The 128,951-nt window shown below is 43.4% G+C and overlaps 4 protein-coding genes across 5 annotated transcripts; 2 read left to right on the forward strand and 2 right to left on the reverse strand.

The window, feature by feature from the left end:
- Window positions 1-2,771: 2,771 nt before the first annotated feature.
- On the reverse strand, window positions 2,772-22,132 carry LOC138953025 (5'-3' exonuclease PLD3-like). 2 transcript variants are annotated; one of them, XM_070324798.1, is made up of 10 exons: window positions 22,014-22,132; window positions 18,864-19,352; window positions 17,680-17,863; window positions 12,816-12,933; window positions 12,322-12,458; window positions 10,992-11,192; window positions 9,940-10,079; window positions 8,477-8,645; window positions 5,510-5,612; window positions 2,772-5,118 (listed from the first exon to the last, which is right to left on the reverse strand). In XM_070324798.1, exons 2-10 carry the CDS (start codon window positions 19,274-19,276, stop codon window positions 4,940-4,942), a joined length of 1,644 nt encoding a protein of 547 aa, XP_070180899.1. In that variant the 5' UTR covers window positions 19,277-19,352; window positions 22,014-22,132; the 3' UTR covers window positions 2,772-4,939. The 2 variants fall into 2 exon arrangements, with proteins under 2 accessions (XP_070180899.1, XP_070180898.1); XM_070324797.1 differs by having other exon boundaries at window positions 21,935-22,090.
- Window positions 22,133-22,217: 85 nt separating this feature from the next.
- Window positions 22,218-51,471, forward strand: LOC138952611 (uncharacterized). Its single transcript, XM_070324303.1, has 11 exons — window positions 22,218-22,428; window positions 26,832-27,277; window positions 28,998-29,176; window positions 29,437-29,467; window positions 29,831-29,917; window positions 30,914-31,040; window positions 31,447-31,477; window positions 35,650-35,758; window positions 43,499-43,633; window positions 48,356-48,421; window positions 49,315-51,471. Exons 2-11 carry the CDS (start codon window positions 26,962-26,964, stop codon window positions 49,515-49,517), a joined length of 1,284 nt encoding a protein of 427 aa, XP_070180404.1. The 5' UTR covers window positions 22,218-22,428; window positions 26,832-26,961; the 3' UTR covers window positions 49,518-51,471.
- A 9,018-nt stretch (window positions 51,472-60,489) lies between these two features.
- LOC138952612 (uncharacterized) lies at window positions 60,490-76,275 on the reverse strand (the record flags this gene model as incomplete). The annotated part of the gene is made up of 6 exons (XM_070324304.1): window positions 60,490-64,339; window positions 64,947-65,064; window positions 65,994-66,109; window positions 67,303-67,473; window positions 71,112-71,268; window positions 76,013-76,275. Coding segments are annotated over 6 exons (912 nt in total), but the record flags the coding sequence as incomplete, so codon positions are not given.
- Window positions 76,276-77,746: 1,471 nt separating this feature from the next.
- Window positions 77,747-121,387, forward strand: LOC138953168 (transcriptional adapter 2-beta-like). Its single transcript, XM_070324967.1, has 17 exons — window positions 77,747-77,991; window positions 78,113-78,172; window positions 79,122-79,222; window positions 84,325-84,365; window positions 84,796-84,846; window positions 86,393-86,449; window positions 86,882-86,985; window positions 87,408-87,480; window positions 87,972-88,131; window positions 89,815-89,894; window positions 96,500-96,571; window positions 97,546-97,610; window positions 109,972-110,021; window positions 111,927-111,967; window positions 113,170-113,258; window positions 115,896-115,958; window positions 119,745-121,387. Exons 1-17 carry the CDS (start codon window positions 77,899-77,901, stop codon window positions 119,865-119,867), a joined length of 1,323 nt encoding a protein of 440 aa, XP_070181068.1. The 5' UTR covers window positions 77,747-77,898; the 3' UTR covers window positions 119,868-121,387.
- The last annotated feature ends 7,564 nt before the right edge of the window (window positions 121,388-128,951 follow it).

The raw sequence follows: 128,951 nt of genomic DNA on the forward strand, positions 1-128,951 counted from the left end.
ACAACCACTCAGTCATTTTTCGTGAATGATCTCTCCCGCGAAATCAGCGTATGCTGCCACAATGGTGGGGTAAAAACGGTCATACACGTAAAAACCCACTCGTGCAAAAACATGAGTGAACGTCGGAGTTTCAGCCCGTGAACGAAGAAGAAGAAGTGAATGATCTTGCTTTTAGTGAGGCAAGCTTTCTACACGCACTCCTTATCAACCTGTTTCAGACACACACCTCGCTAATGACTGAGAGGTAATGTGTGTGTGTGTGTGTGTGTTTGGTGTGTGTGTGTGTGTTTGGTGTGTGTGTGGTGTGTGTGTGTGTGTGTTTTTGTTTTTGGTGTGTGTGTGTGGTGTGTGTGTGTATGTGTGTGTGGTGTGTGTGTGTGTGTGTGTGTGTGTGCGTCACAATGTAACCAGGTATTCTCGGATTTTGTGTAACAACCATCATGCATGCAGTTATATTCAACATATATTTCTGTCAACTCGTCGACAATTAGCACCGGTTCCATTCTTCTTTGCACAGTTGCCTCCCTTTGCAAGACTCCACGTACTCAATGTTAACAAAAGAGCAGTGACGAAATAGAAAAAGAGACAGGGGGAAGGGGGAGGGGCTAATGATCTGACAAACAACTATACCTTCTTTTTAGTGTCTGACAGGAACATTACCTGTGTTAATAACCTTCAAAGCCTTATATGGGGCGGGGATATAGCTCAGTTGGTAGCGCGCTGGATTTGTATTCAGTTGGCCGCTGTCAGCGTGAGTTCGATCCCAGGTTCGGCGGAAATTTATTTCACAGAGTCAACTTTGTGTGCAGACTCTCTTCGGTGTCCGAACCTCCCCCCGTGTATACTACATTGGGTGTGCACGTTAAAGATCCCACGATTGACAAAAGGGTCTTTCCTGGCAAAATTGCTTAGGCACAGTTAATAATTGTCTACCTATACCCGTGTGACTTGGAATAAGGCCGTGAAAGGTAAATATGCGCCGAAATGGCTGCAATCTACTGGCCGTATAAAAATTTCATCTCACACGGCATCACTGCAGAGCGCCTAGAACTGTACCCACGGAATATGCGCGATATAAGACTCATTGATTGATTGATTATTTTCCCAACAGTAAATTTGTCTCATTTAAAGGGTCCATCCTGACCTCAGGTCAAAATGAGTTCGGCTCATTCTCTCCCTGACAGGATGCCTTGGTTTTCCTTGTCTGGCGAGGAAATTGATTTTTCTTTACATATTTAGATCTTTTCGTAATGTGTTATGGATATAAGCAGATTCGCGATCGTCGATAATGATTTTTCATGGTGTTGTGTAATTTTTAAATTACAAAGGAATTGATATGTAAGACAGTTTCAAGCGAGCTATTTTTCGCGGCTGTATTTACTGTGCAAACAACTCTAAATATGGAAAAAGTGTCACGTTGGTTTCGGCGCTCGCTGGAGCAGACGATTTTTTCTGACAGTGATGCAACCATATATTACGGTCTCCTTCCGGCAGCAGTCCCAAAATTTTGACTTGTTTTGACCTTAGAACGATGTCTTTATCATAACTGTGAAGAACAGAACGGAGATCACTGTGGAAGTCGGCCAATCTGCAATCATTTTCGTCTCGCGAACACTGCTCGCGAACAACATATGGGAGATAACTCTATATTCTTGTTTTGATAGATTCGCGTAGGACTTTAGCGTCCGGCCAGAGAGATAACTGGCGATAGCCGTGGAGCGATGATGATCAGAATGGTAAAGGGTCTGGATGACTAACATTGAAACACCGATGAAAACTCTATTTGTTTGTGGTACAATTACTGTGTGTGTGCCAGCTGTTACTGCAGTACCTTTTGATAAGGTTGATAAGGTTGATAAGGTTGATAAGGTTGATAAGGTTGATAAGGTGGCTTAGGTCACATCCTCATACATGCTGTTGCTTTGTGTTTAATGTTTGTGAAACAACCTTTCTTCCCTTCGTACATTTAATAAACTTGTGTCTCCTTTGATTGTACATGTATCGTTGAACAAGCTGTTAATGAGGATGAGTACACAGAGAATACATTAATTGCATCTGGTGTGAATGTAGCGGTGTAATACATTCCACTGCTGTGGCATCCCGACTATAAAGGACATTGTGGTGTGAATGTAGCGGTGTAATACATTCCACTGCTGTGGCATCCCGACTATAAAGGACATTGTGGTGTGAATGTAGCGGTGTAATACATTCCACTGCTGTGGCATCCCGACTATAAAGGACATTGTGCACGTGAATAATACATTCCACTGCTGTGGCATCCCGACTATAAAGGACATTGTGCACGTGAATTTGCTGTTTGTTTTGCATTCCTGGTAATACCGCTTATAACATCGTCACTTGGGATGTCATGGCAATTGTTTGAAAATGTACTCAATTTCATTTCTTTAAGTCCGTAATGTTGAACAGATTTTTCCATTTTTCATGGAAATATTTGCATTTGAATGGAGAAGACTATATGCATTGGTTCTTAGAGCAACAATATAATTATATCCATCTTGCTATCAGGAATCACACAAATTTACATTGCAATGGTCAGTTTGCCATTTCGAAGCTTGGTGTTGATGTTGTTGTTTTTCTGGTAATAATTGAAATGAACTTGGTTTCTGGAAGCTTTCTGTTTAATCATGTGCCAATAATGAACCATAAAAGATAAATTTAGGGGAGAGTTTAGGAGAGAGGGTGAGGTTGAGATTGAAATGCAAAATCTGACTAGCAAGTGCTTCCAGCCAAAAAATCTGACTTCAAACATACCATTTTCAAGAAAACTTTTATTCATTGCAAAAAAATCAACAGTGATTATCAAACATTAATACAAACTCATAGAATATGAAGGCAACCTCATAGAATATGAGGCAAATAATAATCACCACTTTCTGATCAAGCAAAGAAACTCTCCCTACCTGAGACACACAGTCAGCAGTTCTGACCTACACACATGTAAAGACACATCTTCAAATACAGTTAGACATCATATGCATTATAATATGGCAGCAACTGCCAGTGGCCCTTCACTAGTAATTTGTAATCATGGATTTAAACAATGGAGAATTATGTACATCAAGCAATAGACTGTTCTGTTAAAACACATAGATGTACATGCACATAGTCACACACACACACAGTTACCAAAGCAGAAAAAGATCCTCTCTTGATATTGACAAATACATGATATTATTGACAGTAGCACAACAGTGCAGGCAAAACCACAGCTGTGGATATGTCCTCTTGATGAGAAGGAATCAGAGCAAAATGGAAAGGCAACATGTTATCCACACCAGCCAACGTTTTATAAGACACATTAAATATGAAAATTAAACCAAGCCACACGTAGAACAGAACAGAGAATACAAAAACTCAATTAATTTAAACCATATAAACACCTATTTACAAATCACACTAAATTTGCATAGATGCTGGCACTACGGTGTACCCTTGTACTGGCACGATGACATTCTGTGTCCAACATTGTCGCATTAAACCCTGTTTATATCGAACTCCTAAAGTTCACATGTCTTGCATCTTATTTTTCTACATTTTTCCTTGTGAGCTAACTTGAAAACTATGTCAGTAATGAGGTCAATATACTGTTCATTTCCAAGTGCTTTGAAACAAGCTTCATCCACCACAACATGTACCAAACTAATCTCTAAAAGAGTTTAACGAATTCAAGGCACTTTTAATACATCACTGAAAACCGTATAATCAGGGGTGGAAATGTCTCTCTCTACAGCAGCCATTTTTGCTTGAAAAAAAAGAAAAAAGAAAATCAGGTCAAGTTTGTACAAAGAGATGATACCAGCACAGTCTTTACATTTCACACACTCTCCTGTTGGTTGTTCACCCTGGCAAACTGGCAAAACTGAGACCAATGGCACAGTAGAGAATGAGACACCATTGATAAAGGGTGGGGAACACATCGTCTGTAGTCATCATGACACAAACCCTGACCAAAACCATGACGACGAAATAGGCCGGAGTCAGCTGAATCAGCACAGTGTAACATACAGACATTTCCAGTCAGCTTGTAAAGTGATAATATTCTAGCACTGAATACTATGATCAATGAAATTGAAAGTCTCCATCTATATATATATATATACGACTTGTGTCTGTCTGTCTGTGTGTCTGTCTGTCTGTGTGTCTGTGTGTGTGTGTGTGTTCGCGATGCACGGCCAAAGTTCTCGATGGATCTGCTTCAAATTTGGTGGGCATATTCAGGTAGACCCCGGACACAACCTGGTCGATGAGAATTTTCAACACGTGCTCTCAGCGCGCAGCGCTGAACCGATTTTGGTTTTTCTGTTCATCTTCCCAGATCCATTCCCAGTAACTCTTCCTTATCTTCTCCAGTGTTTTGCGTTTATCTCCCTTCCTTCGTGTGGCGTCAATCCATATTCCCGTTACTATTTTTAGAAGGTCACTGTCCACAACGCTTTCATCCATATTCCCATTACTATTTTTAGAAGGTCACTGTCCACAACGCTTTCATCCCGGCGAAGCCGGGTATTCCTCTACTCCGGCCGGGTATTCCGGCGTACGGTGCGCCACTCACCCGGCGAAGCCGGGTATTCGGCTCTACTTCTTCCCGGCGAAGCCGGTTACCCGGCGAAGCCGGTTACCCGGCGAAGCGGGTATTCATCTAGTTATACAATATGTTAACAAAATTTTAATTTTGAGATTGACTATTTTAACTTCAGATGTTTCTTTGGTCAGGTCAGTAGAAAAGTTAACACAGAATAAACCTTGATCAGGTGAATCTCTTGAAAAAATTGAGTAGTAAACCTATTACTGGCAGTAAACTTGTTTTTAAGCCAGGCATTAACTGTCAAACAATCTCAGTGCCTTCACTTTTATTAGCTAAGATAAACTGGGGAATGTTTTGATTTTTCGTGAAGTCCCAAGCAGAAATTTTTGATGGTTAACGGGGGTGGTGGAAGTCACAGATGAGGTCTTTGATATAGGTTGAGTTCCAGTCACGCTCGAAGACGTCATGCAGCTGCTGGCGAAAGTTGCCCTGAGTACTGGTTGAGTTCTGGTTGACGATAAATCCCACTCCTCCCGTCCAGCCAAAATAGTCTTCGGACCAGTTGGAGGTACCTGTTAAAACATTAACTCAATATTGAATGTTCTTCTAACATCTGGAAGATTTCAAACAATGGCTGACAAGGTAGGAACAGCTTACATATATCACAACATTTAATGTTTTTTGATGGAACTATACAAGAGACTTTAGAACTCGGCGATGATGTAACTTTCGAATTTGTTGTTACAGTAAACAGGCAAAGATCTGAAGCTATTCTGTATTTTTCTGTACAACATGAAACGACTATTGTTCTGTGAGAAAGCTTGGATAATAGTTGTGCATTTAAGTTTCACACGCCTGTTGATATCTTGTTGTTGTGTGTGTGTGTGTGTGTGTGTGTGTGTGTGTGTGTGTGTGTGTATGTGTGTGTGTGTGTGTACAAGTAAGATAATGATAAACACATACCAATATAAGCGTGCTGGTCGGTGACCATGTACTTGTTGTGGTTGACACGGGCATAGGGAATCTTCGTCTGGTTCGTGGTGAAGGCTGGCACTTCAAACAGTTTCTGGAAAAAACAAATGAGACAACGCATGTACTAACAGAACATGTAAATAATATAATTATTACCCCTTACCTCCAACAGCTGCAGACGTTCCCATTTCTACTGTAAGCTTTGCTTTGACATCTCTTCCCCCGCATGTCATGGTTATCATGAGACATCTCTTCCCCCGCATGTCATGGTTATCATGAGACATCTCTTCCCCCGCATGTCATGGTTATTATGAGACATCTCTTCCCCGCATGTCATGGTCATTATGAGACATCTCTTCCCCCGCATGTCATGGTTATTATGAGACATCTCTTCCCCCGCATGTCATGGTTATTATGAGACATCTCTTCCCCCGCATGTCATGGTTATTATGAGACATCTCTTCCCCCGCATGTCATGGTTATGATGAGACATCTCTTCCCCCGCATGTCATGGTTATGATGAGACATCTCTTCCCCCGTATGTCATGGTTATTATGAGACATCTCTTCCCCCGTATGTCATGGTTATTATGAGACATCTCTTCCCCCGCATGTCGTGGTTATTATGAGACATCTCTTCCCCCGCATGTCATGGTTATTATGAGACATCTCTTCCCCCGCATGTCATGGTTATTATGAGACATCTCTTCCCCCGCATGTCATGGTTATCATGAGACATCTCTTCCCCCGCATGTCATGGTTATCATGAGACATCTCTTCCCCCGCATGTCATGGTTATCATGAGACATCTCTTCCCAAGCATGTCATGGTTATCATGAGACATCTCTTCCCCCGCATGTCATGGTTATCATGAGACATCTCTTCCCCAGCATGTCATGTTTATTATGAGACATCTCTTCCCCCGCATGTCATGTTTATTATGAGACATCTCTTCCCCCGCATGTCATGGTTATTATGAGACATCTCTTCCCCCGCATGTCATGGTTATTATGAGACATCTCTTCCCCCGCATGTCATGGTTATTATGAGACATCTCTTCCCCAGCATGTCATGGTTATTATGAGACATCTCTTCCCCCGCATGTCATGGTTATCATGAGACATCTCTTCCCCCGCATGTCATGTTTATCATGAGACATCTCTTCCCCCGCATGTCATGGTTATTATGAGACATCTCTTCCCCCGCATGTCATGGTTATTATGAGACATCTCTTCCCCCGCATGTCATGGTTATTATGAGACATCTCTTCCCCCGCATGTCATGGTTATTATGAGACATCTCTTCCCCCGCATGTCATGGTTATTATGAGACATCTCTTCCCCTGCATGTCATGGTTATTATGAGATCTCTTCCCCCGCATGTCATGGTTATTATGAGACATCTCTTCCCCCGCATGTCATGGTTATTATGAGACATCTCTTCCCCCGCATGTCATGGTTATTATGAGACATCTCTTCCCCAGCATGTCATGGTTATTATGAGACATCTCTTCCCCCGCATGTCATGGTTATTATGAGACATCTCTTCCCCCGCATGTCATGGTTATCATGAGACATCTCTTCCCCCGCATGTCATGGTTATCATGAGACATCTCTTCCCCCGCATGTCATGGTTATTATGAGACATCTCCCCCCCCCCCCCCCCCCCCCCCGCATGTCATGGTTATTATGAGACATCTCTTCCCCCGCATGTCATGGTTATTATGAGACATCTCTTCCCCCGCATGTCATGGTTATTATGAGACATCTCTTCCCCCGCATGTCGAGGTTATTATGAGACATCTCTTCCCCCGCATGTCATGGTTATTATGAGACATCTCTTCTCCCGCATGTCATGGTTATTATGAGACATCTCTTCCCCCGCATGTCATGGTCATTATGAGACATCTCTTCCCCCACATGTCATGGTTATTATGAGACATCTCTTCCCCCGCATGTCATGGTTATTATGAGACATCTCTTCCCCCGCATGTCATGGTTATTATGAGACATCTCTTCCCCCGCATGTCATGGTTATTATGAGGAGCACAATCTCCTCAGGTTTACTAACCCACATAGGAATGGCTGTCTTACCGCCGACTCCAAATCTTTGAGTCAGAACAGCCTTCTACCTTGCCCCTATAGTCAGAACAGCCTTCTACCTTGCCCCTATAGTCAGAACAGCCTTCTACCTTGCCCCTATAGTCAGAACAGCCTTCTACCTTGCCCCTATAGTCAGAACAGCCTTCTACCTTGCCCCTATAGTCAGAACAGCCTTCTACCTTGCCCCTATAGTCAGAACAGCCTTCTACCTTGCCCCTATAGTCAGAACAGCCTTCTACCTTGCCCCTATAGTCAGAACAGCCTTCTACCTTGCCCCTATTTGACAAAATACAGTGGAACCTGCCCTGGCGACACCCTCTCCTCAACCACCATCTGTCCACAACCACCACCCCAGAGGATCCCCTACATGCTTTTTTCTTCCACATAAATAATCTTTCGATAAGTACAATTTGTCATTAGCGACCCCTTTTGGTCGGTCCCTCGGGTGGTTGTTATCGACAGGTTTGACTGTTAGGGTGGTTGTTATCGACAGGTTTGACTGTGTTAGGGTGGTTGTTATCGACAGGTTTGACTGTGTTAGGGTGGTTGTTATCGACAGGTTTGACTGTGTTAGGGTGGTTGTTATCGACAGGTATGACTGTGTTAGGGTGGTTGTTATCGACAGGTTTGACTGTGTTAGGGTGGTTGGTATCGACAGGTATGACTGTGTTAGGGTGCTGCATGTCTTTTTCATACCTAGTGCCACTCTTGTGTTGGATCAATGTCCAGGCTTGACCTAGTGGAGAATGAGTAGTGCTGTTTATGCATTGTACAGAGGGCAAACGAAGGGGACAGACAGACAGACAGACAGACAGACAGAGAGAGCTGACCGGTACAACAATGACAAGAGAACTGACCACTTGAAGGTCGGTGTGGGGGTAGTGTAGGTGTCCCATCATGGTCAGGGAGCAGAGCAAGGGGTACATGTCTTTCTTGGTGTGATTCCACTTGCTGGCCAGTATGCGTACCCTCACCCGCCGGTCAAACGCCGCTTCCCTCAGTGCATCGTCGATCACTGGCCAGTACCTGCGCAAGTCACAAACATAACACTAAATCAAATAGCTAAAAAAATAAAACAATTTGCTTGAGTATTTCAAGAGTAATTCTCCATGGCTGAGTACGTGAGGATTAAATGTTATGCGAATGATATCTTGAATTCTTAACTAAGACATCTGAACATTCAAGTTGATTTCCATCAATAAATACTGTAATTTGATTGAACCATGTGGACTACAGCCTGTGTATTTTTAGTGAAGTACAAGGAATATTCCTCACATCTTTGCTAAAGTTGAACAAAACTGACAACACTAACAAAACAAGTCGCGTAAGGCGAAAATACAACATTTAGTCAAGTAGCTGTCGAACTCACAGAATGAAACTGAACGCAACGCAACGCAGCAAGACCGTATACTCGTAGCATCGTCACTCCACCGCCCGTGGCAAAGGCAGTGCCAGTGGAATTGACAAGAAGAGCGGGGTATTCGTTGCGCTGAGAAGGATAGCACGCTTTTCTGTACCTCTCTTCGTTTTAACTTTCTGAGCGTGTTTTTAATCCAAACATATCATATCTATATGTTTTTGGAATCAGGAACCCACAAGGAATAAGATGAAAGTGTTTTTAAATTGATTTCGAAAAAAAAATTTTGATAATAATTTTTATATATTTAATTTTCAGAGCTTGTTGTTAATCCAAATATAACATATTTATATGTTTTTGGAATCAGCAAATGATGGAGAATAAGATGAACGTAAATTTGGATCGTTTTATAAAATAAATATTTTTTTTACAATTTTCAGATTTTTAATGACCAAAGTCATTAATTAATTTTTAAGCCACCAAGCTGAAATGCAATACCGAAGTCCAGGCTTCGTCGAATATTACTTGACCAAAATTTCAACCAATTTGGTTGAAAAATGAGGGCGTGACAGTGCCGCCTCAACTTTCACGAAAAGACGGATATGACGTCATCAGACATTTATCGAAAAAATGAAAAAAACGTCTGGGGATTTCATACCCAGGAACTCTAATGTCAAATTTCATAAAGATCGGTCCAGTAGTTTAGTCTGAATCGCTCTACACACACACACAGACATACATACACCACGACCCTCGTCTCGATTCCCCCCTCTACGTTAAAACATTTAGTCAAAACTTGACTAAATGTAAAGAGACACTGAATGGTCTTACTTAGTAGTGTTAATGAGATGAAAATATCCTTTTCATGAAAAGAATACCCATGATTCCCAGGGAGTTCATTTCCGCCAAGTTCCATGCTATGCGGTAATCATGCTTCCAGAGACAGGTGGAGGTTGTACTCACCTATTATGGGCCAGGTAGAGAGAGGAGGGACTGTAGTCCATGACAGCAATGTTGATAAACTCCTTAGCGTTTTTGATAACATCAAGGATGGCATCAAGGTCCTTTGTACGCCCCTCTGGGCAAAAGTCAGGAGGTGAGCTCTGCAATTTAGGAGGGTAAAGTACAGCATGGCGTTCTCTGAATCAAGAGGGACTGAACAAAGTTGTTGGGCTGGATATGATGTGTGTGAGTGTGGTTAAATAAGGTGCTTCAAAACAAACTTGTACTTCAAAGAATACAATGGTGCTGAAAAATTGTGATACATTTAGTCCACAAATGAATAAAAGCACACATTTGAAGCACACATTTGAAGCACACATTTGAAGCACACAGCCACAACAAACGTCATTTTCATACCTCTTGTTTTAAGACGTTCTGTCTCAATATTAGGTTTCCTTACATTTGTTTTCTCTTCATAATGTATTATAATCTTTCTCTTGATAATGTTTTATAATCTACCTCCATTTAAAGACTTCACAGTAAGTAGTGCACAATGTTTTCTCTTGATAATGTTTTATAATCTACCTCCATATAAAGACTTCACAGTAAGTAGGGCACAATTTGTTTGTAAAGCGCAGTTCATGCAAGTCATAAAGGATAAAAATGCAACAGTGACATAACTCTGTAGCCAAACGTTGAACCTACAGATACATAATCAGAGACGTGTGTCATTGTTCTTTGTTACAACATGCTAACAGGTGTGTAGAACATGCTAACAGGTGTGTAGAACATGCTAACAGGTGTGTAGAACATGCTAACAGGTGTGTAGAACATGCTAACAGGTGTGTAGAACATGCTAACAGGTGTGTAGAACATGCTAACAGGTGTGTACAACATGCTAACAGGTGTGTAGAACATGCTAACAGGTGTGTACAACATGCTAACAGGTGTGTACAACATGCTAACAGGTGTGTACAACATGCTAACAGGTGTGTACAACATGCTAACAGGTGTGTACAACATGCTAACAGGTGTGTAGAACATGCTAACAGGTGTGTAGAACAGGTACGTACAGACAGGTAGACAGGCGCCGTTGTGTCGTTGAAGCGGACGTCCATGGGGTTGGTGACGTTGATGTCGGTGTTGAAGTCAGAGGGCCAGGTGTCGGGGATGGTGTTTTTGGGGTCACCCAGGTACCAGTAGACGTCAAAGATGTTCTGCAGGTTGGCCGCCAGACTGGAACAGTTCTGGACCAGCACGCCTAGTTCCTTCACCTGTCACCGCACAGCCAAACCAGCGATCAGTCACAGACAAGGGGTGAACAGGGGAATAGACGGAAATTTCTGATTGGAGTTAAAGTGTGTAAACAATTCGCTTAGGCAATCACTTCTTTCTTTCTTTATTTGGTGTTTAACGTCGTTTTCAACCACGAAGGTTATATCGCGACGAGGGAAAGGGGGGAGATGGGATAGGGGAAAGGGGGGAGATGGGATAGAGCCACTTGTTAAGTGTTTCTTGTTCACAAAAGCACTAATAAAAAAATTGCTCCAGGGGCTTGCAACGTAGTACAATATATGACCTTACTGGGAGAATGCAAGTTTCCAGTACAAAGGACTAAACATTTCTTACATACTGCTTGACTAAAATCTTTACAAACATTGACTATATTCTATACAAGAACCACTCAACAAGGGTAAAAGGAGAAACAGAATCCGTTAGTCGCCTCTTACGACATGGGGGGGGGGGGGGGGGGGGGGGGGGGGGGCAGAGAAATAAGGATGTGGAAAAGAAGACTTTTGGTAAGTGAAATAAAGGTGATGGATCCAGTCAGGTAGAAATAAGACAACAAGAAAAGAATTGGAAAACTGCAGGGAATAGTAGGGAGAGTTTTCTTGGAAGGAAATATAGGTGAAAGGACTGGTAAGGCAGAAATAAGACAAAAGAAGAGAAGTAAAGGGGTGGGGTAGCTCTGTGGAAACACTCCCGCCGCGTGAAGGCGACCCCATGGGAGCAATCACTTCTGACATGCCATCGCTCAAAAGTCTGGTACATCTCTAAATTCACATACATTCTCTTTGTTTTGCCCCTCCATCTATAACTTTACTTTTTGCCAGGGAAAAAGCTTACCAGCCTTTGCTCAACAGTTCTATTTATCTCTAAAAGCTCAGGTGACATTGCACAGCCAACAGTTATTTCCCATATAAGTGGAAACAATAAAAAAAAAAAAGTCTTGCTATATTCCTCATTTTACAAAGGTACCCTGCGCAATTACTTTTAACCACAGGGAAAAGACATGAGAATTGTAGAGCAAGAACTTTGAAGGAGTATGTCTTAACTCAAATCACACCATGGAAGACTTTGAACGCCAGTGAGTCTAACACGATGCTGCTGAAAGTGACAGACCTGTGTGAGTGATCTCCAGTCCAGGTTAGCACTGCCGATGTAAAAGTGTTTGCCATCCACCAGCCAGAACTTGGTGTGCAGGATGCCCTTGTCCATCAGACGGGTAAAGTTCACTGTGCGCACTTCCACCGTGTGACCTGCACACACATTGCACATCATTAGGACTGAAAATGTTGCCACTCTGCGCCTTCTTCGCTTGCCCTAACACTAACAATAATTGTACTTTCACTTGTACAACTCGTGGAATAGCAATGGATACATGGATTACAATCCTTTGCTCCATTCTCACCTTTACTTAAAGTCACTTCCTTTATCCTGACATCACAAATAATACCAAAATATGATCCAAACTGAACGGTATGGCAGGAGCAGGGATGCCTTACAGTGCTTTTCCCAATGGTCAGCACATCTCTCTCTCTTTTGCTCCTTCATTTGACTTTTCTTCCCCCAGTACACAGGTGTCCTGTTTAGTTTTCTCCACCTAAACACCTTACCTGACCCTTGGCCTTTCTGCGAGAGGATAGCCGTGTCGTTGTTCTCAGCGTTCTGCACGATCCTCAGAGACAAGTTACGATTCCCCACATTCAGCAGTGAATGAAAGATGTCCTCTCCCTGAAAAACACAATACAAAATGTCAATGTTTGTGCACTGCAAGGCTATAATGTCTCCACTCCAGCAGTGACTGAAAGATGTCCTCTCCCTGAAAAACACAATACAAAGTGTCAATGTTTGTGCACTGCAAGGCTATAATGTCTCCACTCCAGCAGTGACTGAAAGATGTCCTCTCCCTGAAAAACACAATACAAAATGTCAATGTTTGTGCACTGCAAGTGCAAGGCTATAATGTCTCCACTCCAGCAGTGAATGAAAGATGTCCTCTCCCTGAAAAACACAATACAAAATGTCAATGTTTGTGCACTGCAAGTGCAAGGCTATAATGTCTCCACTCCAGCAGTGACTGAAAGATGTCCTCTCCGTGAAAAACACAATACAAAGTGTCAATGTTTGTGCACTGCAAGGCTATAATGTCTCCACTCCAGCAGTGACTGAAAGATGTCCTCTTCTTCTTCTTCTTCCATATTGTGACCACGGTCATTTTGGCTGACCATTATGTCACATTGTGGAGGGTTGCAGATTCCAAAGAGTGAGAAGAAAAAAAAAAAAAAAAAAAAAAAAAAAAAAAACCTAGCTAGAATCTACTGGGGGCTGGGGAGTTCCTGCACAATGCAGGAACTCGACTCCTGCGCAGTGCAGGAGTCTGGGGCCTGGGGGTGTGAGAGGAGGAGGGATGAAGGGGTCTCGTTCCAGTCCCTGATTGTTCTTGGGAGGAAGCTGTTCTTTCTGTAGTTTGTTCTCGCTGGGATCCGCTTGAATTGCTGTCTCTCTGTGGGGACTCCTCTTCTAGCCCTTGGGGCGAGTAGGTGTAGCTCCTCGCACCTCACATGTGCGGATCCCGATGTGATCTTCTTCAGCATGGAGAGCCTGGCCTCTTTCCTGCGTTCTTCTAGCGAGGGCCACTCTAGTTCGTTGAGCATGTCGTCCACGCTGGCCGTCTGTTTGTGTCTGTTGAGAACAAAACGAGCTGCCCTACGCTGCACTTTTTCAATCTGACTGACCTCTTTGATCTTGTGCGGGTCCCAGACTGTGCAAGCGTACTCGACTATTGGTCGGACAAGTGATTTGTAGGCTAGTTCTTTTGTCTTTGGAGATCCGATTTTCAGGTTTCTCCTCAGCATGCCTAGTGCACTGTTGGCTTTGGCACACACGTTGTTGATGTGTTTGTCCCAACCTGCATCTTTCTGAATGGTGACGCCCAGGTATTTGATGGCGTCCACCGACTCCAGCTGGTGGTCATGGAGCACGTAGTCGTGGGGCTTGGTTGTTCTGCTTCGAGTCATTGGGAGGGTGTTGCATTTGTCAGGATGGAATGACATTTCCCACTCTTCTTCCCATGCTTCTAAGCTTCGCAGATCGTCCTGGAGACTCTCGTGGTCTTGTTGAGAAGTCACTGGCCTGTTCAGCATGGTGTCGTCTGCAAACAGGCGCGAGCTTGAAGTGACTCTGTCCGGTAGGTCATTGATGTAGGCTAGGAAGAGGCATGGGCCCAGCACAGATCCTTGGGGTACTCCTGACTTGACGTCAGTATAGTCAGACTCTGCCCCTTCCACGACGACTGACTGGCGGCGCCCACTGAGGAAGCTCCCGATCCAGTCGTTGACCTTTCCTCGGACACCATAGTGGTGGAGTTTATGGCACAGTAAACTGTGGTTGACTTTGTCAAATGCCTTGGCAAAATCCATGACAACTATATTAGTCTGGAGGCTTTTTTCTAAGTTGGTTGTGAGTTCCTCAAAGAGTTCAAGCAGTTGGGTTTCACATGAACGACCTTTTCTGAACCCATGTTGTTCTTCGCACAGTATCTTGTTGGACTCGAGATGACTCATGATGCTGCTGACCAGAATGTGCTCCATCACCTTGCACGAAACGCTTGTGAGAGAAATTGGGCGGTAGTTCATTGGGTCATAATGCTCGCCCTTTTTGAATACTGGGGCGACATGGGCAGTCTTCCAGTCATCCGGGACGGACCCTGAGCGGAGTGATTCCTGGAAGATGGTCGTCAGTGCTGGTGAAACTTCGGGTGCGAGCTCTCTGAGGACACGGGGGGATAGGTCGTCTGGGCCAGTTGCTTTGGTGGGATCCAGGTTCAGAAGGAGTTTTTCAACTCCCTTCTTTGAGATGGAGATTTCATCCATGGCGGGAAAAGATTCCTGGTCGCTGGACATGGTGCATTTCGTCTGGAACTCCTCGCTGGTGTAGGTGCGTCCGTCACTGAATGCTTTGTAGAACTGGTCATTCAGGACATTCGCCTTCTGCTTAGAGTCAGTGACTAGGCGCCCCTTGTTTTTCAAAGGAGGTATCCCGGATGAAGTGGAGCGTTGATGTTTCATGTAGGTCCAGAAGCGTTTTGTTGATGGTAGAGAGTCAGCTTCTTCTTTGGAAGGAGTGAAAAGGTTGCTTATGTACTCCCAGTATGCTTTGCGGATGCCCTTCTGTACATCTCTTCTGAGATACTTAACCTCAGTCCTCAGTGCGTCTGTGTTCTGTTTCTTCATCTTTTTGTATTTTCTGTTTTTCTTTCTGATCAGCCTTCTTAGGGATGGTGTGATCCATGGTTGTTTGTCTTTTTTCCTTGGTCTTTTGTGTGGGATGTTCTTCTTCACGCTCTGTAGCAGGTCTGTTTTGAAAACAGTCCACAGCTCATTCACCGTACTATCTGTACTCTTTTCGGCTATCTTCTTCTGTAGCTCCCGCATGTCTTCCTTCATCTGTTCCCAGTTAGCTTTGCTATACAAGGGGATAGGTCTCGCACACCCGTTCTTGAGGCTGATCTTGGTTGCTAGTTCAAAGTAGACGATGTCGTGGTCAGAGAGTCCTGGCACCATCTCCACACGGGAGATGAGGCCTGGTGCGTTTGTGAGGACAAGGTCCAGGGTGTTTTCCAGTCTAGTGGGCTTGTTCACCATCTGTTCCAGGTTTTGTTCACTGATCATGTCCATGAAGTCCTGGTGGAGCTGGGGGTGGGGCACTGGTGTCTTCATGGTCATGGGGCTTGTTGTCCAGTCAAAACCAGGGAAGTTAAAGTCTCCTGCTATGATGATGTTTGTGCGCTTGATCTTGCATGCTTTCTTGAGTGACGTCTCAAACTGTTTGAGGCTATCTTCGTCTGCTACGTTAGGGCGGTAGTATGCGCATATGTGAGTGGATTTCATGCTTTTGCTGAGGAGTTTAACCCAGAGGATTTCACAGTCTGTTTGGAGCTCACTGACCACAGTGGCCTGAAACTCCTCTCTCGCTGCTATCAAAACACCTCCTCCTCCTCTGCGTCTGTCTCTTCTCATCACACTGTAGCAGTCTGGCATGAACTCATTGTTCGTGACAGAGTTGTCAAGCCAGGTTTCTGTGCCAATGATAACATCTGGCTTGGTGGAGTCTATGAGATTAAGGATCTCAGCTCTCTTGCCCACCACAGAGCGGAAGTTAACATTCAAAATTCTGAGTGGCCTATCTTTGTATAAGTTGTTTTGTCTAGAGTCTTTACATGGGGTTGAAGAGTGGAGTGGGTTGAAGTCACCATCCTCTGACGGGAGGGACATGGTTGTGCTAGAGAGATTGTGCTGTTGTTCTTCTAAGTTATGCAAGTCAAAGGCGATACTGCTGTAGTTTGCATTTCCGCATACTGCGCAGTTCCAGATGACTTGGGAATCATTTAGGTCAGTATAGGTCTGTTGGCTAATGTTCTGGCAGCTGGCATGAAACCACTGCCCACATGTTTCACACACAACTCCTCGCATGTTCCAGGTCACATCGCAATCGCATGTTCCGCATGGAGCATGGGAACTGTTATTTGAGTTGTCTGCCATCGATCTTCTATCACAGTCACAGCGAGTATCAAAAGATTTGACTTGAGCAGGTAAAAGATCACAGGTATCACAAGAATGTGTATCACAAGGTGGTAGGAGTAGAACGGAAGACTGAGCTATGATTACCAGAAGAGTAAAAAAGCTTGCTCGGGTTTTGAGAAAGTTTGTCAGAATTTCGCAAGGTCGTGGAGGTTTCATTTCACTCATATATAATTGAGATTCAGTACTTACGATTTCGTCGTACAGCCGAAGGAAGACAAAAACAAAGGGCAGCACAGACGAGTGTTCACACGACAGATCTTACGTCGAGGGCGGCCATCTTGTCCGGTGTTGAGTTGACAAGTTTCACTTACGATGTTGTTTTCGTATCAGGTGGTCTCCAGGTGACAATGAGGAGGGTTTGGGTATTTCAGGGACAGTTTAGGATGAGAAATAATGCAGTTACAGGGTGGGACAGTGGGATGGGACATATAGAAAATGAATAAAATGAGGACGAAACAGGAGAGAAAAGGAAGACTAAACTAGCCGGAACCGGAAGCAACCCAACACAATACAAAATGTCAATGTTTGTGCACTGCAAGGCTATAATGTCTCCACTCCAGCAGTGACTGAAAGATGTCCTCTCCCTGAAAAACACAATACAAAATGTCAATGCAAGGCTATAATGTCTCCACTCCAGCAGTGACTGAAAGATGTCCTCTCCATGAAAAACACAATACAAAATGTCAATGCAAGGCTATAATGTCTCCACTCCAGCAGTGACTGAAAGATGTCCTCTCCCTGAAAAACACAATACAAAATGTCAAGTTTTGTGCACTGCAAGGATATAATGTCTCCACTCCCTGCTGTGTCTGCAATATTCTGTATCAAATTCATAAAGCGACAAGAAGGTGCATGAAATCAGTCGGCAAAGGACAACATTTCTAACCAAACTCACATCAGCGGAGCTGTTGTCATGGAAAGCAATGTCAGAGCCTCTGAGCGTCCAGTAGTAGGATGCGATGTGGATGGACTCCTTGGCCGATTCAATCAGAGATTTCAGGCCGCTGTACGTTGAGGGGTGTACCTGCTGACCCTCCGCAAACGTCAGGTTTTGTGGGATGGACTCCACCAGGGTAAACCTGCAAGGAAGCAGGGGAACAAAACATTCAGATTCACCATTACAGAAAAAAGCACCCTATTTATTTATTTATTTTGATCTAGTGTTTTATAAGGGAAAGGGGGGGGGGGGGGGGATGGACACAGAACAAAATCCCAGAAATCAACTGAGAAAGACATTGATAGACGATAAAAGACGATTAAAAAAAATTACAGTAAACTGCTGGGCAGAAAACCTTTAACCTAATCCAGTTCACTTATTCAGGTAAACCTTGACCAAGCATGCTGAAGTGTCTTTCTTTCTTTCTTTCTTTCTTTATTTGGTGTTTAACGTCGTTTTCAACCGTTAAAGGTTATATCGCGACGGGGAAAGGGGGGGGGGGGGGGGGGGGGGGATGGGATAGAGCCACTTGTTAATTGTTTCTTGCTCACAAAAGCACTAATAAACAAATTGCTCCAGGGGCTTGCAACGTAGTACAATATATGACCTTACTGGGAGAATGCAAGTTTCCAGTACAAAGGACTTAACATTTCTTACAGACTGCTTGACTAAAATCTTTACAAACATTGACTATATTCTATACAAGAAACACTTAACAAAGGTAAAAGGAGAAACAGAATCCGTTAGTCGCCTCTTACGACATGCTGGGGAGCATCGGGTAAATTCTTCCCCCTAACCCGCGGGGGGTCCAGGGAGGGGTAAATTCTTCCCCCTAACCCGCGGGGGGTATGTTGAAGTGTACCACTTTGACAGCATGCATACACCGAGTACTGAGCGTCAGAAGATAATAGTTAATACAAACTATCATAGTGAAAGAAAGCAAAATCCTCTTCTTCTAAGCCACATGTTATAGTGATGAAGACTGATTATTGTGTTTCGTATTAGCAGTGTGGTGCACATATTCCTCTGAGTAATACACTATTTTTTAAGAAAGTCTATCAGACTGAAGTAAGATGATAGAATCTATAGAATGATAATACATAATGGAATAGAAATCCTGTGTGGTATTTTTTTAAACTTACACACAGTTATCAGCATACTGTGACGGGGCCAATGGTGGAGCCACTGCTATAAAGTCCATGGGCATCTCGTTCACACCCAGCCCCTCATCATCATCACCCGCTGTGTGTGTGTTCCCCCTGTCACTGTCAGTGCCGGGGGCTGGTTCAGCACAGGTGAAGTAACACTCCGTGGACATGCCGTAGTAGGCCACCACTGACAAGGCAGTGAACACTCCCGCAGCAAAAATGCCAAAGTAGAAGCAGAAGGATGCAAAACACAATGGTCTTTTTGCCCTCCTGGCTCCTCTGTGGGTTCCAATCCAGTTGTCAGCGGAGACTGAGTCGTCCAGTGTGTTGGATACCAGCATGGCCTTGTCGCCGCTCAGTCGGTCAGGTTGCTGTTTGGATGACCCCATTGACGACTTTGGTTTCATGGTGCTTGTCTTATACACCAGTGACTGTAGAAAGCACCGTCACCTCAGGCTCAGTAGATCTTTGGTTTGTGAATTTCTGAAATCAGAATGAAGAAATAATACAAATGACTGGTTTTTCTTACATTGCATTCCCAGCAAGATAACAAAAAGTGCTGCAAAGTTAAGTTTAAAAGAATATCAAACCTGACTGGTTGGTTATTGCTTTGTACCAACCAACTAGGTATGATAAGTTTTGAGACAAACCTGAACTTTGTGGCACTGTTTGTAATAATTTTCAAGTGTTTTTTTGTATACATGTAGTGAAGTACTGGCTTGAACTTGAAGTTGCAATGCAATTTTAACGTTAAAATCGGGCCACAACTTTTACTGCAGAGCACTGCATCCACAATCAAGACATGAAACAAATTATCATCGTGTAGGATTTAACATAAAATATGAGCAGTGACATTGACATCTTCAGGTTTTAGACGTGTTTACATGGCACCGGAGCTATATATAGCCTGATCTTGCTCTTGTTAAAAATACAGCAAAGCTAGGTTGGTACGAGATCCATCTCTACAGTGTGCAACAATGTCTGTGTGGCCCTCAACAAGTAAATGAAAAAACAAAGGCTTATCATTGACATTGCTTGTTCTAAAAGACACACGCTTTCATCTGTGAGATCAAGCAACACTCTAGATAAGCCTTCATTTCCTCAAAACTGCATTCTCTTATCTTGAGCGTGAGTGGCCTAGTCCCTATAACCTTGTGGAAGCAATGTTACATACTGAAAGAAGAGCATGTGTGTGTGTCTGTGCTCTCTCTCTCTTTCTTTCTCCCTTTTTCTTAAAGGGTAGTTGTGTGTGTGTGTGAATTATCTCTCTCTGAAGATAAAGAGGCGCACACGTGTGTAGTGAGAGAGAGAGCAAGAGAGAGAGATAGAGATTGAGAGTGTGTTTGTTTGTGTGAGCGCCAGAGATGGCCAATTACTGAATTAGTCCCTTGTGGAGGGTATGCACTATGAGGTGCCTTGGGTGGTGGACGTCAGGTTTTGCCAAATAAGTCACTGCACTTCTATCTAATTATCTTATCTTGAGTGTGACTTTTTATCTTTGTGCACAAACAACGCTCTAGATAACTGATAAGGCTTCATTGTTTGATGATAAAAAAATGTTCCGTCCGCTTTCAACGCTTTAAAGACCAATCTGTCACTTGTAGCATTGTGGAACTGAAATGATCTCAGATTCTGTATAAAAACAATTAACCTGACACGAAGCTAGATATCTATATATATTATATATATATAAAACATCAGAAATTGTGAAAGAAACAATTGAAAGTCAGCAGAGACTTTCTTCCGAGATTTGTTAAAATCTCTTAGCAAAGATAGAGAGAGAAATAAGTATCCCTTCACAGACAGCCTATTGGGAGCATCAGACCCTCCTCAAGGGGGACCGAGATTTACAGAGCAAAGTCCCTTTGTGGGGGACGTATTGCAAGGTAATCTAGTCCTGAGGATTATTATATATATATATATATATGGAGATGTATCCACACCACTACTACCATTTAAACAAATGTGTTAACCTCTATCTCGATCTCCAGCTAACTAAAGGAGCGGTCACACTGAACAATTTTCCCCGTAACACGGAACGATTTTCGAACATAATCAAGCCACTCGCAAGTGATTCTCTTGTTGCTTCAGACAATAGAACTGGCTCTATTCTCAGGGAGTCAATCAAAGGTCGGAACCAATCAGAACACTCCGTTGTGGCCTTCACGTCTTAACTTAATAAATGCATGGCACTGGCTGACAGCAGCAAACAGCGTCTCTTGATTTAAAACTTTTCGGAAGAAGTTCTTTACTCAGATACAAAGGAGACATTTAACTTTTAGGGTGTGTTCGACCTTAGGGAACCATCAGATGCAACTGCCTGCTTAACATCTTTCTCCTGAAGGCCTTATGCTTAGTTATAGGTATTTCAAAAAAAGGTGAGAGCTAAACCTGCTTGCCCAAAATGCACCTGCTCGATCGCGCTCTATGAATATAGAGAATACATAGCCGTGTGACGACATGCGAGTCAATGGGCGATCATCTGATATGGAACGAATCCCAGGGTTGAAATATATCGCTGCAGTGTGTTCCTGCCTTAAGACTTCCAGATCCACACCAGGAAACTAAATATTATTGTAAATCGTATAACTGTAGACCTGCCCAAGCACATACTTACAGTAACTGTCTACGCGGCTAATCCTAAAAACTAGGCAACAATATGCTTTTATCAGAAACACCACTGGAAGGCCAAATCTTCCTTCCAACTGATGGAAAACAAAGGAAACGGGTGAAAAGTGAGATGTATGTATTTGTTGCAATGAACTGGGGGACATACAAGGACTGCATGAGCCACCCCCGCTGATAACTTGTCTCTTGCTTCATAGTTTTTTCACATTAGCGGATGTCATTTGTCATTTGTCCACACAGAGGGGATGGGAAACAGCTGCAAAAAGCCAAGGAAACTCAAACGTATTGAGAAGCAAAACGTTTGTCCACCCGCCTTGCTAACTTGCTTTGTTTGTGTTGTCAAATGGATACCACTACATGTACCAGCACCATGACAGTTGTACTTAATTATTCATACTGAGAAAAAAAGGTAAGAGTTAAAAACTGTCTGAGTTTACCTTGAAAAAAGACTGTTTGGCACAATGCGATCACTATCTCCTCGGAACAAACCCACAATAACGATAGCCATCGACTTACCAGAGACCAAAACAAAGCTGACTGAATCATGTGAGGTCTAAAAGCGTTTGCTAAATGCACGGCCTCATGCGCAATTTGTTCAGAGGAGCAAGTTGGCTGGAAATAGTACAGAACTGCTCAATGTTGGGTAGCGAGAGTTACCTTTCTTATTCTTAATTAGGCGCATTTCTAAACGGAAGTATTTCCAGACAGTACAAACTGGAACTTGTTTGGAAGGAAACTATGCAGGAACCAGAGATACTTACAGATCTGTGGCAGGAACTGAGGAATGAAGCATTGTTTCTTGTGATGTTTACGTCTAGTTTCCATGTTTTCTAGGATGCAATTGAAACGAAAATCAGTATACGTTTTGTGAAAAAGGTAATAGAAGACTCTGCGCATTGTTTTGAGAGGGACAGCATTGTCTCAGAGCGAGGTTTGTACAGATAATGGACACTTGTCTTGTCTTGTCTTTCCGTTATTGCCCACAATCAGCAGTAGTGATTACTTCGGCACTTGATGGGATGTTGCGCAAGTCCAAGAAAGCAGCGTCTCCAGCATCCAAAAGTCCATTAAAATTTACAGGTTGGGGGAGTATGGGGGGGGAGGGGACATGAGTCACAGTGGCTACTGGTTTAGTGCGAGGCGCGCGACACAAAGGTGTCGACAGTGCGGGCCTCGACGACAGCTGCTGGTAGAGAGTTCCAGTCCTTCACTGTGCTAGGTAGAAAAGCGGCACTCCGATACTGAGTGCGGCAGGTGATGAGGCCGAACTGCTGGCAGTGGCCTCTTCGCTGGCGTGGTGGTAGGGGGGGCCAGCTTCGACTTGATGCCCGGACAGTGTACGATGCTGTTCGTGATCTTGTAGAGCATCGATAGGCGGGCAAGCTTCCTGCGCTCCTCCAGAGACTGCCACTCAAGGTAGTCCAGCATCCGGCTGACACTTGACGTGTTGTGATAGCGGTTGCAGACGAATCGGGCAGCTCGTCTCTGGACGGCCTCAAGCTTGTCGATGTTCTTTTGGGTGTGCGGGTCCCATACCGACGAGGCGTACTCCAGGATAGGCCTGACAAAGGCCTTGTACGCCTGTTCTTTCACGGATCTTGATGAGATCTTCAGATTGCGCCGCAGGAACCCCAGGGTCTTGTTTGCCTTGCTGACGATGTTGTTGATATGGTCGTCCCAGCACAGGTCACCCTGAATGGTCACACCCAGGTACTTGACCGCCTTCACTGTCTCCGGCGTATGCCCATGGAGCTGGTAAGAGGGCTGTAGTGGGCGTCTGCTCCTCGTAACAAGCAGGGTGTTGCACTTTGCAGGGTGGAACTGCATGTCCCAGCTCTTTTCCCACTCGGCTAGGCGATGGAGGTCTTGTTGTTGCTGGGCCTGGTCATTTACACTAGTCACCACCCTGTATACTGCAGTGTCGTCCGCAAACAGGCGCGCTAGTGCCGTCAGTCTCTCCGGGAGGTCGTTAATGTACGCTAAGAATAGCGTCGGCCCCAGCACCGAGCCCTGCGGCACCCCTGAGCGGACGCTGCCAAACGAGGAGCGGCTGCCATTCACCACCACGGCTTGACGTCTTTGATGGAGAAAGTTCTTGATCCAAGCAAGTGCAGCTCCCCGGACACCGAAGTTTCGGAGTTTGTGGGTAAGCAGACACGCACTGCACCTCACCTGTAGAGCCAGTAAAGATCATGGCTCAAGACTGGACAGATCACACACTACACCTCACCTGTAGAGCCAGTAAAGATCATGGCTCAAGACTGGACAGATCACACGCTGCACCTCACCTGCAGAGCCAGTAAAGATCATGGCTCAAGACTGGACAGATCACACGCTGCACCTCACCTGCAGAGCCAGTAAAGATCATGGCTCAAGACTGGACAGATCACACACTGCACCTCACCTGTAGAGCCAGTAAAGACCATGGCTCAAGACTGGACAGATCACACACTGCACCTCACCTGTAGAGCCAGTAAAGACCATGGCTCAAGACTGGACAGATCACACTGCACCTCACCTGTAGAGCCAGTAAAGACCATGGCTCAAGACTGGACAGATCACACGAAGACTTGAAGTAGAGATGATTGGCACTTTGATTTACATGTTTACTGCTCTTGATCTTGATCTTGATAAATAACGCCAACAGGTCCCAAACTTGGGAATGTTCGTTGGCGGAAAAATTGGGGAGAGCACTTGGTGTTTTAATCAGCGGTTGGCAGTTTTCCTCTGAATTCGTTGACCGTTGACGACTGGATCGTGTTGTCATCAAGGTTGTTCCCGTCAATAACTGTTCTTGTGAAAAAAGAGTATCTGTACACTGGTGTTTTAGTACACTCCACAGTAAAGCACTGGTTGTTATTTCTTGTAATGTTTGTGACTGTGGCTGATGATGTAAAGTCTTTGTTCACTCGTTGTTTCTTGTGATATTTGTGACTGTGGCTGATGATGTAAAGTCTTTGTTCACTCGTTGTTTCTTGTGATATTTGTGACTGTGGCTGATGATGTAAAGTCTTTGTTCACTCGTTGTTTCACTTGTCTTTTTGATTTTTGTTGCTGGGTGAATTTCTCAGGGGGTACTGCGGGGACCAGCCCTCTGACCACTTTGAAAAGAAATGTGAGTCTCTGTTGTTTCCGGCGTTCCTGGAGTGGGGGAAGCTGTAGTCTGCTGAGCATCTCTGAGACACTGCTGACTTTACTAATGATCTAGACAATGGGTGCATAAATACCAAGCTGTGAAGTCCAAAGTGAAAAACTGAAATAGTGCGTTTATTTTCAAATTTAACACATTGGTAAAAAACGTGTCAGTAACATTAACATCATACAATTTCGGGCAACCGAATTCATTTTCACAATCTCTCAGAGTGCTGAAGTCAAGCTTGTATGATCATACCTAAACAAATACTGGAAGAGTGACCAATACACACACACAAAGTGATATATCATAATACTAGAATGAATACCCGCTTCGCCGGGTAGCCGGCTTCGCCGGGAAGAAGTACTTAAAGCCGTACGCCGGCTTTGCCGGGTCCGAACAATGGACCCGCCAAGCTTAGGTCCCTCCCAGATTCGTGGAATGGGAACAGCACGAAAATGATTCAGTGGCCATAATGCCATTCCTGACCATATCGAGTCCCATCCTTGTCGACGAATGTAACCGTGTTAATCACCTTTGGAGGCGAACTCCACTCAAACAGGACTGAGCAAGTTAGAGCTTATCTCTAAGCCCTTTTGAACTGTTATGGCTTCTCAAAGGAAGGCCAGTACATAAAATTACACAAAAGCCGCCAGACCACATCACAAACAGAACTGAACAATGCACAGGTGTAGCTCACATAGAGACACACACACACACAAACACAGAGAAGCCGTATCTATAGAGAGATAGATGACAGTGTATTTTTCGCGTGGCTCTAAATTGATTCGACCTTTGCACTTTTACAGTGAGGATAATTTACGGGTCCAATTTACGTTCTGGACACTGCGGTGACCTTCTAAAAATAGTAACAGAACGCCGGGAATATCCGAAGATGCCCCCTGCACCATACGAAGGAAGGGAGGTAAACGCTGAAAACATGGAGAAGATGAGAAGATAAGGAAGAGTTACTTATAATGGTGAAATGAACACAAAAACCAAATTCGGTTCAGCGCTGCGCGCTGAGAGCACGTGTTGAAATATCTCATCGATGATATTGTGTCCGGGGTGTAGCTGAATACGGTGTCCAAATTTGAAAAAGATCCACCGAGAACTTTGGCTTTGGTGTGTCGGTATGGGGGCCCGGGTAGCTGAGGTGGAACCAAAATAGCTGAGGTGGAACCAAAATCGGTTCAGCGCTGCGCGCTGAGAGCACGTGTTGAAATATCGACCAGGTTGTGCCCTGTACCGGGTCTACCTGAATATGCCCACCAAATTTGAAGCAGATCCATCGAGAACTTTGGCCGTGCATCGCGAACTCACACACAGACACACAGACACACAGACACACAGACACAAGTCGTATATATATATATAGATATGTAGACACAGGTTTGCATGATGAGGTATAACTTGTGTCACTGTTAGGGGTGCTGGGCTTTTAGTTACTCAGGTTCTTCATTGTAAGGGTCTGTGTTCATTAACTCCTAACTGATAGATTTTATGAATAGTTGAGCAAAATGGCAAAAATGCTATCTTCTTCTGTCTTCTTCTGCGTTCGTGGGCTGAAACTCCCTCGTACACTCGTGTTTTTTGCACAAGTGGAATTTTACGTGTATGACCGTTTTTTACCCCGCCATTTAGGCAGCCATACGCCGTTTTCGGAGGAAGCATGCTGGGTATTTTCTTGTTTCTATTTAAACCCACCGAACTCTGACATGGATTACAGGATCTTTTTCGTGCGCACTTAGTCTTGTGCTTGCGTGTACACACGGGGGTGTTCGGACACCGAGGAGAGTCTGCACACAAAGTTGACTCTGAGAAATAAATCTCTCGCCGAACGTGGGGACGAACTCACGCTGACAGCGGCCAACTGGATACAAATCCAGCGCGCTACCGACTGAGCTACATCCCCGCCCCGCAAAAATGCTATGATAATTTTTTCATTCATGATTATGAATTATTATTGTACATGTATACTACCGTACACATCCGGTGGGTTTTTATTGTGATAGTTCATCCTCTCTGCATCACCAGAAAAGTACAAACATGGATACATTTATGTAAGCTAACCTTGAATAACTATTCATCTAAATTAGGAGTGAAGAAGAAGACGAGTGAAGAAGAAGAGGAGTGAAATATTTGAGCTGCTTCATGATTTGTTTCTGTCAGTAAAAATAACAGGATCTATTCTGTTTCAGATGATTCCAGGAAAATAGCTTGACAACTTCTTTATCAGCCAGAGATTCAATTTGAAAGTTGATGGAAATCAACCCTTGGTTACCTGATCTGGTAGTGTGAAGAAAGCAGGAGAGAACAAGATCAGTAAGCATGGAGATGGCAGGTGAGCCGCCAAACAGTCCAGACAGAAATGTGAAAGTGAACGTCAGTGACTCAGGGGAAGAAACTCTCAGTCGCCATGTTGAAGGTGGAGGAGACAGTGAGGAAGAGAGAGTGGTAGATGGTGGGGGTGACAGGGTGCTGGATGGTGGTGATGCTGGGGGTGAAGACGATGATGCAGTGGAAGAGGATCGTGTTGGTGACAGCGGTGACAGTGACCGGCACGATGCGGTGGAGGCCGACTACACACCTGTTGGTTCTGCTGACCCCATGGTGGAGTCAGGCATCGAGATGGATCCCTCTGATGGTCAGACTTGAGTCTTGTCTTTTTTATCATGCACTTTAACTTGAAGACATCTTGTTGTTTTCAACAAACCTAATCCAATGCGGTAGTCTGATAAAACAAAGCAAATTTTGTAGAATGAAAAGCCCTTATTATTTGCAATTGTGATGCAGTTGTTTATTGTTTTTTCTAATTTTGGGGCTAGATCTGCATTTGAGTGTGCTTTCACATTTCTTACAGTTACAACTCGCAATCTTATACTCATTCTGTGCAATTGATCAGTTTTGAAGAACTGACTATAAAAACATTCAAACCTGGGTAATCCACACATGTCAATCAAAGATGTGGAACTGGTAGAAGTCAAATGCATGACACACACTAATTGCTGTGTAAGTTTAATGCAGGACACACACTAATTGCTGTGTAAGTTTAATGCAGGACACACACTAATTGCTGTGTAAGTTTAATGCAGGACACACACTAATTGCTGTGTAAGTTTAATGCAGGACACACACTAATTGCTGTGTAAGTTTAATGCAAGACACACACTAATTGCTGTGTAAGTTTAATGCAGGACACACACTAATTGCTGTGTAAGTTTAATGCAGGACACACACTAATTGCTGTGTAAGTTTAATGCAGGACACACACTAATTGCTGTGTAAGTTTAATGCAGGACACACACTAATTGCTGTGTAAGTTTAATGCAGGACACACACTAATTGCTGTGTAAGTTTAATGCAGGACACACACTAATTGCTGTGTAAGTTTAATGCAGGACACACACTAATTGCTGTGTAAGTTTAATGCAAGACACACACTAATTGCTGTGTAAGTTTAATGCAGGACACACACTAATTGCTGTGTAAGTTTAATGCAGGACACACACTAATTGCTGTGTAAGTTTAATGCAGGACACACACTAATTGCTGTGTAAGTTTAATGCAGGACACACACTAATTGCTGTGTAAGTTTAATGCAGGACACACACTAATTGCTGTGTAAGTTTAATGCAGGACACACACTAATTCTCTAGTAATTGCTGTGTAAGTTTAATGCAGGACACACATTATTCGCTGTGTAAGTTTAATGCAGGACACACACTAATCGCTGTGTAAGTTTAATGCAGGACACACACTAATTGCTGTGTAAGTTTAATGCAGGACACACACTAATTGCTGTGTAAGTTTAATGCAGGACACACACTAATTGCTGTGTAAGTTTAATGCAGGACACACACTAATTGCTGTGTAAGTTTAATGCAGGACACACACTAATTGCTGTGTAAGTTTAATGCAAGACACACACTAATTGCTGTGTAAGTTTAATGCAGGACACACACTAATTGCTGTGTAAGTTTAATGCAGGACACACACTAATTGCTGTGTAAGTTTAATGCAGGACACAAACTAATTGCTGTGTAAGTTTAATGCAGGACACACACAAATCGCTGTGTAAGTTTAATGCAGGACACACACTAATCGCTGTGTAAGTTTAATGCAGGACACACACTAATCGCTGTGTAAGTTTAATGCAGGACACACACTAATCGCTGTGTAAGTTTAATGCAGGACACACACTAATCGCTGTGTAAGTTTAATGCAGGACACACACTAATCGCTGTGTAAGTTTAATGCAGGACACACACTAATCGCTGTGTAAGTTTAATGCAGGACACACACTAATCGCTGTGTAAGTTTAATGCAGGACACACACTAATCGCTGTGTAATTTTGATTTTTCAGAAGAGGACATTGGCGACACGACAGGCCTGAGTGGAGATCAGAGGAACGAGCTGTTTGCGCGAGGACTGTCGCACGAGAAGGAAGGCAAGATTGACGTGGCCTTGAGGTGTTACCTAGGCTGTCTGGCAGGCCTGACACAACACACACGCTTTGTACTCCTCCCTCAGTGTCTGAGAAATGTGAGTTGACATGGGGGTTTTCATGGTGACAACATTTGACGGATAAAGTTTAACATAATTCTGAGTTAATGATCTGTGTTTGTGTGTGTCAGTGTGAGTGTGTGGTATGTGATGGAAAATGTAGTCAACTGTATGAAATGTTTATTATTATCTTTTGTGCATGTGCGTGGTGTGTGTTTATGTGCTTTGGTACAATATTTATTATCAAATGAGGACTTTAAGGACCTGTATGAAATGTTGATCATTATTTTTTGTTACAGATTGCTGAAATCTACTACCAGAACCAGGAATGTATCTTTTAGTTTTGCAAGGCAGGCTTCACCGTTTTTCTGCATATTATGGGTGGAACAGTCTCAACTCCTCACCTGCAGTTTTACAACCTTTTCATTTGAAAGTTTGACAATCCAAACATGTTCACCGTTGTCAAAATTAGAAACCATGTGGTCATTTTCATACAGATGTCTGTGATCAAATAGATCAGCAGTGACACAGTCACTGAAATTGACTTTGTCAACTTCAGCAATAGAATGGCTGCAAATGTAAAATTGCATCTTTATCAAAAAGCATTGCTTTAAAAAATGCAATACAGTAAAATCATACGTATGGGTAATGAGGCTTCTACTGGTGTTTTTATTTTCTTTAACCAAAATCCAGACGACAAAGCCATTCACTTCATCCAGGCAGAGAAGTTGTACTATGAGAACGCTCTGATCAGCACTGAGGAAATTCAAAAGAAACTGGGTAAGTATGTTGTGACCCACTTTTTTGTTGTTGGTGCAAAGCTTGTTTTGGGGTACAAGACCATTGCTCAACATGTGAGAACTTTGCCACATGTTCAGGTACCAACAAGACAGCACATGTTAACAGCAGTCCCTTTAGAACTACTTGACATCCCCCCCCCCCCACCTGCACCTCCACTTACCTATCATTTTACAATCAACTTGTGATTTATACTGAGTTTGTTGTTTTTTGGCAAGAGAGTGGGGGTTATGAGTGTTTTTAATTTTTAGTACTAGTACATGATCTGCAAAGACTGTTTCTGTGAACAAATATTTCTGTGAAGAAGCCAGAAAATGAAGACAAAACCAATTATGTTCCAACAAATTAAAAAATAAAACAAGAAATGGGATTCAGTGAATGAAGAAGCATTTCTATGTGCAAATGTGTGTGTAGTGAATGAAGTTTGACCTCTTGTCTTGGGTCCCAACATGTAGAGTGCAGGCACAACATTGGCTAGCAAAAACTAGCATAAGCAGACCGGTGGCTCTCTTGTGCTATAGGCTACCATCATCTGATACTACCTGTAATGTAAGCGCACTAGCAGAGATTAATGCGACATACATGCATAATATCACAGTAATGGCTTTGTTTAGTTCTTGTCTATTTAGAAGACAAAAAGTTGGTGAAGTTTTGAATGTGGCATTTGGAATACAGTGGTACCTGGAATGTAAAGGCCCTTGAAGGAGAGGACACCTCCCTTTGAAAGGACACCTCTTGTCCCTTTGCCTTTTATTTCTAGTAAAATAAGACTGTCATGACAGGCCACCTGCAATGTAGGGCCACTTATGGCTGGTCCCAAGGCTGTCCCTACATCACAGGTACCACTCTACTGTTTGGCCTCTTTTTAGTCTTAGTCAAGTTTACACTCTAAACTTGTAGCACATATTTTGACACAGAACATGCTGATTACCTGCCCAGTTAGTTTGAAACGTAGTGTCAATTTTGGTCGTGTTGCAGAGGAGCTCAATGTGAGTCAGGCTGACCGGTCACCCACTCACAACAGCGAGTTTGAGGCTCGCACTTTGGAGACGATGCGAGCGGAAGAGTATGAACACCTGGCTAAACTGTGCATGGACAAAGACCAGTGAGTTTCACCTACGTCAACATTTAGCTGTTGTAACTGCATGCATGACACTGTTCATCCAACTCAGGGTATCTGCCCTCACCCCGTCTTTTAAAAAGAAACAATAGGAATTGGTGCAAAGATTAATTTCAGCATAGGTTGGACAAGTTTGTAAGCACAGACAAGTTTTTGTGGGAGAACATTTCCTCTGTTGTTTTTAATATGATTGTAATAGTTCTAAAAATGGTGTTTGTGTGTGTGTGTATTTAACCATCCTTAGAGTCTTAAGTTCAGCAGATTATTTGTCCGGTTTCTAAAGGTTAGGTGTATTGTTTACACCTGTTTTTTCTAGATTTTTGTCACTTCGGCTCTGTTACTAGATAGCATGTATGTATTAATTGAATTGTTGGCTTTTTCTTTGTTTCAGGCCTCAGTTGGCTCTGGAATATGCAGGGAAGGTGAGAATCTGAAATAAACTGCTGTATTGAAACCTCATCTACACAAGTCACTCCTTTAGTTCTCAACTATAGCTCTCAGACCTGGGAACCCATACGATTTCGCCGTATTTTGTACGCATGGTTGTCGAGAATACGCTCAGTACGGTCAGTGGGAAAAAAATACGACGAGAAGAATTCCTAGACTACTTTTCTTCACAAGCCCATCCTGAAGCCGATCCAGTATTTTGGCACATGATTACGTCACTATATTAGCCGCCGTCGAAAAAAATATAATCGGTTCGTGTCAATCAATCAAAACAACCAGGCAAACGAAAGTACGGTATTTGGCGAAATCGGCTCCGAGAATAAACAAGTGAAACAAAGAAGAAAAGTGAAAAAGTTTGAAGAAAAATATCACACACACACAATTTGTAACCAACACACACATGTAGTCCCGCCCGGAATAAGCTTTTTGGGGATGATTTACAACTTTTGCGCACATTTCGAGCAGACGAAAACACAACATGGCGGCTCTCGCTCCTCCAACTATCGCGAGACACAAAAAAACTAAATCTCGCGCGCGCAAGATCCTGATACATCCGGTGTTTCTCTGTACGCTTGTCACGACGACTTGTTGACAAATGAAGATTCGCGAAAGAAAGAGAAAAGCGCCGAGTCTTGAGTATAGAGCTAATAAAGTACCGCTAATCGAGCGAAATGAAAATCCCCGGCGACTTCCATTAGGTGAATGCTATTCAAGTTTAGGTAACGTTTTAGCCGCATCTTTTTATAAGCCGCAATGAGATTTTTTTTTTAAAAGTCGCGGCTTGTAGTCCGTCAAATACGGTACAGTTTGTGTCAGTAAAAATTGAAAAAAGCATTTGTTTTAAATGTATAGGTAAACTTAATTGACGGTGTGACGGACGCGCATGAGGCATGTTTTAATCATGGATGTGCAAACGCTGTGTGGAGTACGCTCATTTTTTGAAAATACACCAAGTTTGTTTGAGAATACTCAAAGTGCAAAACAGGGGTTCCCAGGTCTGAGCTCTTGTCCACAGAAATGATGTTTCCAAGGCCATTTACAATCTTTGACAGTAGTTTGAATCATAGACATGTACAAGATAAGTACCTCTCCTTAGCAATAACTTTAGGTTTTGTGTTTAGAACAAATGACTGTTGCTGCATGAGTTTGTTGATGGTGCAGAACAATGAGACTGGGCAAAAAAATAACGAGAACACCCGTTTGTGAAAGCGTTAGAAGAGATAGCTTTTTTGTCTCAAAGAAATGAAGCAAAGTAATAGATAACCCTGATGATGTATACTAAAATAAAAAAAATAAAAAAATACTGAAGCTGCCCAAAACTACCAGACATTTTGAAATGTTGAAAGTGACAAAAGAGACATGTATGTGTGTAGCACAAGTACAGTGGAGCCCCCCTTTTCAAGACCTCCATTATTTTAGACTTCCCCCTTCCCCTTTTCAAGACCTCCATTATTTTAGACTTCCCCCTTCCCCTTTTCAAGACCTCCATTATTTTAGACTTCCCCCTTCCCCTTTTCAAGACCTCCATTATTGTAGACTTCCCCCTTCCCCTTTTCAAGACCTCCATTATTTTAGACTTCCCCCTTCCCCTTTTCAAGGCGTCCATTATTGCAGACTTCCCCCTTCCCCTTTTCAAGACGTCCATTATTTTAGACTTCCCCCTTCCCCTTTTCAAGACCTCCATTATTGTAGGCTTCCCCCTTCCCCCTTTCAAGACCTCCATTATTTTAGACATCCCCCTTCCCCTTTTCAAGACCTCCATTATTTTAGACTTCCCCTTCCCCTTTTCAAGACCTCCATTATTTTAGACTTCCCCCTTCCCCTTTTCAAGACCTCCATTATTTTAGACCTCCCCCTTCCCCTTTTCAAGACCTCCATTATTTTAGACTTTCCCCCTCCCCTTTTCAAGACCTCCATTATTTTAGACTTCCCCCTTCCCCTTTTCAAGACCTCCATTATTTTAGACTTCCCCCTTCCCCTTTTCAATACCTCCATTATTGTAGACTTCCCCATGGCAGGTTTCATGGTATTAGGCCATTTTGATAGTCTCAGATTTGCTTAGTCTTTTAAATCCATATCTGTGAGAATCTGCTGTATTTGTTGTATTAACATGCAAACTAGTTGTTGTTTAAATACTTTTTTGAAAATAAAAGTTGAAATTTTTGATAATGTGTTTATTTATGCGCGTGTGAATGGTGGCGATCGTCAAAATACGGACGGATGAATTTACTTTTGCCACAGCATCACTAAACAAAGAACTAAATTCCAACACATACATGCACAAGTATCAATGCTGTGGTGGTTGAGAGTGCCAGAACACATTGAAATGATTGTTTTTCAACAACAATCGATATCCATAACACAAATTCTAACTTATACTAGCTCCGCAAAAAAATGTATGGGGATTCGGATCTGTCCGTCCGCATAGCGATATCAAGAGCATCGAAACTAATTGTGATTTCACAGGACAAAAACACAAGTTTACCTAATTTTGTATACTGTAAATATAAGTTTGTGCACCCTTGAAGTGAGTTATAATGTTGCCGAGGTCAATTTGCCCTTGATCGACGCACGGTGACCCGAGTTTCAAAGTTGCGATCCAGTCCGTCTAAACAATGTAACGATCGCCACTTTTTTCTTTTCATTCAAAAACTAACCGTTTGGGGAGGAAGTGACCTCACGTTGTTTTACGTTGACGCTCGCGCTCGACAGAAAAAGACCGCAACAGTTTTTCAGTTAAAAAAATCGCAAAGTAATTACATTTTCTGAGGTTTTCTAGTGTCCGTCTAGTAACAATCGCCACTCTAGCGATCGCCACTGAGTGTTGAAGTCACATTTAACTCCATTTTCGACTGTTTTAAGAAACTATTTTGACGCTCAATCGTCACGTTTCAGTGTCGAAACACGTACTGTGCATTTGCAATCAGCCGGTGTGTCCAAACTGAAATGCGAGTGATGCCTCGATTTGTGGCGATCGCTCACGTGGTTGACGGACAGAAATACCTTCTTAGGGGGTAGGGGAACAGTTACTCCTCCATATAATAATGGTGTTTACAAATGATTGCAAACTTGTCTCTTTATAAACTGTTCAGACATGTCTTCTCTTCAATAATTTTCAGTTTTGCTCGGTTTGTTAATCAGGAGCACCCTGCAGATAATTTTTCATCTGTGACAATGCTCGAAATGTTGACGTAATTCCAATGCCCATATCCTTCTCTTGTTACCTCATCTAGCCAAAACCATTGAAGATAGAAAGACATTTATTGAACAAACTAGATGTACAACACCAGTCTTAACACGTTTTGTTCTTACATGTATATGAAAATATTGATGGCCATGGAATGGTTTGAAAAAAAACACGGTTTTTTCCTTCAAAACGGTCTAGGTCTGCCGGAAGTCGTATTTTTTCAAACCATTCATTTGAAGATCAATATTTTGATATACATACAAGAACAAAACTTGTTAAGAATGATGTGTTGCATATTTTTTGTTCAATAAATGTCTTTCTATCTTCAACGGTTTTGGCTATATGAGCTATATGCATGCATAGGATGACGGTATTGCTTTTTAGCGTTTTCAGGGTATGCCGCTTTGCGCCTGGTTTTTAGATATAAATAAGGACCAGGACTATAAAAAAAATTACTGTTTTTAGTTGTAACAAACTCACTTTGTTGGAAAAACATGTCCTTTGAATTGTGTGCCAACATTTATTTTGTAGAATTTGAGTGTGTAAATAGTAAATTGCTGAACACAATACTGTGAAACCTGCCCCCTTCTCCTTTTCAAGACCTCCATTATTTTAGACTTCCCCCTTCCCCTTTTCAAGACCTCCATTATTTTAGACATCCCCCTTCCCCTTTTCAAGACCTCCATTATTTTAGACTTCCCCCTTCCCCTTTTCAAGACCTCCATTATTTTAGACTTCCCCCTTCCCCTTTTCAATACCTTACTTTTTCACATTTTCTGTTCACATTCTCTATTAATTTACCTCTATTTTCACACTCCCTCCTTTCTCAGACCTGATTTTCTCAGATTTGTGATCTTAAAAAGGAGTTCCACTGTACCAGCAAAGGTTAGACATTTTGAAATGTTGAAACTGACATCAGTGTGTGTGTAGAAGTAAGAGTGTTGTTTGTGCCACTTTCAGTGCACCAAGCTGAGGCAGCGACTGTTCGGCGAGCATCACCCCAAGACTCAGGACAGCCTGGACTTCTTTGCCACAGTGTACGCTGAGGTCGGCAAGCAGCAGTACAATGGTAGGTACTTTCTGTCAGCATTCTCCGATGTTCACCTATGTCTGATGCCACAGTGTACGCTGAGGTCAGCAAGCAGCAGTACATTGGTAGGTACTTTCTGTCAGCATTCTCTGATGTTCACCCATGTCTGATGCCACAGTGTACGCTGAGGTCGGCAAGCAGCAGTACAATGGTAGGTACTTTCTGTCAGCCGCAATTCTCATAAATGCATTGACCTCAATCTCACATGCTAGATGTCGAAACACTACTCAAATTACCTGCCCTTGTAAGGGTGGTAACCAAGCTAAAAACAGACGCGATAGCCGTTGCTATGCCCTGAACCCACTTGGTTACCCATAACCCACCGCGCACCACGTGAGCGCCAGCATCCGGAATAATCTTTCTCGACTTTCGACGACACACGTAAGACGTGCGGAATTTGACTGCTCACTTGGCTTTCCCTAGCCCTCGTCTTTGTGATGATTCGGGCGCGTGGGAGCCTTTACCTGTTCGCCTTGCTTTTGGTGAGACCTGTCCTTTTTGTTGAATTGATTTGTTGTTTTAGCTGCTTGTTTACAGCCGCTTTAGAAATGTACTTTTCTAAGTGGACTACGGTGTTCGGCCTTTTAGCTTTTCCAAGATGGCCGATAGCAAGCAGTAACTTAGTGCGGGGCAGGGAGTGAATCGGCTGCTAGCCTTTTCTTAGAAACCTCTGTGCGGGTCGTCGACTCTTCGAGTAGCACTTCTTTTGTGGTAGCTATTCGGGTGGATAAGGTTTCGGTTTTTTCTCCCTAGCCCCCATCTTCTCTTAAGGAGAATCAGTCAGTGTCCTCTGTTTGCGGGAGACTTAACGATGATATATGTGGTTTTATTTCTCAGCTGTTTCAGGCACGATCGGCGGTTCCCGCCCTCTCGTTCTTCAGCTTTGCACCGTGGTCTGGTGCAAATGGCCAGTTCAGTTCAGCCCGTTTTTGCCTCTGGTGGCTCTGGGCTGTTCACGAGCACCCTCTCCTTTCAGGAGGGGGGGCCTGCTCCCTTCCTGCCTCTAACAACTCTGATTACCTCCGGTACTTCTCAGTGCGTTACGCAGCCCCCCGCCAAAGGGGGGGATGGGGGGGCGTTCCTGCTTCGCACCGTGGTCTGGTGCAAATGGCCAGTTCGGTTCAGCCCTTTCTGCCTCTGGTAGTACTGGGTTGTTCACGAGCACTCTCTCCGTAGGGAGAGGGGGCCTGCTCCCCGCCTGCTTTTGTCCATTCACCTTGCTTTTAGCACAGCTGAGTCGGGCATGCAGCCCCCTTACCGTGAGGAAGGGGGAGTGGGGGGGCACGGTAAGTCACGGCCTGGGCTTCTTCCCTCTCTGCCTCATTGGGGGCAGGGGGCTGTGTCAGCGTCCCACCCTTTCCCGCCCGCTGGGCAGGATCGGGTGGGAGCTGGAGCAGCGTTCCACCCTTTCCCTCCCTCTGGGCTAGATCGGGTGGGCGCTGTTGGACTGTCTTCACAGTCTGTGCCTTTATTGTCCTGGCCTGACAATCGCCCTCCTCCCCCATCGGGGTGGGTTAGCAGTGGGGCTACAGGACTACAGCAGGTAGACGGGTGGGGTTGGCCGTTTTCGGTCCCTTCTCTCACTCCGTCTTACCCCTCTCGGGGGTCGGTTTCTGCTGTGACTGCCCACCTCCCTCCCCACTCAGGTAGTGGGGTGACTCAGTTTAGCCAAACGAGTTTTATTCACTGGGCCCAGTCAACCGCACAGCGGTCGGCGAACAATGGGCCTGCCTTGGCTTTGTTCGGTGGCCCCGGCCACCCTCCCTCCCTCTCGGCAGGGTGCTGTGCCTGCTTCTTCTTCTCTTCCCCTTTAGGGCAGGGGAGTGATGGTGTTTGGCAAGCGGGGTCGGAGCACACTTTTGATTCTCCTGTCTCTCTTCCTTTGTGTGGAGAAGTAAAACCTGAGTCTAGCGGACCCTTGTTGTAACGGCCACCTGCTACATACGGACAGTTTATCATGGCACGAACACGATTTCAACAATAACTAACCTTTAACGGGCGGACACCTGCCACTTACGGACGCGGACACGATTTTTTGGACCGTAGGAAGTGTAAACACAGTTGTTTGTTATAACCTACTCGGAAGCCTCAGTCTTACTCTTCTTTCAGTGGGGTTTCGTTTCAGTGACTCCTACCTCTCCTCTCTGAAGGAGGGGAGCGGCATGGTCTGGAATGATCAGCTGTTCCCCTGTGCTCTCACACGACCCTGCCTTATGCGTCCCCAGCCCAGAGTTCTACCTGGGCATGTCAGCCTGCCTTATGCGTCCCCAGCCCACAGTTCTTCTCCCTGGGCATGTCAGCCTGCCTTATGCGTCCCCAGCCCAGAGTTCTTCTCCCTGGGCATGTCAGCCTGCCTTATGCGTCCCCAGCCCAGAGTTCTTCTCCCTGGGCATGTCAGCCTGCCTAATGCGTCCCCAGCCCAGAGTTCTTCTTCCTGGGCATGTCATTTGACACTTTCTCTTGGAAGGTTCGTCCTTCACAGGAGAGAATAGGGAGGCTTTAGGCTCTTAGCACTGCCAGGCCTTAGCCTCGATCCTCTGTCACATGGATTCGATGGCCAGGCGGTTCCCTCTAGGGCTTTATCCTAGCTTTGCCCCCTCTGGACTTAGACCACGTCAGGGATGCGTCTCTGTCCTGATGGGGAGCCCACATGGGCAATCACAGCTTGGGGCTGTTTACGTAGACGCAACTCCTTTGGCATTTCAATTGCCTGGAGTTAGGAGCAGTAGCTCTCAGTCTACTAGCCTTTCTCTTTGGCTATATATGCACCATGTCCGTTTGCATACGGACAATACTTCTGTTGCTGTCTTTGTGGATGAGCAGGTAGGAGCAAGTTCTCTCTCCCTGGCAGACAGAGCTTATGGGATTCCGATTGGGTGCCTGTCACACCAAATCATTATCTCAGGTAAATATCTCCCCGGCCGGCTCAATAATCTGACCGACTCACTCAGCAGGACCTCTCAGGACTTGCTGCAGGCTGGGCCTTCTGCATACAGGGCTGGAGTTTGTGCTGTTTGTGTTGCAGATCGTGGGTTATGACTGATCTGGGGGCATGAAGTACATAGCCTATAGGTCCTCCACTTTCTCTGTGATGCCCCTTATTGGCCTTCTTGGCCAATTCGTGTTTAGAGCAGGGGTGCAACTCCTTAGCGCCCCTCTCTCTCAATCCAGGTGGTTAATCACCTCTGTTTCTTATCGCAGCTACTCTGAAACAGATAGGCCTCTCTATCGTTGGTCATGGCGCTTTTGTGTGCATGATCAAAGGACCTTGTTTTAAGAGGTTTAGAGGCTTACCCCTCTTTGAGATTTGCTCTAGTTTTGGAATGGTTGCGTTCTTTGGCATTTTGAGCCCTTACTCTTGGCTCGTTTGCTAGACTTAACGCGTAGGACTTTGTTCCTCTTACTCTGGGCTCAGCCCTGAAAGTCAGTGAGACCCATGTACCATTGAGGTTACCGGAGAGGATAGCCTTGGAACATAACAATTCCGTTTTTTCATGGTTTTTCGGTCAGGTTTCTTTGGTTCAGAAACCTGGTCAATCGTTGTAACCAAGATCGTACACTCCGCTAAGACACTTTTTCTGCAGACTTAGATTGCCACTTGTTCTTCTAGCAAGAAACTGTTTGATATTTGCAACCGCTTGACTGGCCGCACTAAGGTGTCCCCACTCCCCACTGTATTTCCTGTTAGTGAGCTGCCTGATGTTTTTAGTGATTTTTTCATCCAGAAAGTAGCTGATATTAGATCAGAACTTGACACGCTAGCTGTTAATTCTGCTGCACCCACTCATGTTGATGCTTTCCCTGCCTGTACGTTTTTAGCATTCCAGAAAGTCAGTGAGAAGGACCTTAGAGAGATTATTTTGAAATCCAAACCTACAACTTGTCCACTTGATGCATTGCCCACACCATTACTTGTTGAAAACCTTGATCTTCTGTTGCCTGTTCTCACCCAGATTGTTAATGATAGCCTGTTGTCTGGTGTTTTTCCATCATTGTTCAAAACTGCACTTGTGAAACCGCTCCTTAAGAAATCCAATCTCGATGTAAATGTCTTAAAGAACTACCGCCCTGTTTCTAACCTTTCATTTTTGTGAAAGATCATTGAGAAAGTAGTTTTAAAGCAGCTGTTAGTGTATTTGAACACTCATGATCTGATCTCGCATTCTCAGTCAGCATACCGTCCTTCTCACTGTACTGAGACTGCCCTGCTCAAGGTGACCAACGACATTCTGTCTGCTCTGGATGGTGGTGATGTGTCTGTGCTCACCCTACTGGACCTCTCGGCAGCGTTTGACACAATAGATCATGTCACGCTGCTGAGCAGGCTCCAGACCCTGTATGGCATCTCTGGTCCAGCGCTGGCATGGTTTGAGTCCTACCTTACGGATAGAACTCAGGCTGTGCTTGTCGATGGCCAGAGATCAGCCCCACCCCCCCGTGTTTTCGGTGTCCCTCAAGGCTCTGTACTTGGCCCCGTCCTCTTCATTATGTATACCAAACCCTTGTCTGCCCTCATTCAAAATCATTCCGTTTCAAACCAGTCTTTTGCTGATGATACCCAGTTGTATAAGCCTAGTTCCCCCGCTGAGACACATGCCGCCATCCAGACCATTCAGACCTGTATCTTAGATGTTAAGTCATGGATGGTAGAAAATAAGTTAAAACTAAATGATGATAAGACAGAGGCACTTCTGTGCATGAAAAAGTCCACTAAGTTCCCAAATTCTCAACCTTCGTCTGTCCAAGTAGGCAATACCGACATCTCTTTCTCTTCTTCAGCTAGAAACCTCGGCTTCACCATCTCCTCAGACATGACACTCAACAAGCACATCTCCAACATCTGTAGGTCCGCATACTTTGAACTCCGCAAGATCGCAACCATCCGCCATACTCTGTCCGTTCAAACTACAAACACTCTAGTCTGCTCTCTTGTTCTTTCTAAACTTGACTACTGTAACTCTCTTCTCTCTGGCTGTCCACTCTACCTCCTGCACAAACTACAGAAAGTTCAAAATTCTGCAGCACGCCTGATCCTCAAAGCACGAAAATATGATCATGTCACACCACTTCGCCGCACACTCCACTGGTTACCCATCCAAGCCCGCATTGAATACAAACTGTCCACTCTCTGCTTTCACTTCTTCTCTGCCTCGTCTCCTGCTTATTTCTCTGAACTTCTCACTGTATACACTCCTGCTAGACAACTCCGCTCCTCTTCTGATAGCCGCACCCTAGTCATCCCACACACAAAATCAAAAGCATATGGACAACGCACTTTTGCATTTTGCACATCTACTCAATGGAACTCTCTCCCCTCTCACATTCGCCACTCTCAGTCAGTACAGTCATTCAAGCGAGCACTCAAAACTCACCTCTTCCAGAAACACAACTCCTAAAGTCGCAACATTTTGCCATCCTGTTCTGTAACGGTTCCATCTCTATTCAGCTTGTTATTTTTGTCTTTTGTTTTAAATTATTATAAATATAATTTTTCACTGCAGTAGTCCTTTAACTTTAACCCTTAGCTGTAAGCTAGATATGCACAAGTCATGTCGGTGCCACATAATGCTGACACACATGTTCCTGTGCATAGTTTATGGATAACGTGTAGTTGGGAAGTTAAGAGTAGAAATAATTAGTATTTAGTGTAGGAGGAGGGTTGGGGGTGGGTAGGGAGGGGGTGGGTATGGTTTACTTTGAGCAGGTCGGTTTCAGTTTTTAATAAACAATTCTAGAGAATTGTGTATCTTATATTTGAGTCTTTCGTGTTTTAGACATTGATGCATTTAATAGTTTTAACGAGTTGCCTTTTGTTTTATCATTCTGGTGTTTATCTAGATGTGCTGTGTATCTTATAAGAAGTTCTTAAAAGTTCGAAGTTATTTTAGCATATAGGTTTTTTTTTATGGTCTTAACAGTTAAACATGTATTACGTTATCATTAAGATTCATGCTTTGTTAGCACTAAGCAGTTGTTTTAATCAGTCTGGTTTTCTCTTGTTTTCATCTTATGAACATTCTAAATGTTAGACTAACTTATTGTCTTGTACAGAATAACAACTGTGTGAATGGTGCTATACTGAATGAAAGAGTGTGACATGAAGTTCTTGTACATCATTGTAAAGAGTGTGAATGACGTTTTAGTTTAGATGTCAAGCGCTTAGAGCAAGCCTTTTTAACGAAAGTTTTTAATTTAGCGCTATATAAATGTTCTTATTATTATTATTATTATTAATCTCCTCTGGTATTTAATTCCCTCCTCTCGGGAGGATTCTCGCTCCGGGCGATTTGGATTTTCTAACTGTCTCGTTAGAGCTTTAAAATCCTTTCTAGCTTGTGCTAAGCAATTCGAACTAAGAGCCAAAAGCTCATGTTCTTATCTCTTTACACTTTAGGTGAAAGAGACTTCTCTGAATTGACTTTCACAAGGGGTGTTACTACTTTCATAGGACAGTCCTATGGGTGGTGGCCTATTGAACAAAAGGGGGGGGGGGGGGGGCGTTCAGTCCTCCTGCTTTCCTTTACAGGGGTTCAGGAGTCCAGAGCTGGGGGGGAGGGGGGGGGGTCTTCTCTCTCTGTGTGGCATTCCGTTCGCTTAGGCGAAGTTTTGCCTTTTTCTCTTGGGAGGTCTAAGGACGTGTCCATTAAATTTGACCTCTTGGACATCTCCTGCTATTAACTTGTCAAGGCCTTTTCTTTGCCCTGGTTAGTTTCTGCAGGACAGGTTCTTTCAGGGACATAATTAAGTCCCTCCTCCTTTAGGAGCAATCTGCATTTATGAGAATTGTGGTAAGAATATGTAATTTAATCGAAAATTTCAATAATAAATTTTCATTTGATTAATTAATATACTTACCCAATTCTCATAGTTAATACCCTCCCATCCATCCCCGCTACTTAATTTCCTACGGGATTTTGAGAAGTCTCGAAGGGCAGGTAATTTGAGTAGTGTTTCGACATCTAGCATGTGAGATTGAGCTCAATGCATTTATGAGAATTGGGTAAGTATATTAATCAAATGAAAATTTATTATTGAAATTTTCGAGTTTCACCCATGTCTGATGCCAGGTAGAACTGATGCCACAGTTTATGCTGAGGTCTGCAAGCAGCAGTACAACGGTAAGTAATCTCTCTCTCAGCCTTGTCCCATTTTCACCATGTCTGATGCCAGGCAAAACTCAGGCTGAAAGCTTTCCCTTCTTTCTAGTCACCCTCACCATCATTCAACACTGAGGCATGCGTGTGCCATCTGTTGATTGTGATGACGTCAGTAACGTCTGTTGATTGTGATGATGTCAGTAACTGATGAGGATTACTTGTCTGTTGATTGTCATGACGTCAGTAACTGATGAGGATTACTTGTCTGTTGATTGTCATGACGTGAGTAACTGATGAGGATTACTTGTCTGTTGATTGTCATGACGTCAGTAACTGATGAGGATTACTTGTCTGTTGATTGTCATGACGTGAGTAACTGATGAGGATTACTTGTCTGTTGATTGTGATTACGTCAGTACTGTAACTGATGAGGATTACTTGTCTGTTGATTGTGATGACGTCAGTAACTGATGAGGATTACTTGTCTGTTGATTGTGATGACGTCAGTAACTGATGAGGATTACTTGTCTGTTGATTGTGATGACGTCAGTAACTGATGCGGATTACTTGTCTGTTGATTGTCATGACGTCAGTAACTGATGAGGATTACATATGTGTGCAGATTCCTTGGGAGATCTGGACAGTCCCTTGGATGATGACCCTGCCCCTTTTGTGAGTGACAGCGAAAGCTCCGCCCCCACAACACCCACTGGTGATGGCACACCGGTCTCCATCCTCCGACAGCGGAAACGTGCAGGTAACTATAGCAGTGCATTGTTTTCAGTGATGCATTTGTTTTTTGTTTTCTCTTTTTCTGTTTGTCAGTCTTTCAAGGACAAATACCAATGGCTTTTATGCTATATGGCGGATTAAATTCTTGTACTTGTTTTTTACATTTAGTCAGGTTTTGACTAAAATGTTTTAACATAGAGGGGGAATCAAGACGAGGGTCGTGGTGTATGTGTGTGTGTGTGTCTGTCTGTCTGTCTGTCTGTCTGTCTGTGCGTGTATGTATGTGTGTGTGTGTGTCTGTCTGTCTGTCTGTGCGTGTGTGTGTGTAGAGCGATTCAGACTAAACTACTGGACCGATCTTTATGAAATTTTACATGAGAGTTCCTGGGAATGATATCCCCGGACGTTTTTTTCGATAAATGTCTTTGATGACGTCATATCCGGCTTTTTGTAAAAGTTGAGGCGGCACTGTCACACCCTCATTTTTCAATCAAATCGACGAAGGCCGGACTTTGGTATTGCATTTCAGCTTGGTGGCTTAAAAAATTAATTAATGACTTTGGTCATTAAAAATCTGAAAATTGTTTAAAAAAAAAATATATATATAAAACGATCCAAATTTACGTTCATCTTTTCCTGATTCCAAAAACATATAAATATGTTATATTTGGATTAAAAACAAGCTCTGAAAATTAAAAATATAAAAATTATGATCAAAATTAAATTTTTGAAATCAATTTAAAAACACTTTCATCTTATTCCTTGTCGGTTCCTGATTCCAAAAACATATAGATATGATATGTTTGGATTAAAAACACGCTCAGAAAGTTAAAACGAAGAGAGGTATAGAAAAGCGTGCTATCCTTCTCAGCGCAACTACTACCCCGCTCTTCTTGTCAATTTCACTGCCTTTGCCACAAGCGGTGGACTGACGATGCTACGAGTATACGGTCTTGCTGAAAAATTGCAGTGCGTTCAGTTTCATTCTGTGAGTTCGACAGCTTGACTAAATGTTGTATTTTCCAGGGCCTAGCATTGTAAGCCGTTCGGCTTACTTTACACCGAAATAACATCTGTACGCGGAACTCGATTTGGTGTACGCCGAAATGCAAAAACCTGTTATTCCCAAACGGTAAACCCAAACTTTCCCAGCTTTCGTTTTGTGCGCCATTCGGTTCAATTCTCAATCGGTTTGACAGTTTGCTTGAGCACGCACTTCCTCTGGCATCGCGCGAGCATGCTTTGTGCCGGTGTTTTGTGGTTCTAGACTTGAAATAATGTCTCGAAGCGACATTGTTGAACGTGGTCAGCCATTCAGTGACAAAGAATCCAGGTATTCCTGGAAGTGGGAATGGCTGGATTTCGTTCCAAAGGCGGAAGGCAAGTCTGAAGAAGTAATGTGCCGATACGGACTATGGCTCCGAAAGGTTGCTATTTCTGTGAAGGCACAATTTAGTTGCTCAATCTTCTTTGGGGGGGGGGGGGATCATTTTAGGTAAAAAATCTCTAAAAAAAAATCTTCAAATTCGGGGGGCTTTGCCCCTGGACCACACTGGGGGCCTCCTGCGGCCCCCAGACTCCCGCCTTTGTAAGCTGAACTCACTTTTTCCAATGCTAGGCCCTGATTTTCGCCTTACGCGACTTGTTTCTTCTTCTTTCTTAGTTCATATGTCAGCCTGTATGTTGGTCTTGCTGTATGTCCATCAGTCAGCCTGTCTACCTTCCAGTCTGTCCATCAGTCAGCCTGTCTACCTTCCAGTCTGTCCATCAGTCAGCCTGTCTACCTTCCAGTGTCTGTCCATCAGTCAGTCTGTCTAGCTTCCAGTCTGTCCATCAGTCAGTCTGTCTAGCTTCCAGTCTGTCCATCAGTCAGCCTGTCTACCTTCCAGTCTGTCCATCAGTCAGCCTGTCTACCTTCCAGTCTGTCCATCAGTCAGCCTGTCTACCTTCCAGTCTGTCCATCAGTCAGTCTGTCTAGCTTCCTGTCTGTCCATCAGTCAGCCTGTCTACCTTCCAGTCTGTCCATCAGTCAGTCTGTCTAGCTTCCAATCTGTCCATCAGTCAGCCTGTCTACCTTCCAGTCTGTCCATCAGTCAGCCTGTCTACCTTCCAGTCTGTCCATCAGTCAGCCTGTCTACCTTCCAGTCTGTCCATCAGTCAGTCTGTCTAGCTTCCAGTCTGTCCATCAGTCAGCCTGTCTAACTTCCTGTCTGTCCATCAGTCAGTCTGTCTAGCTTCCAGTCTGTCCATCAGTCAGCCTGTCTAGCTTACTGTCTGTCCATCAGTCAGTCTGTCTAGCTTCCAGTCTGTCCATCAGTCAGTCTGTCTAGCTTCCAGTCTGTCCATCAGTCAGCCTGTCTAGCTTCCAGTCTGTCCATCAGTCAGCCTGTCTAGCTTCCAGTCTGTCCATCAGTCAGCCTGTCTACCTTCCTGTCTGTCCATCAGTCAGCCTGTCTACCTTCCAGTCTGTCCATCAGTCAGTCTGTCTAGCTTCCAGTCTGTCCATCAGTCAGCCTGTCTACCTTCCAGTCTGTCCATCAGTCAGCCTGTCTAGCTTCCAGTCTGTCCATCAGTCAGTCTGTCTACCTTCCAGTCTGTCCATCAGTCAGCCTGTCTACCTTCCAGTCTGTCCATCAGTCAGTCTGTCTACCTTCCAGTCTGTCCATCAGTCAGCCTGTCTACCTTCCAGTGTCTGTCCATCAGTCAGTCTGTCTAGCTTCCAGTCTGTCCATCAGTCAGTCTGTCTACCTTCCAGTCTGTCCATCAGTCAGCCTGTCTACCTTCCAGTCTGTCCATCAGTCAGTCTGTCTAGCTTCCTGTCTGTCCATCAGTCAGCCTGTCTACCTTCCAGTCTGTCCATCAGTCAGTCTGTCTAGCTTCCTGTCTGTCCATCAGTCAGCCTGTCTACCTTCCAGTCTGTCCATCAGTCAGCCTGTCTACCTTCCAGTCTGTCCATCAGTCAGCCTGTCTACCTTCCAGTCTGTCCATCAGTCAGTCTGTCTAGCTTCCAGTCTGTCCATCAGTCAGCCTGTCTAACTTCCTGTCTGTCCATCAGTCAGTCTGTCTAGCTTCCAGTCTGTCCATCAGTCAGCCTGTCTAGCTTACTGTCTGTCCATCAGTCAGTCTGTCTAGCTTCCAGTCTGTCCATCAGTCAGTCTGTCTAGCTTCCAGTCTGTCCATCAGTCAGCCTGTCTACCTTCCAGTCTGTCCATCAGTCAGCCTGTCTAGCTTCCAGTCTGTCCATCAGTCAGCCTGTCTACCTTCCAGTCTGTCCATCAGTCAGCCTGTCTAGCTTCCAGTCTGTCCATCAGTCAGCCTGTCTACCTTCCAGTCTGTCCATCAGTCAGCCTGTCTACCTTCCAGTCTGTCCATCAGTCAGCCTGTCTACCTTCCAGTCTGTCCATCAGTCAGCCTGTCTACCTTCCAGTCTGTCCATCAGTCAGCCTGTCTACCTTCCAGTCTGTCCATCAGTCAGCCTGTCTACCTTCCAGTCTGTCCATCAGTCAGCCTGTCTAGCTTCCAGTCTGTCCATCAGTCAGCCTGTCTAGCTTCCAGTCTGTCCATCAGTCAGCCTGTCTACCTTCCAGTCTGTCCATCAGTCAGCCTGTCTAGCCTCCAGTCTGTCCATCAGTCAGCCTGTCTACCTTCCAGTCTGTCCATCAGTCAGCCTGTCTATCTTCCTGTCTGTCCATCAGTCGGTCTGTCTACCTTCCAGTCTGTCCATCAGTCAGCCTGTCTACCTTCCAGTCTGTCCATCAGTCAGCCTGTCTCCTTTCCAGTCTGTCCATCAGTCAGCCTGTCTACCTTCCAGTCTGTCTACCTTCCAGTCTGTCTACCTTCCAGTCTGTCCATCAGTCAGCCTGTCTCCTTTCCAGTCTGTCCATCAGTCAGCCTGTCTACCTTCCAGTCTGTCCATCAGTCAGCCTGTCTAGCTTCCAGTCTGTCCATCAGTCAGCCTGTCTACCTTCCAGTCTGTCCATCAGTCAGCATGTCTACCTTCCAGTCCGTCCATCAGTCAGCCTGTCTACCTTCCAGTCTGTCTACCTTCCAGTCTGTCCATCAGTCAGCCTGTCTCCTTTCCAGTCTGTCCATCAGTCAGCCTGTCTACCTTCCAGTCTGTCCATCAGTCAGCCTGTCTAGCTTCCAGTCTGTCCATCAGTCAGCCTGTCTACCTTCCAGTCTGTCCATCAGTCAGCATGTCTACCTTCCAGTCTGTCCATCAGTCAGCCTGTCTACCTTCCAGTCTGTCTACCTTCCAGTCTGTCCATCAGTCAGCCTGTCTCCTTTCCAGTCTGTCCATCAGTCAGCCTGTCTACCTTCCAGTCTGTCCATCAGTCAGCCTGTCTAGCTTCCAGTCTGTCCATCAGTCAGCCTGTCTAGCTTCCAGTCTGTCCATCAGTCAGCCTGTCTACCTTCCAGTCTGTCCATCAGTCAGCCTGTCTACCTTCCAGTCTGTCCATCAGTCAGCCTGTCTACCTTCCAGTCTGTCCATCAGTCAGCCTGTCTAGCTTCCAGTCTGTCCATCAGTCAGCCTGCCAATGTCAATCTCTCTCTCTCTATTGCTCAATTCCTGTTCCTGCCGACTTTGTTTTGTTACTTTTAGCATTCAATTTTTATGATACATTCTGGATAAACTTTTAATTTTGTGATTGTTCACTCTACTTATAGAATGTTGGTGTTCATATATATACAGTTTCGCGCTGGTGATTTTGAATGTCTCAACTTTGACGTTTGTCATTGTTTGCAGAGAGAGAAAAGAAGCAAGTGAGGTTTCATGAGTCTGTGGTGGATAACACTCAGCTAAGGCAGCAAGGTGAGTTGTCTCTTCTTGCATAGCTTTTGTTCTGTCGGTTTTTACATCTTATACAGCCGTACTTGTCTGTAACAACCACGCAATGGACCGACCAAAAGTGGTCGTTATAAACAGGTGTTTGCTATGGAAAGGGAAATTATATAGAAGAAAAACTTGTCAAGGATCCTTGGGAGTGGTTGTTGTTAGCAGGTGGTCACTTTCAAGGATCCTTGGGAGTGGTTGTTGTTAGCAGGTGGTCACTTTCAAGGATCCTTGGGAGTGGTTGTTGTTAGCAGGTGGTCACTTTCAAGAGGTAGTAGCAAGGGCAGGTTGGACTGTACCATGTTAATTTGATTCATATATTTGAATTGAAAGACAAGCATTCTTTAGACCAGGAAAGGAGAGCTGATGATCAGTGTGCTGCGTGTTTACTGTAACGGACACAACATGAAGCTTTGGCACTTACTGGTCACCCTTGTGTCGCCTTGCTATGGGGCTCCTTGTTATGGTGCTTGATATTGTCGCTACCATTGTTGGTTTGAACAGTATTGTATTATGTTGAAGACAATCATGATACAAAATTGACAAAACAATCGGAGCATTAATTGAAGGAAAAGCTAATATTATGTGTCTTGTTATATTATCATGTTCTTTTACATTTGTTGCCATGGTTATTTACAGTAGCAGGTGGTTTTCCTGTTATATTGGTCTTGCTGCCTTGTTTGCTTTTATCTGTTGCCATGGTTACTAACAGAAGAGTGGGTGTCTCTGTTGGTGGTGGATGCACTGTTACCCTTTTCTTGTTGCCATTATTGCTTAAATCTGTTACCATTGTTACTTGAAGAACAGAAGAGAGGGTGTCTTCTGTTCTTGCTTTAATGTTTGCTCTAATCTGTTGCCATGGTTACTTACAGAAGAGTGGGTGTCTCGCACTGTGGTGGTCGCGTTGCTGTTGATCTGCTGTTTCTTCCTGACGATCCTGGGGCTGGGGCTGTACTGCCGCGTCATCGACTCCAACCTGTGTGGCTCCATGGTGCAGGTGGCACGCGACGCGTACCTCAACGTGCGATACCAGTACTACAAGTACACGTCCACCAAGCACGTCAAGTTCGCGTGATAGACGTCGCTAGAGGTGGCACGCGACGCGTATCTCAACTTGCGATACTAGTACTGCAAATACACGTCCACCTAGCACGTCAAGTTTGCGTGATGGATGTTGTTCTGCTACGAATCTCATCTCTTCTCTCTGCTGTTACTCAGGGCTGGCCCTGTCTTGCGTGTTAGTGGAGGTGGAGTCACGCTTCTTCTGAGGAATCTGGCTGTGGTTTAGGCAGGGAATGTAGAAAGGTCAATCAGGGTCACCATCGTCTCTGTTGCTTGTAGAGTAAGTGTTTCTGAGGAAGATTGCACTTGTGATGGTCAGGGAAAAATAAGCCAAGCAACGATGAAGGGGCCTTTCTGCACAGAGTTTTATTTTGCTGTATAGATTTCATAGTAGAGTATAAATGATGGAGGGTTTGAGCTTGTGCTGCACTGCCGTTGTTAGAAATGACCTGAAGTGTCCCGGTGTATTTTGTGTTGAAGAAACATGCTCAGTGGTGTGCATTTGAAAGGAGGCTACAAGTATGCTGTTGAAGTGACCGAGTCGCTTGCTAGTATTGTTTCCTTAACTCTCATGTGATTTTTCATTGTATTAAACACTGTGTAGATTTGTGTACTAAGTTACAGACTTACATATAACCCTTACATAGCAGATTGTTCAATAGTCTCCTGTCCGCCCAGCCGACCTTCCCCTTGACCCTGCTTGTGACCTCGATGTTTGATGCCCCCGCAAGGGGCACGGTACTCTCTAAGCACCCAAAACCTCAAAGAGAGATAACTGGCGAAAACCTTCCTATTGTAGTCTCCTGTCCGCCCAGCCGACCTTCCCCTTGACCCTGCTTGTGACCTTGATGTTTGATGCCCCCGCAAGGGGCACGGTACCCTGTAAGCACCCAAAACCTCAAAGAGATAACTGGCGGAAACCTTCCTATTGTGCAAACCCTTGAAGTGAACTTGCTAAAGTGATAAACAACGAATGATGTTATAAGTCACTGTTGTAAGGTACACAAGACGTCGCTCTTTTTGACCTAATGGCATTTATTTAGAGCTTCATGTCTGCATTGATTATTGTATTCTGTAATTAATTTGTGTAGTGACAAGGTTTGATCATTACTGATTTTAAAAGTGCGGATTCGCGCCTTGAACATTGTTTTTAACTAATGTACCGTAATCAAAAGTTCAAAATTGCAATGCAGTACATGCCAGTTTGTGTAGAGTTGTAGCAGAAGACCTTAAGGAATCTGTGATGTTTGGTGGTGGTTTTTGACATTTTGTTGTAATGTAAACACATTTTTTTAAATTCAATATAGTAGTCATGAACTGCCAATTTCCTTTATACCCACTTTTGCTAACTATCTCAGATTTTCCCGCTCTTTTACACGGGATAATGCCAGCCCTCCACTTTGACTCAAACCCCAAAATCAACGTCCTGACGTCTACCTGTGCAAAGTGGGAATGTTTTGAGGAATTAATTTCTTAAAAAGGCACTAGTGGATTTTTTAAAAAATTGTTCATAAAAACAGTTCCAACTCGGTAACAAAATCAGTGAGGATGTTGAATTTTGGTATGTGTCCAAGTCAAGGGACGGCCTGTATCCCGTGTCAAATCCTGGACAGATCGGAGATGGTGAGCCAACTCATGGTGAGCCAACTCATTTTAGTCGGCATCAAGTCAAATCAAAATCGCTACCCATGTGAACAGCACAAACTAGTTCTAAGCGGCGATTCTCGCCAGACTTAGCCAGACTTAGCCTTTCGGGTTTGTCCGGTCGTCCTTGTTGTTTTCCGGAGAAAGGAAACCTAGAGCTAACCAATCAGTAAGCACGATAAAAAAAAATGTCTGGACAAAATCGCTGACGAGTCACGGCCGAGTCAAGCAGTGTAGTCGCTGACGAGTCTGGCCCGAATCGTTTCTAAATCACTAGGGCTGTTCACATAGCAGACTTTTCGCCGATTCGGCCTCAACGACCCGGGAGCTTCTTCTTCTTCTTCAGCGTTCCAGAATTGTCTGGTTACGTGTGAGCTCGTTTGCCCATTTGGGTTCCCCACACTATACTCTGAGAGCATAGTCAGCTTCACTCCGATTTCGTTGAGTAGGCATGCTGGGTATTTTCGTGTTTCCATAACCCACCGAACTCTGACATGGATTACAGGATCTTTTCCGTGCGCACTTGGTCTTGTGCTTGCGTGTACACACGAAGGGGGTTAAGTCACTAGCAGGTCTGCATATAAGTTGACCTGGGAGATCGGAAAAATCTCCACTCTTAACCCACCAGGCGGCAGCGACCGGGATTCGAACTCCCGACCTCTCGATTACGAGGCCGACGTCTTACCACCACGCCACTGCGCCCGTCAGACCCGGGAGCAATTTTCAAACGACTAAAGTTGGACAAAAGTTGGTTGCAAGTGTGCCATGTGAACAGCACTTTAGATTTTAGAGGGTGTTAAAAAAGTGGTTCCACGCTAACTGTCCTACCGTAAGGGTCACATGTAGATTCAAAGTGTTGACTTGTTTGCTGGAAAAGTGCATCCCCCTTAACAGGCCTTGATAATCAGTGATGACAAAATGTGTTGTAGGTACTAGAGTGTATCAAAGTTTTACCTGTACATGGTTGTGTACCTTCTTGACATGTTACATCTCAGCATCTTCTGTTTTCAAGTCAAAGCCCTTGTAAATTGTTGTAATCAAACCTTGATATTAGATATATATGTGATATGAAGTGTTTGATAACATTTTGCAAAAGGCTTTCCCTGAAACCCCCCCCCCCCCCCCCCCCCACCCCTTCCTTCCATTTTTCCTTTGTTTTGTTAGCATTTCATTGTTAGTTTTGTGCATAGCCTAGCTGATAAGGCTGAAGCCCCATCTCAACACTGTTGGATTAAATTGAGCATGATGGTGTAATACTGAGACTTACTATCAAACCTGAATGTAAATTTTGCCTTTTATCGTGGCAGGTTAAAATCTAAAAGACCCCCCCGCGGGTTAGGGGGAGTCCCATATTGGTTGGGACGAGAAAGAATTTACCCGATGCTCCCCAGCAAGTCGTAAGAGGCGACTAATGGATTCTGTTTCTCCTTTTACCCTTGTTAAGTGTTTCTTGTATAGAATATAGTCAATTTTTGTAAAGATTTTAGTCAAGCAGTATGTAAGAAATGTTAAGTCCTTTGTACTGGAAACTTGCATTCTCCCAGTAAGGTAATATATTGTACTACATTGCAAGCCCCTGGAGCAAATTTTTGATTAGTGCTTTTGTGAACAAGAAACAATTGACAAGTGGCTCTATCTCCCCCCTTCACCCGCCGCGATATAACCCTTCGTGGTTGAAAACGACGTAAAACACCAAATGAAGAAAGAAAGAAAGAAAGAAATCTAAAAGGTAGGTTGCACTTTCTTCACCAGGCAAACAGCCTATGCAGCAGTTGACATAGATAACTTTCTTGGCATTATTCTTTTGTGACAATTACCAGTTTCGTGATATTGAAAAATACCTCGCACAGAAGTTTCTTCTTTGATTGATGTGTGTTGATTTAACACTTTCTACCCCACCTAGTTTTGACCAAGGTTGGGTTTTTTAGCTGAGATCAGTTGTGCTATAGCAGGTAACTCAGATTTGTAGAAACTGTGTAGTAACTGTGTATCAAGGCGCTGGAATGCAGGCGTTAGATGGACGTTACAGGAAGCGATTGTGGCTAACAGTCTGATCGGATATATATCCGTACCTGGTCAGATAGAGGCATATGAGTTGGTACGGATATATCCGTACCTGGGAGACAATGAGTTAAGCTTGTTGACAATCATTTATGTCTTAGAATATTTCCTTCTAGGTCTTGATGATCTAGTCATGTGTTGGCACTACTGGTCATTTTGTCCTTGCCTCTTTTTCTTGTCGTTCGCTGGTCCTTGCCTCTTTTTCTTGTCGTTCGCTGGTCCTTGCCTCTTTTTCTTGTCGTTCGCTGGTCCTTGCCTCTTTTTCTTGTCGTTCGCTGGTCCTTGCCTCTTTTTCTTGTCGTTCGCTGGTCCTTGCCTCTTGAACTACTGACTGTGTATCCTCTCATTCAAGAGTTTTCAAAACTCATACTATGAACCTCTTTGATGCAGCATAAATATAAATTGTTATTGTGACCTTTTTGTGTCTATGTTATCAGACTAAGCCACTGCACCTGCCTGTGTCCACATAATCTCTTAGACTAGATGACAAATACGTAGGATGATGTTATCAGACTAAGCCACTGCACCTGTCTGGGTCCACATAATCTCTTAGGCTAGATGACAAATACGTAGGATGATGTTATCAGACTAAGCCACTGCACCTGTCTGGGTCCACATAATCTCTTAGACAAGATGACAAATACGTAGGATGATGTTATCAGACTAAGCCACTGCACCTGTCTGGGTCCACATAATCTCTTAGACAAGATGACAAATACGTAGGATGATGTTATCAGACTAAGCCACTGCACCTGTCTGGGTCCACATAATCTCTTAGGCTAGATGACAAATACGTAGGATGATGTTATCAGACTAAGCCACTGCACCTGTCTGGGTCCACATAATCTCTTAGACAAGATGACAAATACGTAGGATGATGTTATCAGACTAAGCCACTGCACCTGTCTGGGTCCACATAATCTCTTAGACAAGATGACAAATACGTAGGATGATGTTATCAGACTAAGCCACTGCACCTGTCTGGGTCCACATAATCACTTAGACTAGATGACAAATACGTAGGATGATGTTCGAGAGAGTGTAGAAAGCTTACTTGTTGTTCTTTGTGTCATCTAAACCCAAAACTTCTTCAACATGATGTATACTAAAGATGTGTAAGTGCACATTTCCTATTTGTAAACTCGTAGCTTGTGGTTGATACACCTGTTCTACCATTGAACATAAATTCTCAAAACACTGAAAGACTTGTATGTCTGATAAAGCTTCAACAGGATTGTGCCAACAATGAATTTAAAATATCTAAGATGTTGTTTGTGGTTGTGAGCTGACCTTCCGCTCTCAACGTGCGGTTTGATGTGCAAACAGACGGGCGCAGTGGCTTAGTGGCTTAGTCGCCGGCCTCCCATGTGGAAGGTCACAGGTTCAAACCCCGACTGCGTCTGGTGGGATAATGTTAGAGATTTTTCCGAACTCCCAGGTCAACTTATGTGCAGAGCTGCTAGTGCCTTAACCCCCTTCATGTGTACAGGCGAGACCAAGTGTGCACGAAAAAGATCCTATAATCTGTGTCAGAGTTCGATGGGTTATAGAAACACGAAAATACCCACTATTCTTTTTCTGAAAGGGGTGCATGGCTGCCTGAATGGCGGGGTAAAAACGGTCATACATGTAAAAGATTGTAGGAGTTTCAGCCCATGAACGCAGAAGAAGATGTGTAAACAAGCTGGGTATAAGTGTGAAATGTGTAACAAGGTTTAAGAAGGGGGGCATTTTCTGCTTCAAACGACATGATCTGTGCTCAGCTTATCTGGAGAACAAGTTCAAACCTGACACAGTGTCTGTGGTTGAAAATGAAATGTCAACAATGAAATTGCTATTTTTGGTCACATGCTACTATTTTGTACTTGTTTTGTTTTACTGTGTGTGTTTTTTTAAAGTTGTTTTTGTGTGTACTTAAGTTATGTTACTGGTGGTTTTGTTTGTTACAGTAACATTGTTTTATTTGTATGCTTGCTTAAATAATGTGTTATTATAACAGTTACCACTTGGGTTTAAATATTCATTTTAAGAGAACTGGTACTGAGTTATGTATCTATTATACTCATGTATTTATTTGTAAAACATTAGCTGCCTTGTATATCTTTTTACTTATATTTCATGCCTGGTTCAGATGAACCATCATATCAGTAAGCAGATGGGTGTTGTGATCCTACTTCATGGTGATTTTTAGTGAGAGATTTGACAGAGGCTGCCCTCTGAACCTGAGAATGGGGTTGCCTCTCTCTTATAGCAAGCATCACCATTTTGTCTGACTTAGTCATTGCATACAATGGTGTGTGCCAGTGACATTAACGCAGAGTTCCTCATGATGTTTTGTTCCGCATGGTACATCCAAAGAGCCCCCCCCCCCCCCCCTTTGGCCGGCCTGTAATAAATGGTATTACATGCACATTTAAGGCTGAAAGTATATAGTTTTCACAAGAGTATTTTGGGAAGAACCTCCTTTAACAGTCACAGACCCCCCCCCCCCCCCCCCCACTCAACAAAAATAACAAAGAGAAACAAACAACCACTCACCAAAACACAAACAAACAACCACTCACCAAAACACAAACAAACAAAAACGTGTAAAGAGGTTTTTTTGTTTCTGAGTTGTTTGATTTGGAAATAAATCAAAATCAGTTTGCAGTTTGGTAAAGTACGGCTAGTATACAGACACTGTTTTGTTGTGATAAAAACCTTGTGATAATGATTTTTGTTTCATATTTGTGGTTGAAATGATTAATAACTAATCATGCAGTATTAAATGATTTGTTGAATAAGCTGGCGTGTGTACTATTGATCTCATGCATTTTGTGTGCGTAGTGAAGCTATCTGTGAATCAAGCAGAACTCGATTTTACTGTGAAATCAAATTTCATGCAATGAGTCAGGATTTTGAATGATGCATATGTTTTCTGATCTATTGACATATTGATGTTTGTATGATATAATTGTTACATGTGGTTGTGTTTCTTATATGCAAAATTGTTTTACTCCTTTTCTTGGAACGTTAAAAGGGACCCCCTGCGGGTTTGGGGGAAGAATTTACCCGATGCTCCCCAGCATGGCGTAAGAGGCGACTAACGGATTGTTTCTCCTTTTACCCTTGTTAAGTGTTTCTTGTATAGAATATAGTCAATTTTTGTAAAGATTTTAGTCAAGCAGTATGTAAGAAATGTTAAGTCCTTTGTACTGGAAACTTGCATTCTCCCAGTAAGGTAATATATTGTAAACGCCATGAGCCTCCCTCTGGGAGGGTATGTGCGTAGAAATACAGTGGAACCCCTCTCTAGCGACCTTGAAAATGTTGACAAAAATCGGTCCTTATGGAGGGGCCGGGTCCTTACAGAGGGAGGGGGCGGGGCCACAAAAAAAGTCACCTCAGATTTTCTTAAAAAAAGAAAACAGAGAAGTTTGAGTTGCTGACGACCGTTTCCTCAAGCAAACTGCTTCGATTTCATGTTTGACATTGTCGATGGTGTCCACCAGTTCTGGTGCATGTTTCAATGCAAAAAGAGTTAGTTTCTGAGCAAGCATTTCTTTACAGCAGTCCCTGCAATGATGAAGGCCCTCCGAGAAAGAGAGTGAAAAATCGGCCACCGTTCTCAGCATCGCGTATCTGTGTGTAACCTCTTTCATTGACAAGATACTCTTGTTTCCCTGCAGCCTTGACCAGTGAGTCGGTTACCTAATCTGTGAACCCTTCAGTTGTGTTGCTTTGTCAAAAGTTAGACACAGTCAACTAGTTTTGCTCTGAGTGAACAGTGCAGCTGGCCTCAATTAGCCGGTGACACCTCTCTGGCCACAGCACCAAACAGTACATGGCTGGGGGGAGAGAGAGAGAGAGAGGAGGGGGGGGGGGTAGCTGGCTAAACTCAGTGGGGTGTCCGGTGTCACTGAAGTCAGCAGGAAGAGCATTGGAGAGAAATAGAGAGGTGTACTCTTCCAAACAATTTCCAAGGATCAGTTGTCAGGGCTTAGGGTAGTCAGTGAGGGAGAGTGAGAGCGTTTGTGTACAGTCCGACTGAAGAGTGAAAAGTTACTGCTATTCTCACAAAGCATCTGCACACCTGCCTCTGCCTCTGTGCTGTGTTTGTGTGGCTGCTTTCGTATGATGTCAGTGCATGGTGAGTGCGTTCACTGCCTTGAGTCACCACTTCCCCACCTTTTTCAGAATGTTTTCTTGGAGTTGGATAATTCTTTGAATTTGCGATTTTCCAACATCAAGACTTTTTGCAATCGCGATGGCAGTTTCTCCCTTTTTGTGTCTGTTCACAACATTCACTCGATTTTCGAGAGTTAAATATTTTCTTTTCTTTGTAGACGCCATGTCGATCTCCACTGCTCTTCTGTCCAAAGACTGTCTATTCTGACTGAATTGAACGGTGTGTGTTGGTCACGTGAGTTTGTTTTCTCGATGATTGGTTTGTGATGTTTACTCAGCCCACCCAACCATCACACCTCTCAGCGGTTAATTAGTGCCTTTGCTTACGCAAGACGGTTATAACTGGTTTGTCAGTGATGCGTTACGCTGACTGAGTCTTGGCTTTGTCTGACAAAGTCGTTACACAAGCTGTTAGGTCGGTCCTTAGACGTTAGAGCGGGGTGGTCGCTACACTGGTGACAACTATATGAGGAAACACATCGGTTAAAAAAAAAAGGGTCGTTGTGGCAGGGTAGTCCTTAGAGAGGGGGGTCGTTGTGAGGGGTTCCACTGTACTCACTAATAAATAAATAAATAAAATACTACGTTGCAAGCCCCTGGAGCAAATTTTTGATTAGTGCTTTTGTGAACAAGAAACAATTGACAAGTGGCTCTATCCCATCTCCCCCCTTTCCCCGTCGCGATACAACCTTCGTGGTTGAAAACGACGTTAAACACCAAATAAAGAAAGAAACGTTAAAAGGGAGTAGTCAGCAATGGCATCTTTAAAGGCAGCTTTGTTATCTGATTGGCTTTTACAAAAACTGTCATTTACAACAAAGATGTGTTCTAAAATGTTGTGACTTTGGAAGACTCCCATTCTGAATTCTTTAGTTTTTTTAATTGATTTTTTTCCTGTTTTCTGTTTTGTTTTACCATCTGCATGGGTTAGGAAAGCTTATCAAAGTCATGAAACACAAACTTGTGAAAATCTATCAAAAACGAAGAAGTGCAATACTTTGGTCTGGACAGTGGAAATGCCTGTATGAACTGGTAATACTTCTTGGTCCCGTGGAGAAACAGACATTACTTTGAAGCTGTCGGAGGTGTTGAACAAAGTGGCCAATGGTGGTCAGTAAACCTTTTTATTTGTGTGTGTGTGTGCATTATTTTCTTCAATACATAACAACAGTGTGACATTTGAACAGGGGAAATGACTGTGTATGTTACAGTTCAAAGCAAAACAAACAAGAGCAAGGTAATACCTAATAATAAAGCTTGCATTATACATGTATGTAACTAATGACCATATATTACATATTATATAATATTAGTTCAACATAGTTAGTTCAGTATGGAACAGTTGATGGTTGTTCACTTGCAAAGTAAACCCTTCAGAGTTCAAACTTGCTTGTGTACTGCCCAGAATGGGAAAAATATATCAAGATTTTGTTTTAATTTAATTTTTGTTTAATATTTTTGTCATCAGCCCAAAGGCTTTTCCACCCCCCGCGGGTTAGGGGGAGCCCCATATTGGTTGGGACGAGAAAGAATTTACCCGATGCTCCCCAGCATGTCGTAAGAGGCGACTAACAGATTCTGTTTCTCTTTTTGCCCTTGTTAAGTGTTTCTTGTATAGAATAAAGTCAGTTTTTGTAAAGATTTTAGTCAAGCAGTATGTAAGAAATGTTAAGTCCTTTGTACTGGAAACTTGCATTCTCCCAGTAAGGTAATACATTGTACTACGTTGCAAGCCCCTGGAGCAAATTTTTGATTAGTGCTTTTGTGAACAAGAAACAATTGACAAGTGGCTCTATCCATCTCCCCCCTTTCCCCGTCGCGATATAACCTTCGTGGTTGAAAACGACGTTAAACACCAAATAAAGAAAGAAAGGCTTTTCCCTTCTTTGAGCTCGCCAAGTCCATAACTATACACTGCAGATTATTTGAATACATAATAAAGTGATGTTGGTAAGTTATGTTGTCCTGGTGTTTTATATATTTTTTACATAATAAAATTGTGTGACACTGTTAGCTTTGTTGTGCATGTGTTTTTATTAGATATTCAAAGATTGAATACCTCAGAGATTGGTGGAGTGGATTGATAAAAATAACCGTTTCCTTTCAAAGAAAAGTGTATTAAGTAAGCTGTCATCATCTTTTTCTTGTCCTTCGATCTGCCTTCCTGTCCCATCTGTCTCCTGTCTCCTGCTGCCAGTTGGACTTTCTCTTCTTTTGTCTGTCTCTAGGTCTCTCCCTCTCTCTGTGAGATGGTGTTTCATGATAGTATCACAAATGATGACACCCCTATGTTGTGTTTTGCTTTTTCCTTTGGTAGTTAAATGTACCATGATATTTTTGTTGGATTGGGTTATAGCAAGATATTGATACACAATGAGGCACCAATGACCATGATATTTTTGTTGGATTGGGTTATAGCAAGATATTGTGATACACAATGAGGCGCCAATGACCATGATATTTTTGTTGGATTGGGTTATAGCAAGATATTGTGATACACAATGAGGCGCCAATGACCATGATATTTCATTCATAAATCAAGACTTTCAGGAAAGCAGAAAGGATACATGTATATGTTCTTAAAAAACTTTCTTTCTTTTATTAGATGCATGTGACAAAGCAAACATTACTTTAATTTTTTTAAATTGTGCTAACAGTATAAAGGGCTCATCTGTTGAGCTTTGACTATGGTTACTGCATTGCTCAGTACCCAGCCATGTGAAGAAGAGATTTATCTGTTGAGCTTTGACTATGGTTACTGCATTGCTCAGTACCCACCCATGTGAAGAAGAGATTTATCTGTTGAGCTTTGACTATGGTTACTGCATTGCTCAGTACCCAGCCATGTGAAGAAGAGATTTATGTCTGAGGGCAAATGTTGTGTGCCAGTTATAATGCCTGCTGTATCACAGCATGTGCAACATTCACTAAGATTGTTGCATGCATCAAAGATCACACATATTCCACAAGCATGCATCAAAGATCACACATATTCCACAAGCATGCATCAAAGATCACACATATTCCACAAGCATGCATCAAAGATCACACATATTCCACAAGCATGCATCAAAGATCACACATATTCGACAAGACTGAAAGTCAGAAACATATTGAAGGGTTTAGGTTTATTTTCATGCATAAGAATGTTTTTACGTAGACATGTTGGGTCTGTTTAATGAAAGTCACATTTTAGATTTTTGTAAGAGCAGCTGCGTATATGTCACTGCTACATATCTTGACCACATGAAATGAAACAAAGTTTATCTTGAAATGGTTACCATTACACCCTGATTGAACATCAGTTAATCTGCATGTAATGCAATTTTTTGGTGTGCAAACTGCATTTTTTTTTCTTCATATTGTCGAAAAGAATATGTGAGCAGAATATGTTTAGGTACGGGACTTCCATTTTATCTATAGACTAGTGACATTTGTTCATGTACATGTACACACAAAATAATATAACACCCAAACAGTTCAGTGGAAATATAACTTTTATAACTATAAGGCAGTGGTAGAGGTTTATTCTTCCTTGTGGTTTATCATGAAACGATTTAGTTTAACACATTTATGCACACACAATTTCAGACATGCGTTTGTGAGCAGATTTGCCACACAAAATAGTTGCGTACACCAGGCAGGATTCTAAGTACATGTATTAAAAAAATATAGTTAATTATGCTGGACATTATTGACCTGTTATCATTTGTTCTGAGAAACTGAACACATATTTAAAATCAAAACCAAACGTTTAACAATTACAAATAGAACAAGTCGCGCAAGGCGAAAATACAACATTTAGTCAAGTAGCTGTCGAACTCACAGAATGAAACTGAACGCAATGCAACGCAGCAAGACCGTATACTCGTAGCATCGTCAGACCACCGCTCACAGCAAAGGCAGTGAAATTGACAAGAAGAGCGGGGTAGTAGTTGCGCTGAGAAGGATAGCACGCTTTTCTGTACCTCTCTTCGTTTTAACTTTCTGAGCGTGTTTTTAATCCAAACATATCATATCTATATGTTTTTGGAATCAGGAACCGACAAGGAATAAGATGAAAGTGTTTTTAAATTGATTTGGAAAATTTAATTTTGGTAATAATTTTTATATATTTAATTTTCAGAGCTTGTTTTTAATCCAAATATAACATATTTATATGTTTTTGGAATGAGCAAATGATGGAGAATAAGATGAACGTAAATTTGGATCGTTTTATAAAAAAATTTTTTTTTTTACAATTTTCAGATTTTTAATGACCAAAGTCATTAATTAATTTTTAAGCCACCAAGCTGAAATGCAATACCGAAGTCCGGGCTTCGTCGAACATTACTTGACCAAAATTTCAACCAATTTGGTTGAAAAATGAGGGCGTGACAGTGCCGCCTCAACTTTCACGAAAAGCCGGATATGACGTCATCAAAGACATTTATCAAACAAGAGGCGAAGCCTTCAAGGCTCACGTAAGAAATCGACAAACAGTAACACAAACTCAATCACTCAATCACTCCGTCACACATACACACACACACACACACACACACACACACACACACACACACACACACACACACACAGTAAGCATAGGTGAAACTGTGCAAGAAAGCGAGACCCTGGATCTGCCAAGTAGTCTCGGCCCGCTCACAATAACAATGACCGAGACTTTCAGTAATTCCTTTGCGTGACGTCTAACCCTCTTACGTCATAATGTGACGTCTTCAAATAGTTTCTATCACACACGTCAAACACTTTTGACCGAGACTGACGTAATCCATAGACTCGGAAATGTTAAAGTTTCTATCACACACACACGCACGCACAGACAGACAAAGTTTATCATCGCATAGGCTACACTTACGTGAGCCAAAAAATGAAAAAAACATATGGGGATATCATACCCAGGAACTCTCATGTAAAATTTAATAAAGATCGGTCCAGTAGTTTAGTCTGCATCGCTCTACACACACACACACACGCACAGACACACAGACATACACCACACCCTCGTCTCGATTCCCCCCTCTACGTTAAAACATTTAGTCAAAACTTGACTAATGTAATAAAATGATGTAAAGTACAGTACTGCTGTGTGTACTAATTTGTCATTCCCCCTGCAGGTACAATGCGTATTTTACAATACAATACAATACAATAATCTTTATTCATCTCTAAAAGAGAAATTACAAGCCTGACTGTGTGTCTGTAAAATCAATCAATTAATCAATCAATCAACCATGCATGTAGTAACATTCACATCGCATATTCACATCATATCGTTACACGCAAACATTGTACCCACACACTTACTAAAATAAGCCTACAAATAGAAGCAATGCATTGCCTGTTTAAAAATTATATCACATTATCACACTTTGATCATCAAAAACAAGGTAAGATTGGTAATTTGTACAGATTAGCATGCTGCATTCATTTACTGCAGGAATGTTTCATTTTATGTTCTTATTATCTTAATGCTCCAGATTTGCATGAAAATGTATTCTTTGCTGCCACAAAATGTTTAATATGCAGTCATACCAACAGATTTTATGTTTGTATTTTAACAAAAAAATTAACATAATAATTTGAGCATTGTCAAAGAAAGGCAAGGCAAGACAACATGTGTAAAATACAACAGAATACAATTAGAAATAATAATAAAATAATGAACACTTATGAATCGTCCCTTCTCGCAAGAGCTCACAGCGATATACAATAGCAATAAACATCAGCACACACACACACACACATGATTGAAATCCAGTTAATACATTTAAATAAAATTTGAAAAAATTAGAAGTTAGAAAATGTAAAATATTCAGAGTACAGTGGAGTCCGGGTACAACAAATCTCAAGGGAGATACATTTTAGTTCGTTATATCAGTAATTCGCTGTAGAGTTTTCAACCCTAAATGGCCTCAAGACAAGTTTTCCCACTCACCTTCAAATGATCGTCCCATCGATCTTTCCTTGGCGAGTACAATCTCTGCATGTTTTCAACAGCTTCATAATATAATCCATAGAGGCATAGTTCACATGTTCACTTTACTGTCACAATTTTAGAAGTAAAATTTAAAAAGTCATGTAAAAGCATGTACATGTACATTCATTCTGATCAATCTCCGATTGTCCACCAGTTCTGGTGCATGTACTACCCTGGCCAAGTTTCCTCTCAAGACATCAAAGAGACCACCCCATAGGTTAAACTCCCCATAGGTTAAACTCGGTCACTGACCCGGGTGCAGGAAGTGTTTCCTCTCTCATATGAAAGGGGAACCACCTCTCATAGCTAAAACTGGGTCAATGACCCCTGGGAAGAAGGTCAGTGTCTATAAAGAAGGCCACCCAGCTATCACAATGGACCTGCCTTTGATCTCGCCTCACAGGCAGATCGTTGTAGCCTTGTGACTTTTTAAGAGCACAGTCATAGCTTAGCAGCTGATTGGAATAGTGAAAACACAGCGGCGGTGGCTGTTCCGTGCAGCTCCCGCTGTTTGTTCAGAGTTCGCTCATCACGCGATGTGCACTTGTGTTTGTGTATTTTTGTCTATGGAGACAATTATTGACATCAGTTCGTTGTAGCCTTGTGACTTTTAGAGACAAAACGGCTCTGGGGCGATGAAAACGTGTTTGTTATAAGAGGGGTTCGTTATGCAAATGAGTTCAAAAGGTTCGTTGTAGTCGGAAAGTAACAAGTAAGAAATAGAAGGCTGTCTGCCGGGAAATCAATGACAGTTCGTTAAAAGCGGGATTTCGTTATACCCAGGTTCGTTATAGCTGCACTCCACTGTAGTTGATGCCTTGGTTAGCAATGTCTGCCACCGTCACAGCGTGGAGACATAGAGTCCATATGTGATGAAGTCAGTGTCTCTGCATACTTCATGTCCCGTAAGCTGCTTCCACCTCTGATGATAGTTTGAAGGCCTTCCTGTACAGCTCTGCAGCTTCTAGGCAGTCACCCGAGGCCTGAGGAAAATTAAAGAAGTTATTACTTGTTAGGAGCTATAAATCTGCATCTGAAAACTACAAATCTTGAATTGGTTCTGTAATACTGTTTTTGCATGCATTCCGCAAACCAGTTTCATTGTGTTCATTCCATTTCATTCTTTCCGTTTGTTTGCTGAGTTTTTCCACCCTTTTGTTTAGTTACGACTGATGTTCATTTACAGATGGTTTAAGGTCGACTGTGAACATAACTGTTCCATCATACTGTATGCTTCGACTAGAAGTGGAGAGATCTCAAAGTGTATTTCTGTGCATTGTTAAATCGATATAAGTATTGCCCCTGGAATTTTTGAGGCAAACAGATCAAATGATTTTCACTTGCAAACTATCAAATTGTCAAATATTTACACTTGTACTGGCGGAACATGAGTTAGGAATATGTGCTTTGAGGATAAAGAAAAAATGGTTCAAACTTAAGAACTCTGGACCTATAATCTCTTTCTCACTTATATTTTGCACTGTTTATTTAAAATTGTTTCCTGTCAGAATTGCCCAAAAGGGGTCCTTTTTTTCTCAACCTGAAATACAGAAGGAAAAGATGAAAGAAAAGAATGAAAGTGAGCCTTACCTCTTTTCTCTCTGCCTCCTGAACCAACTGTAGAGCTTTCTCTTCATTGGCTGATCTGCTGGTCTGGCTCAGGTTGCGGAACATTATGTCGGTACGCAGGATGTATTTCACTCCACTCCTGAAAAAGCCACAACAGACAGAAACAGAAATATATTTTCTGGCCTCTCTTCTATTTCAATGTTATTGTTTTCCTTCCATCTCTTCTATTTCAATGTTATTGTTTTCCTTCCATCTCTTCTATTTCAATGTTATTGTTTTCCTTCCCTCTCTTCTATTTCAATGTTATTGTTTTCCTTCCATCTCTTCTATTTCAATGTTATTGTTTTCCTTCCATCTCTTCTATTTCAATGTTATTGTTTTCCTTCCATCTCTTCTATTTCAATGTTATTGTTTTCCTTCCCTCTCTTCTATTTCAATGTTATTGTTTTCCTTCCCTCTCTTCTATTTCAATGTTATTGTTTTCCTTCCCTCTCTTCTATTTCAATGTTATTGTTTTCCTTCCATCTCTTCTATTTCAATGTTATTGTTTTCCTTCCATCTCTTCTATTTCAATGTTATTGTTTTCCTTCCCTCTCTTCTATTTCAATGTTATTGTTTTCCTTCCATCTCTTCTATTTCAATGTTATTGTTTTCCTTCCATCTCTTCTATTTCAATGTTATTGTTTTCCTTCCAGGGGATGATGAATCTCTCGCTTATGTTGATAGAAAGATTCCTTGATTTAGGATTTTGTTCTGTTTGATGAGAATTTTAAAAAAAAATTTACAATTTTATTTTAAATGAACATTTAGTTACAGACAAAAGTAAACATTCAGCAGTATATGGATTGCATGTTAAACCCTTGAGAGGCCTGTGATGAATTACCTGATGGTTTACATGAGATGAATGGTGTCTTTCAGGTAATTCATTTTTATGACCTCATAGTCACAGATTATAACACTTTTTGATCCAAACGGTTGTGTTACTGATTATTTTCATGACTGTTACTACCACCTAAGATGTCCTTTTACAAGACCACCAGAACATATGAATCGCGTAACACAGCATACCCCAGTTTCTGTCCTTCATGGAGACGCTGATGGTTGAAGACAATGGCCATCCCCGCCTCAGGCTTGATGCCACACACAATGTTCTTCTCCTCAGCACAGTACTTGCCGTCCCAATCCTGATAGCAAGGCAATCACATGTAAGGTAACAATAACAAAACGGGCGACAAAACAAACTACAACCAATAAACAAAAGAAAACAAACAAGTCGCGTAAGGCGAAAATACAATATTTAGTCAAGTAGCTGTCGAACTCACAGAATGAAACTGAACGCAATGCAACGCAGCAAGACCGTATACTCGTGGTCCACCGCTCACAGCATTGGCAGTGAAATTGACAAGAAGAGCGGGGTAGTGGTTACGCTATGCTGCATAGCACGCTTTTCTGTACCTCTGTTCGTTTTAACTTTCTGAGCGTGTTTTTAATCCAAACATATCATATCTATATATTTTTGGAATCAGGAACCGACAAGGAATAAGATGAAAGTGTTTTTAAATTGATTTGGACAATTTAATTTTGATAATAATTTTTATATATTTAATTTTCAGAGCTTGTTTTTAATCCAAATATAACATATTTATATGTTTTTGGAATCAGAAAATGATGGAGAATAAGATAAACGTAAATTTGGATCGTTTTATAAATTTTTATTTTTTTTTTACAATTTTCAGATTTTTAATGACCAAAGTCATTAATTAATTTTTAAGCCACCAAGCTGAAATGCAATACCGAACCCCGGGCTTCGTCGAAGAGTACTTGACCAAAATTTCAACCAATTTGGTTGAAAAATGAGGGCGTGACAGTGCCGCCTCAACTTTCACGAAAAGCCGGATATGACGTCATCAAAGACATTTATCAAAAAAATGAAAAAAACGTTCGGGGATTTCATACCCAGGAACTCTCATGTCAAATTTCATAAAGATCGGTCCAGTAGTTTAGTCTGAATCGCTCTACACACACACACAGACACACACACAGACACACACACAGACACACGCACATACACCACGACCCTCGTTTCGATTCCCCCTCGATGTTAAAATATTTAGTCAAAACTTGACTAAATATAACAACAACCATTACCACAAAAAAGTGAGGAGAGAACTGATATAAATAATGAATATATATCCTCAAAAAGTCAGAGTAACTTTGAGAAATGTTATCTACAAATCACTCAATACTTTATACTGTGGTTTACTTAGCAAAATCTAAAGAGCATCGCAAAATGATAGTTTTACAGTATCTAATTGACATGAAAGGTTGCCAGATAAATCTTATATAACTGCATGTATACCATTGAATAAATGCTCACCCTGAACAAAGTTTGACTTTCATCCACAAAGTTTGTGCTGCCCCCCTCAAAGCCTTCGTTCAGGTAGAGCATGAACGTCTGTAAAGATCGCTCCTTGCTGTTACGCACAAAGTAGCCATCAAAGTGTGGAGCAAAGTGGCCACCAGGCTGGTAGCGCCCCAGTCGCCACACCTTCAACACACACACACACACACAAAGATGGAATGACACAAAGTAGCCATCAAGGGTGGAGCAAAGTGGCCGCCAGGCTGGTAGCGCCCCAGTCGCCACACCTTCAACACACACACACACAAAGATGGAATGACACAAAGTAGCCATCAAAATGTGGAGCAAAGTGGCCTCCAGGCTGGTAGCGCCCCAGTCGCTACACCTTCAACACACACACACAAAGATGGAATGACACAAAGTAGCCATCAAAGGGTGGAGCAAAGTGACCGCCAGGCTGGTAACGCCCCAGTCGCTACACCTTCAACACACACACAAAGATGGAATGACACAAAGTAGCCATCAAAGTGTGGAGCAAAGTGACCGCCAGGCTGGTAGCGCCCCAGTCGCCACACCTTCAACACACACACACAAAGATGGAATGACACAAAGTAGCCATCAAAGTGTGGAGCAAAGTGGCCGCCAGGCTGGTAGCGCCCCAGTCGCCACACCTTCAACACACACACACACAAAGATGGAATGACACAAAGTAGCCATCAAAGTGTGGAGCAAAGTGGCCGCCAGGCTGGTAGCGCCCCAGTGTGTATAGAGAGGAGGTGGAACAGTTGGTTGGCTGGTGCTCTGACAACAACTTAGAGCTCAATGTCTCTAAAACCAAAGAAATGATTGTAGATTTTAGAAAGAACAAACTCGCACTCACCCCTTTAGAGATCAACGGTGTAAGTGTTGAGCAGGTCGACTCCTTTAGATTTTTAGGCACAATCATCTCGAGCGACCTCACATGGGACAAAAACACAGAGCCCATCATCAAGAAGTGTCAGCAGAGGCTTCACTTCCTTAGACAGCTGAAGAAATTTAGACTGAACCAAGCCATCCAAAAGCAGTTCTATAGGGCCACTGTAGAAAGCATTCTGTGTTTTTCAGTCACCGTGTGGTTTAGCGGTGCCAGTGCTAGGAACAAGGAAGAGCTGGAGCGCATTGTCAGACAAGCGTCTCGTATTGTGGGTTGCGAACTTCCGTCAGTCGCCTCACTGTACAGCTCACGTTTAGCAAAGAGAGTTAGGGGTATAGTGGCAGACTCATCTCACCCAGCCGGCCATCTGTTCGAGCTCCTCCCGTCAGGCAAGCGCTTCCGCGCTCTGAAGAGCAGGACTTCTCGTTTCAGAAACAGTTTCTTTCCTGAGGCAGTCCTTGCGGCCTCAATGGTGGATCGTTCTTAGATCTGTTAGATCTGTGATATGTGTCAGTTAAAGTTTTGAAATGGATCGAGTATCCTTAAATGAAATATCTTAATAGATGTAAGGGTTGTGTCCCTTGAATAACTGTGTTAGCATGTACTCGGATTTATTATATTGATGACTATATTTTTAGATATGATTTTTAGGGAATTCATTTATCTTTATCCATGCAACCTGTGATTGCTCCTGTCAGATTGGTGCTAAAGGAACAACCAGTCCGTTTTGAACTGTCTGGTTGGTGTGCACACGTAGTGGGCCCAGTGAGATTGAACACTTTGTCTGTACATAGTTGTTGTGATATATGCGTGTGGAAGGAGTGTGAAGTTTTATGCATACACCATAACAAAATCCTGTGCTTTGCATTTGGTAAATAAACTGTTTGACTTGACTTGACTTGACTTGACACACACACACACACACAAAGATGGAATGACACAAAGTAGCCATCAAAGTGTGGAGCAAAGTGGCCGCCAGGCTGGTAGCGCCCCAGTCACCACACCTTCAACACACACACACACACAAAGATGGAATGACACAAAGTAGCCATCAAAGGGTGGAGCAAAGTGGCCGCCAGGCTGGTAGCGCCCCAGTCGCCACACCTTCAACACACACACACACAAAGATGGAATGACACAAAGTAGCCATCAAAGTGTGGAGCAAAGTGACCGCCAGGCTGGTAGCGCCCCAGTCGCCACACCTTCAACACACACACACACAAAGATGGAATGACACAAAGTAGCCATCAAAGTGTGGAGCAAAGTGACCGCCAGGCTGGTAGCGCCCCAGTCGCCACACCTTGAACACACACACACAAAGATGGAATGACACAAAGTAGCCATCAAAGGGTGGAGCAAAGTGACCGCCAGGCTGGTAGCGCCCCAGTCGCCACACCTTCAACACACACACACACACAAAGATGGAATGACACAAAGTAGCCATCAAAGTGTGGAGCAAAGTGGCCGCCAGGCTGGTAGCGCCCCAGTCACCACACCTTCAACACACACACACACACACACAAAGATGGAATGACACAAAGTAGCCATCAAAGTGTGGAGCAAAGTGGCCGCCAGGCTGGTAGCGCCCCAGTCACCACACCTTCAACACACACACACACACAAAGATGGAATGACACAAAGTAGCCATCAAAGTGTGGAGCAAAGTGACCGCCAGGCTGGTAGCGCCCCAGTCACCACACCTTCAACACACACACACACACAAAGATGGAATGACACAAAGTAGCCATCAAAGTGTGGAGCAAAGTGACCGCCAGGCTGGTAGCGCCCCAGTCGCCACACCTTCAACACACACACACACACAAAGATGGAATGACACAAAGTAGCCATCAAAGTGTGGAGCAAAGTGACCGCCAGGCTGGTAGCGCCCCAGTCGCCACACCTTCAACACACACACACACACAAAGATGGAATGACACAAAGTAGCCATCAAAGTGTGGAGCAAAGTGGCCGTCAGGCTGGTAGCGCCCCAGTCGCCACACCTTCAACACACACACACACACAAAGATGGAATGACACAAAGTAGCCATCAAAGGGTGGAGCAAAGTGGCCGCCAGGCTGGTAGCGCCCCAGTCGCCACACCTTCAACACACACACACACACAAAGATGGAATGACACAAAGTAGCCATCAAAGGGTGGAGCAAAGTGGCCGCCAGGCTGGTAGCGCCCCAGTCGCCACACCTTCAACACACACACACACACAAAGATGGAATGACACAAAGTAGCCATCAAAGGGTGGAGCAAAGTGGCCGCCAGGCTGGTAGCGCCCCAGTCGCCACACCTTCAACACACACACACAAAGATGGAATGACACAAAGTAGCCATCAAAGGGTGGAGCAAAGTGACCGCCAGGCTGGTAGCGCCCCAATCACCACACATTCAACACACACACACAAAGATCTATGGAATTACACATGTAACAACTATATGTCAGCTGTTGGAAGCACAACTCTAGGAATGCTGTCCTCCAAGTCCCCTTTCATTTGTACCAAGCTCCTATTGCCATCATCAAAGTAGATACATGTTGTAGCAATAGTGGTTGTACATAAGGGCTGAAAGAAAACTCCATAAGCCTTGCCTGTGTTAAACACCACATACACTTACAGATGTTTAACAATAATATGATGACCAGCAAATGTGTTATTCAGGTGCTCACTGGCACAATTCAGCTGGTGGCTGTCACAACCTTCAATTTTCATGATACTTTTTAACTCCTGAACTCAGACCAGTGTCTGACTATTACAGACAGCCATAGCCTCAGGAGTTGATTTGCTGTTTATCTACCGTCTTTCAAAGAAGGGTAAAGTTCTACATGCACTTTCTACAAGTTAATGTCTCTGTCAACCCATGCCATTGCAATCACACTTAGCGTTGCCTTGTCTCATTACTCACAGAGTTGAGGGCTATAGGTGTCCACGTGCCCTGCATGAGGAACTTGATGCCATGCACATGCTGTTTGAGTGGATCGTCCTCAATGGTGATGTCAGACAGCCACGGTCGTATCCGTTCCCATAGCATCTCCGACAGTTCAGAGCTTTCTATTGAAATCCTGCCTCACAAAAAACAAAAATACATGTTAGGCACTAATCAGATCAATGCTGCACAGTCATACTTGTAGCCTCTGGTAAACATACACAGTACAAGCCACCCCCCCCCCCCCCCCCCCCTCTCTCTCTCTGTCGAAAAAAGGCAAAATCCAGTAGGGCGTAGATAAGGAATGTTGAAAAACAGTATGTAAGTTGTAACACAGAAAACAAAACGTTGGGCTTAGTGTCCTAACCATCACTGCTTCAGTGTGCAAAAGGACAGGTAAAAACAAATGCAGACTGAGGCCAAAGTTTCGACCATAATTCAAAACGAAAGTAGACAAGTCGCGTAAGGCGAAATAACAACATTTAGTCAAGCTGTCGAACTCACAGAATGAAACTGAACCGCATACTCGTAGTTTCGTCTGTCCACCGCTCGTGGCAAAGGCAGTGAAATCGACAAGCCAGAATAGTGCGGTAGTGGCCGCGCTGAGCAGGATAACACGCTTTTCTGTATAGATCTCTATTCTTTTTAGCTTACTGAGTTTGTTTTTAATCCAAACATATCATATCTATATGTTTTTGGAATCAGGGACCGACAAGGAATAAGATGAAATTGTTTTTAAATCGATTTCGGAAAATTAATTTTAATCATAATTTTCATATTTTTAATTTTCAGAGCTTGATTGTAATCCAAATATAACATATATGTATATGTTTTTTGAATCAGAAAATGATGAAGAATAAGATGAAATTGTTTTTGGATCGTTTAATAAAAAAATAATTTTAATTACAATTAAGTTTCCAATTTTAAATGACCAAACTCATTCATTAGTTTTTAAGCCACCAAGCTGAAATGCAATACTCGATCAAAGAATATTTCCGTGAATGGCCCATTGCTTCAGGTAAGAAACCGATTGCACCTCTTTCTCTCTCTCGCTCGTTCTCTTTCTCGCTCGTTCTCTCTCTCTCTCTCGCTTAGTCGTTCTCTCTCTCTCTCTCTCGCTCAGTCGTTCTCTCTCTCTCTCTCGCTCGTTCTCTCTATCGTTCGTTCTCCGTTCTCTCTCTCTCGCTCAGTCGTTCTCTCTCTCTCTCGCTTAGTCGTTCTCTCTCTCTCGCTTAGTCGTTCTCTCTCTCTCTCTCGCTCGTTCTCTCTATCGCTCGTTCTCCGTTCTCTCTCTCTCGCTCAGTCGTTCTCTCTCTCTCTCTCTCGCTCGTTCTCTCTCTCGCTCGTTCTCTCTCTATCGCTCGTTCTCCGTTCTCTCTCGCTCAGTCGTTCTCTCTCTCTCTCTCTCGCTCATTCTCTCTCTCGCTCGTTCTCTCTCTATCGCTCGTTCTCCGTTCTCTCTCTCTCTATCGCTCGTTTTCCGTTCTCTCTCTCTCTCTCTCTCTCTCTCTCTCTCTCTCTCTCTCAAAACAAACTTGAGGGCTTCAAAACTTTTTGAGTTTTAATAATCACTGTGGCAAAAAAAGAATCAGTGACTGATGACTGCTTGGTGTGTGCTGCAGGAGCGAGCATTGATCCGGTCCATGGAACTGGGGTTTGATGACTTCACTGCGTCCATTGGTCCGGTCCATGGAACTGGGGTTTGATGACTTCATTGCGTCCAGTGGTCCGGTCCATGGAACTGGGGTTTGATGACTTCACTGCGTCCATTGGTCCGGTCCATGGAACTGGGGTTTGATGACTTCACTGCGTCCATTGGTCCGGTCCATGGAACTGGGGTTTGATGACTTCACTGCGTCCAGTGGTCCGGTCCATGGAACTGGGGTTTGATGACTTCACTGCGTCCAGTGGTCCGGTCCATGGAACTGGGGTTTGATGACTTCACTGCGTCCAGTGGTCCGGTCCATGGAACTGGGGTTTGATGACTTCACTGCGTCCAGTGGTCCGGTCCATGGAACTGGGGTTTGATGACTTCACTGCGTCCAGTGGTCCGGTCCATGGAACTGGGGTTTGATGACTTCACTGCGTCCAATGGGTGGCTCCAGTCATGGCAGAGACGCTACAACGTCAACTTTGCCATGCTGAGTGGGGAGGCATCAGGAGTTCCCCAAGAGGCTGTTGATGACTGGATTAAGAGGCTGCCTGAAATTACGAAGGACTACGCCCTGGAGGATATTTTCAACGCAGACGAGACAGGGCTTTATTTCCGACCTCTGCCTCAAAGGTCCATGATTGTGAAGGGAGATTCCCGAAAAGGAATACGGACTGCGAAGGATCGCATCACTGTTCTCCTGGCCTGCTCTGGCACTGGAACTAACACCTCTGGTCATCGGCAGAGCCGAGAACCCAAGGTGTTTCAAGGCATTGAAAAAATCTAGCCTGCCTGTCACCTACAGGTGGAATAGAAAGGCCTGGATGACAGCTGTTCTTTTCAAAGAGTGGCTGGAGAAACTGAACACCAAAATGAAAAGCAAAGGCCGTAATATATTGTTGATGGTCGACAATTGTTCTGCCCATTGTCATGTGCAGCTGAGCAACATCAAGCTGAAATTCCTCCCGCCCAACACAACCTCCAAGCTGCAGCCTTGTGACGCAGGCGTGATCAGTATTTTCAAGTCCCACTACCGGAAGCGGCTGCTTCGACACATCCTGTCTGCCATGGACGAGGCCAACACTGCCAGCGAACTGGCAAAGTCTGTGTCACTTCTGCATGCCATTAAGTGGCTGGACCTGGCCGGGACGTCAGTGAGGGGATCATCAATAAAGAAATGCTTCTCCCACTGCGGATTTGCTGAACCCACTCCTGACACTGACCCAGACCCAGACCCAGACCCAGAGGAAGTCCAAGATCATGGAGACCAGTTTCAGGCCTTGCTGGAAAGTACCACTTGGGATGACTTTGTCAACATGGACCAGGACTTGCCCGTAGTGGAGTTTGCCGACCAACCAGATGGTGACGCCACATCTGCTGATGCCGAGGAAGACGAGGAAGATGACTGTGATGACCACACAACAGATCTTAAGCAGCTCATGACAACGAGAGAGGCTTTGCTGCAGACCAGAAACATGATTGATCTGGCGGCAAGCCTGGGTCACCCTGAAATGCTGACAGCTGTCATGAACTTGAGTAGCATTCTGGAAGATGTGCGTCTGAACCAAGCCAGCCAGGCCACACAGTCAAAGATCTCTGACTTTTTCTGACTGATTCTGGTTTTGTACATACAAGTTGCATGTTGAACTTGTTTTCTTTGTCACTTTCTGTATGACTACATGTAATGCACAGTTTGGAATGTATACATGTTGCATGTTGAACTTGCTTTCTTTGTCACTTTCTGTATGACTACATGTAATGCACAGTTTGGAATTTATACATACATGTACATGTACAATTAACAATTGTTTTCTGAACATCAAGTTTTGGTTTTCATTTTTATTACATGTAATGAAAGAACTAAACATGCATAGACACTCTATTTACATTTACATGCACACACATGAAATAAAACTATTTGGCTGGTTTTTTTCTTCCCAAAAAATGTCGGCGCATTCATATTAAAAAGAAAGGACACCTTGCTACAAAGGACAGTGGCAAGGCTCCCCAAGGGTGTCCTTTGCTCGCAGGTTTTACTGTACCAAAGTCCGGCTTTCGTCGAAGATTGCTTGGCCAAAATTTCAGTAAATTTGATTGACAAATCAGGGTGTGACAGTGCCGCCTCAACTTTTACAAAAAGCCGGATATGACGTCATAAAAGACATTTATCGAAAAAAAGAAAAAAACGTCTGGGGATTTCATACCCAGGAACTCTCATGTAAAATTTCATAAAGATCGGTCCAGTAGTTTAGTCTGAATCGCTCTACACACACAGACACACACACAGACACAGACACCACGACCCTCGTCTCGATTCCCCCTCTATGTTAAAACATTTAGTCAAAACTTGACTAAATGTAAAAACAAGTCGCGTAAGGCGAAATTACTACATTAGTCAAGCTGTGGAACTCACAGAATGAAACTGAACGCACTGCATTTTTTCACAATGACCGTAGTCCGCCGCTAGTGCAAAAGGCAGTGAAAGTGACGAGCCTGTTCAGCGCGGTTGCACTGTGCTGCATAGCACGCTTTACTGTACCTCTCTTCGTTTTAACTTTCTGAGCGTGTTTTTAATCCAAACATATCATATCTATATGTTTTTGGAATCAGGAACCGACAAGGAATAAGATGAAATTGTTTTTAAAACGATTTCGGAAATTTATTTTTAATTATAATTTTTATATTTTTAATTTTCAGAGCTTGTTTTTAATCAGAATATAACATATTTATATGTTTTTGGAATCAGAACATGATGAAGAATAAAATAATAGTAATTTTGGATCGTTTTATACAAAAATAATTTTAATTACAATTTTCAGATTTTTAATGACCAAAGTCATTAATTAATTTTTAAGCCTCCATGCTGAAATGCAATACCGAAGTCCGGCCTTTGTCGAAGATTGCTTGGCCAAAATTTCAATCAATTTGATTGAAAAATGAAGGTGTGACAGTGCCGCCTCAACTTTTACAAAAAGCCGGATATGACGTCATAAAAGACATTTATCGAAAAAATGAAAAAAACGTCAGGGGATTTCATACCCAGGAACTCTCATGTAAAATTTCATAAAGATCGGTCCAGTAGTTTAGTCTGAATCGCTCTACACACACACGTGCACAGACACACACACACACATACACACACACACACATACATACACCACGACCCTCGTCTCGATTCCCCCTCTATGTTAAAACATTTAGTCAAAACTTGACTAAATGTAATGACTACCTTTGTTGCTCTCTGTAGTCATCACGAGCTCCTTTCACCTTGTCAAATTCAACCCTCTCTCCTTCTTTAATGAAATGGTCACATTCTGCCTGTGACAACACATGGTGCAGTAGAAACCCTTGATTTCCAAAGTCAAGTATTTCGCTTCGAGTGATCGGTGGTTTTGTTCTGTTGTCAATCTGTCCGGGTAGCACGATGTGTTTCAGATCGTCCACGGGGAAGTAAATCTGTCCCGTGTTGTCTGCTTCAGCTTCATGCTGCGGTTAAAATGCAGATTCCATCGATCAGGTACAAACACTGATCCTACTTTACTGTTATTTCTCGTGTACTAAACCAGAGACCGAAGATTGTGAGGTACTTCTCCTATCAGCAAACACTTGTTGAAGGCTGAGAGTGAGAGTTTGCGATGTGTTGTGAAACTTGTTCACCCAGGGGAAATAACCCTCAAATTCCGTCGGTTTCGAAGTAACCTTGACCCCTTCGACACTCAATCAAAATGGTCGTAGTTTCAGCTTCGCGAAGCTAGCGTGGTTTGATTTCAAGCATAGCTAAATTGGGAATGTTTCGCTCAATTATTTCCCGAACTGATTATTAAAGAACGTGTGTTTAATTTTCCATCATATTTACGTTACAATGCAAAGTGAGTTGTTGGGCTCAGAATTTTTTTTTGCCGGCTTCGCAGACGACACTATCCAAGGCTGACCCCTCTGATGCATTGCTGTTTCAGAATGAACTCGCCCATAAGCTTTGCAAACCACAGGCGGCAAGCTCATGGCTGTGGACTGTGCGTCTACCAGTAATGGAGGGTTTCGCTGTGCTGTAGTTGCGAAGTGGAGAAGTATCCTGAATACAGACAGCGGAAAGGAGACGGGGATAGCAAGGGCAAACGTTTCCCTTGTGTGTAAGCTAATTTATGCGGCGCAATCGACGAGTGTTGGCGGGTCATGATGTGACAGTAATAGAAATTTATGTACACAGGAACGACTGTTTCAATCATTTGCCTCTTTTCAATTCTAATCTAGATGTGAACATGTACACATAAATCAAAAAGTTGCAACAACTGAAATAAATAAAGAAAAGAAAAGTGCAGTGAACGGAGCCAAATACTGTAAGCATCCCCCGTCCCCTGTCAACAACCCTATGCCGCATACTCACCGTGCCCCACCACCACCTCCAACCATGCAAATAAACTATATTTACGTGCACAGAAAAAAGTATAAACATGAAATGGAAAATGCAACAATTGTTATCCCGACTTCCTCTTTTGAAGAAAATGCAGGAGATCAAGATTCGAGATAATGTGGATGCTGGACTGTGTATAAAGCATCTCGGGGGGAAAAAAAGGAAAAGGCTATTATTTAACGCTCTTGCTAGTCTGTGCCACTTTCTTTGAAACGTAGCATGCTGTAAATAAGCTCGTGATTCTTTAAAATTTATTTAGTCTTTGAGATTTGTCCGAAAAACTTTTATAGAACTTCCTCGTTTTTGAGGACAAGGGGGCGGGGCTTACATCAGTAGCAGTAGATTTCGGAAAAAAATAAATGTAGCACATGCTTTATTACGCGATGAATAGGGCAACGCGGGGCAAAGCATGTACGTAGTTTTCCGCTATGTGTTTTCCGACCGCCGACAAAAATGTTCGGGTTCGTTTGTCGAGCTAGCTCGGATCAGGCACGTCGCGTGTCCAGCCTTGAAGCCACGCCGAATCTGTTTTTAGAACACCGGATGTGCATCGACTTATGGGAAATTGTGACGTCAAGTCGTCTGGCCAGGAGTAACAAAAGAGTGTGTGGTTGAATTAGCGGCGAAATGCTGCTCTTTCTTACAAATTTAGTCAAATATTGATCAAGCACCGTATTCTTCGGATTTTAATGCGCCCATAGGTGATGGCCAAAGACCTTTGTGGCTATTGCCAGCGCGACATTACTGGCTTACTCATCCGATGTGTAGAATGCACGGAGTTTGACCTTTGTTTACAGGCAAGTGTGACGTCAGATTGGTAGCCATTTTGGTTTCTTTTTCATCTTGATAGCTTCGCGAGTGTATTTCCTGTGAGGTTTGTTTGGTTTATTTCAAATTAACGCTTTCTATGTATTTCAGTGCTTTTCGTGTGGAGTGGAGAGTGGCCCACACAAAAAGGAGCACAAATACCGTGTCGGGGTAAGACATCTTGTGTTGCTTGCTAGTGACCTATATTTCACCGACACCCCTATTTTGGGTGAAATAGCATCGTCTATTCCACTATTGGACCAATCGGAGTTAGCGTGGGTATTTTTGACCAATGAAAATAAACCAAAAATAGATTTTCGGAAATTGCTTTACTGCACGTGGTTTCGCTATCTTTTGGTGAGAGGAAATTATATTCCCCCTACCCGCATTGCCATTACATCCCACCAAATAGAGACCAAAATGACTAATATTTGAAGCTTCTGTTCCACAGGGTCACATTTGCCATGAGCTGCACAACTGTTAGTGTCATTTTGGTGAATTTGCACCAGTGAATTAATGTGCATACTTGCATCTACTGATCTAGTGTAGTACTTGAAATTTGTGCCAGAGCTGTGTGTTTCAGTGGTGTACATTTGGTAGATTATCCGGTAATGTTGAACTTTAGCTATGAATCCGGTGGCATTCTTAAACTTATTTTTGATACAACTACAAGTCCCTGTAATCAAGCCAAAGAACACTGATTTGTTGTGAAATTAATTGACGGATTGAGCTCCAAACTTAACCATGATTAATTTATTTGGTTGTTTGATCGGCGGAAATGCATACATTGTGAACCAAGGGACATCACTTACACGACTGTTGCCTCCCCTGTCGGCTTACCTCGGATAATCCCTTTTTTGACGCATGTAAACAAAATGCGTTCGTACAGTTCATTCCGTGACTGCAAAAGGATCTAGAATGACTTGTTATGTTTACAAATACAAGTGCAGGTTCTGCAAATTTTGAGGCTTAAGTGCCTCTGAATTATGAGGTATGAATTTTACACGCTAAAGTCCAACATTACCGATTATCCATTTCCAGCATGCATGTTAGTGGAGTTCTTGAAAACATGGTTGCTATGTAGTATCTTGCTCACTTGTGCTTATTTTGTGCACGCCAGCATGTGGGGGGACCAGCAGCCTTTGAGCTTGAGAAGCCATGGAGCCTTGCGGAAGAACACATGTTGCTGGATGCAGTTGAGCAGTATGGCTTTGGAAACTGGTAAGTCTTGATATCAAGGTCTGTCGTTAAAGCCCGCTACTAACTACAGCCGAACTAGGTCGCCGAAGGTTCGGCGAACGTTACACCGTGCCTGGTTCGGTGTACTAACTAGCGGCGGAATGTATCGACGATACCGGTCATATGATCAAGAAATATTACGTGAGAAGACTCGTGATCGGTTGACACAGGGTTCGTACAGGTCATAGAAAACCTGGAAAGTCATGGAATTTGATTTTTAATTTTCCAGGCCTGGAAAGTCATGGAATTTCAATTCAAGTCATGGAAAGTCATGGAATTTAACAAAAATAAGAAAGAAAAAATATTAACCTTTAGCACGCCAGCTTTCTTTCAAGTTGTTTCTTGACAACAAAAAGTATGCGGAATTGGATCGAATTACCAAGGAAGATCTTCGCAATGAACTGTGTATCGCGGTGAAAAAAATGACAGTTCGTCAAGTCACAGTGTCAGTGACGGTTACGAAACGGAATTTACGAAAGTGCAGATGGATACAAACAGTGGCTGGTCCAGTTTAGTGAAATGACAGGACCAGCAAACATTACCGATAATCTGACTGCGTAGCAAATGCTTGACTTGCTTGTCGAAGAGACACTGCGTAGAAACTGACTCAAATTCAGTGCAAAGCAAGCCAGTGTCAAAACTGGCAGTGACAAGACGTAAAAAGTTTGCTTGTTCGGAAATGGCGACCTGTGGATCTAGTCATGGAAAATGTTGTTGAGGCTCATGGAAAAGTCATGGAATTTTGTTTCTAAAAACCAGTGGGGACCCTGTTGACAGCGTTATAGCCGTCATTATTCCCCCCTCTGCTTCTTTACCTCTGTAAACTTGTAGAGCTAGTTATTTTTCGATAAACACCCAGCAACCAAACAAATAACGACCCAGCAACAGCCTGAATCCTCGATAGCGCAATGGGTTGAGAAGCTGTTCTGCGTCGGTACTACTTTTGCGACTGAAAAGTTCCGAACGCTCTAATGTACGAAGTATACATCTCTGGAGCAAACAATACAAACATACCGCATTTGAATTAACAACTACAGGCTTGAACACATGAATCTCCATATAAAATCCATGAGTTTGGTTGTTTTCCGAATCTAGATCTGCCGTGCACAAACGTTCATCACAAGCAAATTCCCAAGGCAAGTAACTCTCGTACTTTGTCTAGCGACAAGAGTAGTTCCCCTTTCAAATTTCTTTTCACTCAGTTTCTTCGACAACAGACTGCAATCCGACGGTCAGTTTTCAACAATATTTCATTTAATAAACATATCACACGCAACCAAATGAACACATCTCATCAATTTAAACAACATAAAGCGGTTTCTTACACTATTTTCCCCAGAAAACTGAACTTCATACAGTTTTTAACGTTAGAACACGGGTGCAAAAGTTCGTCTGCTAGTCCCATTTGACGAAAGAACATTATGATTATCCTAAGCGATACCAAAACATATATAGAACACACAATATCTGCCTTTGCCGCCACAGCAGAATAACAGCATATCTGTGTACTTGATTTTAGTCCAAAATAGGAAAACTGACAAGAAGTGTTAACAGAATGGAATGATTTGCACGGAACTATACAACCGCGCATTAATCGATCGCCTGCGCAGGTATTTGCCACAGTGAGTGAGTGAATAGGATTCGATCAAACTTTCGCAAAAAAACTCCTCTTTTCTTTGAATAACTGAAGAAAGGAGGAATAAAGAGGTTACACACCTCGTCTCAGTGATTATAAAAAATAATGGTCTCAGTTCGCGGTCATGAAAAAGCTCGCTAAAGCTCGCATTTTTCATGATCCGCTAACTTCGACCATTATTTTTAATAATCACTGAGTGTTAGGAAACGCTACCGTTGCTGAGCTTTGGTTCGGTTTTGTGTGTTGAATGTGGTTGACTTATTTGTACTTTGTGGGAAAGTACCGATATTATATTTTGTAAACACAATATTTATGCTTGGACGAGAATGCAGGTGAACTTTCTAGTCCTGTCAAAACAAGTTGTTTATCACGCTGTTTGTAGTGTGAGTTCGTGGCGTTCGTTCGGATTAAGTGCGTCGGCGCTTTTGATGTGCGTCACAGAGAGCGTCACTGTTCTAGTCCATAGACGGCTCGTATAATGTAGTTGTATCATGTTCGGTCTGGAATATTCTCGAGATTGAGTATTTACTATATATGCCAGCGCGATTTGAATGTTAAAAAAGCTTCTATTTGAGTTCTGCTACGTTGTGCAGTTGTATGTATTGAATGCTGAATAAATCCTCGAACTCAATTTGACGAGTTGTTTTCTGCTGCTGCGAAGACGGGCGACGTAGAATAAAAGAACACAACTATACGACATTTGAGAACTTGTGGCAATCTCAAGTGTCGTGTAACACTGAGACTCGGCATGTAACCTCTACGTATCGTCACTCTTCAACTAAGTTCAAGGATGGAGATACAGAAATATTCAACCAATGAAAAGTCAGTTCGCCAATGACACGCCGAACGTTTGCAGGATTGTATTGGCGAACCGTACCGCTGCAACCCAAAAATAGGGAAATCCCCTGATTTGATGACGTCGCCGAACATTCGCCGAACTAGTTTGGCGTGGTTCGGCTGTAGTTAGTAGCGGGCTTAAGAGATAGTCGCCAGGTGTGCTAACAAAAAGAACCAATACAATGTTTACGACAGTCATAAAAGACTCATATGTCGCTGATTGGGCCGCCAAGGGCACATACTCATGAATTCATGGGACGTCAAAAGGCAGACCTCAATCTTGACTATTTCTACACTTTGTCAATAATCCGTGGCATTTTGCTTACCAGTGTAGTGATCTAAACTTTCTCCATGTCCAGCTTTGTCAGACTCGTTCGGTCACTCCACTCACTGCACATGGACACAACATTGCATCATCTGTTCAGCCTCTAATTAAACCCCTAATAGTTATAGTGACAGCCTCTAATTAAACCCCTAATAGTTATAGTGACAGCCTCTAATTAAACCCCTAATAGTTATAGTGACAGCCTCTAATTAAACCCCTAATAGTTATAGTGACAGCCTCTAATTAAACCCCTAATAGTTATAGTGACAGCCTCTAATTAAACCCCTAATAGTTATAGTGACAGCCTCTAATTAAACCCCTAATAGTTATAGTGACAGCCTCTAATTAAACCCCTAATAGTTATAGTGACAGCCTCTAATTAAACCCCTAATAGTTATAGTGACAGCCTCTAATTAAACCCCTAATAGTTATAGTGACAGCCTCTAATTAAACCCCTAATAGTTATAGTGACAGCCTCTAATTAAACCCCTAATAGTTATAGTGACAGCCTCTAATTAAACCCCTAATAGTTATAGTGACAGCCTCTAATTAAACCCCTAATAGTTATAGTGACAGCCTCTAATTAAACCCCTAATAGTTATAGTGACAGCCTCTAATTAAACCCCTAATAGTTATAGTGACAGCCTCTAATTAAACCCCTAATAGTTATAGTGACAGCCTCTAATTAAACCCCTAATAGTTATAGTGACAGCCTCTAATTAAACCCCTAATAGTTATAGTGACAGCCTCTAATTAAACCCCTAATAGTTATAGTGACAGCCTCTAATTAAACCCCTAATAGTTATAGTGACAGCCTCTAATTAAACCCCTAATAGTTATAGTGACAGCCTCTAATTAAACCCCTAATAGTTATAGTGACAGCCTCTAATTAAACCCCTAATAGTTATAGTGACAGCCTCTAATTAAACCCCTAATAGTTATAGTGACAGCCTCTAATTAAACCCCTAATAGTTATAGTGACAGCCTCTAATTAAACCCCTAATAGTTATAGTGACAGCCTCTAATTAAACCCCTAATAGTTATAGTGACAGCCTCTAATTAAACCCCTAATAGTTATAGTGACAGCCTCTAATTAAACCCCTAATAGTTATAGTGACAGCCTCTAATTAAACCCCTAATAGTTATAGTGACAGCCTCTAATTAAACCCCTAATAGTTATAGTGACAGCCTCTAATTAAACCCCTAATAGTTATAGTGACAGCCTCTAATTAAACCCCTAATAGTTATAGTGACAGCCTAGTAAAGAAATAAAGAAGAGACTGTTCGCTTTTCCCATTCACTTACATGCTACAACCAAACATGACTCAACTGAGGGCAACCTTTTTTGACTAGATCAGTAGATGGCATGAAAGCAACTTTTTTTTGCCTAGATGGCATGAATGCACAGCATGAAAATTGAAAGCAATGTTTTTGTAACCAGATGGCATGACATTTAAAGATTAGATGGTTTAAAGGGAGACAGATAAGGGCAACATGGACATAAACTGAGATTTTGCTTCCATGTTTGGGCCCAGGAGAAACTTGTGATTAGTACACCGGGACTTCAGGTGATGACGGGTGTCTTCTAAATGCAAAACTAGTTTGATTTCAGTTTTCACTTTAAAAACATGGTGTCACTCTCAGAGTATGGAAGTGTTGTTGAAACCATGTTACTCGGACTGTTTTGATGCAAAGTGGGTGTGTTTCCGGGAGACGCACTTTCTGACACCAGTAATACTAATAGTGCCATCTGCATTTCCTGGTGGTAAGGGAATCACACACATATTGCACAAAACTAACTTGAATGTGAAATCTCTGCGTTCAGTTTCAGTTGTTTAGGTTGAACTTGAAGCACTGTTAGTTGTTACATTGGCATGATCAAACTCAAAGTTAAACTTTGCTTGACTATCAAGCTCAAAGGCAAACCTCATGGTTCTTGTAACAATGAATTAATAATGTCTGAACCAAAGTAGAAAGTTCCACACATTTTAAGGTCTGTGTCAGAACTGCGAGTTATGTGAGGTTTTCAATTCCATCACTCATTCACTGTGCCTAACATTTCGTACAATGGTTCTTTTAATTATAAATGTTGCTTTGTTTGTGTGAATCACTGAATTTCAGTGAATGTTGTGAGAGTGAGTCGTGGGTGTGTAACATTGATGGTTTAACAATTTTTAACATCTGATAATTTCAGTGCTTATGGTTTTGGGCATCAAAGATAGAATATGTGTTTGTTGTGTTAAGAGTCTATGTCAATAAAGCTTGACCCCTGTCCTTATTTTGCAGGAGTGATGTTGCGGGTCATGTGGAGACACGGACAGAAACAGGTGAGGAGTCTGTGGCTTTGCACACTGCGTTGCGTGATATTGCACTCGGACAGATATATCTGGTTGCAACAGTCCCAACTTTGCTGAATCTTGATCTTTTCTCTGTGCATAGGCAATGATAGAGTTTTAACAAGATACAGAGAAAGGTGCTAATAGATGAGCAACTTGTAAAGCCTGTCCTTAACTAATAACTGGGCGAAGACAACTACGCGAAGTATACTTGGCAAAGCTGGCCGCACGGGGCATTAGTACTGAGTTTTCGGTAAAAAGACTTCGCGAAGTCGACTTGGGGCTGAATTAAGGGCTGCCTTTTGAGGTAGGCTGTTATTGTCGTTAATGATTTTTATGATTATCATTATTTCACTTTTCATTGCTCAGCAGTATTTGGTGCATGATATTGTTGCTAATGTATTATCTTCTCTGTTTTTAGAATGCGAGGAGCATTACGTCCAGTATTACATCCATGGAAACATTGGAAAAGGTATGTTACTGTTAGATGCTATACAGTAGTTTTCCTGTTTAGTTACCAGTAGCATTGCCACATCGCCCAGAGTCAACTGAGCACACAGTGAAAACTTAGAAAAGGCACTTTTTTTCTCACTTCGAGTGAAAAATAATTGGCATAATTGATGTTTGTGAGTCACATATTATGTATCAAATAAAAAAGGAATGAATAAAGAAATGATTCAAAAACAAAGTTTACTGTATGAAATTAATAAAAGATGTGTTTTGGAATATTTTGAGTGTGAAAGTGCGTGTTCGTCTTCACTGCCTCTCGCGGCCATTTTCGCGTCACTCTTAGCAGACGACCAGTTCATTTCAAACTGCTCGGAATACCGTAATTTTCATTGGAGGGCTGGGATATTTTGCAACCAATCAGAGAAAGCCTTCATCTTTCCCATACAAAAAACCGCGAACCACCTGAAGCTACATCTCCGCCAGCATGTCTGTGAATATTACTCGTGTGAGTTTCACTAAAATTTGGTCTGAAAACTTCCATCGGCATACACGGTTGAAATGCAGTTTATAAAACATTAAACTTCTGTTTCATTTAAGCCAAAAAATCAAAAGAATCGAGCGAGAAATGACTTATTCCCCACGATTATGCTGCGCAAAACTGGACCCGAAAAATGCAAAACTCGGCCGATCAAAAGCCTGCCATGCGTTGTTCAGAATCACAATAGCCCGCTCAGAGAAAAGTCGCTCTGGATTGGTCTATGCAACGGGCTCACAATGAGGCAAATCGCTTCACGATGGCGACGAAGAAAGCACGATTGCTGCGAGATATGAAAAAAGTTGTACTTCTTAAACTAGTAGACGATTCGGTCAGTGAAATCGTCAAAGATAACGTAGTCATGATGGAAAATTTAGCTGGGGTAGTCCCTGAACCTTGAAAAGCGGTGGATTCCTCGGGTTACGTAGAAAACCATGCCGAAAAGATCGCAACACGCTACACGGCATCACAGTGTAAACACCGCCGCCATCTTGGATTACGCGGCGCGCAGTGGGCGAGCATATACCAAAGCCGCTCGCCGAGTGCTTCGCGAGCGCTTTCCTGCACTGCCCTAAGAAACGGCTTTCTGTCATTCGCACTGCGGGCGACCCGTGGCGAACCGCTCTGGGCAACTCGTCTCTGAAGAGGTTGCGATCTCGGCTCGCTCAAAGCAAAGTGATTTCGAACTAAAATGACCATATCTCGAGAACTACTGCACCGATTCAAATAAAACAAATTGCTATGTGCTCAGAATGTTGATCTCTTTAAAATGGTGTGTTTCTTGTCATTCAACCATTAATTTCAAAATTTCATGTCATTGCCACAGCAATCAGTTTATGTTCCAAGTTCACTGTTAATTTTGAGTGAGATACTGGTCATGGTTTATGTTCTCTATTCCCACATGTAATGTAAACATTTCAGAAACACTCAGCATTGTCAAGCCTAGTGTAAATCATGTTTTTTTATGTCGTTTTTGATGGATTTGAATGTATGTGGCTACTGTGTGTTATTACAGTGATCATTTGTTGTGCAGCGACTTTTCCATCAGAATCTACCAGCCGGGTGACCGATCATTCCTGTCCTGAAGGAGGTAAGAAATGATGTCTTTTTGCTTCTGCTACCGATATTCATCATTGAGCTGTGGAGTGTGTGTCCCTATGCTTTTAGTTTTACTTTCAGCTTCAAGTTCAAGTTAACTGCATCAGTAAGTTGCCTATTCTGTTATCTAATTGTGTGTGTGCTCGATTTGATGCGCGCTTTTGCTTTTATTTAGTCCAAATCCTAACACTGTAAATTGTGCGCGGTGCTACGTAACTTCAATGTGCTCTTTCAGTGTGTTTCACCCGCTGAGTGGAAGTCTTATGAATCATTTTCAGATTGTATGCGCCGATGGTGCATTACCTCCACACATCACCTCTTTCCCCTGGTACTGGATGTGTTCCTGTGTGTGTGTGCGTGTGTATGTGTCTTGGTATTTAAAAGTGGTTGTGTGTTGGTATCTAAAAGTGGTTGTGTGTTGCAGGACCCCTGTCACCCAGCATCACCACCCCCCTGCCTCCCCTGGAGTTGTCCCTACAGGAGCAACAGGAGCTGGGCTACATGCCGCTCAGAGATGACTTTGAGAGGGTGAGCAGTGTACTTGTTATGTAGCATGCACTTTGCATTTCACCCGTCTCTTTGGTCCTTTGGCCAGTCAAGTTTAAAATTTGGATCTGCGTGTGTCATGTGCTGGGCTGATTTTTCAGGGCTCCTAGATTTGGATAATGTCAGGAGAACTTGAATGTCAATGTTATTAAAAGATTGGAGAAAACATGGAAAGGTTCGGAGGTTTTGTCAGTTTCTTGGACTTTAATTGCTGAGTCATGAAATCAGAAAAAAAGTGATCAAGACTGTGGTTCCAAGGGGTAAGAAGTAAGTGAGTTCCTGGTATTTAGACTATGTCCTTTGATGGAGTTTTCTTCCACCCAAGACAGCGGAGTCGGAGTAAGACGGCAGCAGTCAAGTGTGATTGTGAGACAGAGTCCATCATTGTCTTCTCTACGTTTCAGGAGTACGACAACGAGGCAGAAACTCTAGTCAGCGGCCTGGCTATCAACGCTGAGGATGACGACCTTGATCTCAGTACGTTCTTTTTATTTCTCTGGTGTACACAGTGATTTATTGTGACATATTTCTTAAGGATTGTAGCCATTTTGAAATAAACATTTGATCAATAACAATTACTGTACTGTCATGACTGACTGTTACGATTACAAAATCGAAGAGTTTTCCTTGCTGCCAGTAGTTGCCTAAGTTATGGTGACGACTTTGAATATATTTGCCATGGAGGCTATGTTTGTGGTGTGACATGATCTGTTCTTTAAATATCTGACCCCCAACTCCCCACAAGCTTTGATACATTCTAAAGTTAGTCTCAGGAGAAGCTAGATGGTTCACAGCGAGGAACTTGTCTCTGTCTGTTGATGTTGATAGCTTAGGGGTGGGAAGTAGACTTCTGTTTAGCAGATTGAACAATTGTATTGAATATGTGCTTGCATAGCGTTGTCAGTTTGTAGAATGTTTCAGCAATGCTGTTGAGGCTGACAGTAACGTATGTGGTTTCTTTCCTGCAGGTGTAAAGCTATCGTGTATTGGCAAGTACCGGGTGAGGTTACGCGAGCGTGACAGACGGAAGCGAATAGCACGCACCCACAGCCTCATCTCCACGTCTGTCATCCCCAACAAGAACTGCAAGACGCCCAACCCCAAGCGCAAGTTTGCCAAGGAGGACAGGTCAGTTTTCGGCTGCTGACTGATGATAACTTGTCTGTAATTATGCTGGACGGCTGAGCACAGAGCATTTTAGGCATTTGTGTCTGTTTCAGACATGTCCCTTTTAAAATATGATGGAAATTGTATGACTGCTAAAGTGTTGTTCTCAGGCCTTGTTCTGTAATTGATGCATCCTTTTGGATGTGTCTCACTTGTCTGACCCTTGCCCTGTGGACAGGTCCATAGTTTTGGATGTGTCTCATTTGTCTGACCCCTGCCCTGTGGACAGGTCCATAGTTTTGGATGTGTCTCATTTGTCTGACCCCTGCCCTGTGGACAGGTCCATAGTTTTGACATGTAGGATGTCTTGACAGAGCGTGATGTTGGTTGTGCAATTGTTATTTTCCGTTATTGTCCCTGAGTGAGCGTTGACAATGTGGTGTTGTCTATAGATCTGTGATTATATGAGTGTTGTCTAAATGTGGTGTTGTCTAAATGTGGTGTTGTCTAAATGTGGTATTGCCTGTATGAGTGTTGAACTAGTGTGGTGTTGCCTGTATATCTACCCCCCGCGGGTTAGGGGGAAGAATTTACCCGATGCTCCCCAGCATGTCGTAAGAGGCGACTAACGGATTCTGTTTCTCCTTTTACCCTTGTTAAGTGTTTCTTGTATAGAATATAGTCAATGTTTGTAAAGATTTTAGTCAAGCAGTATGTAAGAAATGTTAAGTCCTTTGTACTGGAAACTTGCATTCTCCCAGTAAGGTAATATATTGTACTACGTTGCAAGCCCCTGGAGCAATTTTTGAGTCACTTGAGAAAAAGTGACTCTATGTAATCGGTCAGTGTTAGTCTGTCCGGCCAGCCGTCCGGCCGGCCGGCCGGACGGCCGTCCATAGACACCACCTTAACGTTGGACTTTTCTCGGAAACTATCAAAGCGATCGGGCTCATATTTTGTTTAGTCGTGACCTCCAATGACCTCTACACTTTAACGGTGGTTTCGTTGACCTTTGACCTTTTTCAAGGTCACAGGTCAGCGTCAAAGGAAAAATTAGACATTTTATATCTTTTCTCGGAAACTATCAAAGCGATCGGGCTCATATTTTGTTTAGTCGTGACCTCCAATGACCTCTACACTTTAACGATGGTTTTATTGACCTTTGACCTTTTTCAAGGTCACAGGTCAGCGTCAAAGGAAAAATTAGACATTTTATATCTTTGACAAAGTTCATCGGATGTGATTGAAACTTTGTAGGATTATTCTTTACATCAAAGTATTTACATCTGTAGCCTTTTACGAACGTTATCAGAAAAACAAGGGAGATAACTAGCCTTTTCTGTTCGGCAACACACAACTTAACGTTGGGCTTTTCTCGGAAACTATAAAAGTGACCGGGCTCAAATTTTATGTGAACGTGACTCATTGTGTTGTGAATAGCAATTTCTTCCTGTCCATCTGATGCCTCATATAATATTCAGAACTGCGAAAGTGACTCGATCGAGCGTTTGCTCTTCTTGTTTTATTAGTGCTTTTGTGAACAAGAAACAATTAACAAGTGGCTCTATCCCATCTCCCCCCCCTTTCCCCGTCGCGATATAACCTTCGTGGTTGAAAACGACGTTAAACACCAAATAAAGATTGCATGTATATCTGTTATTGTCCCTGAATGTGTATTGACAGAGTGTGGTGTTGCTTGTGCAGGGAGTTTGTGGAGAAGATGAAGGTGTTCACTCCATTCCAGATGAGTGAAGACCTGGAGAGGTTACAAGATGGCTTACTGAGTGAGTGACTTTTCCTCCTTTGTTTTAAACGTTCCTGTCTGATTAAAAGCGGGGACAAGCCTTCATGAGCTTTAATTGGGAAGCCAAAGGGTGTCCATGCCAAAATACCAAGATAAACTTAGAATAAAGTTTGAAGAGTTTAACAGTTTTGCTCGTAGAAATAAATGGGAGTGGTGTGTCGAGCTGATAGGATGCCATAGTTTGTCAGAAATTATGAAAATGAAATAAGTAATGAACAGCCTCGCTGATGTGCTGCAGAAGGTTGTGTTTGGGAAGGACACTTTACAGAAAATCGCTTTATGTAGTGTAAACAGATATCTTTGTTGGCAACAAAAGTTTCAATATATATATAGATTAAATTACATATTCTTACTCCGAATCACATAAAGCATTTGACTACGTCTGAGATGCTAGGTACTGAAAAAACGCTACCCATCAAAAAACAAACAAAGGGAAGCGACCCCTACCAAAAAAGCTTGAATAGCTATGGTAACAGCCAGGTTCCCTGGGAGTTACCTCCCATATAGCTACTTCCTCTCTGTCACCACGTGACCGCTCATACTGACTTCAGCGTCTTGCAGAGAGGTTGTGTTGGAAATTTTGTGCGCTTTCTGTGGCTGCCTTTGGTGGAGTTGTTCACTTGCCGGCCACGTAACCCATCGTTCTCCTGTCAGGGCTTCGTTTGGTGAGCCCGTTCTGTTTTTTCTGTGGTTTTTGTTCGTTTTCGCCTGCTGTTGCTGATATTTTGTCCCTTGGACTCTGTGTGTCAGTAACACGTGCGTGTGGCCATTTTGCTTCTGTCAGCTTGGCTGACTTGCTGTCTGTGGCGTTTAACCTGTGCTTGTTCACTGTTTTGTTGCAAGTTTGGTTTGTTTCTGCGTGTTAGTTACTGCTTGCGGTTCGTGTTTACGTTCATTTTCAGTAACTTTCCTTGTGAAATTTTTTGCTTGTTTACGTTTTCGTTGTTCGTCAGCATGGCTGATCCAGACAAACGTAAGGGTAAATCCGATTTGAAGGGCAAAGTGAAACCTAAATCTTCTAGCACCAAGCCTTTGGTGGTCGTGTCGGATGAAGCACGCAATACCATTTTGACGGTGCCCATTTCACCGCCTGGTCCTAGCACTGTTTCTCGTCCTAGTACTTCTGCCGTTACTCCGCCGCCGCCCTCCGCGGCTCCGGAGCAAGGGGCTATCGTTGCCTCCTTTTTGAGTTCGTTACTCCCAGAGATACGTTCCATGGTTCAGACTGAAATGCAACGAGCGTCTCCTTCCGCTAGCGCTTTCCTTCCTGCGGAGATGGGGGGGGTGCGTTCCCTCGCTTCCGTGGTGGTTACCTCGGCTTCCGGTCTGCATGCTCAGGCTGCTTCCGCCTCTACCACAGGCGTCTCAAGTAAGTCGGACCGGTCTGGCAGCCCTCGTGAGGCGTTCGGACATTCCCTCACGGGAAACGGTTCATTGGCGCGGGGTCACTCCCTGCTCTCTACTGGCAACAGTACTCCGTATGGTGAATCTGTCGCTCAGCTTCGGTGTCTGCCCTCACTAGCCCGCACCCAGTGCCGCAGTGACGGGTTTGACCGAGAACTGGCCTCCGGGCTTTACGGCTCTCAGCCGCAGTTCTCGCATTCGTCGTTTCCGCCCCCGGCGGTTTCGACGTCTGCACTTCCGGCTTCGGCCGGACACGCTGTCTCTCATCCTAGCACGTCCGCTTGGCTGCAGGAGAGGGATCAACGGCGTGAGGTTTTCGCGCTTCCGGCGCTTCAACCAGGCAGGCTGTCACTTCCCCCGGACGGGGTCGCGACTTCCTCCCACGTACATCCGGTGGCTTCGGATGGGTTTCCGTCTTACCCTATGCACTTTAGTCAGGGTTCAAGTCGGGATCACTTCCAGGATTACGGGTTTCCGGTTTCCGGTCATCCCGCGTATCCTGCCGCCGGCGTTCTGGATGACTACGGTCATGGCACTTCCTGTGACCACTCTGATGTGCAATCAGTGGCCAGTGAAGAGCCTCCTTCGGGAATGTCGTCAAGGCTGCGTGTCATCCTGGACACAGCAGCTGAGGTGACTTCACGTTATTTCCCGGAGGGCACGGCTGCGGCGGTGGCTCCCACTTCGGGGGTACCCTCGGCGATGTCGGATTTCCTACCTGCTAAGGAGGCTAATCCTTCCTTCCGCTTCGCGGAGTCGCCCGCCATAGCCTACCATCTGTCGCAAGTCTGGGCGTCGGCGCCTAGGCGGACAGGTGGTGTGCCTTCGGACCCTGTTCCGTTTCTGGTGCCTTTCGGCACAGTTCCGGAACAATCTCAGCCTTGGCTGGCGACGATGGCACAGACTTCTACTTTCGTGCCATTGCCTCAGCGGAAGCTCGCGCTTCCTCGGCATAGCCGGAACCTTGTTGCGTCTTACGCACTTCCGCGTTCCGTCTTGCCGGTGACGCCGGACTTGACAGCACTCCTGGCCAAGCCAGTCAAGGGCGACTCAGTCATTCCGGTGAAAGATAGCACTCTCCTCTCCCTGGAGGAAGTCGGACGTCAGCTGTTGGAATTGGCTTCAATTTCCGACACGCTGATTCGGGCTCTCTCTAGGGCTTTGACGGACGACTTAGTCCCGTTTACGCTCAGCGAAGAGCAGAACGCGGACGACGTCTCCTCCCTCCTCACAGCGTTGGCTAAGGTAAACGAGGAACAGACTCGTCTGTCCTCTTTACAGTACGCACACGCAGTCTTGGCGAGGAGGGAGTTGTTTCTTGCCAACTCTCAGTTTGCAGAGCAGGTTACCAGAGACACTCTCAGAGTGTCTCCGGTTGTGGAGGGCTCCTTGTTCAGCCAAATGGCGCTTGTCGCTCGGCAACAGGAGATTCAGTCCAACAAGGATTCTCAATTCCTGGACATGACTCTACAGGGCATGAAGCAAGCTAAGCCTTCCCAGCAAGGGAAGTCTCAGCCGGCCTCTCATCCCAAACCTGCTCAGAAGAGACCTGCACAGCAGAGCTCTAGAGGCGGCAAGAAACGGATGGCGTCGGGAAGGGGACGAGGCGGCTCGAGTAGCAAGCCTCACCCCCAATGAAGCGCTCCCGATCTCACCACCCTCCCGCCCTCCACTCTGGTGATGGCGGGAGGCCCCTCCCGGGCACTTTCCCATTGGATGGTATCAGTAGACAGCCAATGGATAGTGGGAGTTGTGAGATCGGGCTTCCGTCTCTTATGGCGGGAGGAGAAGGCACCTCTTTCCCGACATCCGCCGCTCTTCAGACCCCCCTCCTCGCAGGAAGCAAGATCCGTCCTTCAGGCGGAGATTGTCTCCCTGGTGCAGAAGGGCGCGGTCGAGAGGGTCCTGGACCAAAGCTCACTGGGGTTTTACGGCCGGCTTTTCGCCGTCCCCAAAGCTTCAGGGGCGTGGCGCCCCGTCTTGGACTTATCTCTCCTCAACACTTTTTTGAGAGAGATCAAGTTCAAGATGGAGACGCCGGCCACGGTCAGGGACTCTCTGCGCCCAGGAGATTGGGCGACCTCCATAGACCTGACGGATGCATATTTCCACATTCTCATGCATCCGGCCGACCGGAAATGGCTTCGTTTCCGGTGGGGAGATCAGGTCTTCCAGTTCCGCGCGCTCCCTTTCGGGCTGTCTCTCGCACCATGGATCTTTACCATGGTGGTGAGACAGTTTTGCGCTCTGGCGAGGTCGCAGGGGGTTCGTCTGCGGGTCTATCTGGACGATTGGCTCGTTCTGAATCAATCCCAGATAGGCTGCTCGCAGCATACCCAATCGGTTCTTCGAGAGGCTCACTTGTTGGGTTTCTCGATCAACCGATCAAAGTCGGAGCTGATCCCGTCTCAAACGTTCACCTACCTCGGGATGTCGTTCGACACGGTTGCCTGGACTGTCCAGCCCTCCCAGCGTCGGGTGGACAAACTCCAGGCTCAGATCCTCTCCACTTTGCCTCTCCTGCAGGCGCCCCTCCGGTCTCTCGCCTCCATCTTGGGGCAGATGGAGTCCATGGCTCTGTTGGTTCCTCTGGGCAGGGTCCACAAACGGCCTTTTCAGGCAGCGCTGAAGCCGTTTGTGGACTCTCCTCAGGTGGACTGGAACGCCCTCGTCCCCCTCCAGGGATGGTTCCAGTCCGCGACCCTTCCGTGGCTGGACACGGAATGGATCAGCAAGGGAGTTCCGATCGCCCTACCTCCCCCAGACTTGGATCTGTTTACAGATGCTTCTCTGCGGGGATGGGGGGCACACACGGACCTACACACGGTGTCAGGTCTGTGGTCGGAGGAACAGAGCCAGTGGCATATCAACTTGCTAGAGCTGGAAGCAGTAGCTCTAGCTCTAGTCGAGTTTCTGCCCTCCCTGCAGGCCAAGCATGTTCGTCTGTTTACAGACAACACGACTGTGGCCGCCTATATCAACAAGCAGGGAGGCTCGCGGTCCCCGTCTCTCTCGGACAGGACCTGCGAGATCCTGAAGTGGTGTGCTCTTCACCACATCACGATCTCAGCCAGGTACCTTCCAGGGAGGCTGAACACTCTGGCGGACGAGCTCAGTCGCTCCGGCAGAGTGCTTCAGTCAGAGTGGACCATCACTCACGGGGCACTGCTGCGCCTTTGGGCTCAGGTCCAAAAGCCTCTCGTGGACCTCTTTGCCACAAGGTTCTCGAAGAGGCTTCCGGTGTTTGTCTCGCCATTCCCGGATCCTCAGGCTTGGCGAGTAAACGCTCTGGACATTCCCTGGACGGGCCTGGAGGCGTACGCCTTTCCGCCTTTCCCATTACTCAGCCGAGTAATTCGAAAGGCGGAGCTGGAGGGGCCGACTCTTCTTCTGCTGGTCGCCCCTCTGTGGCCGTCGCAGGTCTGGTTCCCGGACCTGCTCCGGCTCGCCCACGGGCCTCCCATTCCTCTCGCCCTTATGCGAGGGGAACTCGTGCAGCCCCGAACAGGCATTCCACACGAGGAGCCCAGTCTTCTGAAGCTTCACGTGTGGAGGTTGTTCGGGACTCACTGAGGCGCTCGGGAGCGTCATCCTTGACGCTGGATCTGGTGGACCGCTCGCACAGGGCGTCCACGGCGTCTGTTTACGCCTCACACTGGAGGTCCTGGGCCTCCTGGTGCTTGGAGAAGGGGGTGAGTTCGGTGGCGCCTCGCTCTATGCAGGTGGCCAACCACCTCTCTTTTCTTTTTTCGCAGGGTGCGTCTGTTTCCTCCTTGAGGGTCCGGCGCTCAGCTATCTCTGCGACGCTTAAGCAGATCGGTAGATCTATTAACGTCGGGGGTGTGATTGCAGCAGTAATCAAGGGTGCTGCTCTCAAGCATGCCAGGTCCAGGTGCCCGTCCCCCAAGTGGGACCTTTTTCTGGTCTTAGCATTCTTGCGGTCTTCGGAGTTCGAACCGCTGCGGGAGGCTAGTCTGCATAATCTTACTCGGAAGACGCTGTTTCTTCTTCTGTTGGCGACGGCCCGGCGGGGTAGCGAGGTCCACGCCCTGTCGGGTCTGCCAGAAGATATTTCTTTCGAGTCGGACGGCTCTGTCTCTTTACATTTCCGTCCCGATTTTTTGGCCAAAAATCAGACTCCGGGGCAGGCCTCTCCGTTGGTTAGAGTCAAGGCACTGACCAACGCGTTGGCTCCGGACGACCCTGATTTGGCCAACTGCCCTGTTCGGGCCCTCCGTTTGTACTTGGAGCGCACTCAGCCCTTGCGTTCCAAGTCTCAGAAGTTATTGTTTCTCTCCCTTCTTACAACTCGGGAGAGAGATGTCTCAAAGGTTACGTTGGCCCGGTGGGTGACTTCTCTGATAAGGCAAGCTTATGTTTGGAGTAGCACAAACAGGGGGGGGGCGCTGCCCGCCTTTCCCCTGGACTCCCCCAGAGCCCATGAAACGAGGGCATGGGCATCATCGCTCGCAGTCCTACGCTCCATGCGCCTCGATGATGTTTTGTCTACTGCGTACTGGCGCTCTGAAGATATTTTCCTGAATTATTATCTTCGGGACATTTCTGCCCTCCGCCAGGACGGCTCTCGTGCTCTGCCTGCACTTGTAGCAGCTGGTCAGGTTCTGACCAGAACGTGATGGTGAGTTTGAGTTTATTTCTTGCCCACCTCCATGTTGATGTTATCTGCTTTATGTGATTCGGAGTAAGAATATGTAATTTAATGGAAAATTTCTAAGTAAATTTTCATTTCATTAATATACTTACCCGAATCACATAGTGAATTCCCTCCCTCCTTCCCCGCTTGTGGTTTTTAGTCTTTCTGAAGCCGTATGAGCGGTCACGTGGTGACAGAGAGGAAGTAGCTATATGGGAGGTAACTCCCAGGGAACCTGGCTGTTACCATAGCTATTCAAGCTTTTTTGGTAGGGGTCGCTTCCCTTTGTTTGTTTTTTGATGGGTAGCGTTTTTTCAGTACCTAGCATCTCAGACGTAGTCAAATGCTTTATGTGATTCGGGTAAGTATATTAATGAAATGAAAATTTACTTAGAAATTTTCCATTTACGTTTTTATTTTTTGCGAGTACATGTATTGCCTTTTTGTATGATGTCAAATCTAATTTTCCTTGCATAATGTTGAATTTCCAGGTCTTGGTATTAATCTCTTTGTTTCGCCTGTTGCAGAGGAAAAGGAAGAAAAAGCCAAAATCACAGATATGTCAGAACTACGCAAGCAAGGGGTTACAATTTTAAGCGGTAAGCTATTCACACTTTGCTTAGTTTGGACAGCACCCCTTTTTTTGTTTCTTTTAAGTTACTTTGTTACTTATCTTCAGTTTCTTCTGTTTGAGATTTCTGTCATTTTAAGTGGAGAACTTTTCTCTTTTTCATTTGCACTTTACTGCAGTCCATTCTTGTGGCACATTTTGTTGGATGAAACCTTAAAAAACATAGCAGTAGAGAAGTAAGTTAGATTCTGGAATATGATAAAGCTTAGCAAAGTACGAGACCCATTTTGTGTGGGGATGCAGACTGCAGTGTTATTGTTGCAGAACAACTGCCAGTGATTGGCTGGTACCCTGTGATTGTAGTGATAGCTTGCTGGCTGCCCCCACCCTTATTTCACTGTCAACCCTCGCTGTCCTCATTTGCTATGGAGAAATCAACCTCATGTGCTTTGTTACAACTGCTCTTTTGAGGGGGGGGGGGGGGGAGCTAGGGATCAGGTTACTGTTAGAGTTTGTACGCTGCTATTCTTTACCAGCATCTCACTGCTGCAGAGGTTTTCCTCCTTCACTCTCTCTTGTGGCTGGTTTTCACAGGACCTGATTTAGGTAGTCTTAGATGTAAACAAACAGTCTTATTTTCTGCTATTCTCTAACCACTTATCTAAACTGACTTTGAATAACCAGATGTTTTAGCATTAGCAGAGCAATGTTCCAGTTATAACGGTACTCAAGATTATTGATCTACGGTATTGTAGCTGACAGGTGGACTGTTTCAAGTGTTCAAAGAACATTGAGATATTTTACCCCGAAAGGTAAAACAACCCTCTTTTCATGTTCTAAGGCATTTAGATAGTGGACTCGCAAGCCGGGCATGACAGAATTGCTGTCAGTGACTTTTACTGCTTCACTTTTTACTCAATTCCAAAAGCACAATGAAAGTAAAGAGAGCCATGTACCGTGGTTGTTTGAGTGACGGATGTTTGACTGTGTGCTGTTCTCCAGATGTTGAGGAGTTTGAGGAAGAGAAGTTCAAGCGAGAGAAACGGAAGGAGAATAGGAAAAAGCTGGTGAGTTGTGTGCGCTTCACCGCTTGTTCCTCCATTCCTTCCTCTCTTCCATCCTGCATAACACTGGGTGAAAGTCTTTACCTGCCAGGGCGGTGGGCATAATCCTCCATACATTGTGTCCATAACACTGGGTGAAAGTCCTTACCTGCCAGGGCGGTGGGCATAATCCTCCATACATTGTGTCCATAACACTGGGTGAAAGTCCTTACCTGCCAGGGCGGTGGGCATAATCCTCCATACATTGTGTCCATAACACTGGGTGAAAGTCCTTACCTGCCAGGGCGGTGGGCATAATCCTCCATACATTGTGTCCATAACACTGGGTGAAAGTCCTTACCTGCCAGGGCGGTGGGCATAATCCTCCATACATTGTGTCCATAACACTGGGTGAAAGTCCTTACCTGCCAGGGCGGTGGGCATAATCCTCCATACATTGTGTCCATAACACTGGGTGAAAGTCCTTACCTGCCAGGGCGGTGGGCATAATCCTCCATACATTGTGTCCATAACACTGGGTGAAAGTCCTTACCTGCCAGGGCGGTGGGCATAATCCTCCATACATTGTGTCCATAACACTGGGTGAAAGTCCTTACCTGCCAGGGCGGTGGGCATAATCCTCCATACATTGTGTCCATAACACTGGGTGAAAGTCCTTACCTGCCAGGGCGGTGGGCATAATCCTCCATACATTGTGTCCATAACACTGGGTGAAAGTCCTTACCTGCCAGGGCGGTGGGCATAATCCTCCATACATTGTGTCCATAACACTGGGTGAAAGTCCTTACCTGCCAGGGCGGTGGGCATAATCCTCCATACATTGTGTCCATAACACTGGGTGAAAGTCCTTACCTGCCAGGGCGGTGGGCATAATCCTCCATACATTGTGTCCATAACACTGGGTGAAAGTCCTTACCTGCCAGGGCGGTGGGCATAATCCTCCATACATTGTGTCCATAACACTGGGTGAAAGTCCTTACCTGCCAGGGCGGTGGGCATAATCCTCCATACATTGTGTCCATAACACTGGGTGAAAGTCCTTACCTGCCAGGGCGGTGGGCATAATCCTCCATACATTGTGTCCATAACACTGGGTGAAAGTCCTTACCTGCCAGGGCGGTGGGCATAATCCTCCATACATTGTGTCCATAACACTGGGTGAAAGTCCTTACCTGCCAGGGCGGTGGGCATAATCCTCCATACATTGTGTCCATAACACTGGGTGAAAGTCCTTACCTGCCAGGGCGGTGGGCATAATCCTCCATACATTGTGTCCATAACACTGGGTGAAAGTCCTTACCTGCCAGGGCGGTGGGCATAATCCTCCATACATTGTGTTCATAACACTGGGTGAAAGTCCTTACCTGCCAGGGCGGTGGGCATAATCCTCCATACATTGTGTCCATAACACTGGGTGAAAGTCCTTACCTGCCAGGGCGGTGGGCATAATCCTCCATACATTGTGTCCATAACACTGGGTGAAAGTCCTTACCTGCCAGGGCGGTGGGCATAATCCTCCATACATTGTGTCCCCTCCTGGCTGCTTGGCCTGCACAGCTTTCTCTTCTCTCTCGCCCCCCCATTCCAATACCCTTCTCTTTCTGCTCTCTCTCGCCCCCCATTCCAATACCCTTCTCTTTCTGCTCTCTCTCGCCCCCCATTCCAATACCCTTCTCTTTCTGCTCTTTCTGCTACCCATCGCGTTCCCTTAGTATCTCCCCCACTGCTCTACCCCTGCCCTAGGTGAGTTAGTCTCTCCCCGCTGCCCCAGCCCTTCCCTAGGTGAGTTAGTCTCTCCCCGCTACCCCCTTCTCTTACTCTCCTCCCATCTACTCCACTCCACCCCAACTGCTAGTGCTTGCAGTGTTCCAGGCGTGGACCACATTCAAAGCTGGTGTTTGAACGACTTGCTGCATCAGTTGTAATGCACGCTGTCCTCTCATGCTCATTGTCCACATGTGGAACCACACTAGTGTTAGGGCGCTCCCACCCCTCCCACTTTCTTTAAAATAAACATTGTGTGTGATTCCTTACTATGCAAACATGGTGTGGATAGTGTTTGCCTGATCCCTGAACATCTCTCATGGAATCTGTGCATTGGTTCTTGCAAGCAACTCTTTGTAAAGCTATGCATGTGCACATATAGATATACCCAACTCTTTGTAAAGCTATGCATGTGCACATATAGATATACTCAACTCTTTGTAAAGCTATGCATGTGCACATATAGATATACCCAACTCTTTGTAAAGCTATGCATGTGCACATATAGATATACCCAACTCTTTGTAAAGCTATGCATGTGCACATATAGATATACTCAACTCTTTCATAGTGTCTCCTTGAACACTAACATCACACACTGTTTTACCCACCCTAGATGACTTAGCTACAATTTTCTAACAGTACTAACATGTTTTTTTGTTGGACTTACTGTAGCTTTGAGTACTACTACTAACAGTATGGATGTGCAAGGTAGATGGTGCTGGTGCTTTTTCTCCACTTGGTTGCTGCTGTATATTGTGCTTTGCTTTAATGTCCATTCAGTTTGTGAGTGAAAGAACCTGCTCTGCATGTATTTCCAGTGGTCTTCTCTTTTCTGAAGATTATTAGAAATGCAAGTTCAAAGTCAAACACAGATGTAACGTTCTCTTTTTGAAATCTTGTGATTGTTTAGGTTGTAAAGATTTTGGGGTGGATTTTGTTTGTCTGTTTGCTGTCTTTGTTTTGTTTGTTTTCTTACCCCCCCCCCCCCCCCCCCCCTCCAAACCAGTCATGACTGTGTGCAGTGTGGTCTCCTGTCTTTGTTTTGTTTGTTTTCTTACCCCCCCCCCCCCTCCAAACCAGTCATGACTGTGTGCAGTGTGGTCTCCTGTCTTTGTTTTGTTTGTTTTCTTACCCCCCCCCCCCCCCCTCCAAACCAGTCATGACTGTGTGCAGTGTGGTCTCCTGTCTTTGTTTTGTTTGTTTTCTTACCCCCCCCCCCCCCCCTCCAAACCAGTCATGACTGTGTGCAGTGTGGTCTCCTGTCTTTGTTTTGTTTGTTTTCTTACCCCCCCCCCCCCTCCAAACCAGTCATGACTGTGTGCAGTGTGGTCTCCTGTCTTTGTTTTGTTTGTTTTCTTACCCCCCCCCCCTCCAAACCAGTCATGACTGTGTGCAGTGTGGTCTCCTGTCTTTGTTTTGTTTGTTTTCTTACCCCCCCCCCCCCCCCTCCAAACCAGTCATGACTGTGTGCAGTGTGGTCTCCTGTCTTTGTTTTGTTTGTTTTCTTACCCCCCCCCCCCCTCCAAACCAGTCATGACTGTGTGCAGTGTGGTCTCCTGTCTTTGTTTTGTTTGTTTTCTTACCCCCCCCCCCCCTCCAAACCAGTCATGACTGTGTGCAGTGTGGTCTCCTGTCTTTGTTTTGTTTGTTTTCTTACCCCCCCCCCCCTCCAAACCAGTCATGACTGTGTGCAGTGTGGTCTCCTGTCTTTGTTTTGTTTGTTTTCTTACCCCCCCTCCAAACCAGTCATGACTGTGTGCAGTTTGGTCTCCCTGTGCTCCGAGTTTGGCGAGCTTGTCTGCCCTCTCACTGTATACACTGTATCACATACTCCCCCTGTTATTTCCCTCTGCTTCCCTTGTACAATGGGTCTCTCAACTTTGCTGTGGTGCTGGTAGGAGTACCAATGTATTCTGATTGTCTTTCAGTCAGGAACAGTTGTTACCACCTAGTTAGACATTCAGGTACAATTCAAACCCTGAAAGTGTGTCAGTGTTTACTCAGACTGTGAAACCGGGTGACCAGTTTTGGTGAGAGTCAGGATTCAGATTTTACATAACGGCTAGTGTGTCCTGTAGAAGCACTAATGTAGGCCGATGCTGTCCCTTTAAAACTGCGTATTGATTAGTTCAGCAGAGAACGTATCACACTACACATCATCAGCTTTTAGATGAATCAGATGACATCTTCAACTGACATTCTGAAAATGTCTGTGTGAAACAGTTGTGTTACCTTGCAAAATGTTTGAACAGAGAAGATATCATATGGCTTTAAGGCATTTCAGGGTTGTTCTAGCATGGAGAATTATAAAGCATTTCACTTGATTAAGTCCCCTGGCATTTGGACGATAGCATTTAGTATTGATGAAAAAGGTTTTATTTTGCTAAATATTTTTCTTTGTTTTTTCTTTTTTCTTTGTTTTGCTTTTTAATTGTGTTTTTGATTTCTGAATATCAATTGTGTTTTGTTCCTCTAGTGTTACTGTTAATGTTGCTAGTGTAAATATAATTGTGCCGCTACGAGTAAACACCTGATCCCAACCGGGAGAGATATATTTGCTGACACCTTGCCATGTCTTGCTTTGCTTCATCTTTGGAATTGGAATTTGACAGTGAATATTATGTAGTACAGCAGTCCCTGCAATGTACGGCCCCCGGCGTGAGCGGACACCTGACATGTACGGACACATTTGCTCGGCACGGAGTGTTTTCCTTCTATATTTGCCCCCCCTTAAACGGACACCTGCAAAACGTGGACACGGACACTCATTTTCGGTCCCAACAGCAGGTCATACCTCCAATGTACGGACAGACCATCGTCAAATTTTCACCACAACAAAATCGATAACAGAGCAGTCCGGCTCTTGGTGCAAAGATCACAGCCGCAATGGCGTGACGACAGTCACTGGTAACTTGAGTGCACCTGTACCCATCAGGAGGGGGGGGGGGGGGGGGGGGGGGTAGTTTTGGTCAGGAGTGGAGTACATGCGAAGATGCCAACATGAAACTGCACTGTGCTCTTTATTCTTGTCCGTTGGACGTAAACAACAGAAACCACATTGCCTAGTCAGTCTACGGAAAATGGCACCATAACCAAGGATTTATTGCTAAAGAATTTCTGTTTTCAGATTCATGTTCTGCTATGTTTGTAGTATGTCTGGTCAAAAATCGAGAAAAATATAATTATTTTTAAAAAAGTTATCAAGTGTGTTTGTCAGTGTGTATTTTGTCACAAAGCGATTCTACGTTTTTTACATTGTCTGAACTGTTTTGACACCACGAACATCAAATATAACATGCAAGTCACAGTTTATGATTACAATATAAAAAAATGTCTAAGATATTAAAAATCAAAAGGTCTAGGTCATTGGGTCATAAGGTCAAATTTGTTGTTTATGCGTGAAGTGAAGGCTGTGTAATCATTTTCAGCAGCATAACGAATATTTTTTTTATACACGCACTAAACACACACACACACACACACACACACACACACACACACACACACACACAGTGACACACACACACATACACACACACACACAGGGGAAATTCCAAAGTAATTGGTACACAAGGTCATATTTATTGTTTTCAACTAAAAGTAGAATACTGTACTCATTTTAAACCAAACATCATCTTTGTGAAGGTTTTGTTCTACAAAAACATAAGTATTCCTGTACAGGAGAATGTAAGCGCACTCAAGCAACATGTAAAAAGGCCACAAAGTTTGCAGTGTCAACTAAGAAAAGTAAGATGAATGATGTCAGGAAGTCGCTGGATAGTCTACCGCGTGACAAGGGAGCAGGGTATACAAAAGCAAACCATTCAAACACAAGCAATGAAACAACAAACGTAAACAAGGCAATTGATTAGATAAAGCATCACATAATCAAATAATCGACAACATTTTAAATTCAAAGCACATAACTCCAACATCATTACACAAACATTGCACAACATTCATAAACATTATTGACCAATAATGTATTCACAGCGTTAGTCATGCATTGGTCGACTGCAGACTGCAGAATTGAGCATCAAAGCAGTCATAAAACACTCAATGAATGCATTCACTGAATACAAATATCTGTGAACACATTCCGTAATCAGAACAAAATCAGGAAACAACAGGAATGATAATAATTATGTCCCTTGAAAAACATCTCACAACATCAGTCACTGTCATAGAAATAAAGAAAGGCTCCAATACACATTTGTACATTTGAAAAACATCTCACACCGGTCACTGTCATAGAAATAAAGAAAGTCTCCAATACATATTTGTACATTCTCCAAAGAGCAATGCTAGTTGTTCTCTTAATCATCTGTCTGTAGAAAGGCCTGCCCAACATCGATCCGTCCTGCGTACATGGTGACCGGCTTGGAAGCTCTGGTAGACATCCTTGTGAGTTTCTTTCAGCTGCAGCATGTCCTGGAGATACAGGTGGAGGGATTTGGTGTAGAGGTTGTGCCCTGCTGCTGCCATGAAAGGCATCATTTCATGGACAGTGGACAGATGCAGGTCCCAGTTTCCTGTGCGTTCAGCTTTGAGGAACTTGCGCAGAATGTCAATCATGTCCATGTACTGAATCCACAGTGCAGCTGTGGGGTGGCACTTGATGGTTTGCTTTTGGCGTTCTAGTTTTAGCTGAATCGATGCGATTGTCTCATCAACGCAAACTTCTCCTAGCGGGATAGCTCCACTCATCAACAAGTCCCACATGTTGGCTGCACGGGCAAGGTCCCCATCAGGCCCCTCACATGAGACAGGAGCATCTTCATTTGCTGATGGCGCGATATCATCCACTGTCCCAGCAATTTGCACATCTTCTGGTACATCTGTGCTATCAATTTCCTCAATGGAGACGTCACTTAGTGTCACATCCAGGTCTGGGAGTGGCAGAGAGATTTTGAACGTTTGTGAGGTCAGGAGTGCGTTCAGAGCCGAGTCAACCAGAAAGTGGCCTCTAACTGCTCGGGACACTGCCTTGCCTTGAAGCATGTAGTTGACAGCTGTTGGTGCATATGTCAGTTCTAGCACCTCCTGCAGACCGCTGCCCTCCATCAAACGTCCAATGCAGCCCAAAAAGCTCATTTCCATGTGAAAACCTCCAAGCCTTAGAACAATGGAGGCCAAGTCAGCATCATCAGGTTTGTTGGCGACGATCTCATGGGCTTTCCAAAATAGGGGCTGGTCGAAAGTGAGCACTGGAGTCGAGCCATGTCTCTTTGCTTCCTTCGCCGTGAACAGCAGTGTAGAGTGAATGCAAGTCAGATCACCAGGGTTCATGTCGATCATTGGCAAGAAGAAAACGCTCGACTTACCAGGGTGACGGTCGTTGTGGACAGCCTGCATCGTTCCAGACCATGAAGGTCTTGCAGGCTTCAGCGGCCACACCACCTTCCACAAGACATCAAGGTGTATAGATGGGTCAACAGCTCGCAGGTTTTCTAGTTCCCTGTATGTAGTGTTCCCAAAGTGAACTGCCTTTGACTGGAAATACACGATGTCAATTGTTCCCTTTTCTTTTGAATCTTTGGAGGTGACATCCAACCTAGGAATAGGCGTTGTTCGTCGTGTTCCAGGAGTTGTGGTAGCAATCATTCCCATACCATGGAAAGAATTGTATCCATCCAAGGTACAGGAATTGTGATCCACATTGTCAGCCACGTATTGTAGAATCACATTCTTGGCACATCCTGGAATATCTGTACTTTGGGACACAGCTGCATTTGCCTCAAATCTCTGCACCTCTGTGTAGGAAGACGAGAAGCCCATCGCATTCAACACATCGATCAGATATCGGGAGCCAAAAATGGTGGTGCATTTGGACTCCAAGTCCAATTTGAAGTGGGGCGATGACAACCCTAGGTCGAGCTGCCTGGACAATTGCTTGTCCCACAGATGCAATTTTATTGTCAGCATCTTTTTCGCTGAAAATCAAATGCAGGAAAAGCTGAAGGGACTGGGGAACAAAGTCCAGGTTGTACGTCCCTGAAGAAATATCCTCTGATGTTGGATATTCCTTGTTTGTCGTTGCAGAAGCAGCTTTTATTTCATTCTTTATCAGTGCTGCAGCAGCTTTCACCAGCTTCAGTTTTTCACTTTCGTCGTCATTAGTCTTCGGAGAACTGTAGAAATCATGAAGAATGGATTTAGCTGTTGTGCGGAATGTTACAACATTAGACTTGCCCAGAATGTTCGCTATGATGATTTTTTCATCAAATCTCTCCAAGAGCTTTTCCTTCATCCATTTGGTGGTGTAACCAACCCCTCCACTGAACACTTGCATTTTCTGCACAAGCTCTCCGATGGTGATCTGTTCGTCATCGTGGTTAATGAGATATTCTGCTGTTTTCTCAAAAGCTTCAAGTTTTTCAGTGTCCGGTGGTCTACCCACACTTCGGCTTGGAGCGTTTGTCAGTGCGTATGCACCTGGCTTGTCATTATAACGTTTGGGAATTGACAGACCAAGCGCTCTGAAGTTACAGTACAAGTTATATGGTACACAGCATCTGCTGCATGCAGGTCTCTTGCAAATTCAAGCTTTCCCTTGACGATATCTGCCCACTCATCATTTCTTGCGTCACATTTTTTCAAAATTTCAGTTTGTAAAGATAATGTTCTGACTCTGTATGCCTCATCAGGTCCACGTGTTTTGGAAAGATTTACCCGAGTCCCACAGAAAAAGCAGCAACTTGCAAAGTCAAATCTGTGTTGCTTAGATCGTGTGCTTCGCTCTCCAAGCTCAGTCTTATCGGTATCTCTGTTTTGCTGTCTTAAGTCTTTCTCGATATTATTGTCGTTGGTGTAATCCCTTCGACACTCGATATGCACCCTTTGACCAACTGTAGGCTGAACGGTTCTGTTCTGTCTTCTCTGGCTCGAATCCTTGATTCCTGTATCAACAAACAAATAACATTGCTCACTACAAACTCTTTTTTATAGACATTTCAACAGAAGCACGCAATTTGTTAACCGGCTATGACCCCACACACTTGCTTTGATAAGTCTCACTGGATGACACCCAGTAATACAACAAACTACAAATACAGCACAACATGTAAAAGAACACCAAAGGGAAAAATAACAAAAGAACAAAAACAAACAAAATAAAAAAGGACATAAAACAAACAAACAAACAAACAAACGTTATGGTATACGGAACACTAAGAAACTCAAATTTATCATAAGAATTGAAACAAATCAAGAGAGAGAACATACTTGCACATCCTTTCTTTCCCAGGGTATTAAACTCGACGTCACATGGTTCGTTGCATATTGAACAGGTTTTTAATGGATCATCCATTGTGGTAGCCTTTGAAGTGCTGCAAGTAAAATAGTTTTCATGAACACAAATTTGTAATGTTCAACATTGATAACAGCACCACCATTAAATACCACAATAATATATAGTGCGTCCTGCATGTTACTTATGTAATCAGTTGATTCTAGAGGAAAACAACTAAAACACATGAAAATAGGACTTTTGACTGGAATGTTCAGCCATACAAATGCTTGCTAAAAGAGAGTTTTTCAGGCGGCAGTACAGACAGTGAAACCTTCAGTTAAAGTATTTTATGGAATAGTCAAACCAAAACTAACCTTCATTGTTTTAAAGTTGTAGATGACCACAAATAAACGTCCATGCAGCTCTGGTGTATCACAAAGACTGAAGTGAAAAACTGCTTCAAATAATCAAACTGTGAAGATTCCAGCAAGATGGTATCAAAGACAGGCTGTGCTGTCAGACCAGAGTTATGGTGAGAGCATCCGGCGAGCGCGCGGTCACGGCGATCAGATTACTGATAGCCAGCCTCCCTTACCCTCTATCCAGGAACCCCATCATCCCCCCCTCTTCCTGCTGAAGAATGGCAGGCGAGTGATGCCATGATCTCTCTGTATCGAACTTTTAATCGATCATATCTCGGCCGTGCGATCTTCAAATGGAGTCGAATTGTGTATGCATGTTAAGTGTTCCATGCTGAGCGCAGCCATTATAAAATAAATTCTTTAGGATTTAATCCTTAGTCTCCGGCAGTATGACTGAACAATCTTGTTTCCCCTCAGCCTTGACCAGTGAGTCGGTTGCCTAATCTGTGAACCCTTCAGTTGTCTTGCTGTGTCAAAAGTTACGACACAGTCAACTGGTTTTGCTCTGAGTGAACAGTTGGAGCTGACCTCTCTGGCCACAGCCCAACAGTACATGGCTGGAGGGAGTGAGAGAGCGAGGGAGGGGGGGGGGGGGGTGGAGGGGTAGCTGGCTAAACTCTGTGGGGTGTCCGGTGTCACTGCATGTCAGCAGTAAGAGTATTGGAGAGAAATAGAGAGGTGTACTCTTCCACACAATTTCCAAGCATCAGTTGTCACGGCTTGGGGTAGGCATTAGTGAGGGAGAGTGGGAGCTGTGTTATGTACAGTGTATTTCCGACTGAAGAGTGAAAAGTCACTGCCATGCCACATGATCGGCATGCAGTCAATAAAGCCAGACAAGATGAAAATAAATTACATGATTATGACATGCAGCTCAATCTGCTGCTATTTATTCAAACTGGGTTCAAGCTTATTCTTGCAAAGCATCTGCACACGCTCCTCTGTGCTGTGTTTGTGTGGCTGCTTTCGTATGTCAGTGCATGGTGAGTGTGTTCACTGCCTTGAGGATTTATTTTATCTCTTCTTTTCAACACTTTTCATACAAATCATTTTTACAGAACGTTTAAAGAAGTATTAGGAGTTTATTGTTTAGTAGCCACAAGAAGTGATTAGCATAGACTCAATCCTGTTGTTTGTGTGTCTCTGTGTGAGTGTATGGGGGAGGGGGTCGTGTGGTCACCCCTCCCGTGACCGGACACCTGCAATGTACGGACAGTTTTGCTATGGCCCAAGGGTGTCCGTTCATGAGAGGGACTGCTGTAGTAATGTATGTAGCTTACTTTTGTTTTTTCTCCAATATCTTAGGTTCTTTTTATGTTTCTTTTTGTTGCTTTGTTTTCTTTTTGGGCATCAATGTCAATTTTGTAGACCTATTCAGTAGGAATATTTTGCTTTCCTTCTGTTTATATTTTTATAGTCTTGTCATTTGCAAATTAAATGCATGAGTAACATTAACATTTGTGTCATTCTGCTTTCATTTGTCAAGTTACATGCAATTTCACCTGCACTAATATTTTGCTGAAAGTGGTATTTTGTTACAATATGAAGAGCTTTGTAAAACGTGTTGCTGAAAGTGAAACTGACTGAAGATACCCTGTTATACAGGGTGGGCCATAAAAAGTGTCCACATTTAATTTGTTAATATTTTTCCTGTAAAGTGATATTTTCTTTTTTGTTTCAGATAGAATTTGAGATAAGCATCTTAGAATTCTTTTAAAGACTGAATGGATCGCATTCCAGTACAGGAAAGGACCAAAATCGTTGAACTTTACTTTGCTACCAATTCTGTGGTTCTCGCCCAGCGCGCTTTTCGGAGAGAGTTCCCTGGCACACACTGTCCATGTGCGAGAACTGTGAAGCGCCTCGTGGATAAATTCAGGAACACTGGTAGTCTCGCAGATAACAATAAAGGACATAGTGGTCGACCATTTTCTGCTAGAAGTCCAGCTAACATTGAAGCAGTAAGGGACCGTTTGCAGGAATCCCCACGAAAATCAACAAGGCGGCTGTCACAGGAAGTCGGTATCTCGAGGACATCTGTACGAAGGATCATACACAAAGACTTAGGATTGTTTCCGTACAAGATACAAATTCTCCAACAACAAACTGATGCAAACAAAAGAGAAAGGTTAGAATTCAGTCAACGCATTTTTGAAAGAATTGAAAACAACCCAGGAGTTCTCGACCTCATTTTCTTCAGCGATAAAGCCCATTTTCATTTGAGTGGACATGTCAACAAACAAAACATGAGATTTTGGGCACCTAATCAGCCCCATGAACACATCCAGCCACCACTGCGAGACTACCAGTGTTCCTGAATTTATCCACGAGGCGCTTCACAGTTCTCGCACATGGACAGTGTGTGCCAGGGAACTCTCTCCGAAAAGCGCGCTGGGCGAGAACCACAGAATTGGTAGCAAAGTAAAGTTCAACGATTTTGGTCCTTTCCTGTACTGGAATGCGATCCATTCAGGCTTTAAAAGAATTCTAAGATGCTTGTCTCAAATTCTATCTGAAACAGAAAAGAAAATATCACTTTACAGGAAAAATATTAACAAATTAAATGTGGACACTTTTTATGGCCCACCCTGTATGTTGTGTATAATTCTCTGCGGCTATGCTGGACAGACATTTTTCTCAGACTTAAGTGGGGTTTTGTATCTGTAGGGGACAAGTGCAAAGGTTTCATTGTTTTTTGTTCTTTCTTTTTTTAGGGTAAATTTCTCATCATATTTTTTTAATCAGACTGTTAAAGTTCAAATTGGTTTTGTTGGGAAAAGCTTTTTTTGTGTGCTTTAGTTTATATGTTGGTGTGCTATTTCGGCATGATTGTCTGACTTTTTAGCAGTTTGCATATGTGTACTCTGGCAGGATTGACAGTGAGATAGAGTGTAACTGTAAGTGTGGTAGAGCTGTAATGGTTTGCTGTCTTTGTGTTTTGCAGAACAGCTTGTCAACCCCAAAGCGAAACTCAACGGTTTCCAAAAAAGCAGAGTAAGGTTCACTCTTTTCCCGCATAACTGGGGATGTATTTCCCTTTCTAAATGCCTGTTTCCTTGGAATCTCAATTTCTCAGTTTAAAGATTGGATCGTTGTGTTTTGTGCCTGCCTGTCAAGTTTTGACTAAATGTTTTAACATAGAGGGGGAATCGAGTCGAGGGTCATGGTGTATGTGTGTGTGTCTGTGTGTGTGTGTAGAGCGATTGAGAGTAAACTACTGGACCGATCTTTATGAAATTTACATGAGAGTTCCTGGGTATGATATCCCCAGACGTTTTTTTCATTTTTTCGATGAATGTCTTTGATGACGTCATATCCGGCTTTTTGTAAAAGTTGAGGCGGCACTGTCACACCCTCATTTTTCAATCAAATTGATTGAAATTTTTGTAAAGCAATCTTCGACGAAGGCCGGACTTCGGTATTGCATTTCAGCTCGGTGGCTTAAAAATTAATTAATGATTAAAAATCTGAAAATTGTAATACATTTTTTTTAATATAAAACGATCCAAATTTACGTTCATCTTATTCTACATGATTTCCTGATTCCAAAAACATATTAATATGTTATATTTGGATTAAAAACAATCTCTGAAAATTAAGAATATAAAAATTATGATCAAAATTAAATTTCCTAAATTGTTTTAAAAACAATTACATCTTATTCCTTGTCGGTTCCTGATTCCAAAAACATATAGATATGATATGTTTGGATTAAAAACACGCTCAGAAAGTTAAAACGAATAGAGGCACAGAAAAGCGTGCTATGCAGCACAGCGAAACCACTACCGCGCTAAACAGGCTCGTCAGTTTCACTCCGTTTTGCACAAGCGGCGGACTACGGTCATTGTGAAAAAATGCAGTGCGTTCAGTTTCATTCTGTGAGTTCCACAGCTTGACTAAATGTAGTAATTTCGCCTTACGCGACTTGTTTAATTTCTGTTTGCCAATGCCATCGACAGCTTTGTTTGTGACTTTATTTCATGTTTATTTGTGTTCATGTTTTGCTTTTATGGCTATTTTTTGTATTAATCAATCTAATGAAACTAGTTTATCGGGGGGAGAATGCTTGAGATGAAATGGTCAATATATTAAAACAGATTTTTGTCTTCTGGTTAATTAGTTGAAACATAACCATCATATCAGAATAGTTATCTTTTGGGCGGGGATGTAGCTCAGTTGGTAGCGCGCTGGATTTGTATCCAGTTGGCCGCTGTCAGCGTGAGTTCATCCCCACGTTCGGCGAGAGATTTATTTCTCAGAGTCAACTTTGTGTGCAGACTCTCCTCGGTGTCCGAACACCCCCGTGTGTACACGCAAGCACAAGACCAAGTGCGCACGAAAAATATCCTGTAATCCATGTCAGAGTTTGGTGGGTTATAGAAACACGAAAATACCCAGCATGCTTCCTCCGAAAACGGCGTATGGTTGCCTAAATGGCAGGGTAAAAACGGTCATACACGTAAAATTCCACTCGTGCAAAACACGAGTGTACGTGGGAGTTTCAGCCCACAAACGCAGAAGAAGAAGAAGTTATCTTTCACTGTTCTACTTCTAGGGTCAGTTTTATTGAGTGACCACATGTTAAATTATTCTTGCTATTTGGAGGCAGGCATGTACAGACATGTGTTCATTCATTTTGATGTGCATGTAGTAGCTGGAAGGAATGATGTACAGTAAGGTCCTGTTTTACAGAAAGGCTAATATAGGGTGAAGGGGGAGTGTGGGAGTTCCACACAGAGTCGGAGAAATTTCTCATGTGTATGTAATTGTAAGGAGACCTGAAACAACCAGCCTTGAGTTTTCTTTTTAGTTATGTTATTGGCAGCAGGCCAGTATATTAGCTGTTAAAAAACTTGCTATGAAAACTTTTATTACTATTGTTGTGTTTTTCCTTTGCAGAGGAAAAGTGGAAAAATTAGATATTCTCATCGACGACGACGGTAAGTTTTATTTTCATTAACATAATGTACAATTACCCCCCGCGGGTTAGGGGGAAGAATTTACCCGATGCTCCCCAGCATGTCGTAAGAGGCGACTAACGGATTCTGTTTCTCTTTTTACCCATGTAAGTGTTTCTTGTACAGAATATAGTCAATGTTTGTAAAGATTTTAGTCAAGCAGTATGTAAGAAATGTTAAGTCCTTTGTACTGGAAACTTGCATTCTCCCAGTAAGGTAATACATTGTACTACGTTGCAAGCCCCTGGAGCAAATATTTGATTAGTGCTTTTGTGAACAAGAAACAATTAACAAGTGGCTCTATCCCATCTCCCCCCTTTCCCCGTCGCAATATAACCTTCGTGGTTGAAAACGACGTTAAACACCAAATAAAGAAAGAAAGAAAGAATGTACAATTGTGTGCATGCATGCACATTCTCACACTCATGCAGTTACGCAATGCACAGAAGAGACATGTGCACACTCACAGAGCTACCCCACTTTCTACATTTCCAAATGCAGACTAAAAGTCGCTCATACTCGTACAGACTTCACGAAGAAAATGATTTGACAGCGGGGCTGAAAAGAGAGAATTGCATGTGTGTATGATGAAGAGAAGACAGGTTGCACTGTATTGTCAAGGTGGAAAAGGTGTGTCTGCATTGTGTTAAACACCGGATGCTATCAACTAATAGAGTACCTTGTGTAGAAATGCTGTGACGATAGGATTGCACAATTTGTTAACAATAAAAGGCTGTCAGAAACAAGCACTTTGTTAACAATAAAAGGCTGTCAGAAACAAGCACTTTGTTAACAATAAAAGGCTGTCAGAAACAAGCACTTTGTTAACAATAAAAGGCTGTCAGAAACAAGCACTTTGTTAACAATAAAAGGCTGTCAGAAACAAGCACTTTGTTAACAATAAAAGGCTGTCAGAAACAAGCACTTTGTTAACAATAAAAGGCTGTCAGAAACAAACACTTTGTTAACAATAAAAGGCTGTCAGAAACAAGCACTTTGTTAACAATAAAAGGCTGTCAGAAACAAACACTTTGTTAACAATAAAAGGCTGTCAGAAACAAGCACTTTGTTAAAACTAGTGGGGCTGTGAGAAGTGAAGGCATGTACAGTTGCCATGACAACGTGTGCTGTACTGCCATGACAACGTGTGTTGTACTGCCATGACAACGTGTGTTGTGTTACAGATATAAAAGATGAGGAAGAGGCGATGGAAGACAACAAGGAAATGGCCACCATGCCCGGCTATGACTTGCTGTCCGAGAGGGAGAAAAAGGTCAGTGTTGGCTCGCCCACCTTTTGTTCACTTCTCCATTTTACAGGGATGGACCTCATTGTCAAGAAATTGCCCAAGGCGACCAAGACTTGAATGTGGCAACCACATACAATCAATGAGGCTTATATCGCGCATATTCCGTGGGTACAGTTCTAGGCGCTCTGCAGTGATGCCGTGTGAGATGAAATTTTATACGGCCAGTAGATTGCAGCCATGTCGGCGCATATTTACCTTTCACGGCCTTATTCCAAGTCACACGGGTATGGTAGACAATTATTAACTGTGCCTAAGCAATTTTGCCAGGAAAGACCCTTTTGTCAATCGTGGGATCTTTAACGTGCAAACCCAATGTAGTATACACGGGGGGTGGTTCGGACACCGAAGAGAGTCTGCACACAAAGTTGACTCTGTGAAATAAATTTCCGCCGAACCTGGGATCGAACTCGCGCTGACAGCGGCCAACTGAATACAAATCCAGCGCGCTACCAACTGAGCTATATCCCCGCCCCATACGTATCCACTTACCTGTCTGACTACTTTGCTTTCCTTAAAGTTGAAGCCAGTATAATGGCATGGGTGAAAGTAGCCCGTCAATTGACTGAAATCCGTCAATCTGAAAATAAGTCTGACGGAAATTATGTTTGTTTATGTTTGGTCGTTATTTTTGCCTGTGCGTGTATTGTATGTTTGGTCGTTTTCTTTGCCTGTGCATGTATAGTTTGTTGGTTATGTTTGGTCGGTTTGTTTGGTCATATTTACCTTTCACGGCCTTATTCCAAGTCACACGGGTATGGTAGACAATTATTAACTGTGCCTAAGCAATTTTGCCAGGAAAGACCCTTTCGTCAATAGTGGGATCTTTAACGTGCAAACCCAATGTAGTATACACGGGGGGTGGTTCGGACACCGAAGAGAGTCTGCACACAAAGTTGACTCTGTGAAATAAATTTCCGCCGAACCTGGGATCGAACTCGCGCTGACAGCGGCCAACTGAATACAAATCCAGCGCGCTACCAACTGAGCTATATCCCCGCCCCATACGTATCCACTTACCTGTCTGACTACTTTGCTTTCCTTAAAGTTGAAGCCAGTATAATGGCATGGGTGAAAGTAGCCCGTCAATTGACTGAAATCCGTCAATCTGAAAATAAGTCTGACGGAAAGTATGTTTGTTTATGTTTGGTCGTTATTTTTGCCTGTGCGTGTATTGTATGTTTGGTCGTTTTCTTTGCCTGTGCATGTATAGTTTGTTGGTTATGTTTGGTCGGTTTCTTTGCCTGTGCGTGTATAGTATGCTTGGTCGATGTATGTATTGTAAAGCGCTAAGAGTAGACAATTTTCTAGAATAGCGCTATAAAAGTTTGCATTATTATTATTATTATTATTATTATTAAATTCCGTCAATCCGCAATTTTTATTAAAAAAAAAAAAAAAAAAATTATTTATTTATTTATTTTTTTTAATTTTTAAGCGGAACGCGTTTTCGAACTGCTATGCGGTAAACCCTGTAGGTGAGGTTTCTTCGCTTTCGGATTCGCTCTGCATCACGATAAAAAAAAAGTTCTCGCGTTTTGGCAGGCATTACAAAGTGGTGACACGATTTCTGCGACAAAGATACCGGTTTTGACGGAAAACGCATGGACAGATCTTATTGATGCTGGTCTAGCCAACAAATGGCGATGGGACTGGTTGGAGTTCATGAAACTAAAACTGTGTGTGATAAGTTTGGTGCTTGAAACTCAAGTGCTTTTCCTTGAGAACTTTGCACTATAAGAGATGCTACTGCTTAGTTGCTACTTTGTGCAGTGCTACATCATGCTGTTTGCATGTGTGACATTCTGTTTCATCATTTATTTCAATGCCTGTCTGGCAATGTTTGCTTCTTATAATTAAATATTTCGAACTTTTATTTCAGTTGTTCAGTTGTTCAGTTTCTATTTCATTAGTAATTGGCTGTTGTCAATGTTAATTGTTATCAATTGTGTCGTTGTGTTGGAAGATGCAAGTGTGAAAAGATACAAAAGAAAAATGATTACTTCTGTGAATTGTTTTGATTTTGTTTACCTTTTTTACAATATCATTAGAATCTGAAGGTATTTTTTTGACCTGCATGATAGTGACAAAAAGTGTATTTTTTTGCCAGGAAAGGCCACAAAATCACAATGTATAATGCAAAAATTCGTTTTCGGCCGTACCCCGCCAGGGCCTGGGCGGCCCTTGGACCCCCTGCCTCAAACAAATTTCAGTCAATTTGATTTTCATAGGTTTCACCCATGTAATGGTAATAATCCCAGTAGACCTGCTGTGCAGTCATACCTAGAATAAGGCCGCTGTGGAAATCAACAGCTGAGCCCTATGTTTACATTTTATATTTGGTTGTGTCAGTAGAAATTTCTCAGAAATTTTAATCTCCTTTTGGTGTTAGTGGTTTGGTAGTGTTGAATAATACATGTAAAGCTAAACCACTTCGAATATTCACTTTGGATAGTTGTTTTCATGCTGTTTGGTGCCGTGCTGTTGTTTGGTGCCGTGCTGTTGTGTTATGCTGGATAGTTGTTTTCATGCTGTTTGGTGCCGTGCTGTTGTGTTATGCTGGAACTGTGTGACATGGAGGTTAATATTGTGTTGTGATTGCAGTTGTGCAATTCCATCCATATGTTGCCTGCCAACTACAACACCATCAAGACCTGCATCATCAAGGTCAGTGCTCAGCGCTACATGTCTTGCACACACTTCACCTACACGTCTTGCACACACTTCACCTACACGTCTTGCACACACTTCACCAACATGTCTTGCACACACTTCACCTACATGTCTTGCACACACTTCACCTACATGTCTTGCACACACTTCACCTACATGTCTTGCACACACTTCACCTACATGTCTTGCACACACTTCACCAACATGTCTTGCACACACTTCACCTACATGTCTTGCACACACTTCACCTACACGTCTTGCACACACTTCACCTACATGTCTTGCACACACTTCACCAACATGTCTTGCACACACTTCACCAACACGTCTTGCACACACTTCACCAACATGTCTTGCACACACTTCACCTACACGTCTTGCACACACTTCACCAACATGTCTTGCACACACTTCACCAACACGTCTTGCACACACTTCACCAACACGTCTTGCACACACTTCACCAACATGTCTTGTCGGTCTCGAATAGCAGCTAGCATCTGCTGAAGAGACATTAAACCCCCAAAACCAACCAACCAACATGTCTTGCACACACTTCACCTACATGTCTTGCACACACTTCACCAACACGTCTTGCACACACTTCACCAACACGTATTGCACACACTTCACCAACACGTATTGCACACACTTCACCTGCAAGCCCCTGGAGCAAATTTTTGATTAGTGCTTTTGTGAACAAGAAACAATTGACAAGTGGCTCTATCCCATCTCCCCTCTTTCCCCGTCGCGATATAACCTTCGTGGTTGAAAACGACGTTAAACACCAAAGAAAGAAAGAAACACATTTCACCTACACGTCTTGCACACACTTCACTTGAAGGCTGCATTGTATGTATTTTGATGGACCGTCCAATATGTTCCCTCACCTGACTCATGAAATGCAAAGTAGTGTAACATCTTCTAATAAACCCTCTGTACTGACAGTAGGACAGTCTCCTTTCAATCTGATGGACCCTTTGCTGTTCCTTGTCTTACAGTTCAATCTGATGGACCCTTTGCTGTTCCTTGTCTTACAGTTCAATCTGATGGACCCTTTGCTGTTCCTTGTCTTACAGTTCAATCTGGTGGACCCTTTGCTGTTCCTTGTCTTACAGTTCAATCTGATGGACCCTTTGCTGTTCCTTGTCTTACAGTTCAATCTAATGGACCCTTTGCTGTTCCTTGTCTTACAGTTCAATCTAATGGACCCTTTGCTGTTCCTTGTCTTACAGTTCAATGTGGTGGACCCTTTGCTGTTCCTTGTCTTACAGTTCAATCTGGTGGACCCTTTGCTGTTCCTTGTCTTACAGTTCAATCTGATGGACCCTTTGCTGTTCCTTGTCTTACAGTTCAATCTGATGGACCCTTTGCTGTTCCTTGTCTTACAGTTCAATCTAATGGACCCTTTGCTGTTCCTTGTCTTACAGTTCAATCTAATGGACCCTTTGCTGTTCCTTGTCTTACAGTTCAATCTGATGGACCCTTTGCTGTTCCTTGTCTTACAGTTCAATCTAATGGACCCTTTGCTGTTCCTTGTCTTACAGTTCAATCTGATGGACCCTTTGCTGTTCCTTGTCTTACAGTTCAATCTGATGGACCCTTTGCTGTTCCTTGTCTTACAGTTCAATCTGATGGACCCTTTGCTGTTCCTTGTCTTACAGTTCAATCTGATGGACCCTTTGCTGTTCCTTGTCTTACAGTTCAATCTAATGGACCCTTTGCTGTTCCTTGTCTTACAGTTCAATCTGATGGACCCTTTGCTGTTCCTTGTCTTACAGTTCAATCTGATGGACCCTTTGCTGTTCCTTGTCTTACAGTTCAATCTGATGGACCCTTTGCTGTTCCTTGTCTTACAGTTCAATCTAATGGACCCTTTGCTGTTCCTTGTCTTACAGTTCAATCTGATGGACCCTTTGCTGTTCCTTGTCTTACAGTTCAATCTGATGGACCCTTTGCTGTTCCTTGTCTTACAGTTCAATCTGATGGACCCTTTGCTGTTCCTTGTCTTACAGTTCAATCTGATGGACCCTTTGCTGTTCCTTGTCTTACAGTTCAATCTGATGGACCCTTTGCTGTTCCTTGTCTTACAGTTCAATCTGGTGGACCCTTTGCTGTTCCTTGTCTTACAGTTCAATCTGATGGACCCTTTGCTGTTCCTTGTCTTACAGTTCAATCTGATGGACCCTTTGCTGTTCCTTGTCTTACAGTTCAATCTAATGGACCCTTTGCTGTTCCTTGTCTTACAGTTCAATCTAATGGACCCTTTGCTGTTCCTTGTCTTACAGTTCAATCTGGTGGACCCTTTGCTGTTCCTTGTCTTACAGTTCAATCTGATGGACCCTTTGCTGTTCCTTGTCTTACAGTTCAATCTAATGGACCCTTTGCTGTTCCTTGTCTTACAGTTCAATCTGATGGACCCTTTGCTGTTCATTGTCTTACAGTTCAATCTGATGGACCCTTTGCTGTTCCTTGTCTTACAGTTCAATCTAATGGACCCTTTGCTGTTCCTTGTCTTACAGTTCAATCTGATGGACCCTTTGCTGTTCCTTGTCTTACAGTTCAATCTAATGGACCCTTTGCTGTTCCTTGTCTTACAGTTCAATCTGATGGACCCTTTGCTGTTCCTTGTCTTACAGTTCAATCTGATGGACCCTTTGCTGTTCCTTGTCTTACAGTTCAATCTAATGGACCCTTTGCTGTTCCTTGTCTTACAGTTCAATCTGATGGACCCTTTGCTGTTCCTTGTCTTACAGTTCAATCTGATGGACCCTTTGCTGTTCCTTGTCTTACAGTTCAATCTGATGGACCCTTTGCTGTTCCTTGTCTTACAGTTCAATCTGATGGACCCTTTGCTGTTCCTTGTCTTACAGTTCAATCTGATGGACCCTTTGCTGTTCCTTGTCTTACAGTTCAATCTGATGGACCCTTTGCTGTTCCTTGTCTTACAGTTCAATCTGATGGACCCTTTGCTGTTCCTTGTCTTACAGTTCAATCTGATGGACCCTTTGCTGTTCCTTGTCTTACAGTTCAATCTAATGGACCCTTTGCTGTTCCTTGTCTTACAGTTCAATCTGATGGACCCTTTGCTGTTCCTTGTCTTACAGTTCAATCTGGTGGACCCTTTGCTGTTCCTTGTCTTACAGTTCAATCTGATGGACCCTTTGCTGTTCCTTGTCTTACAGTTCAATCTGGTGGACCCTTTGCTGTTCCTTGTCTTACAGTTCAATCTGGTGGACCCTTTGCTGTTCCTTGTCTTACAGTTCAATCTGATGGACCCTTTGCTGTTCCTTGTCTTACAGTTCAATCTGATGGACCCTTTGCTGTTCCTTGTCTTACAGTTCAATCTGATGGACCCTTTGCTGTTCCTTGTCTTACAGTTCAATCTGATGGACCCTTTGCTGTTCCTTGTCTTACAGTTCAATCTGATGGACCCTTTGCTGTTCCTTGTCTTACAGTTCAATCTGATGGACCCTTTGCTGTTCCTTGTCTTACAGTTCAATCTGATGGACCCTTTGCTGTTCCTTGTCTTACAGTCTCCTTACTTAACAGCTCCCTCTCATGTCCAACATGCCGCTAACCTTCACACTTTGTCATTTTGATAGACTTTGGTTATCTAGAGCCATTCAGTGGCTGAAAATATGACAAATTGGACAATTTTAATGATTGTTTTTGGCTAGACCCTCACATATTTATACCCTTTCGTGATTCTTTTTTGTTCATGAAGCTTTATTCTGTGTTTGAATGAGAGATGTGATGACGGTGTGTTCCATGTTGCAGGACTACTTGCAGCGCAGGCAGGGCGTGCCGGTCAAGATCCGTTTCCCCAGCGGCATGGACAAGACGCACCGCCGCCGCATCATGAGCTTCCTCTCTGACAACGGCTGGATAGGGGTCACGTGAACCTTACTCGTCGCCACCGTCTGTATGTGTGTATGTGTGTGTGTGTGTGCGTGCGTTCGTGCATGTGTGCGTGCATGTGTTTTAAAGACTTGTATGATGGACAAAAAGCATGAGAGGGTGTTGTTGCGAGAGAATTTTGATGCAAGCAGTGTGTCACCAAAGGTGCATATGTCCATTTTCGCCTTGAAAGAGGGATGTGAGATTTTTATACCAAGTTGGAACGCCATTTTATGAGTGTAGTGTGCGTGTGATAAGATGGTATTTTTAAGGTGAATGTAGCAAAGTGGTGTGGGTGAAAGGCTGCAGTAGAGCAGGATGGTGTGAGTGAAAGGCTGCAGTAGAGCAGGATGGTGTGAGTGAAAGGCTGCAGTAGAGCAGGATGGTGTGAGTGAAAGGCTGCAGTAGAGCAGGATGGTGTGAGTGAAAGGCTGCAGTAGAGCAGGATGGTGTGAGTGAAAGGCTGCAGTAGAGCAGGATGGTGTGAGTGAAAGGCTGCAGTAGAGCAGGATGGTGTGAGTGAAAGGCTGCAGTAGAGCAGGATGATGTGGGTGAAAGGCTGCAGTAGAGCAGGATGGTGTGAGTGAAAGGCTGCAGTAGAGCAGGATGGTGTGAGTGAAAGGCTGCAGTAGAGCAGGGATAGTACCAGTGCTAAAGATGGCACAGCATCTGTGCAATGAATGCAACACTTACTGCCACAGAGGGAATGCTTCTTCATCAGATGGATATTGCATGAGCTGTGCTTGAGATATGGGGATAGTGTCAGGGAGTCTGGAAGTCACTGAGATGAAGGCTTTGTTAGCTTGTGTAGGACGCAGTCTACAGGCCCTCTTATGCAATCAAACAATGGGGAGGGGTGGTGATGGTGTTAAACGCAGCTAGTTAATCATGATGACCCAAACCATGCACAGGAAGAAGTGGGTTTCCTTACTGGAGCTATGTAACCTGAACTATGGGGGGGAGGGGTGCAAAGAACCGTTTTGTCTATGCCAACTATCACTTGACGCAAGACACTCGTTTATGGAATGTTCTATTTGGCAGCTGATCTTGTGCATTAAACATTGTGAATTTGTGCAAAGTCATACCATGTTTTACTATTCATCACTTGTGTGTACGTGGGGTTGAGAGTGGAATCCCGCGGCTTGTTGTCGATCATTCTGAACCCTGCTGGTTGTGTAAGTAGCTTCTCTATTTAACTCTGTTGTGTGTTTCTCTTTGTTCATATTCATAATTTATTTACATCACATTCGTTTGTACATAGAACTGTTGGAAGAGATTGTTTGCGTGATCATGTTGACCTTTGTACAATGTACATGTAAGTGAATGCACAGTGTTATGCAACATTGGTTACCTGACTTTCTCCTCTTGTTTCTCTCCCCTTGTTAATGACGTTCTACGAATTATGACTAATGTTGAAGGCACTGACTCTGGTGTCAAACGGGATTGTGTCTGCAGTGTCAACTTGTCATGGTGTGAGTGTGCCCTATGAAATTAAACGGCAAAAGACGAATTCCAAAAATAAATGTTTGGGGTGTGTATGTGTTGTAAAAGAGTGAATGCCCTTGCTTTATACTCTGATGAATATTGGAGGGGCCAATCAGTAGCGAGGGGTGTGTGGGAAACACGTGGACAGGACTATTGTCAAGTTGTTTGTTGGAGGTAAAGCAACTTGAGTATTTACTCTTTCACAACCCATACAAACCCAACAGAGTTATTTGGGAAATAGTCCATTTCAGAGTTATTTGGGAAATAGTCAATTTCAGAGTTATTTGGGAAATAGTCAATTTCAGAGTTATTTGGGAAATAGTCCATTTCAGAGTTATTTGGGAAATAGTCAATTTCAGAGTTATTTGGGAAATAGTCCATTTCAGAGTTATTTGGGAAATAGTCAATTTCAGAGTTATTTGGGAAATAGTCCATTTCAGAGTTATTTGGGAAATAGTCCATTTCAGAGTTAATTGGGAAATAGTCCATTTCAGAGTTAATTGGGAAATAGTCCATTTCAGAGTTATTTGGGAAATAGTCAATTTCAGAGTTATTTGGGAAATAGTCAATTTCAGAGTTATTTGGGAAATAGTCAATTTCAGAGTTATTTGGGAAATAGTCCATTTCAGAGTTATTTGGGAAATAGTCCATTTCAGAGTTATTTGGGAAATAGTCCATTTCAGAGTTAATTGGGAAATAGTCCATTTCAGAGTTATTTGGGAAATAGTCCATTTCAGAGTTATTTGGGAAATAGTCAATTTCAGAGTTATTTGGGAAATAGTCCATTTCAGAGTTATTTGGGAAATAGTCAATTTCAGAGTTATTTGGGAAATAGTCCATTTCAGAGTTATTTGGGAAATAGTCAATTTCAGAGTTATTTGGGAAATAGTCAATTTCAGAGTTATTTGGGAAATAGTCCATTTCAGAGTTATTTGGGAAATAGTCAATTTCAGAGTTATTTGGGAAATAGTCCATTTCAGAGTTATTTGGGAAATAGTCAATTTCAGAGTTATTTGGGAAATAGACAATTTCAGAGTTATTTGGGAAATAGTCCATTTCAGAGTTATTTGGGAAATAGTCAATTTCAGAGTTATTTGGGAAATAGTCAATTTCAGAGTTATTTGGGAAATAGTCCATTTCAGAGTTATTTGGGAAATAGTCAATTTCAGAGTTATTTGGGAAATAGTCAATTTCAGAGTTATTTGGGAAATAGTCAATTTCAGAGTTATTTATGCAGTTGAAAAGCAGAATGTTGCATGTACCATCATGATATTAATGTGTCCAAGTAAGCATAGTAAAAGCTCTTTTCAACATTCAGTTGATTCGTGCTGGGAAGCATCTTGAACTGTAAGTGCATAATTACGAATCTGATTGTGTCCCCTGGAGTATGGAAGACCTTGTGGCCTAAATTGACACATTCTGGAAATAACGGGTTTGTCTGAGTTGTGAAATAGTGAGTACCCTGGCTTTTTCTGGAACCAACTTGCCACACATGGTTCCTGTTGGTTTGTGAGACGTACCCTCTCATTGGTGGCTGGCCTGTAATGTCATGTGGGATAGTTTGTCCATGTGATATTATTTCCCACGTCACATTATATTTATAGGCCAGGGTGTGTGTCTCGTACAAATGTACAGGAACCACGTGTCGTAAGTTTGCCCGAGAAAAAACAAGGGTACTCACTCTTTCACAACCCAGACAATCCCCACGGAGTGATTTTCCAAAATGGTCTATGGATCAGCTAAGTTCTTTTTGATGGCAGGTAGCGCTGTATCGGGTCTGAACATTGGTTCTGACAAGTGACATTCAGTGTGGCTGCTGTTTGTATGCACGTCTTATTGTTTTGTTTACGTTAACACTGTTCTGTTAATGACTGCTACCAACTCCCTCAATGCACACCATTTGTCAAAGTGCCATCAACCAGCTTGACATTTCCATTAGGTGAAGGAAGCCCCCCCATGTCACTTTGCATGTTCTTGGTGCAACTCACAACCTCATACATTTCAAACTTCTTGTAATGCAGCTAACTTGGAAGACGACAAAACGTCTGGTTCATCTTAGTTGAGTGCTTTGAGCAGATCATTTGAGGTGGTAAGGAATTTTGTGTGCATGTTATTTGATTCAAGCAAGGTTGGTGTATCTTATTCTGAAACAATCAAGTTCATAATTATATGGAAAACACAGCACCCAAATTGGTTGTTGGTTGAATTCCTGTGAATGCCATCGCATCCAAAGTTAACCTTGCTAATGCTATTGTGTCCCACAGGTTTGGTGATTGTGTGCCCATAAACCGTGTCACAGATGGTGCCCATAAACCGTGTCACAGATGGTGCCCATAAACCGTGTCACAGATGGTGCCCATAAACCCTGTCACAGATGGTGCCCATAAACCCTGTCACAGATGGTGCCCATAAACCGTGTCACAGATGGTGCCCATAAACCCTGTCACAGATGGTGCCCATAAACCCCGCCACAGATGGTGCCCATAAACCCTGCCACAGATGGTGCCCATAAACCCTGTCACAGATGTTATTGTGTGCCCATAAACCGTGTCACAGATGTTATTGTGTGCCCATAAACCATGTCTCAGATGTTATTGTGTGCCCATAAACCGTGTCACAGATGCTATTATGTGTCTATAAACAGTATCGAGGACAAAGACACACATACACCATTGTTCCTTTCTGGGTAGGAGACATCAACAGCAGTGCTGGTATTAATTTAAGAATCTGATAAGGCCCTGTCAGTCATTTTTTGGCACATTTCTTTTTGGATACAAAATGGAAATTTGGGATGCTTTGCGATTTTGGTGAGAAAGAAATAATGTCATGTTAATGATTGACATTTGCAGATAGAAAATTAAAGTGATAAATCAAAAACACATGTTTTCAACCAACTTTATTCTACCGTCTTGTCTCGTGCTTGTATTGGTGAGTACAGTATTCCTTTGTTTTTTAACTTTGTTCATCTTACCACAGTCACTTCGTTGTTTAGATTTTTTTAACTTTATCCTTATTTCTTTCTTTCTTTATTTGGTGTTTAACGTCGTTTTCAACCACGAAGGCTTTATTCTTATGAGGTCGGAGAATTGACAGATACATTAGAGAAAAACAAAACCAGTTGCCATGTTGCACACACATTTCAATAAAACTAATAGGGCTACACAACCAGCACGGTTGGCCTAGTGGTAAGGCGTCCACCCCGTGATCGGGAGGTCGTGGGTTCGATCCCCGGCCGGGTCATACCAAAGACTTTAAAATTGGCAATCTAGTGGCTGCTCCGTCTGGCGTCTGGCATAATGGGGTTAGTGCTAGGACTGGTTTGTCCGGTGTCAGAATAATGTGACTGGGTGAGACATGAAGCCTGTGCTGCGACTTCTGTCTTGTGTGTGGCGCAAGTTATATGTCAAAGCAGCACCACCCTGATATGGCCCTTCGTGGTCGGCTGGGCGTTAAGCAAACAAACAAACAAAAAATAGGGCTACATAGGGCTTAAGATTGCTTATGATGGCTGATGATCCTAAAGTTACGAATGAAAGCATGTAGGTGTATTATTTCACTGACTTTGATTTGGTTGTTTTGGTTTGACCTGTGACATGGAAGTGTATGTGTGCCTGTTGACATTGAAACTGTTTCCCTGCTACAATTGATACACCCATTGCATGACTTGCCTCCAAATACACAGTTTTGATAGTTGACTAACTTGTGTTGAGTTCCTTACTGCTGATCCCTGTCTTCTTGTACCTGCACATCTGTTGTTACAACATGACAATCTTTAGTCACTTTCATGCAGAGCTTGTTCCTGACATAGGATCATGGGGATTGCAAGCATTCAGTGAGGAAAATAACTGCTTGCATGATGTTACTTTTTTTATATTTTGTATTGTATCCCCTTGCTATTTGTTTCATTGGAATGGTAGCTCTATGTCTGCTTACTTCATTGTGTGAGTGTTGCATGCATATAATTGGTGTATGTCATGCTGCATGCATATAATGGTGTATGTCATGCTGCATGCATATAATGGTGTATGTCATGCTGCATGCATATAATGGTGTATGTCATGCTGCATGCATATAATGGTGTATGTCATGCTGCATGCATATAATGGTGTATGTCATGCTGCATGCATATAATGGTGTATGTCATGCTGCATGCATATAATGGTGTATGTCATGCTGCATGCATATAATGGTGTATGTCATGCTGCATGCATATAATGGTGTATGTCATGCTGCATGCATAGTATGCTGTGCGTTGATGTCCTGACAACAGGCTGTGGCTTCTGGGTAGCAGCTACAACCTGAGGGGAAGCTGGGCGTAACACAAGCAATAACTAACTCCTCTCTCTTCTAGACACTGCCCTCTGTATTCTGTACACAAGATGTTAGGGGGACTTTAAAATGTGTGTTATCCAGTGTTTGTATCAACAGCAATTGCTAGTTCTTGAAACAATAATCATCCTATGCCACAGTGTTGTGAAGAAAGCGAGCAGTTGAAGTGTGAGGGTGTCATTCAGCAGTTAGGATGTAGGGTGTAGGGTAGCAGGATATGATGATGAGGATGATGTACAGGGGAACTGTATGTTTGTCAATGTGTGTTATGCGGCTATGGGTAGGACGTCAGCTGACCTTGTTTATCTCAAATAAACTCCATACTGACTATTCCTCCTCCCCTACTTTGGACGCCTTATTCCACTCGTGGAGTCTAATTCATGATGAAAAATGGTATTTAACGTAGAAATTTGCTTCAACACAAAATCTTTCTTTTTCAATCAAAGTATGCAACCACTCGGTTCGTTTTCGAATAAATCGAATTTTGGAGTATAATCTATTGAATTGCATCACAAATCTGCTTCAGTTGCAAGGTCTTGACATGCTTTTCTCCCTCTAGATAATTGTACATGTACCTCTAAATTGGCCAAGAAGCATTCAGTCTGGAGTTTATTTTGGTAGAAGCCCGGCTGACATCCCACCAATAGCAGCATGTGAACATGTGGATGCGTGTGTTTTTTTGGTGATTCTCAATAAAGTATTTTTAATGACTGATGAAAAAAGTGTGTTTCCAACTGTTTACTGATATAGGTGTGTATTGTATATCAGGGTTGAGTTATTGTTTGCTTTACGCTCAGTCAACCACCTCACATCATTTGCTTTACGCTCAGTCAACCACCTCAGATCATTTGCTTTACGCTCAGTCAACCACCTCAGATCATTTGCTTTCCAAAGCCTGCAGTGCCTTACGCCTTGTGTAGTGGAGCTGCAGACTGGCAGAGTAAATGTTGCCCCTTTTTCTGGCTTCTGCTTTCTGTGCCCTTTCGGTTTCCCTCCCTCCCTCCCTCTCTTTCTTTCCACTCTCTCTCTCTCTGTACCATCCAACAGGTCTGTCTGTCACTCTCTCTCTCTGTACCATCCAACAGGTCTGTCTGTCACTCTCTCTCTCTGTACCATCCAACAGGTCTGTCTGTCACTCTCTCTCTCTCTCTGTACCATCCAACAGGTCTGTCTGTCACTCTCTCTCTCTCTGTACCATCCAACAGGTCTGTCTGTCACTCCATGTGTTGCTTTCTTCAGTCCTCCTCTGGCTTTTCTCACTGATGTGGACCAAATGTTTTGTGCATGTGTTGGTTGAATGGTTGTGGTTTTGTTTTCTGTGTGTGTTTCATTTGCTGCATTTGTCCTCAGTCCAAAGGATGCGTGACTATGATAGAGTTTGCCATGGTTTATACTACTCAACAGGAAAAGAAAGTACGCATATTTTAAGGTTATTTGTTTTTTGTTTACATTTCTGTAAATTGTGAGGATTTTTGACTAGCCTGAGTAATCGAGTCTTCATAATGAGCAGTGTTAGGCCCTCCAGCCGTCTAGCCACATGGCTGTAGACCAGGTCAAGAGTCTCCAAATTACACAAAATGGTAGGCTTGGATACTCTTCCAAGAAGACACAAATTTGGTTTACCCTTCGTCAAATTTCAAGGCCACAGCAGTCATATTCGGGGTAAAACAATTGAAAATGACAATTTTCTTAAATGTTTTTGAAGAAATACTTTTGTAACTTCACATACTTAGAGGGTTTGATTACTTCCAGACATAAACAGTTAAATTGATCCTAGTCATATTTCTCCCCCCGCCGGTTAGGGGGAAGAATTTAACCGATGCTCCCCAGCATGTGGTAAGAGGCGACTAACGGTTTCTCTTTTTACCCTTGTTAAGTGTTTCTTATATAGAATATAGTCAATGTTTGTAAAGATTTTAGTCAAGCAGTATGTAAGAAATGTTAAGTCCTTTGTACTGGAAACTTGCATTCTCCCAGTAAGGTCATATATTGTACTACGTTGCAAGCCCCTGGAGCAAATTTTTTGATTAGTGCTTTTGTGAACAAGAAACAATTGACAAGTGGCTCTATCCCATTTCCCCCCCTTTCCCCGTCGCGATATTATAACCTTCGTGGTTGAAAACGACGTTAAACACCAAATAAACAAACAAACAAACTCGTCCGACACGCTTGCAATGGGAAGAATGTCAAACAGTGAGACTCCCCCCCCCCCCCCCCCCCCTTCAGACCTCCACGGCTTGTTTGATGTGCGATGTCTACTGGTACAAAGGGCCGTTACATTTCACAAAAGAGGCCCACACCACTACAAAGGCAAGGGTTTAAATCGGCGTCATCTACATGGGAAGGCTTTTGACTTGTATCACCTCCGACATATCAGCACTTGCAAGTTGCAGTGGGGGCGACTCGATTTGACCCTTTGATCACTGGTGCGAGAAGGGACTGTAGATATTGGGGAGATGTTAACGGTCAGCATTTTGTTGGACACTGGTCAAGTTTGGCGTCGGATGTTGTTAGGGATGATCGAGGGTGGGGGACGTAATATGTTAAGTTTTCACATTTAGTTGAGAGAAAATTATTGAGATGTTGTCCCTTTTTGACTCACATGCGAAGCAAAGTGAGTCTATGTACTCACCCGAGTCGTCCGTCCGTCCGTCCGTCCGTCCGGAAAACTTTAACGTTGGATATTTCTTGGACACTATTCAGTCTATCAGTACCAAATTTGGCAAGATGGTGTATGATGACAAGGCCCCAAAAAACATACATAGCATCTTGACCTTGCTTCAAGGTCAAGGTCGCAGGGGCCATAAATGTTGCCTAAAAAACAGCTATTTTTCATATTTTTCCCATTTTCTCTGAAGTTTTTGAGATTCAATACCTCACCTATATATGATATATAGGGCAAAGTAAGCCCCATCTTTTGATACCAGTTTGGTTTACCTTGCTTCAAGGTCAAGGTCACAGGAGCTCTTCAAAGTTGGATTGTATACATATTTTGAAGTGACCTTGACCCTGAACTATGGAAGATAACTGTTTCAAACTTAAAAATTTTGTGGGGCACATGTTATGCTTTCATCATGAGACACATTCGGTCACATATGATCAAGGTCAAGGTCACTTTGACCCTTATGAAATGTGACCAAAATAAGGTAGTGAACCACTAAAAGTGACCATATCTCATGGTAGAAAGAGCCAATAAGCACCATTGTACTTCCTATGTCTTGAATTAACAGCTTGTGTTGCATGACCTTGGATGACCTTGACCTTGGGTCAAGG

Source organism: Littorina saxatilis, linkage group LG17, assembly GCF_037325665.1.
Source record: "Littorina saxatilis isolate snail1 linkage group LG17, US_GU_Lsax_2.0, whole genome shotgun sequence".
NCBI lineage: Eukaryota > Metazoa > Mollusca > Gastropoda > Littorinimorpha > Littorinidae > Littorina > Littorina saxatilis.

Bases quoted from the DNA above. Each gene is read 5' to 3' on its own strand.
- LOC138953025 (XM_070324798.1), bottom strand. From the start codon at position 19,276: ATGAAACCAAAGTCGTCAATGGGGTCATCCAAACAGCAACCTGACCGA. The intron at 12,934-17,679 runs GTGAGTTTGGTT...TGTGTTTTTCAG, and splicing joins ATGACAACAGCTCCGCTGAT to GGAGAGGACATCTTTCATTC. The intron at 12,459-12,815 runs GTAAGGTGTTTA...ATGTGTGTGCAG, and splicing joins GCAGAAAGGCCAAGGGTCAG to GTCACACGGTGGAAGTGCGC.
- LOC138952611 (XM_070324303.1), top strand. From the start codon at position 26,962: ATGGAGATGGCAGGTGAGCCGCCAAACAGTCCAGACAGAAATGTGAAA. The intron at 27,278-28,997 runs GTCAGACTTGAG...TTGATTTTTCAG, and splicing joins CGAGATGGATCCCTCTGATG to AAGAGGACATTGGCGACACG. The intron at 48,422-49,314 runs GTGAGTTGTCTC...GGTTACTTACAG, and splicing joins CACTCAGCTAAGGCAGCAAG to AAGAGTGGGTGTCTCGCACT.
- LOC138953168 (XM_070324967.1), top strand. From the start codon at position 77,899: ATGGCCAAAGACCTTTGTGGCTATTGCCAGCGCGACATTACTGGCTTA. The intron at 78,173-79,121 runs GTAAGACATCTT...TGTGCACGCCAG, and splicing joins AGCACAAATACCGTGTCGGG to CATGTGGGGGGACCAGCAGC. The intron at 96,572-97,545 runs GTAAGCTATTCA...GCTGTTCTCCAG, and splicing joins AGGGGTTACAATTTTAAGCG to ATGTTGAGGAGTTTGAGGAA.